Genomic DNA, 137,620 nt, shown 5'->3' on the forward strand with positions numbered 1-137,620 from the left:
AATTTTAGTGGAGATGAGTCCACCTTATTAGAGAAAAGAGTGAACTACATAAACTGTACCTGATCTTTCACTTTCGCACATAAATGGTACCTGATCTTTATTTTATATCGTTTTTGGTACCTATTAATCACAGTTTTGGTACCTGATGCAATTTTCACCCTAAAATACCCTCTAAACAAATTCATTTTTCCATTTATGTCATAAAGGATATTTTTGGCATTGACAAAACTAGTACCAAAAGTGATATTATAATACTTTTCTCTCATTCTTTATACTATTATTACTAATTAATATTATTATTATTATTATTATTATTATTTTGATGTTATAAATTAATAATTAATTTATTTTTTAATATCATTTAAATTTATTTAATCTTTATAGTTATAATTATATTTAATTATTATAATAATATTATTTTTATAATAGTAAAAACTAGTAGTAATTAATAAATAATAATTAAGTATTATTCCCTCCGTCCCACTTTAGCAGTCCCATTGACTTTTTTGCCCTTTTTTGTGAAAATGATCAAAAATAGTTAAAGTGGAGAAATGGTAAAGTAAGAGAGACAATTATGTAGGGGAGTGATCAATTGCTAACTCATCACTTAATTGCTAACTACAACTAATTTAAGGCCATAGGATTTTAGAAAATGTGTGGTCTACAATTTGCCATGTGTAATTTTTGTTTTTATTAATAAAAAAAAAGAAAAAAAAATGCCAAATTAGGGTTTTAAATGAAAATGTCAATATAGTATTTCGAAAATATCAACACAATGCTTTGAGAATGTCAACACAATGCTTTAAGAATGTTAACCCATTGCTTATATTGACATTCTACATGTATTATATTGACATATTTTATATAGTATGTTGACATTTCTGCTTTACGAAAAAATTGAAAAATTTTTGAATTTTTTTTCAAATTTTGACGTCGGAACATATGCATGTATGATATCGTTGGAATCCTTATAAAATTATCTTTAATTTGATATATGTTATATGAATTTAACGTTTTGGGATTTCTTTTAAAAGTTAGTTATTACTAAACATGTAGTTAATTGACATTAATACCCCTATTGATATTTTATGGAATTAATCTTATGGCTTTATTGACGTTTTTTATTGATCGTATTGACATTTCGTGGTTGATGATCTAGGCCCTTAATTTGAATATCTAATGGCTATTATTTAGTTGTAGTTAGCAATTAGGTATTGAGTTAGCAATATAACACTCCCCCAATTATGTATATAACACTCTTCTCTATATTATTCTCTCTCTTAATTTACTATTTCTCCTCTTTAACTATTTTTTTTTTATCATTTTTACAAAAAGATGGCAGAAAAGTAAATGAGACTGCTAAAGCGAGCCGGAGGGAGTATTTTATATTAAATTAATAACTACTATTCAATAGAGTCTTAATCAAAATCTAAAATTGTGAATTGTATTCATAATGATAAAGAGTTTAATATTTTTAGTTAGGTGTTTCAATCCTAAAATAAGTATAAATAATTTAATTAAAATATTCAATTGATTTAATTACTTTAAATAATTAATTTAATTAGGTGTTTTGTTATTGATTTATATTATGAATGCAATTAGATGTATGTGTAAAACACTAAAAAGAAAGGAGAAAAAGAAGAGAAAAGAAAAAAGAGGAAACATAAACTAAGGAAAAAAAGAAAGAAGAAAGGAAGATAAAATAAAAGAAAGAAGAAAATGAAGAAAAAAGAAAGAACAATAAACTAAAGAAGAAAATAAGAAATAAGAAAGGAAGGAAAAAAATCACAAATTTGGTTCTATTTAATTGAAATTTCCAAAAATATCCTCCATAACAAAAAAATCACATGTTTGGTACCTAGGGTTATTTTTGTCATGGGATATCAAAAACGATATAAAATAAAGATCAGGTACCATTTTTGTGCGAAAGTGAAAGATCAGGTACCATTTATGTAGTTCACTCTAGAGAAAAAGAAGTTTTCTAAAAATAAAATGAATTTTTATGCTACATCCCAAGTGGAATATGTTATTTTTATGGGACGAAGGGAGTACTATTTTTGGGTTTCTAAACCCATATCATTTTTCCGTACTTATTTTGTAATTATAAGAATAATTTTAAAGTTTGATTTTATCATAAATATTTCGAATAAAATCACTGATTGATGTGATATTTAACTAAAATTAATAGGTTTGAGTTTAATGAAAATAATTGGAAATACTTTTACACGACAGCAACAAATGACCTCAAATGGCCTCCACACAGACTGAATTAGCTCAAAATATCGTGTGCCATTTGATAAGGTCATCTCATCCCATGAAGAGTGTACATCCAATGCATCTTTCTTCCAGCTTGGTAAAGCCTTGTTCATTTCCTCTGCCCCTAAAGGATTGCAGTCAACTATTTCAATCTTTTTAAGTGATTCTTTACAAGCCCAGTGAATCCTATCAGGCACCGTTACATTTTCCCATTGAATATTTACCAATCTGTAGCAATGCTTTAGGCTTAAGCTTTTAAGTGATTTCAAACTCTCACTTCCAACTTTCCATTCCACCAGATCAGTGTCTTCAAGCACAAGAGTATGAAGAGACCAAAATCTTTCCTTCACTTCCCACTTAACCCCTTGAAACGCATAGTTTCGCAGCTTGAGCACTGTAAGACGCGATCTTGCTCATTTCCTCCCACGGATATCCCAACCCACTCAAACTCAGCTTCGTCAAATTTGATGGGAATTTTGGAAATGGAGGAGCAGGAGGAGGAACTATCTCAGAACTCACTACCACACATTTGAGCGATCTCAGTTTTTTGAGACAGGAAACTCGATCGAGGGAGCTCAATAGTTTAACATCATCATCATATGCTAATTCAATTCGAATTCCGAGTTTCTCCAAGTTGGGAACTGCTCTAAAAACCTCCTCACTGCAACTATGAGCACTCACATTTGAAAGTGTGAGTAAACTTTCCAGTGAAGCCCCGCAAGGATTTGGTATGTTACTATCCATGCAATATGTTTCATCTCCTTCATGTTCCATATCTCCACTGGCAAATATGACAGCCCTCTGTATGATTTGATGCTCAAATGGTGACCCACAATCATGAATTGAAGGTTTGTGAGTCGGGATATGGAAGCAGGGAGTTCTCCACTCAAAGTGAGGGCTAGGTACCTCAACTCAACAAATTCTAAAACCTCCAATGGGAACTCATAGAAACGGATTGTAAGAGCATCCAACTCTCTCAGCAACTTCAAACCAGAGCATATGGGAACTGGATATTGATGATAAGGACCATAACAAAGAAGCGAACGCGCAGTTGACGCACAACGAACCTCCACTGACTCACATACATCTTTGATGCTAAACAAAACATTGTTGTGGAAGGACAATCTACTCTGCCCCTCTGTATCTCCTCCTAAACCATCACCAAGAACGTTTAAGACGCGACAGAATTTTGTCTCCCTACCTTCTCCGTTACACAAGTGCCACAACGAAGAATGAAGGCCACAAGTTTTTATATGCTCATCACCAATTGAATCCGGAGATAGACTGCTTTGATATATCATAACCAAAGTATTTGCAACAAGCTCATTTAAACATTCTATTGCACTAAAAGATTGGGATTCATGTGCTTTTTCTTCAAGAAATCCATCTACACTCCACATATTGATCAGCTTAGCTCGAGGAATCTCGTAAATTTGAGGAAATACTCCCATATACAGAAAACATAGTTTTAGCAAGTCAGTCAAATTCTCATAGCTTGAATACAGTATCTTTGATATTCCATCATAAGCATCCATGAAAAGCTGGTGATTTTTCATTGCTGCAACTTCGTTCCAATAGTGCAACGTCCTCTCCTTCGAAGACAAGAGCTCTGCAACCTCAACAATCATAAGTCTCAAATTGATAAGTGCATAGCTCTTCACCAAACACGTTCTCACGCAGAAGCTCCCAACCTTCGAGACATAATCAGGAAATTTACCATCGTGTTCAACTGCTTGCTGCAGCCTGGTTGTGAGCAACACTCGACTTCCATTTCCTTCATATGGAAAAGGCTCCGATTCAAATATTTTGTATTTGCTCGACCATTTGAAGTGTATTTGTTCCATACATCATCTACAACAAAGAGATATCTCTTGCCCTTCAGATTCTCACGCAGGCACCGAGCAATTTCGTGATCTTCACCTTCCGAGAGGAATCGATCGGTCAGATCGGGATTCAGCTTAGCTAGAATGCGCCGCGGGATCTCTTTTAATTGACATTTTCCCCCAATTTTCACCCACGCGCGAAGATCGTAGTGTTCCACGATATCTGAATCTTCGAAAATTTGTGAAGCAAGTGTTGTCTTGCCGATGCCTGCCATTCCAACGAGGACCAAAACTATGGGTGAAATGTGAGATTCTGGACGAGTGAGATGGTATTTGAGTTGTTTGTAATGGTCGAAGAAACCAATCATCTTCGATTTGCGCTCAGAAAAAACGATATTCGATGAAACAAAAACATCTTCTTCTTGGGTGAATATCTTGGGTGAGATGTTTCACCTCCTCTGCGGAGAATTCGATGTAGCGCACGCTGCTTCCAGAAGGCGCGTGCTTGGTCTTCAATGATCGAATTGTGTGTAGTAATTTGGATACTGCGACTTTGATTTGGAGATCCAAACTGGTGGTGGTGCGCAAGAGCAATTTCCTGGCGATTTGTTGAGAGGAGTGGAGTTGGTGGTATGCGAATTCCAAAATTTGATGAGTTTGGGGAGCCAGCGAGACAGGATTGTTTATGAGGTCGTCGATGGTGAGCTTGAGTGATATGAATGCATCCAAAGCCATTTCACTCTCTCAATCTCAGATCTAACCTGAACTGAAACACCACACTTTCCTTGCTTTTCAAACATCAAAATTGATTTTTTATTCCCACTTCAAAATCATATCTTTAAAAATTCTTATGAGTTCCTCCCAAACACTCTCATGCCTTGATCCAAATATTATACTTAGCGATGTCAATGTAGCCCGCAAGCCGTGGGCTGGCCCGAATAACCCGCCAAATTTTCAGGGTTAGGGCTGAAAATTTCTAGCCCGATAAAATTACAGCCCGATTAGCCCGCACCCGATTAACCCGCAACCCGTTAGGGCCAGACCCGAAAACCCGATGGGCTGGCCCGAAAACCCGATAAAATTTCTATCGTTCTATTTGTTTGACTATAATTCGACACTTCATTGATTATTTTATAATATAGATTACTAAACAATAACTTTTATTTTTATATATTAAATATATAAATTATATGTTAAATTTTTATTAACATAATAATAGATATATAAATTAGAAACTTCAAATTCACTAAAAAATATATTTAAATTTCTAAAACATGCTTTAAAATTTCTTGATGTTTATGTTTTATTGTACATAAATCTCAAATATTAGTATTTGATCATGTTTATGTTTGAGTTTAAGCATATATATCAAATTTATCATAATTAAATATTTTACATTCTATAAATATAACTAATTTTCACTATTATTTATAGGATTGAACGCATGTTAATTTTATCGGTAGCAACCCGATTAGCCCGTTGGGCTAGCCCGAAACCCGAGCTTTTAGGGTTAGGGTTGAACTTTTGTAACCCGAATAAATTACAGCCCGATTAGCCCGCACCCGATTGACCCGCAACCCGAATAGGGTTGGCCCGAAACCCGGTGGGCTGGCCCGATTGACATCCCTAATTATACTCATCTCCCCTTTTAGGAATGCTCAAAATTATTTACACATGCATTAATTATATATAAAAGTCTATATTTGCATTATTAAAATCTGAAGTGATTGACCTATGCTGTATCATTGAATAGCGAGCAAGTCTGGACTCCATAAGCTGTGCATTTTGAAGAATTCAAAGAAGTATAGGAAGAGATGGCTTATGCTGCTGTGATTTCTCTTAGGCACACCATGGAACGCCTTGCATATTCTTCTCCAGAAATCATTACTCCTTTATACAAGAAAGTGCATTCGCTGCAGCAAAATCTCAAAAGACCGAGAACCAGCAGCAGCACGTTGATGGATGCCATCGATGCAAAAATCCGAGATGTAGTATCGAGATTCGAAGACGTATTTGAATCATACGTCTCAGATGAAGTAGCTTCGCAGCTGCAAATCTTTGGAGACGAAGTTAAACTCTCCCTAGATCTGCAGAATCTGAAACCAGAGATTGATTTCTTCATCGCCGCGTTGAAGAAGATGGAGGAAGAATACATCAAAGAGCTGGAAAAACCATTATTGCCTGATGATGAAGAAGAAGATAACGATGATTCATCCACAGCTGATTTTGGTGGAGAGAAGTCGGCGATCTTCGGATTATCGGACGTGTACAATGAACTCAGAGATCAACTCACTGTAATCGAACAGTTGCTCAGATTCAAAGCTGTGGCGCTCGTTGGAATGGCTGGCTTCGGTAAGACTACTCTTGCTCGGAAATTTTTTGAAGATCCTTTGATTTTAGATTACTTTGAATGCCACGCATGGGTGAAAGTAGGGAGAAAATGTCGATTGGAAAAAATCATAAGGCACATTCTAGCACAATTGGATTCTGATAGAGGTGAAATGTGTGATATGGACGAAGAGATGGTAGCTCACTCCTTGAGAGAGAGTTTGAAGGGAAAGAGGTTTCTCATTGTGTTGGATGATGTATGGGAAACTAATCTCTTAGTAGAGATTGCAAAGTTGTGTCATTACGACAAAGATGGAAGTCGAATCTTGCTCACGAGTAGGCTACAGCATGTTGGGGGACGAGGCGTAGCAGACTTGCATATGCGTTTGCTGAATAAAGAAGAAAGTTGGGATCTTCTTCGAGAGAAGGTGTTTGGGGAAGAATCGTGCTCGTATCAACTTGAGAAAGTTGGAAGGAAAGTAGCGGAGAACTGTGAAGGTCTTCCTCTTATGATCGTCAAGGTTGCTGGCTTCCTATCAAAGTATGGAGAAAAAACAGTGGAATGTTGGAGTGAGGTAATGTCAAGGAAGAATCACAAAGTTTACACTGATGCATACAAGGAAATATGTGAGGTAGTTTTTCCAAGCTATGACAACTTGCAATGGCATTTAAAGGCGTGCTTTCTTTATATGGGAGTTTTTCGTCAAAATTATGAGATTTCCCAATCCAAGCTTATCAAGATGTGGATTGCAGAGGGATTTCTCGAACCTTATAACATCCAAGATTTGGAGCATCACAGCAAGGCGTGTCTGAATGAGCTTGTATCAAATAATCTTGTTATGTTCACCCAACAAAGCTCCATTTCTGTTTTGGAGCAAACTAAAGGAGTCAAGAATTGTAAGCTTCATTCTTGTGTGTGGTATCTGTGCAACAGAGAAGCTATGGAGAACAAGTTTTTCCATGTCTTAAGATACCTTGCTGATGCCCAGGCTGATGGGCTTGAGAGGCAGCGTAGATTGTGCGTTCACAATAGCGTGCTACTTGGTATTAAAGATGTGCACGAGTCAATGGTGGAAAATTGTGGTTCCACTGTGCGCTCTCTGTTGTGTTTTGGTGTGTATCATCAATATCAAGTGACAATATGCTCGTATTTGAGGTTGTTGAGGGTGCTTGATGCCCTTTCAATCCGGATGTACGAGTTCCCAAATGATGTATTGGAACTGGTTCACTTGAGGTACCTTGCCCTCACTTGTGATGGCGAGCTCCCTGGTTCAATATCCAAACTGTGGAACCTTCACATCTTAATTATTCATCGACACTTGGGCATCAAATGGTGTGAAGATCCTTCATATTTGCCTATGGAGATATGGGATATGAAAGGCTTGAAGCATCTTGAGATCATGGGGTGTGACCTACCACATCCTAATGGTGCATTCTTGTGCCACCTTGAAGCACTTTTAAGAGTTAGTTTTGATAGTCTTGCGGATGGCATTCTTGAAGCAATTCCTAATATGAAGAAATTAGGAGTCCAAATATTGGCACCAAATACAGCAAGCTGCTTTAGCCATGTTTCCCATCTGCATAAACTGCAGACACTTAAATGTGTTGTAGTGAATCCTGATTTGGAGTTTGGTTGTGTCCAATCACCTCTTCCTGATTTCTCAAAGCTCCCATTGAGCCTTGTCAAGCTGAGTCTGAGTGGATTCGGATATGAATGGGAATGCATGGGACCAATCGCTTCATTGCCAAATCTTCAGGTGCTCAAGTTGCGAAGCTATGCTTTTCAAGGCCCGAGATGGGAAGTACAAGAGAATGGATTCTTGAAGCTTCAATATCTTAAAATTGAAGACACTGATTTGGAAGAATGGATGATGGGAAAGGGAAGCTTCCCATGGCTTTGCTGCCTAAGCTTGAAACATTGCTACAATTTGCAAGAAATTCACTGGGAATTTGAATCAGGAGTGTTCACAAAGATTGAATTAGTAGACTGCAATCCATTAGGCGTGACATGTCTACAACAATTACGAGAGGCAAGATTGAGAAGCAAGCATTATGTTCCGGATATTTTTGTCCATTCTTCATGGATGCTGGAAAATCAGCGGGTTGGACGGATATTTTTGTCCATTCTTCATGGATGCTGGAAAATCAGCGGGCTTCCAACCGTTAACATCTAGTTCACATTAATAATTTCCTGGACAGTGTACAAGTTACGAAATAACTATATACTCCCTCTGTCCCATTAAAAATGAAACGTTTTCCTTTTTTGATTATCCTATTAAAAATGAAACGTTTCCTTAAATGAAAATAATTCCATCTCTACTTTTTCATTGCTCTTACTTTTTTCTCTCTTCATTAACTCACAAAACAACACTATATAAAATCATGTGCCGAATTCCAAATGTTTCATTTTAAGTGGGACGGAGGGAGTATTTTAGATGGGAAGCTTCCTGCTGGTAAGCCTCGGTTTCTCGGTATTTTTATTTTCAGTGCAGTTTACAAGGTTATGTTGATTTTTGTGTGGAGACGGGAAAATGTTGGAATCAACGAAGAGCTTCGAGATTATATGCGATAACAAAACTAAAGCTCAAAAACTCATGTAAAACAACCTGATAGTTATGGATCATGATCTGTGTCGAGCAACACCAAACATGCGAGTCGAAAGTCACAGGCAAAACAAATACGTTATATACAATGCAGAGCAGCACAATGCCGAGTTGAAGTAGATATATATCAAGACCGAGTGCCACTTAGGTTACATCAGTTTAGATGAGAATTTCACGATTGCTAGCCAATAGGAAGCTATGTTTTCTGAATTTAGTAACACTTATCTATGTAGAGATAGAGGCTCATGATTTATTTTACAAACATAAAAGAGGCATGCCTCTATACACTACATTTGATTTCCACTGATAGCTACCACATACAAAATCAAACAATATCAAAATTCAGTAATAAATACTGATCTCGTGTGACTTAGGTAGTCTCTCAAATATTATCGACACCATCTCCAAATATTGAAAGAGAAAAGGGGGCAATTACCACGTTGAATGTTCGAGCATTTAGTTTATCGATATGCTTCATCTCATAATCACCCTCCTATAATCATCACAGACATAATATAGGCCCATTGGATTTAGCAAGTTTAATGTCATACATTTATTTTCAAACCATAAATAGTAAGACAGTGAGAGAGTCTCACCATTCTTCCACTGGGTGTACTCAATGGACAAGCAGATGAATACTCGAAACTAGTGTTGGGAAGTATAACGGGTTGTTCACCTATCACTCCGACACCACTGCAGTGCAATAGCAGAGCGCTCAGTTACACGTAGTAAATAAATAATCATCAACAAAGTGAGGGTTCAAGACATGAAAGTTATCAAAACTTACTGGACACTCTCAGTTTTTCCGTTGGCATCAGTTATAATCCAATGCCTTCTAAGAAGTTGTACAGCGTGATCTGAATTATTTGTTATTCTAATCCTATAAGCGAAAAAATAAAGATCTTTGGAAGGCTGGCTTCGACCTTCAATATAAACACTCCTCACTTGAACTCTGATGCCCTGGAAAAGAATGTGATTAAGTAGCTGTATACATGCTATGAATACCCATGCCTGGGATAGCACAACACTGGGTGAACCAGAACCAGAACCAGAAAGCAGAACACAATACGATCACCAAAATACATCTAGCTCCACAAAATTCATCCATTCAACTAAAGAAAAAGTAAAATTCTATGACCAAAATCCCCCATAAGATGATCAGGTTTATCAGATGTATCAAGTTATACGTTATACTCCCTAAGTTTCTAATACCTCGTGATTTTTTTTAAATGCACATGGCACATTCAAACGGGGCCTTATCAATTGAATATTAGTGGGCCAAATAGATCGAGCTATACACTAGCCTAAACACAGTGATTATATGTACTGAATTATTTAATGATGCAAAAAAGTGCAGCTTCAAGAGAAGCAAAGCAATGAGTTTCAGAAAATTTTGCCTCGTGCATGGAATTCTGCAAGCTCATATGACAGAGTATATTAGATCTGATCAGTAGTTAGAAAATCACTAGTGACTACAGTGATAGATCCCCAATTGAGAAAAGAATTCAGCTTAGGTTGCAGATCAAAGAACTTACATGCCAGCATGAACTAAATGACTATAGTGATAGATCCCCAATTGAGAAGCCTATTTTATTAATATATCCCTCCAGATACAAACTGACAAAATAAAATAAATGAATGATACTGCCATACCAAGGTTGTTGCATCACTTGAGCACTTCAAGAGAAAATGAGGTGCAATTTCCTTAAGCTCATCACGATAATTAGCTGCATCCTGGAGATAAATAAAAAGAAGCTAATGTGTGTCTAATTGTAACACAAAGAACGAAAATGTTGTAGCTGCAAGAGTGGGTGTGTACCTCGAATCTTTCCTCTGCAATGGCCTCTTTTAACAATCTTCGGAGACGCAAAACTGGCTCTTCATCCTCAAATAATTTCAAGGAATCACGAATTCTAGCAGCTTCTTTGTAATCCTAAATCAATATTAAAAAGAAGAGATAAAACACTAACAGTAAAAGACCAGCCCCTATCAGAAATTACACCAGAGCATTCATTTCTTGGGCAACTATCCTATTCAAACTTAATAAAACTATTAAGGGGGGTTTACTTTGGGTAATAACTTGGATTAACAATACTTAGGAATGGGTATTTAAAGGACTACACAATCCAACAAGACTCCAAGACACTATTAAGGGGGGTTTACTTTGGGTTATAAATTGGATTTACAAAACATAGGATGATAGGAATGGGCTACACAATCCAACAAGCCTCAAAGACACTGTCAACACATGCACAGATTGGTGAAATAATTGTGCTCATCTTTAGTCACTAACTTAAGGAATTGTCATACTCCACCATTATTCTAGCCACGACTAAAGTATTCCATTGATCCAACAGTGTCAACAGGGCAAAAGCTTTCGAATAGATCAACAAGCAGGCAGTATTGCCTATTTTGTGTACATATTGGTCACTTCATACTTCATATTGTCCACATTAATCGCTTATATCCCCTTCTGCAAACCATATTAATAATATATGCCTTATTCTAGAGAAAATAGTTTACCTAAATCTATTAGCATCCATCCATGACTCAAACATATTCACAATGAATAGACATAGCCAATATTCACAATTAATAGACATAGGCAATGGGAGATGCAGAAATTTTTCTGGCCAGCACAACAAAACATGATAATAAATCAAGTTTACAAATTAAACATAGAGTGAAGGCACTCACGCGTTCACTGCAGTTATACATTTAAACTTCAATTTAGTGTCCAAACATTATATGCTATCTAGTTTTCAGTATCAAAAACATATAGATACACATAAAAAAAAGCATATATATAGTACACACAAATACGTATAACTGATGTTACACTTTGTGAGGGGCAGCAACCTCACACACCAAATCCGCCATTGGACAAAGCTAACGAAGAAATGATTTCATCAATTCAAAACACTACAATATCAATAAATTTACCACGAGTGTGCTACTTAAGCATTGGATTGAAAATAACAGAAACAATCAGAGAAATGCGCGAATAAGAAATATTGAATCTACCTCAGATTTGGCAGCTACTTCCAATTGCTGCTTCAGCAAGGCGTACGTTTCGGTTCGAGAGAAAATCGAGCTCTGATTGGAGTCCTGAGCCGAGCCTGAACCTGAACTCTGACCGGATGTACAGCAAGCCACGGTACGAATCAACCGCAAATTGCAATTTTTGGCAATGCTATAAGTACTGAGCCTACTGGGAAACGACAGTGAGTTGAGATCCATAAGCGCCTTAAAGTTGAGACTGTGCATCATTGTTTGTGAAATTCCCTCTTTTTCACAAATTTGTTTTGCTGGAATCAATTCGAGCTACTATTATCCACGCAAAGGGAGAACAGCTGGCTCGTTTAATGAAGTCACGATGGGCAATTGGGATATTTCGAAAGTGATGGTGCAGTGAAATTTAGGCATTTGTGGAGGAGATGAAGCTCAAGTGCATTGATGGAACGCGTGTTGGATTGTGATGGATTTTGTATGATGGACTCTGGATTTTGGGCTTTGCTTGTTTTTTGACGTATTTTGGGCTTTGCCAATAGAAAAATGAGTGTTCACATTGATTTCATAATATCAACTTTATTAAGGTCGGCCCTAAAATTAATTATACGTGATATTCTTCCGAAATTAAATTATTAAATACTAGTAGTATTTATTCAATATGTCAACTCCAACTAAACTGTAGTATTTTGTAAGTACGTTCTATAGAATCAAACATAGAATTGCCACTTCTTCTTAAATACTGAAAATTTATTACTTTTATTCAAAAATAGAGAATTGCCAACATATTATTAATCACTCAACCAACTTTTTCACTTTTCTTGAATTTTGTTTGATGGGTGTGCCTCCATTAACATCTTGATATGATGTAGCAATATTTCATGCCTGAAATCTAGTAGTTTCCAACCAAACAGAACCTAAAAGTAAAATGGACTATGTTTACCTTATTTTGCATCTTTCCCTATTTCCTATAGTTATACTTATAATACAACGTGTTTGTTTGAATCCTAGCTATTTAGATCTTGAAATTCAATGAATATGTGTATGTGTATTAATTAAGAGGTTGGTTGCACTTGCATACCAGTACATCTATGTATATTACTATGAGAATGGATGCATAGGTTGTAGTGGATTGAATCGGAATGATAAAATTAAAATGATAATTCTAGCACACCATGAATTATTATACATGAAAACACACCTAACCTACTCAATCTCAATGTGATATGTTGGCAAAATATTAATGAGGTTCATCATATAACATGTCAAACTATCGTCTTTAATAATCTTTTCGAGTTCGGATTGCTTCACACATTTCATTACTTCTCATCAGTAATCTTTGGTTTCAGAAAAATAGGATATTAATGAATTTTAGAATACCTCAAAATAAATAAACGTGTAAATCATGTTCTATCATGGAGTAGAATATAAATCTATGTATTTCTATACTATGGATCAACTATCCTTGAAAGTGGTGGTCGATTTAAAAAAGAATATTAAGATTAATCAAAGTTTGGCTTATTAATCAATCCACCGTTGTCTCCTCTAGAAAAAAAAAGATTAATCAAAAGTCTGGCATTGGCATGACTGGCTAATTAATCAATTTTCTTAAAGTTGGCGTACAATTACCTAAAAAAGTTCTACATAAATACACTGAATAATTGAACATATACTTTGAATTACATTTAATTCTCTTTCCATTTTCTTAGTTTTGGTAGGGGACCCCCAAAGTTGATATTTTATGAACTGTGATCTATGACTCATAACTTGTTCACCAAATCAATTATATACAACATAGGTACAACGTAATTATGTAATACTATAAAATAAAAAAAATTATTAACTCCTTACATGGGAAACAAATCAAACAATATGCGGTGATGCCACTCTTAATTTATTTTTTCATAACATAAAAGTTCAGGCAAAGAAATCGACTCTTGCAACGCCAAATAACGTTAATCATGATTAACGTCATGACAATCTATTAAATCAAGTAGTATCAAATTGATTTGTACTAGCCCTATATTTTATGTTCATATTTAAAATATTTGAGACGTGTCACGTGAATTGCACTTATTATAGGTCAGTTGGAATTGAGTGCCTTGAAGCCGACCACCACCACCGAAGACATCACAACGCAATAAAGGAGAAAAACCCCATAAATCCTCATGTCATCATGCTTATTTTCTTTGCATCCATTTCGATAATATTATTCTACTATTAATTATGAGTATTAAATAGCAATCGACGAACCTAAGCAATCAATGGTTTGGTATCTCCCCTAGAGATGTTTAGTAGTAGTAATTTCATAATTTGTTAATTGACTTATGTGAGTAGATTACTTACAAATAGGTAAATCTCAAACCTAATATCATTTAATTTGACCCTTTCATTATGGTCTAAATAAATAAACCCCACACCTAATAAAATGATAAAATCCACACACAATCTTTTCTTTTGTGCACCCACGATGCTTCCTATGTTAAACCAAACAAAATTGAGTTGTGCATTTAGTCAAATAAATAAAGAATGAGAACAAAATGAAAATATATCAAAACAAGACATAAATATTTTAACCTTCTTCCTATCAAGATTGTAGTTTATGATAGTTTTTAAATCATTATCCCAATTGTGGTAGTATCAATTAAGTGTGACATTTAATTTGTGAAACGGTTGCGAGATGAGTTTTTTTGAGACTTCTAGTTCTAGAATACTCAATCTATTAATTAAAATAAATGATTATTAGTAGTATATGAGAGCTAAGAAAAAAAAGAGTAGGTATATATTTTTAAGGTGGAGAAAAAGATAATTAATGGGTTGTAGATTTAGTGATAAAAAAAGGAAAAGTGAGAAGCAAATATTACTGGTTTGGGGAAAACGAAAAGAAAGGTGCCAGACAGACAGAAAAACCAACCAACAGGGATGAGAGAGAATACCGAAAGATGGAGAATAAGATTTCTTCAACAATGACGAGAAGTCATCATCTTCTCACTCTCCCACCATTTCTTCTCACACCAACACCACCGAATGGAATCGTTTTTTTCCTTAACCCGAACGACAATAACAACTACATATCTTCCACCACCACACACTTTCATTATTATTGCCATCCATTTTTCTTGAACCAAATCAACAAGATTCTTTCTGGCTTTCCTCTGCATATTGGCCATCTAAATCTCAGCTGAGTTTTTGGTCAGGACCCCTCTTTTTCTTGATCACATGATTCGTGTGAATTTTGCCCTCTTTTTCCCTTGATTTATGAGCTGATTTTTGTGTTTTGGTGTTGATGGGATCTTCATTTTCTGTTTATTATTGGTTGTGTTGATCTTGAGCATCATCAATTTGTTGATATTCATTCAATCAGGTCTTGGAATTAGGATTTTTTTTTACTTCATTTGTTCTTGATGCCATTGTAGGTCTAGGTTTCTGATTGATTTTGATCAAGATTGATTATCATATTTGATGCATTACAGTGTGATTTGCAGGAAGATGTTAGGAGGAAATTTTCATGGTGTTGCGGAGGGGAACCACCCCCGGTACAATAAAACGACATCGCCTCAGCTTCAGTTGATTGGACATGGTGAGGATGTGTTCTGGCTTCGTTAGAAAATCGAAGAACCCGCTTCTAGTTTTAACTTAATGTATTGCCATTGATGATTGATCTTTAACTTGTCCATTCATATCTAGTCTGGTGGCCTTGCATCCTAAAGAGAGACAGTGATCATTTGGGATTTTAGAATGTGGTTTTGCACTATAATGTTTCTATCTTTGAATTAACTGAAAACCGAAAGAATTGGTGTTCATGTCTGTTCAATCCTGATCATTGAGCGTGTAACGAATGTGTCTGATAACACTGCATTGTTAGATGTCCAACTGCCTTCCATAGTTTTTGGTAAGTCACGTACATTCCTCTGATTTAGTGACTCGTGAAAGATGTATGAAAGTTATTGCCTTTCTCCTAAAGCATCGGGTCTAGTTGATAGATTACATGCTTACACAAGTTTGAGTTTAAGCTTGGGGTTCAATTACATTTAGTTTGTCGTATGAAGGTGGTAAATTGGCGATGGCAGCGTGGTACTGCTTTGGTTCATGTTTCTACACTTTTAGAAAGGGCTTATTAATTTGCAAAGGAAGGGCTTCATTCTTTTTTTTCCCCTTTCCCTGAATTACTCAAGTGCTCCATCGACACGTAGCTTCCTTTTGTTCATACATCTTCTTCACGTGCTATACGTGGTCAGGCAATAATAACCTCCCTGGTTTCTGAACAGTTCAATGCCCTTGTTGAAGATGGAAACTCTTTACGTTGCACTTTCAATTTCATCTTCTTTCTACTTCTAACACATGAATTCGTTTTCCTCTGACATCATCTTTGGTTGCACATAATATGTCTCACCTAAAGTATCATGTATGTATCCTTGTGCAGTTCCAACTCAGTACCCTGGTGGCCTTGGCGTGATGAACTGCGTAAGAAATGAGTGTGCTCCCTCTGACAGTCGCCCTTGCAAACGAGTTAGGGAAGAAGAAAGTGTGTATTTGCAGCAGAAGCTTGACATGTCTGCAAATACCAACCTTCACCTCAACAAACCTAGCCATACTGGACTCCTTTTAAATCCCACACCAGTATCGCCGGGTCTCAGACTTTCAAATGAGAAAGAAGAGCGTAGCTCCTATGTTACTTCAACCAGTGAGAATCTGACAAACGCCTTCCCTTTTGGTCTTTCTCTGGGTAATACTGTTAAACATGAGATGGACCGACAAATGGAAGAACTCGGGCAGTATATCAAGCTTCAGGTATATCCAAATTTTTCAACATTCCAACTCTTTATATAGTCATCTCTAATCTCTCCCTTTATGTGAGCAGGAAGAGAATATCCTGAAGGGTGGAAGAGAGATAAACAAAAGGCACACAATTTCCTTGCTGAATGCATTGGAGAAAGGAGTGAGCAAGAAACTACACGAGAAGGATATGGAAATAGAGAGCATTAACCACAAGAACAAGGAGTTGGAGGACAGAATAAAGCAGGTGGCCATGGAAGCTCAGTCATGGCACTACAAGGCAAAGTACAACGAGTCGGTGGCCAATGCACTGAAGAGCAATATCCAGCAGCTCATGGCGCAGGGCACGGCCCATGGCAATGAAGGGTTCGGGGACAGTGAGGTAGACGATGCTCTGTCTTCCTTGAAGCAACCCCCCGGCATGATCTGTAGCTCGGAGAATCCGGATCACCTTAGCCATCATCGGCTAAAATGCAGATGCTGCAAGAAGAAGCAGGTTTCGATCTTACTGTTTCCGTGCAGACACCTGTGCCTGTGTGCAGAATGTGAAGGATTTGTTGAGGTTTGCCCTGTCTGTCAGGTGATGAAGACTGCTAGCTTCCCTGTAAAGTTGTAAATGGTGAAGTTGTAGAGCACTAGCAATCCTCATCACCTCTCTCTCTCTAATACTAATATAGTATCAAGAATTGTTTCTATATTGATGTAATGAAAATCCACTCTTTTGTTCAGTGGAGTGATTGATGGTTATATTTGCAATGAAAGATTCATTTCTGCTCTAATTTAAAGGAATTTATTCGATTCAGTATGCAATGTTTCATACTTCCTCCACAGCAGGAGTGCATTGCTCTCACAGCAATAAAATAAAATAAAATAATAAAATATTAATTTGATTTAAATATTATGCTGTGAGAGCATGGCACCACATCAGCCCCAAAAATGTAGAGTAATTGATGCCGTCAGTTAGATTAAAATGTTTCTTTGCTCATTTATTACTTCTCTTATTTCCTAATTTTAGTCTATCTACCATTACTTGTCTAATTTGACGTTTATTTAATATGGTAGTTTAAATTTTTCCACCTTATATTATCTCACATTTCTTACTCCTAAGCAGCCGAAAAACAAGACCATATTAGTGGATGTGAGACTACAAGATTAAGGGAATAGGACTACTATTTGTCTATCATTATTTATTTTATCTTGTCCGTTCATCATTATTTCTCTTAGTTTATTTTTATTATATATATGTAAAATTTTTAATTTATATTTTATTAAAATTTTCTAACTATATTTCTTTCTACTCCCTCCAATCCATAACAATAATTTTCTTTTTCATTTGGATCCATCCCACAAAATAAACCTTTTCTATTTAAATTTATAAGATTAGCCTCGTTTTCTCCGTGAATAAAATGAATATTGGTTGTGGGACAGGGGGAGAGTAGGAAAATTGATATAGTAATGGTATGTTGGAAGAAATATGGATCCCCTATTTTGTGAGTGTCGGAAATGCCGAGAATATCCCTGACGTATACGTACAAAAATTGTTGAGTCTATAATACCCTTCACACTGTCACCAACTCTTCTCCCTTCTCGACGGAGCCTCCGACGTTCCTCTCTTATATTCACACACTCACTCCCACACAATTCCTCCATTGATCCGAGTGAAAATGCAGAGCACGGCCATCACATTCGCGCCTTCTCTTTCTCTCTCCTCCCGTCCCCGCAGCCTCCCCGCTCGCGGCCTCAACTCCATCGCCGCCCTCCCCCATGGAAACTTCCATTTCCCCGGTGCCTTTTCTGCATCGGCCCGAAAATTGAGCCCGATTAGCTGCTCGCTGAAGCAGAATGGGTGGGTGGCCGGCCCGAATCCGGGACCCCCCGAGCCCGAATCTGATGGGCTTGTGTCTCGCGCCACGGCGGAGAGCGCTGGGCCGGCGGAGATCCCGAAGCCGAAGAGCTCCGCCATGGATACGGTGGTGCTCGGATCTCTGTTCGGGCTATGGTACCTGTTTAACATCTACTTCAATATCTATAACAAGCAGGTAGTTGTTGCTCTCTATTTTGTGCTCTGATTTATGTATTTCTTCTCCTTTAATTTCTGCATGTTTGGGCAGATTCCGATTTGTAATTGTGCCTGATTGCTCAATGTTTATTAAATCTGAGCAAAACAAATTTGATTTTGGTTGTTACACTGCTTTGTGCCTTAATTCTTTTCCGATTCCTTTATGTTGAAGTGATTTTTACAGCAATTATTTAAGTCTATTGTTTTTTGTTTATTTATGTTGTTTCCCTTTTAGGATGTATTTTAGGAGTAGAAAGAATTTAGGGAGTATCTATAGTGCATTGTACCTTTACTCATTTTTTATCCTTTATGTTGAAGTGGTTTCCGGGAAAGATCTTAGCTTTCTGTCTCATGCTGCTTTATGTTGCTTTTTTTTTTCCTGGCTGTATGCTGCGAGCTAGAGCTAGGAAGAATGTGGCTTTAATGGCAATATCACACTAGATGAATTTTTTTGTTATTTTGAGTTGCCTCAGAGTTTGTTTGCTGTTGAGTGCGATTTCAGTAAAATGGTTTTGCATACATGGATCATTTGCTGTTTATTATGTATTTAGTGTTCTTAAAAACATTTGTTTCAGATTAAACACATCTCATGTCAGTGGATATTCATTTTCCCTTTTGAGGGAATTGATGTAATGATTTGGGATTTTACTAAAGGAGTATGTAATTTTAAGATGATGATTATTTTGTCGAAGCTCTGAGCTTGTGGAAGTCAGATATCATCTAAATCCATTTATTTAGTGTGGTGTTACTAATGTATGTGATGATGATGATGACGATCATGCTTTTATGTTAGGTTCTCAAAGCTTTTCACTACCCAATGACGGTAACCCTTGTGCAATTTGCTGTCGGAACTGTGCTTGTTGTTACAATGTGGACTTTGAATCTGTACAAACGGCCTAAAATCAGTGGATCCCAGGTACTTCTTGAACACTCCATGGATATATTCAAATCAGTTTATTGACATAAGCATTAACTATGATTCTGGGTCCAAATTTTGCAGCTTGCTGGAATTCTTCCATTGGCCATGGTTCATACGCTAGGCAATCTCTTCACCAATATGAGTCTTGGAAAAGTTGCTGTTTCATTCACTCATACAATCAAAGCTATGGAGCCTTTCTTCTCTGTGGTCCTCTCTGCCATGTTCTTGGGAGAGGTGAGATGTCCCCGTTCTCTTAAATATATTCAAATATGCTCTATTGGTAGCATACAATATCTTTGTGAAGGTCAATTTGTTTTCACTTAATGGCATTTGGTTACATAGAACGTGGCTGCCTGTTTCCTTTGTTGTGTTCTTTGATGTTTGGATTATGCGGTTTATGATATCTTACTTTGCCTTGACCTCTCTTTTGCAGTTCCCAACACTATGGGTAGTTTCATCCCTTATGCCAATTGTTGGTGGAGTAGCTTTGGCATCGATGACTGAGGCCTCTTTCAATTGGTAAAGAATCATGACATATTGCTACTAAATCACTCATCAATTTTGTCATTGCCTTTATCCAAAATTATCAGCTTAGTTATATCCTCACAATCTTTGTTTTTTTTTGAAGGGCTGGATTTTGGAGTGCCATGGCCTCAAATTTGACAAATCAATCGCGCAACGTCCTTAGCAAAAAGTTTATGGTAAAGAAAGAGGTATGTTTTCTACTTAAATAACAGTGTGTTTTTATAGAGTCCTGAAGAGTGATAAGTGCCTGAGGTGATCTTTTACAATTTGTTCAACTTTTCTACTGGCTTAATTTCCCTAAAAGTATGTTGTTTCAATATCTGCTTCTTGTGCTCGGTAAAATGGATTAGGGATTTTACATACTTTCTGTCTGCTTTTCCAGAATAGTGCTTCATTTCAATTCCTCTTCACGCAGGATTCCTTGGACAATATCACTCTGTTCTCAATCATTACCATTATGTCCTTCTTCTTGATGGCACCTATCGCCTTTTTCATGGAAGGCTTCAAGCTTACACCTGCATACCTTCAGGCTACTGTAAGTATATACAGAAAGCAGGACATTCCTTATCAGTATATGAAACATGCATTTGTTAATTGCAAATTTTTCACTGTTAATTTCTTCTAGACATGACCAGTGACGTTTGCTAACGAGTGTACGTTATGTTTTGTCTTTTCTTTTGGCAGGGGGTGAATGTCAATCAGCTCTACACTAGATCTCTCATTGCAGCTCTCTGCTTCCATGCATATCAACAGGTACTCATTGTCGGTGTTTGTTCTTATAGTTAATCTAGCTTTTTGGAAAATGTTAACTTATAATGTTGCTTAAGTGCTAAAGAGAGCTGTTGGTGCAGGTCTCGTACATGATATTGCAGCGTGTATCTCCTGTCACCCATTCCGTAGGAAACTGTGTTAAGCGAGTGGTGGTGATTGTAACTTCGGTTCTCTTCTTCCGCACACCCGTCTCACCTATCAACTCCCTAGGTACGAACGAACGACTACTTTGGGATAAGATAAGATGAAATAGTTGAATTGAACAATTTTGAACTTTTTGGATGGTGGGATGCAGGTACTGGAGTAGCCCTTGCTGGAGTGTTCTTATATTCGAGGGTGAAGCGCATCAAGCCAAAGCCCAAGACGGCTTAAGGTGTTGGTGTTAGGATCAAATTTTTGTTGGTAGACTAGAAAATCAACCATTGTTGTACGTTTGCTTGCTTGTCATGAGGAGTTGTTTGACGGTTTTTGCTACTCTGTTTTCTGTCTTTCCCTACTAATATCGGAAAATTCTTTCATGAATATCTTGACTACTAGAAATGTAATGATTTGGTTTTGCTCTTTTGGGGTACTTGTCTTAGTTTTTATACTCCAGTCACCATTAATTGTGACATGTTTGCAAAATTCCGACTTCAATGAACCCTAAACGCAATGAACAATCTATTTATAATTTAAAAGGAATTATTACATAATCAATTCTAAAATTAAAAATAAGCTAAGGAGAGTAAATTTTAGAAACAACTGTAAGAAAAATGGAGCATTCGTTACCATGCTTCAAAATGTTTGGCATAGCATAAACTACGAAGCATCTAAACATGTTAAAGCGCTTACGATGGAGCGTTCGTTACCATGCCTCAAAATGTTTAAGACAATATCACTAGAAATATATGTACGAAAAAATATTAAACTAGAATTTGTTGGGTTGTCCTGTAAAAAGACAACCCTCCAAAAATAAGCATATGCCGCTTAATTAGCGACGAACACACGGTATTCTTTAGTAAAAGGCGAAAGAATAGTTCGCTATGTGCTCGACGCACAGCTGCGTGATTGCTAGCTGGACTTCGGCTGTCATTTTATAGTACTTCCCACGCTATATATCAGCCTACTCTCGTCGATGTGGGATTGGTTTCCCTTTTTATTTAAAGGACAGTTTTTATTCACTTTTATTTAGTAAAACGAGGTTTTGATAACAATTTTTTATCACTTTCCGCTTTAATATTGATGCATTTTTCAATTCTATCCTTAGGTTTAAAACATCAGTTTTAATGTGTACTTCATCATTTTGCTAAAATTAATCGTAAAAGTAATGGTATTGCACATCTGTGCTAATTATATATACTCAACTCAGTTCGAATTCAGCAAAAAAAAACTTTTTAAATAAATATTTCATTTATTATTTTTAAAAGAGTAATAAAACAGTACAGGATATAACATTGTTCCAACTTTGAGCGACTCCATTGAGGCAAATCATACACGTTTATGCCATAGTATAGAAAAAACAAGTATCCCTATAGTAAAACTAAATAAATAGACAATATAATAAAGATTTATTATCACCCTCCTCATTCAAATTTCTTATTTCAGGCATTCCCATGGAAATCAAGCTCTTTCTTCACTCCACACTGCATCAATGGAGGGATATCAAGTGGAAGCCCAGCACCAAAGCATTGTCCGTCGTCAATTTCATACGGAATGCCATCATCCATCAACATGTTGATGCTGCTCCCAGTGAAAAGGCTATCATCATCAAATGTGAGATCTTGGATCTCATCAAACTCGTATTCCTGCACCATGTGATCATCCAGGCTGAACTCGATGCTCGTCTCCTGAGCTGTGGTAATTGAACTGTTCGTGGCCGGCGGTTGGTTCTTTTTCGATCTCTTGCTGCTGCTCTCTTTCTCAAAGTTGAGGCTCTTGATGTAGTTCTGGAGGAGGGAACTAGGCCTCGGCCATTTGGTCCTGCATTTTCGTCTGGTGAATTGCCTCCTCTTAGTCGCGTTCCAATGGTTCTTGATGGTGTTCTCAGTCCTTCCAGGGAGACTCTTCGCGATTTCAGCCCATTTGTTCCCCACTTGAGAATGAACCTCAATTAGTATTCTGTCTTCCTCCAAAGTCCATACATCCTTCTGAATTTGACAAAATTATGGAAGCAAAGATTATTCAATGGATTCTACCAAATCAATGTAAAATAAATTATCATAAAAAACTAAAACATGAGAGTCATGTTTCTAGGAAGATCCAGTGGAAAAGATAAGAGATGATCAAAGCACTTGTCATATGTACAATAAAGAAAATTTAAATACAGTCAACATATACTTATTGATATACGAATGCATAAACTAGATCACTTATTAATTGTTAATGAACAAGAAACAGAACAGGTATGGATAATTCAAACCGACTTTAATATCAGGCCTCAGATGGTTATGCCATCTCTCTCTGCACTGCTTGCCTATCCTGCCTTTCAGCATTTGGGCAATATTAGACCATTTTCTCACACCATATTTCTCCACCAGATGGATCAAGAGCCTGCAGATTACAGAGTAAAGCACTCAAGCCTCAAACAAATAAAGTACGAATGAAGATACAAAAATAAAACACTTATTTATTTTTTTCTTTTTTTGGTAACTCACCTGTCCTCTTCAGCAGTCCACTGCCCCTTGGCTGATTTAGACTTCTTTGGGGCCCTAACAGACTTTTTGGTTGACAGAGATTCACTGACGTTGCCATTAGTGGCGTGAACTGTATCATTGTTTCTTTTACTGCCATCTTTGTCATGGCCAGAATTAATACCAGTCACACAAGAGCTCTCATCAGGAACCGCAAAGCATAAAGGCTTTGAATTGTATGCAGAAGCTGTTTTAGTTACAATTGACAAATCTTTCCTGTCTGCAAAGTTCAAGAATCCACCAGCCTGGAAGTCCTGAATGGCTGAATGCATGCCCCCGTTTTCCTCAGAAGGCTTAAACTTGTATAAACCAAAATCTGTAACAGAGCAATGGGGAAGGGAAGCAAATGGATCGAAGCCATTGGCGTGTATCCCAGTATCCCAATTACAGAATGAAGCTGTCACCAGAAGCTGTCCGAGGTCTTGGAAATCTTGAAGATAACCTTTTGATGGTGAGATATTATTATCCATGACAAAGTCATCATCTAGGATTTCATGCTTCAGGTTAATATTAGAGAAGCCAGTAGGAAGAGAAATCGCGCTGCAGTTGCTCTTATTGGTCTCCATTGGAGCATTCGGGAGGGGCATGAGAGGGAATAAGGCAGCAAGATGGGGGCGTATGCTATGGTGAAAATCTGTTTCTTGAGTCTCTTATAGTGCAGTTATGTAAGTATTTATTACCGAAGTAAAAACGTATGTAAAGCTTTGGAACTACTGTGGACCATCGATCTGTGGGTTGATCCAACGGTTGAATAAGCAAGCAACTATGGTTGTTTAAGATGAAAACAAGAAAAAGAAAAATAGGGACCAAACACTAATGCAGATCACAACCATGGCTCTCTAAAATCTAGATATCGACACCTGACTATAGGTCCTGATTGTTCATCCAATTATCAAACTTAACCTAAGAAAAATTCAAAAATGAAATATACTTTCAGTATTCAATTCTTATGTCAATAAGCTTGTTTTTGAACAATGCATACAGACTATAGTGGATCTCATGAAAATCACTACCAGAACTGGCAATGGAAAAAACAAGCAGGGCGCAACATATATTGTAGTTTAGGGCATTTGTAATTTGAAATTAGCCTCCACATTTTATTGTCGACATTAGAGGTTTGAGGAAATTAATTTATCAAATGAAATGTATTTCTTCAATAGTAATTATGCAGTGTTTCCAGCAGGAAAATGAAAATTTGGGGTGATTTTCCAAACTTGCAGATAAAAATTTCAATTAAAAAATGCAATTCAAACTTGTGAATACTGGATTATCTAAATAAATTGTAACCCAACTCTGCATATATGACTTAGTTTCCATCATTTTACATGACAAGTACAATATTTCAATGCAACTGAAATCTATTGTGCATCATTATTTGTCCACATAAAACTAGTAGTTACTAAATCATATGGTAAGGTTGTCAATTTGTGTGAGAGAATCTGAGCTTCAGAGTTATGTTAAAATAATTGAATTACTGAAAGATACTAGTAGTTTAATTTCATATTCCTTGGCATACATCTTTGTAACAAGTAAAATAAATAAATTTCTGTAACCGTAACATTAATTATGTCTTTCAGTCATCTCTCCCACATTATGATGCATTAATTTCAGAATTATTTACTGCTCCTTAAAGTGAAATTTAATGCTGAAATTGATTATGGGTTTAGAATTAAGTCAAATAGAATTTGTAAACAATACTATCATTTATTAGCTACTCAGAGTTCAGCATTAAATGGTTAAAATAATTTACTTCTGGCAACTCATGTGAAAACATTCCTTCAATTTCCTTATAATAAACATGAATTAAGTCTTATCAGAAATTCAAGTATTCAACTACAAAAAGTTTTACAAGAAGATACAAATTTGACTAAGCAGGTAGTCTAGTACAAACTCAAAGAACTCGTCCTAATCCTGGTTCACCTAAAAAGATAAGATCATACCATACTCAAATCCACTGAAAGTTGATTTTTTACAGGCAAACAGAAAATGTAAATGTAAAGGACAAAATCTTCATGTATGGCATAGTATGTAGGATCTTCCAAAGTCAAAACAAAAGATGACAGACCAGAGTACAGATACCAATGAGACTAAAAGAGAAATGGAGAGACGAAAAACCTTCAGAAGTGATTTTCTTCATGACATCAAGCTTTAAACTCCACAGCTACAAAGGGCAGATCAAGGAACCCTTGGTTTGCTATCCCAGGTTTCTCTTGCTTCAAGAAGATGCGGGCAGTATTTGAGCCAATAATTCAACTTGTTCAGCAAATGATTTATTTCCATGGGAACCTATATGTAGAACCATCTGGTTCCAACGCTTCCGACATACATCTCCAGCTCTGGTATCAATAAGATCATCCCAGTCGACATCTTCCACACAATTTGCATCCAATTGATAAAGGGCACTAAGCAGACGATAGTCATCTGAATCGGCCCATAAACCCTGAGCTACCATAGGTGATGTTAACTGATTGTACCACTTTAGACAGCAGGTCGATTGAGGTCGAGTGGATAACTCATCACTAATTGCACTCCAACAGATATTGTCGCGCAACATTCCATGCTTGGACTTCTTCTCTTCAGAAAGTTTCAATTGTAGATCAGTATTCACCAGATCAAATAATCTCTGATACTCTTCTTGTGACCAATTTCCTTTCTTCCTACGTACTTTTATCCTGCGCCAAGTATCCTTGACATGCCATGCATGTTTACCAAGTTCATCTGCCAACGCCCTCCACTTGTTACCATGCTCTTCCTGGTATTTCAATATCATGCCATACTCTTCTTGAGTCCATTTCCGGCTCTTAGACCTCATAAATAAAATCCGAGCACGATAATATATCGCACTACGTGGCCTGTATGGTATGGAAGATGCTATTTCTTTCCAGCAACCTTTCACTTCAGGGTGCTTGCCAGAGTTCAAGATCATTTGCAAACCTTCATCTCCTAACTCATGTTCCTCTATGTACTTCATAACAGCACCTTTCACAACCTCATCTTCCTCTCGTGTGAATCGCTTGCCCATTACCAGATTGTCCTTCTCTACATTACCATCCTCAGTATTTGATCTAGGAGGGAGAGTAAATACCTCAACCCGATCAGAAAATCTGACTTTCTTATTACTTTTATTAGGTGAAGTATCATCTGAACCTTTCACCACCAAAAAAGTCTTTCTCCTTTTCCCTTTCTTTGCATACTCAGCTCCGTTGTCACGTTCATCACTAGAACCATTTTCCAAAACATTACTCTTCCTTTTGATTGTGAATTCTGCTGCTTCATTATTTTGTGTCTCCTTAGTATTCAGAACGCTATTGGTATTGGAGTCACTATCTACATACTTTTGCTGGGAAGAAGGCAGATCATCTTTGTGGTTCTCCTTCTTTTTGTGCTTCTTCTTTTTCTTCATTTCATGATTATTCTTGGTGCCACCATCTTCTTTTGCTGACTGAGTATGATCTTCAACATCATAAAGCACATTTTCCTGCCGTTTTGAAGATAAACCAACTTCAGCCGATTTATTTTCAATATGCGTGTCTTTTGACCTGGAAAAATTGACATCCTTCCTCCTTTTCTTGTCCTCTTCATATCCTCCCTAATCTCTGCGGCACTGGCTATGCAACTCTCACTATGCTCTAGGATCACTTCTCCATCTTTCTCTCCCACCTCACTGTCAATTCTTTTCACTTTCTGCTTAATCTTCTCTTTCAGAACTTCTTTGCCATTCACTTTTCCGAATACATGTCCTCCCTCTTGCCAATCAGTACTCTCGTTCCTCTTTACCTCATCAGTATCATGTGACTCCACTATCTCATTCTTATCCTTCCTTTTCTCTCTTCGATTTCTCTCCCCATTTCTTTCAGCATTAGCAATCTTTAGTGGACCACCACCAGATACTACACTCAATTCACCTTTTCTAGAACCACTCTTCATGTCAGCCTCAACATCTTCGGCTCCCTTACTTTTCTTATTCTTCTTCTTTTCTTTGCCCCTTTTATGATCCCTCCACTTCAGAAATACCTTCATTCTCAGATGTTCGAGCGGACTCAGTATGGAACTCTACTACACTTCTGGCACTACTTTTCTTATCATTTTTCTTCTGCTTGATTTTCTCCTCACTATTCTGGTTCATATTATCGACTGCACCTTCATCACCCATTACTAGCTGGAGATGAGAAAGACCAGAAACTAAGAATCAAAATAATAAACGAAAAGTATATACCTAAAGCCTGAGAAGATTCCATGTTTTCTCGATAACTAAGCAATTCTAAAGCATCCAGTAATTAAACTAGATGAATTCAACAAACATTACACTAAATTGTAACTTCGATTAAGCTATACACTACAACATAGTAGTAGTATATAATGAACATCAAAATTTAAAGTAGCTTTACTAAGCAAAATTTTACAGTAACTGCTCCAATTCAGATCTAACCAAAAAAACATTTTTCCCAACGAAAAAAAGATGAGAATTCGAAATTGATGTAACGAAGTTGATATTTACATTGTTAGATGCAGCTTCCGGCTTTCGGCGGAGAAGAGCTCTTCGGTGCCGGCGGTTGGAAGAATCTCGAAATAGCTTTACAAGCGTTTTTAAGAGAATTTACTTTTTTTAATGAATTCGTTTAATTCTAATCAAACACTAATTATTTACTTTTTTAATAATAAAAAAAACTGTTTATTTAAAATAAGAGGGCAATATGTGGCCACCAATCACCGCCTCACCATTTACACTGACTAATTGGGGGAAAAAAGAGAGCAACATCTCAATCGGCAAATAACAAAGAAATTCCAATTGGAAAAATTCTCGAAACTCAATCCAAATATGTTGAGGCATATAGCAACCACGAGTCTCGCCGGACGTCTCCGGTGCTCCGGGGCTGCCGGCGGTAGCGCCCTGCGGCGGATGTACCACGAGAGAGTGGTGGACCACTACGACAACCCGAGGAACGTCGGGTCATTCGACAAGAACGATCCCAATGTGGGAACGGGTCTCGTTGGAGCACCGGCGTGTGGTGACGTCATGAAATTGCAGATTAGGGTTGATGAGGAGAGCGGTAAAATCGTGGATGCTTGCTTTAAGACTTTCGGATGTGGTTCCGCTATCGCCTCCTCCTCTGTGGGTATGTCGATTGAATTGAATCGAAAAGTTCTATGCTTTCCGTAATATCACCTAAAAAATTGAATTTATGATTTGACATATTTTGTGGATTGGTTAATTGATGAATTCGGAGCTGGTATTGAGGAACTAAAGATACCGAGCGAGAGAGAGTGGAGTTTGGTATGTTTTAGGTATGATTGGAGGAGGTTTTGTGCTTACAGAATTGACCAGAGAATTGTAGTATTATCACCCAATTTGAGGAATTTAGTCGTGCCTCTTATGTTTGTTATCCCCAATTTGAGGAATTTAGTCGTGCCTCTTATGTTTGTTATCACCCAATTTGAGGAATTTAGTCGTGCCTCTTATGTCTGTTATCACCCAATTTGAGGACTTTAGTTGTGCCTCTTAATCTTATGTTTCCAGGGATATAAACCTGGTGTAATTACAGGTGCTTTGGTGGTGTTACTCATTTTGAGTTAACTGTAATTATGATGAAAGGCGAGCACGATGCCTTGTTTGTGTTGGTATCTTTGGAATTTCTTATAAGCATGTGTGGAGATTGAGAATTGTTTATGTCCGTTGATTTTCTTGCTATCTTTTCATTTATTTGATGCTGCCACAATAGTTTATACGTATATTTCCCTGCTATTTCGTTACTAGCATATTCTACTTTTTATCATATGCAGATGCAAAAGTAAATATTTAAACTGCCAGAGATTCCATGATTTAGTCTTATATTCTTCTGCATCTGTAAACAAAGTTTAGTTCAATGGAATATACTGCTATAACACAATATTTTTCATTTTCAGCAACTGAATGGGTGAAAGGTAAGCCAATGGAGGAAGTTCTGACGATAAAAAATACGTAAGTTCCAAGCACATGCTTGATTCTATTGATGAACCTTTTATTCGTGAAGTTCTTTATGCATGGTTAATTCATCTTATGGTCTTGCCCTCTGTTCCGTTGGTTTTAGTTTGTACGACATGACTAAGGTTGGTCTGTGATTTTATGTGTTTATCTTTTGGCTCTAATTAATCAAGTATTCAGCAAACATGAGCATAATTAATTCTGAGCTTCTATCAGTGGGGATAACATTTTCAATTTCTTTCCGAATTCTTAAATTATAAAGAATGAAAAGAAATAGAGATTTTAAGGAAACATTCAGTGTTCTCTCAAACCTTCCGCCAGGCCTCCTTAACAGAAATTATTCACAGTATGTGTTTGCTTCCAAAGCATGTCTGCTTTTGAATTAGAGCCTCATCAACAGAGTTGGAAAGTCGATCGTTCGATGCCAGAAGCGCTTCACTTACTACAGTCCAAAGCTAAAAACTTCTTATCTGGATAATTTAACTCACAAATGATCTATGGGTTGCTCATATGGTTCCCTCTCGTTATTTGTCTTCCTCATTCATATCTGGACTGCAGGGAAATTGCAAAGCATCTCTCCCTTCCGCCTGTCAAACTACACTGCAGCATGCTTGCTGAGGATGCAATCAAGGCAGCTGTCAAAGACTACGAGGCAAAAAGATCAAAGCCAAGTGCTACGCCTCTGGAGGCCAAAGCTGCTGATGCTTGAGAATGCACACTCAGGCATTCCAAGAGACTGTTCTTGGTCATGTTACAATAATGTTTAATCTCAGGAATTCGATTTCGCTAGCTTCTTCTTTTTAAATGGTTGCTTTTCTTGCGATCCTATTAGCGTGAAACAGAAGATACTGTACATGAGTTTTTGGGTGTTCCATGCTTGTTGAATTGTGTTTTTGTCGTTTTGGAAATCTAATTTATTTCTTCTATATATGTGGAAAATGCTAATGTTTTTACGTACTTGTATTAAAAAGGTTCTATTTTTCTCATTATCAAGTTTCTTTTGCTTGTGAGTATTACACTGAACTTTTGGAGCGACTTTGATGGTAGTAATATCCCCATCTTCAATTCAAAGACGTACATGAGCACAAGAGGAGTAATATTTTCTACTCCCTCCATCCCATTTAAGATAGACACGTTTTTTTTTTAGTTTGTACCAACTGAGATGATTTTTTTTTTTAACTTTCTTTCTTCAATTAATACAACCAACCACTTTTTCACATTTTTATTAAAATATTCATCTTTCTTTCTCTCTTTATTTTAATACTTACACCCACCGTTCTCTCTCCAATTAAACACTTTTAACCAATAACTCCTAAAATCTCGTGCCGACCAAAAAATGTGTCATCTTAGTCTAGACGGAGGGAGTATCTTGTTTATGAAAATTAGTCTTGTTTTTTTCATTTTGTTCGTCTATTAAAATCTATCTATTTATGATAAGTTTCTATCTCTATTTAGTTAGGCAGGTGTGTTTTATTTTTCATTAATAATGCTTCAATCACTTTTTCTTTCTATTATTTTTACTTTACTAATTATACGTTAAAATACTATGTCTATCATCCAGACTATTTTTAATTGAAGAAGAAGGTATTACCTAGAAAAGTTGAATTTTAGTGCTATAGAAGATTTTGAGTTGTGTGACCCATTTTAGGTTCTTTATAAAAGGATTCTATTCAAGTTGGATTCTATTTTCCTAAGCAGGATGTAGTACTTAGATTTCCTTAAGGACCGGCCATTTTGATTAATTATTTCAATTTGGAGCACCAAACTCACATCTTCCAAACTTCAATCATGGATTGACAGTAGCATCAAAATAAAGAAAGCACTGTATGATGGCTAATAAAAGAATGCCAATTAATGAATAAATGGGATCAACCAAATTTACAAAATAACTTGAGCAAATATCCCAAAAAAAGAATTATAATCAGACTATTCCCCTCCTCCCCTCCAGCTGAAATCAGTAAATCAATGTAGCACTAAAGAATTAGGATCAGACTTGAGTCAAGATTCATTCGCATCAATCCCACCCCGGCTGCACCGAGAGCTTCGAAACCATGTCATCTCTATGTTAATTTTTCTCAATTCCACATCCAAATTGTTAATGGAATCTCCACAGTTGAATAAGCATCACACTAATGTCATCAGCAGAGCCTCTAGAAACAGAGAGATCAACTAGCTTTCTACACGCTGATAGCGGCTGTGGCTCTTCAACGTCTATGCAAAATGGACGAGCAATGTCTATTGCTTCCTGATTGCTAACCTGCAAAACATCAAGAATAGTACATATATGAGACCAACATTGCATCAATGAGATAGGCTCAAAGCAGTGAGACGAAGTATGAGATGCAATGCAACAAAAAGGCTTAGATGATTGGTTGATGGTTACCTTATCCCATAATCCATCAGAAGCAAGGAGCAGAAACTCATATTCTGGATCAAGCTTAACGACTTTGGTCTCTGGTTCGGCTGTGACCCATTGTTTAAGGTATTGGTCTCCAATAGCCCTCGAAACAGCTAGAGATCCTAACACTCGCCAAACACCCTTCCGGCACTCAACAAAACCGCCCTGAAACAGCATACTACATAAGCCCAAGACAGAACAAACCATCAACATGACCAAACACCAGGACTAATGCACAAACATGGCTGCTTACCGACATCTCAATCCTTTCCCTCTCGTCTTCCCTAGACGGGCGGTGATCAGAGGTGAGAGCCTCAGCCACCCCATTTTTGCTAGACACGGCACGACAGTCACCAGCATTGGATACCACTAAGTTTCCCCCGGTGATGAGGGCTGTCACGCAGCACGCCCCTCCTCGGACATCTGTCTTGAGAAACTCAGAATCTGTGGTCAAGTAACCACCCTTCACAGCTAGCTCAATGCTGCTGTGATCTCCCCTCCTGTTTAGTTCATCTATAATGTTCTTGTCCAAATTCTGAGATGCAAACTCAGCAGCCTTTGCACCCCCATGCCCATCAAAAACGCCAAAGAATGCCTACATTGCCACATCACACAATTAAAACAGTGCAACAAAACCCATTCAAGAGAATACATTTTTTCCATAACAATGAACAAAACAATCAAGACACATTCAAACTAAAACCTAGATTCAAAACCACATTTAACTAGGATTTCAAGAAGGAAAAAAGATCGAATCTTTACACAACTATGCGTGTGTTTCTTCCTAAATAACACAAAAAGAACAAAGCTTTACCTGCTTAGAGTCACCTTGGATGCCCACAGCAGCAGAGTAACGATCCTCCATCGCATCCCTCCTTCCTCTCTTACAACACACGGAATACCCATCTCCCTCCACCTCCACCGCCTCCTCCGTCGACTTCTCCGGCGCCTTCTTCTCGTCCACGCAGAAGACCGGAATGTTGAGCCTTGGCGGCCTCTTCCTCTTCAAAATCGGGGACGAATCTCCGGCGCCGGAGAGGGCCTTGATGAGCCCGCTCGATTTCTGCAGCCGAAATAGCCGAGGAGATGAAGCTTTCGGAGAGCACACGGAGGAAGACGACGACGACGGAGAGAAAACCGGCGAGCTCGAGATTGCAACCGTGCAAGAAGACATTTTTTTTCTTTACTTTTTCAATTCAATTTTGGTTTCTGTTTCTGTTTCTTCCAACGTTCGAATTTTAAGGATTTTGTAGAAGGGGGGTAGGGTAGGGGGGTGGGTGGGGTGGTAATCACTTCATTGTAAACTCCGTTTTATATGATTGTTATTGTCTCTTTCCTATTGAATTATTTTATGAGATGATGAAAATTTACTTTTAATTTTACGATCTTGACTAAGTCGGAATTAATATTCTAATTTTGGGGGCAGAAAAGGAGTGGGTCTTATAATTAGAGAATTATGATTGATGGAGTCAATTCATTTCCCAAACTGGAGTAAAGAAAGGGGAAGATTCAATATCAATTTTGAAATTTTCATGGTCTTGATTTGGTAACAAACATAACATGATGATGCATGTATTATGGTAAGAAACTAAATTTCATGATTCATTGGTTGTCAATTTAGGCTGGATTGATTTGATTGACCGTTACATATGAATCGGTCGTGATAGGGTTTCGATTATCTTATGGAATTAAATGATGGGCAAATATTTTACCTAAACAATCAATATCATAACCGTTTATAAGAAAGTGACTCATACTATTCTAATTTTAACATATGCCATTGAAGAATACAGATCAAGGATTCAACATACATAGATTATAGTACTTGCATAATTTCTTTAAATTTTCAATTAAACGGAAATTTTTTGGGTTTAGTACTATAATTAAATTTCCCGCCTCTTTGATCTTATTAGTTTAGAAAGGGGAAGAGTTATCAATTTTGTTAAAAAAACATGCATGTATCATGGTTCATTTTCTAACTCGTATCCGATTGTGCTAATTATACAAAAATAAAATGGATTAGAATAAGTTGATACAAGAATGCATAATAACAATTAGCTAGGTTAAGTATACTTATTTGAGAAACCATTGCAAATTAACTTTTTGTTGGTCGAGATGAAGTGTTGCGAATAAAAAGTTTGCTAGTACTGTGAAATATCAGAGCTGAATGAAATCAAAGTGTAAAGAGTGCCAGTACTAAATAAAAAAGACAAGATTTTTCAAGACACGAAGTGACTGCGTTAAAAATAAATAGTGAGAAATGAAGGAGCCAAAATATAAACTTTTTTTCAAAATAACAAGCTGAAAGGTATTTAAGCTTTTTTTTGTATTTTACTATGTACTTCTCCTATATACCAAAAGACTGATATCTAAGAAGGAGTAGACTAAATTTGCTCCGTGTGCAGTTAAATAAAAAAGACTTATCAGTGTTATGATCAATTATCCAATTTAATTGCAGCTTGTACTTATAGGCCCAAACATGCAAATTGCTACGTTGCTAGTACTCCACATTAAAAGAGCTAAAAGTCTTGGGCCTTATGATTCTACTATTAGGGATCTTAGGCTTCCTAAATAAAATCTAAGTATTACTACTACTACTAGTACATTAAACAATTTAGCAATCATTCCACTGTAGAATTTATCGTCATCACTCACATGAAAGCAAGTTTGAGGTTTTAAATTTACGTAACTTTGAAGTGTGATATTCTTAATCATACTATATCCCAAAACAGTTGTAAAAATGTATAATTACATCTATAAGCCCATTGATGCCCCGAGTCTTTCATCTACAAAAATCAACGGCTTGGGTAAGTCATAAAATTTGAATAAAAATTATTCTCATATTAGCATCCATTCATAAATTAAATTCCAGTTACCTAGTTTATATTAATAAAGCTTACTTACTAAACAAAATAAATTTAATACTATGTCAACAGGATAGAATGCCGACAGAATCATCCCACTTGATTGAATTGGTTGACAAAATTAACTCGAGGGCTTCTCATCTACATCGAGATCCAAAATTATAATAAAAAACAATATTTATAAATTGACATATATATATATATATAATTATAGCTTCTTTTATTTCGATTATATATATTTATAGCTCTCCCTCATAAAATTCCAGCAATTTTGAAGCAATTACTCACCATTTTTGGAGGCGACCAACATCTGAGAACAGGTTTGATTTTTCACTAACATTGCTAGTTAATTCACATTATGTATATATTTTCTTTTCTATGTTTGATTAATGAAATGGTAACATTTGTTATTTTTTTTCAACTTTTTTGTGTGTGAAGAATGGAAAGTGGCATCATCACCATGGCTGGTTGGTTAAGTATATTTATTTGGTCAGTTCTTGTGATGAGTGCTCAAGTTCATGGAGATCAATTAATAGACATTACTTTTCTAAAGAGTGCTATTCCAAAAGGAGCAGGTTGGTTTACATTCTTATTTTAGGTACTACTTCAAATATATTCACATCAACAAATAATCACTATTTCCATGCAACAGTTTGCTTAGATGGCAGTCCACCTGCTTACTCCTATTTTGAGGGATATGGAAATGGCTCAAATAGTTGGATTGTTTATTTGCAGGTAAAAACATAATGCATAAAAAATGCTTAATTGATGATGATCTCTATATCATTTGATGATCTATTGACAATTTATCAATATATTAGAATAAAAAACAGAGAAAGAGATGCTACTTATAGAGTAGTTTTATATTAAAAATACGAAGAGAAATAAAATTAATGTTATAGTAATGAAATTATCTTTTCTTGATTGTTTGTGGATATTAGTCTGGTGGATGGTGTAGTTCGAAAATAGATTGTTACAATAGATCAACTACACCGCGAGGGAGTACTTACCCATTTATTGGTAATCAAACCAACTTCTCAGGGTTACTTGATACAAATTCTACTTTTAATCCAGGTATATTTTTCAATAAATAAATTAATATTTGCCATTTTTTTAATGAAATTTGATCAATTTTGATTTCATGTTCATTCAGATTTCTACAATTGGCATAAAGTTTATATTTACTATTGTGACGGCTCATCATTTATGTCGGATATCAAGCATGTCGATCCAGTAAGTCTTCAATTGTTGTGTGTATATATTTTTTCTTAGCTCCTCTCTTGAGCATTTATATATTATTATTATTATTATTATTATTATTATTATTATTGTTGTTGTTGTTGTTGTTTCAGAGGACCAACGTCACTTACCGGGGTGCAAGGATTTTTAAAGTCGTGATGGAAGAATTGCTCTCTAAAGGAATGGGAAATGCCCAAAACGTATGAATTACGTATTTTCTTAATATTTTCACATATTTCACAATCATTTATGTTTACTTAGTTAAATCTTGCTCTACCAACAGGCCATGTTAGTAGGTACCTCAGCCGGTGCGATGACGACCACCTTGCATTGTGATAAGTTTCGAAAACTTTTTCAAAAAAATAGTCGAGTGAAGTGTGTTTCAGATTCTGGTTTTATCATTCACGGGTATATATAACTGACAATTTATTACTTCCAATCTTGTGAAACACATTATTGAATATGTTAGTATATGCATATACTATAATTATTAACACATTAATTTGTTTAATTTACTTGCAGAAAGGGTCTCCTTGGAGACCACTATAGAGAGAAATATTACGCGGATGTGATTAGAACACATGTATGCATACTTTACTACACTACATTTCCTTGGAATTGCTTTAGTTTGTTGTTTTTATTTTTTCTGGAATGTGACTTGCAGGGATTACGTAAATCATTGCCCAAATCATGCACCTCAAAAATGAACCCAAATTTGGTGAGAGAAGTTCAAATTAAAAAAATACAGTATATGCATATTTATTTATCTTGTTTTTTATACGCACCAAAATTCTAACAAAATGTCACTTTAATATTTTCTCTTTTGCAGTGTCTTTTTCCGGAATATTATGTTGGAGATATTCAGACCCCCCTCTTTTTACTCGAATCAGCCTTTGATGCATTTCAGGTAATAGCTAGGCTTAGTAGTATAATTTAGTGGACAGCAGATTGATTGTTTATTAATGAATAAATTTATGTTTCTAATTATAAATTTGTTTTGCTCCAGATTGAATACAACACACTGCCTGCAGTTGGCGGTAGGCTGGGATGGAGCAATTGCCTTGGAAATTTAAGACACTGCAATTCTACACAATTAGGAATAATGAGAGGTATTCAAACTATAATTTGGAGAGTAAAATAAACTTAATTTCATGTAACAATATATTTTTAAAAAATTACTACTGTGATGCATGCATATGTATATGTATATAATTTCAGATTTTCGAAACACTTTCATTGGAGCTCTGTTGAAGCTGAAGCACTCTTTGAGTAGAGGGATGTTTGTTCATTCTTGCTACCTCCATGGCCACATCTTGATAATACAAGAATGGACATGCTCATCTCTTCAAGGAAATAACATACTTGCAAATAAGGTAAACACTATATATATGACCATCTATTTCTTTAATTTGTGTCATATGTCTGCATTAGTAATTATTTTGTGGAATGTGCAGACGATTGCTCAAGCCATTAGTGATTGGTAATTTGATCGGACTTCTTTTCGGCAAATAGATGTTGAGAATGACTTACCGCGGAACTGCAGCAGCTCACTCACTCCGGAGCTCTTCGTCCATAAATGTCTTGCCACTCTGTCTACACATCCAACTTGTAGTTATTCATGAATCAAATTATTTTCTGCACTTAATTGCATGATCTAGTTTGTAACACCCTTTATTCAATTAACTTCATATTCGAATATTACATTTTTTTAACAAGTTGTCAATATGCTTACATGGGTTGTCTCATTAGTGAAGGTCATCTCTCAACTGTTGACGTTGACTTTTATTTGATGTAGTTAATAACTTAGACTCATAAGGAAAACAATTATTTACTTCATGTTACATCACAACGTAATTGTGGATATACTTGGGGAATCGGGTTTATATGAATTGTGAGCTCCTATATATGATTAGAAAAGGACACACTAGTCATACATTTCAATCATATCTGGGGAATATTTGAGAATTCAGGGATTCAATCGAAATTTCAGAAAATGTATCACAAAAGCTCCATATTCAAAATTCTAACACCAATATCAGAATTAAACAAGATTGAATCTTTTGCTACTCCATAAATCATCAACTAATTACACTTTTCTGATAAGCTTGAGTTAGTAAAGTCTCCTCCCTAGAGAGTTGAGAGAGATGGCAGTTTATGCTGCTCTGTTTCCACTAAAGTCCAAGATTCGGGGATATCTAAAGCACTATGATGCTTGCTTTGATCCTCCATCTCTGCAACTCACACAGCACCTGTACAGAGAGGTTGTCTCCTTTCAAGAATTTTTGGGGAGATTGGACAGCAGCAGCAGGGAAAGATTGAAAGCTTCGCTTGCACAAATCGCCGAGGCAATACCCAAATTCCACCATCTATTTTCATTGCATCTCTCCCTGCAATACGACAAAGTTCCTGAACAGAGAAACCGAAGGTTACTTCGCTTAGGCCTAAATCCAGATGAAGAAGAACAAGTTAGCGATCCAGTCTCACGTTTGATAGGCTTGACACATCTAAAACCTAATGTCCATTCCTTGATTCAAACTTTCAAGAAGCTGAAAGAGGAGCACGAAGAAGATTTATGTGCAAACAAGGCCAAGATGGTTGGATTATCCGATCTGCAGACTGAGCTCAAGGAAGAGCTAGTAAGAGTGTGGGACCGGGATGTGAAGTTTCTCTCGGTTGCTGGGATGGCGGGCATCGGTAAGACCACTCTTGCGCGTACGATATACCAAGATTTTGATATTGTAGAATGGTTTGAATGTCGTGCCTGGGTGGAAGTAGGCAGAGAGTGGCAGTTGCACAAGATTATAAGGAACATTCTAGATCAAGTGAATTCCCATGAAATGGAAGATGCTGATGATGATGATGAGAGAGTGAGTGAGTGCTTGAGAGAGAGTTTGAAGGGTAAGAGATTCTTGATTGTATTGGATGATGTGTGGGATGCACAAGTTTCTCATGACATAAAGAAGCTTGCAGCTACTATTCAGTATCTAGTTGGGAGCAGAGTTTTGCTTATCACTAGGATGGAAGGAGTGGTCGAACGCGCTGGCTTAGAATCCGGGATTGATTCCATGGATATGCGGCTTATGGACAAGGACGAAAGTTGGGATCTTCTTCGTGAGAATGTGTTTGCTACGGAGCCATGCTCGTTCCAGCTGGAGAAGGCTGGAAGGAAGATTGCAGAGAAATGTGACGGCCTTCCTCTTACAATCATCAAAGTGGCTCATCTCCTGTCCAGAGAAGAGAAGACGGTGGAGTACTGGAACGAGGTAGCAACGCGAGATAAGCATCAGGTCTTTAAAGCTGCATATGATGAAGTATCAAAGGTACTATATCCTAGCTATGAAAACTTACCTGATCATTTGAAGATGTGCCTTTTGTATATGGGAGTTTTCCCTCAAAATGCTGAGATTCCCGCATCCAAGGTCGTAAACATGTGGCTTGCTGAGGGGTTACTTGAACAGAACAAGGCTAAATCATTAAAGAAGCATGCTCTAAAATGTTTGGATGAGCTTGCTTCAAGTAGTGTTATGGTTTACAAAAGGAGCACTAGAAGCTCCTCTATAATGTCCATTGCTGAGAAAGGGATCAAACTTTGTGGCCTCCATTCTTCGTGGTGGCACCTCTGTCAACATGAAGCTAGGAAGAACAACTTTTTCTGCGTACTCGACAGTCGGGAAGAAAGTTCAGAGGAAAGTATAAAAGGTCAGAGCAGGTTGTGTATTCACAAGAACATCTTACTTTGTATCAAAGAGGTATACGATTCATTAGAGGATAACTGTGCATTCTCTGCACGTTTTCTCCTACTTTACGGTCCCTTTAGTCGATATCCAGTGCCAATATGTTCTGCGCTGAGAAAGCTTGAGGTGCTTGATGCTCTCAAGATTCGTTTCTATGATTTCCCATTACAAGCAGTGGAACTACTCGAGTTAAAGTACCTTGCTCTCACGTACGACGGAGAGATCCCTCCTTCCATATCCAAACTTCAAAGGCTTCAATTCTTGATTGTTTGTCCACATCAGCACATCAGATCAGGTGAAGCTTCCTTGTATCTGCCTCGAGAGGTATGGGACATCGAAGAACTGAGGCATCTTCATGTCATGGGAAGCGATCTACCTGATTTATGGGGCACCCCATTGCCAAACCTCACGACACTTTTGGATGTGACTGCTCGTAGCTGTAGAAGAGGTGTTTTCGAAAGAATCCAAAATTTAACAAAGTTAGGGATTCGAATCGAATTACCACCTGATCATTGTGATGAGCCTCTGAGTTACTTTGATCATGTTTCCATTCTCAAAAATTTGATCTCACTTAAATGTGTGGTAGTGAATCCTGAACTTAGGTTTGAGTTAGTTCCTCCTCCTATACTACCAAATCTCCCAATACACCTAAAAAAGTTGGCATTGAGTGGGATGGGGTATCCATGGTCAGACATGAGCAAGATTGCTTCATTAAAAAAGCTGAAAGTGCTCAAGCTGCGATGCAATGCATTTCAAGGACCAAAGTGGGAAGTCGAGGAGAAGACGTTTCCAGCGCTCGAATATCTTCTGATGGAAGACTGTGATCTTGCGCACTGGAAAGTTGAAAGTGGAAGCTTCGAAAGGCTTGAGCATCTAAGCATAAAGCACTGCTACAATTTACGAGAGCTCGACTGGAAATGCGAAGATAATATTTCGATGATTGAAGTAGACGACTGTGACCTTATGGTTGAAAAGCAGATAAAAGAGGCAAAGTGGGGGAAAGGAATGTTAGCTTTGGATTTCACTATGCATTATTCTTGGAATGATGGGAAGCAACAGCCATGAGAGAAATCTTGATCTAGAATAGAAGCTCACTTGTTCATTTCTGTTAGATTTCATTGCTTGCATTTTTCCTTCTCTCTTCTTCTGTATATATATAGAATTGTATGAAAGTATTTGCTTTAATGTTGTAGTATCAATCATCTACACAAATTCAAAAGGGCTACAGACACTCATACTTGGAGAAGATATGATCAATCTTACTTGCAAATCTAGTACACCAGAGATCCCATTCGAACTTCCAAGAATCATAATCAACACATAAATAGTGATAAGCTAAAAGGAATCTACACAATTTAAGTCTTGAATCTTGATTACCTTAATTCAATCATTGATCCATCATGAAAAAATCCAAGCAAAATTCCAAGATACAGAAAAACGATAAGTGCTGACAATGCTAATGCTACAACAGAATCTACACAATTAAGTCTTGATTATCCTAAAAGATAACGGCAAACCAGTAACTATTGCTCTCGGAACTATTCTGTGAATCTGTCTCCTCGGAAGATTGAGCAATCAAGCCGGCACTGGACGAAACAAATAAAACAAAGTAAGAAATGAGTACAGATTAATGGTATTTTTGTGCAGGACTACAAGAATTAAAAATCGTGTGAGAGCGCTTCAAGACCTTTACTGTTTACAGTAGAAAAAGATGGCAAGTGATCATTAATAACATGTAATACCAGCTGCAATCAATGGCAAAATCTATAGTTTTACTTATTAGCTATGAAGGCCATAGACACTCAGAGTCTTCAATAGATTAGATGCTAAAATCAGTGAGTACCATAGGAGAGAGAATGCGTGACGAAACCTCAAAATTCATCAAGGTTTGGGAAGCAGATTACTTTTAGTGAATAGAGTGCTTTTTATCTCTTATCTCTACATTTACAAGCTGACTTCAATTTGTTAACATGATGCAGTATGAAGAAAATCACCCTTGCAAGACTAATATCAAACCTAAATTCAAGGCAGCAAACTTATGAAGTATTTATTCAAGATGTTGGAATCACATCAACCCATGGTAGACTTGAGTTACTTCTCCAATTAATGAATACGCATTGGATCGTGATATAATTAAATACAAGTACTAAATAGAAGTCCTAGAGATATACACATAAAAACAGAACACAAGGCATGATAGCTACAAGAATATCAAATGAAGTTGAAATACTTATAAAGGGCGAAAAAACAAGATGAAGACATACTGTATGTAGCAGTATCAATTTGTTCAGGGAGCTCCTTTATATCAACTTCAAACCTCTCTTGAACCTGTTCCGGAAAAAGGGCACCTTTTAAACCCAGAAGCTCTAAGAACCCATAGAAAGTGAGAAATGGCATGATGATATTTTACCTGATTGAGAACATCAGAATCTGATGCAGATGATACAAACGTAATAGCAAGCCCTTTGGTGCCAAATCGACCAGCTCGGCCCACCTGTAGTAACAGAAAATTCAATAAGGTGACCTGGTCCACAATCAAGTTATTATATTAAGCACATCAACTCTTAGAAAGGACATACCCTGTGTAGGTAGGTATCTGCAGAATCTGGCATATCATAATTTATAACAATGTTCACACGCTCAATGTCAATTCCTCTTCCAACTAGATCAGTTGCAACTAAGATTCTCTTCAAACCCTCTTTAAAACCTTTGTAGCGTGTTAACCTGAAAAGGGCAGCACAGAAGTCTATGATCAAATACTATGAAAAAATAGGACCAAATATATTCCATTGCAAATCTGCATTGGCATTAAAAGATAAACTTGCCTTTCTTCCTGAGACATTCCAGAGTGTATGCATATCGATGGAAAGTTGCACTCTACAAGCAACTTGTTTAGTTCGGCTGCCCGGCTGACACTTTTAACAAAAATGACAACCTGGTTGAAATCCAAGGCATCAAGAAGGTCATTTAACTTCCGGTTCTTCTCCAAATCTGTCAGCTTGATGTAATGCTGGAAAATAAACAAAAGAAACATAATTAAAAACTTTGCACTAACAGGCAAACAATAAACTATGCAGGTCACTGTACCTGTACAAGCCCATGAAGAGTCAATTTTGCTTCATCATCCACATAAATTTCCATTGGCTGCAAAAGGAGAAGGATAGCACACAAAGTTGAATCATAAGTTGCGGACAATCAATCAGAGGTGTGTAGCTTAAAATACATGAATATCCAAAGCCAATACAAATGCTTTTTCTAATGGCAGCCTCATTTTCTTATCCTATTGGATTATAGGATGAATGATGACCATATAGCATATAACTATATACTCCCTCCGTTCCATGTTAATAGAGTCATTTTTCTCTTTTGGGAAGTTCCTACATAATGGAGTCATTTCTATTTTTGGCAAAAAGTAATCTTCCATCTTACTTTTTTCTCTCTTCATCTCTCTTACTCTATTCTCTCTTATTCACCATCCACTTAACAGACTATTCTTAAACTCCGTGCCGAAAAGAAATACCTCAATTAACAAGGAACGGAGGGAGTAAGTAATAACAACCATAATGGCAAATACTTGACCTACTTGCATAATTATAGGCTCAACTGTTTGGTTTATGAGGATTCAAGGATATCCAATTACATTTGTTAACAAGTACTCAAATTCTGTTACATCCTCAAGCCTCAACCACCACCAATTCCCAGAGGTAATTGGGATCACAGAACATTAAGAGTGCTGCATGAATAGAAGTAAGTTGTATAACTAAGAGAAATAAGGTTAAAGAAAATTACATCTTGCATGAACTTCTTGCAAACTGGACGAATCTCCTTGCTCAGGGTAGCTGAGAACATCATCACTTGCTTGTCATGCGGGGTCATCTTGAAAATCTCTTGAACATCTCTTCTCATATCTAATAAAGAGTCACTGTTTAAGCATGATATCATAGTTGACTTATTCTAGAACTGTTTATAACTCGATCGAAAACAAACATACCAAGTGACTCGAGCATCTTATCACATTCATCAAGAATGAAGTGCCTCACGTTTTTTAAACTAAGATCCTTGTCTCTAGCAAGAGCTAGTATCCTTCCAGGTGTTCCGACAACGATATGGGGGCATTCATTCTTCAGCAAGTCCTTGTGGGTTTTAATGTTAACACCACCATAGAACACTGCAACTTTCAGATCAGGCAGATAGGTACTAAATCGTTCAAACTCATTGCAAATCTGCCAAAAAGCAAGATTAAGTAATTAGGGAGTTTGGCTTCCACATCAAGATGGAAATTTGCATTTGTTCACATGTATAATCTACTAAAATTGATGTCAAAACCATGAATGTGCATTATCCAGGGTACCTGATATGCTAGTTCTCTTGTATGACAGAGGACAAGGGCAGCTACTTGGCCAGAAACAGGTTCAATCTGTTGTAGGGTAGAGAGAACGAAGACAGCAGTTTTTCCCATCCCAGACTTCGCTTGGCAAATAACATCCATCCCCAGGATAGCTTGAGGTATACATTCATGTTGCACTGAGAAGTAGTACAAGGAAAAGCCGACGAACGAATCCTCAATCAGTAAAAAAGTTCTTCAAGAGTCGTTTTATTGAAAGTGGTTAACTAGACCAGTTTTTTAATGGAAATCAAGATAGTCGGATTAATTTTTACCTGAAAAAGAGGAAATAAACAGATGGTTAGTCAGTTTCATGTAAAGACAAGCTTAGACAGTACATATAAGGCAAAAAATTCATATGTGCATAATATGCTGGCAAGATTTTATCATTAAGGGACAACACAATGGCGTACATAAAAGGAAAGCCACAAACCAGAACAGGAAACAACTTATATCGGAAAACAAAGCCATAGATTGTCATGGAAGATTAAAAGTGATTAACCCTGCAAAGTCCTAGGTCAAGGTATTATCTTCAAATGCAAGGATGAAAAAGTATTCTGGGTGTTATCTCGATGCTTAGAAATATGGATTTTTTTGGTCAAGCAAACAGGTCAAGAAGGTAAGATAATTTTGGTGAACTGTTTGGAGAAAAAGAAACCAGTGACCCAAAAGCTAATCAATGTCATGCTATTTCATCTTTATTCGGAAAGTATTTATTTTGGTGAACTATTCAGAGTAAAATTCTACAGCGCTCCTGAAACTAACCACGGTCATGCTATGTCATCTCTATTTGAAATATGAATTTCAAGCAATGGACATGGTGCCCTACCTTCTGATGGATGCTCAAACCCAGAATCCACAATCGCTCGGAGAAGCTCTGGCTTCAGTAAAAAATCTCTGAAACCCGAGCTATGAATCCCTACATAACCCCTGCATTGACCAAAAGTATACATAAAAATACATTGAAAAGACAGGCCAGCAGCAAGAAAGTCACTTAGGGAGTAGACCAAGGTGCGTGGTATTGCAGTGAAATCAAGGGAAAACTATCAAAGAAAACAAAATCACCCTCAAAGCTACAAAATTAACAATGCCATTCTTTCGAACTTGATTATGAAATCTCGACCGACCATCTATCACTGGATTCCCAAATTAACATATCAGCTGGAGAGGGCAATTAAGGAGTTCTCAAAGCTCTGGTTCCAAAATTTTCAGATCTCCCACAAACTATGTGCCTAACGACTATAAGTCTCCACTAGACTCGATTCAACAAGCGACCCACACCCCTCCTTACCCAATCTAGTAAAAGTTTCGAGATTCATGCTTTTACAGATAAGTCAATAACCATTATTCAACATATACAGCTCATACTCAATCAAACAGAAACCAAACTTTCAAATTAGCGCAAAAAGCAATTACTTTTTGACGGTTTCCCCGGAAGGCTTTCCGTTGGCTGAGTCGGGGGCTTTCTCTTCTTCTTCCTCGTAGTCGAGCAGCTCTTCCTCGTAGACTTCGTTGTCTTTTACTTCGCCCATATTTCCCCTGTAAACGCAGAAATGAACAGCCTTCCGAATCTCAGCTCGAATTAACGAATTGAAATCCAATTTCAAGCCCAAAACGGAGGATGTGTGGTACTCGATGCGTACCTTGAATTGAAACCGCGTGAGATTTGATATAAAGAGATAGGGCGCGCTGGGAAAAGAGGGAGATAAACCCTAATGATTTTGGGGTTTTAAACTGCTAAGCGAGCTCCAACTCCAAGGGTGAAATTTCAACATTTTTATAATAATGGTATCGAATAATTAGATTTCCAATTGTGTACCATTTCTAATTTTTCAAATTTAAAAAACAATTTCAATTTTTCGTTGTTCAATTAATTAGATTTCCAATTGTGTACCATTTCTAACTACTATTTCAAATATTTAAAAATCCAATTTCAATTTTTTTTTCTTGTTCGGTTTAATTATATGCTTTTACTAAGTACTATAATGTAACTGTAATAGGGTAAATAATGATTTCAATAGATAATTAATTGCTATAAATTATTAAAAGGGGTTTTAACTATTAAAGTAATTATTTTTTATAATATTTTCGTAGTATCTCTCGAGTCCTATGAACTTAAAAAGTTAATAGAAAAAATAAATTCTTATAAAATCATTTTTCATATGGCATGGTGGTTGAGCCAGCACCGCCATCATGTCCGGCAACACCATCTCAACAACAATGTAGAGTGTTGATTCCCTAGCTAAGGGGTCGAGTTCATGTTGTGTTTTGACTACTTATCTTGTGCAATTCTACATCGCATAGTGTAGAAAAATACTCATTTTGATAATGAAGCGAGTGAGGCCGAGCTAGGAAGTTCAAATCGACAATAATTCAGATAGGCGATATCATCAATAGATTTCAAGAGATAAGCAATAGTGGCATGGGTGGTAGAACTTGGTTTTTTTTTATTCTTAGTCAATCAGTTAGAGGTTCAAGTCATTACTAAGGTATATAATTATTGATCATTGTTTTAAAAGCTCTGGGGAGAGAATTGAGCTAGAAAATGTTTAGAGACCTCGTGAAGAAATAGTTATGGCCAATGCCGAATGCGGTTGTTCTGCGTATAATATAATTTAGACTAAAAAAATATCATTGACACTATCGTTCCATTCTGTTGGCTTACTGGATTCATTTGAATCAAGGGGGGGACATAGAATGTTGAGTTGGATTTGGTTATTATAAACAATGTTGTTTTGATAGATTGAGTTGTTACTTTGACTTTCAATTTGTCACGTGAGTCTTGATTTAATCCAAAATAACACAAAGTTGTGATTTTAGTGACTAATTAAGTAACTTTCTTTATAAAAATAAATACTAACTACTAGTGAATAATTAAGTAACTTCTTTATAAAAATAAATAGCCACTAGTACCGTAGTACGTTGTTTCAAACTTCAATTTTTGGTTATACTAATATGTTTATTACTAGTATAATTCATTAACATTTTCGACAGTGTTTAGAAGCGAAGTATGGATTGCTCTTTCAAGGGTCGAGTTGGCTTGTTTTTCAGTTTATAGTTAGTGGTTATTGCGATTCAAGATTTTTAGTTGAATAGTTTATTTTTCAAAAAATATATACTATAATATTATACTCCTATATAGGCAAAATAAGGAATAAATATTGAGAATGAGACACTATGCTCGCTGTTATAGAAACCCTTATTTGATTGATTAGAAGAAAAAAAACATGCAATTGATGAGGTAATTAAGTAAGTAAATAAAATAACTAGTAATTCATAAGTTCTTCAATCATTTGCAATGCAATCTTCTCCTCTTCATCCCTCTCGTCCACAGCACCACCACTCCGTTCGTCATTCACGTTCTCCTTCTTGCCGAGCTCAATGGTCATGACCCACTTGGCTTCGGATTCTGACCCGGCCCGTTTCTGCCAGACTCCGATGTGGGAGCTCTCGTTGTCGAGCCTGAGGCACGTCACGGAAGGCGAGGGCGATTTGCAGCATTTGCGAAGCTTCTCGCTGATAATGGACGAAGAAGTCGGCAACTCAGTGCTGCCTCTTTCTTCAACGCTTGCCGGAACCGGGAAGTTTGTTTTGGCATTTCTGCCGCTCATCAGCACCGCCGCCTCGTCGTACGCCCTCGCCGCCTCCACCGCCGTCTCAAAAGTCCCCAGCCACACCCTCCTCTTCCTGCACATGCATATATATTCTAATAATATTATTTGATATACTATATACATTTTTCATTATTTGAGCAATATTCCTTGACGAAATAGGCACCAAGATTATGAAATTAATTCATTTTTACTATAAACAAAAAAGACGAGAAATCAAATACTCCCTAGTTGAGATATCAGTATATAAGAATCTCGAAAAACGTACAGTAATGGGTGGCGGATCTCGGCCACCCAAGAGCCCCAATGCCGCTGTCGGACTCCTCGGAACTTTGTCTTCTGAACCATGGCGACTAAATTTGATCAATTTTGTGTGTGAGAAAAATGAGAAAAGTCAAGCAATTTAAAGTGAGGTGAATGCAATTAATTGGAGTAAGATTTATAACAATCCAGACAAGAATGAATTTACTAGGCCAGCTTAGAGGAAAACTCACTTTTCCTGTGGGGGGGGGAATATCTTTTAAAGATGTAAGTGAAATTTATCACTCCATTTCATTGTTTCATCGATATCGTTACGGATTGATGATGTAAAATTATTTATTACTCCGTATCTTATTTTTTTACTTTTGACAGGGGATATGTGACATTGGTATAAATTATAATGAAGTATAGACTCATTTGTTGTACATTTAAGCCCTACATATGAGTTTATAAATTATTACTGGCGTGACAAATTATTTATTCTAACAACTGTCGAGCACATATATTGACACCTATGGTGAAAGTTTTCTTCCAAAGATATAAAGTAGAAAGGAACTTTCACTATTAAGTACGCAATTATCTTAATTTGAAAATGTGAATTTATCTTAAACTTTCATACAATTAAAGACACTCTTCATAATTGCTTTTCTTATAAAGATGACTCTTTGAAAGTGGGTAGACTTTACATTTCTCAAAATGTTTACACACATTTAGTGATTGAGTCTTTCATTATATTGAGTTATTTTATACTCCTATTTTATGATTTTTTTCATACAAAAATAGAGATGATAAAAAGACATGTTAGGAATATTATAGCACTTGTATATAATATGCCACGTGTATTGAGTTTGAACATCACTAAACCATTTTGGGTAAAATTAATGTTGTAGGAGTATTTTATTTTCAAAATGTGACTTATCACTTTATCAGTACATAGGAGTATCAATAGCAATTGCGAGTTATCCACATCCTAATTATAGAAAATAAAAACTCCAACTTATTTGACATGTGACATGTGCCAAGCAATTTAATATCAAAATTATGGTATTACTATTAATTTGGTCCCAAGAGTACTGGACATAAATAGAAACGTACCAATGTGTTTTATTGTTCAAATGACGCCAATTTTCAACATTATTTGGCGAATTAATGGAAATGGTTTCTCCTTTTTAAAGCCAAAGTAAAGTAAAATGTTTATCCTAATTATTCGAACTAAAATTTTATTAACCTTGAATTATTTTACCAGCAAGATCCAAACTCAAGCAAAAAAAAAAGTTCAAATCCTATTAAATGAAAAAAAGGAAAAATATGTCTTCATATATAGGAGCTGAATTAGGAAAAAAAAGGGTTTCAACTGTTAAGTTTTAATCATGATCAAATAATTTAATTAAATTATTAGCTTTTAAATCCTACATAAAGAAGAGGCCGGGCCCAAAACAGTACCACATCGGACCCCCTAAACGGATAGAGTTCAACAATTAAGATAAATAATTAGCTAATAAATTGCAGTCTGCAGTGGGGTTTGTACAGTTGGCTGCACTTTGTTTACATAATTGCGCGTAATTAAAAAAACGTTGTATTGTATTGAATCTATTGATGCTTTGCTGTGCAGTTGTACTGCTTTGATGGACAGCTGGGTGTTAATTCACTCCATAATTGGAACAAATTAGGATATTTAATACTCACAAGAGTGATATGTCATGTCCATTTACAGAGACTTAATTTACTCCCAATTACTGTTTTTTATTTTTTATTATTTTTTAATTTTTTTTTGGAGTGGTGGCTTACCAAGCTAAAAATTTGATATTCGTATAGTTATATCATCAAATTTTGTACTACTATATTTTATGGACATTCTCGTGCATAAATCTATACCCGATGAAACATAACAAAATAAACTTGAAATTTAGTATATACTATTGTTACCATCCGTGCTATGCACGGGATAAAATTTTTTCAAGTAATGAAGATATATTAACAACTAAATGTATTAAAAAAGAGATATAAAGTAAATAATATAAAAATATATATACATATAAGAATATAAAATAATGCTAAAGAGTATCTATAACATTATAAACAACACCAAAAAAGAAATTTGTACTTCTATCAAGATACTGTATTGAACCATTTCATATTCAGTAGTATATGATTTTATACAATTTTAATATCTAATATGAGTGTAGTAATAAATAAAAGAAATAACAAAATAAGATATGCGTGGATTGAAAAAGAATAAGATATACGAATAAAGGAAAATATACACTACATCCAAAAGAAAAATAACAAATAATTTGAAAAAATAAATAGTTTTAAATTTCAAATTTGAAATGCTATCAAAACTCAAATATACTTGACCCTGAAACTAATCCAATGAAATCAAGAACTTGTTTACCTCATCAATAACGTCCAATGTGGGAGCAAGTACAACACGATCTTGCAAACAATTGCTCAAGTCTTCGAGATCCATATAAGAAGAATAAATCTATGAAACAATGATTTTAAGAGAATCTTTCAGCATTAAACAAAACAATATCGGAATTTCAATATTCACTTCACTGAATTAAAACATGTATAGTTAATCCTAAAAAAATCAAGAATATTAAATAGTTTCTTTACCATATAGTAGTTTGAACGGTTCGAAGGTAATTCTTTTCTTCCCAAGAATAAAAGAAATTATTACATCAAAATTTCCGTAATACTAATTATTTTGAATATAACTATTAGAGCATCCGCAATGGTCGGCTAGCGACTGGCTAGCCGATTCGTCGCGCTGGCCGATCGGCTAGCCGAACCATTGCAATCGGCCAGCGCAAAATCGACGAGCGGATCGGCGTGGGCTCGCCGATCGCTCGTCGCTGGCCGAAACGCTAACCGATCGGCTAGCCGCCATTGTGGAGGCCCGATCGGCCAGCGATCGGCCAGCGCCGATTTTCGATTTTTTTTTTTTTTAAATCATATATAAACGCGATTTTCGTTTCATTTTCATTTGCACCACTTGTTTTAACGAGTTTTCTCTCTCTCTAACTTTCTGTTCAAGAGCATCATCGAGCGATGGATCACGCGGGTGGTAGCGGTAGCGGTAGTGGTGGGGATCCTGAGGAGTACGAACGGAGGATGAACGAGGCTATGGAGGCCTACATGAACCGCGGGATGGAGCGGTACATGCGTATGGTGGAACAGCAGGCGATACCTCGCCCTCCTCCACCAGTTGTCCACCACCGAGCAGTGATTGATCGGGATCACGTAGCTGCACATCAGCGGCTGTACGAGGACTACTTTGCAGAGTACCCGCGGTTTCCCGCCAACATGTTCCGGCGGCGTTTCAGAATGCGCAGGGAGTTGTTTATGCGCATCGTTAGGGCATTGGAGCGTCAATATATGTGTTTCCGCTTCAGGCACGATGCGGCTGACAGACCCGGCCACACCCCTATCCAAAAGTGCACGGCGGCAATCAGGCAGTTGGCCTACGGAAGCGCGGCAGACATGTGGGATGAGTACCTCCACATCGGTGAGTCGTCAGCCCTGAAATGTCTGAAGGAGTTCTGTGGGGGCGTGATCAGCATTTTCGGTGAGCAGTACCTTCGAAGCCCTACTCCCGAAGATTGTCAGAATTTGATGCAGATGCACGGGGAGAAGCATGGGTTCCCCGGGATGTTAGGCAGCATAGACTGTATGCATTGGGAGTGGAAGAACTGTCCGACTGCCTGGAAGGGGGCCTACACGACCGGCTACAAGTCAAAGAACCCCACGATAATCCTCGAGGCCGTAGCTGATTACCGGCTGTGGATCTGGCATGCGTATTTTGGGGTAGCCGGGTCGAACAACGACCTCAACGTCCTGAACTCGTCTCCCCTCTTCAACGAGAAGTGCCAGGGTGTCGGTCCAGCCGTCTCATTCGTGGCCAACGGCAACCAGCATGATATGGGCTACTACTTGGCGGATGGGATATACCCTCGGTGGCCGGTCTTTGTGAAGACGATCCGACAAACAAGTGATGAAAAGAAGGCCTACTTTGCGCAACGACAGGAGTCGGCGCGCAAGGACGTGGAGCGCGCATTTGGTGTGCTCCAGTCTCGATGGGCGGCAATCAAGGGCCCAACGCGTTTGTGGGATGTCGGATGCGTTTCCGAGATAATGTACGCCTGCATTATCCTGCACAACATGATCGTCGAAGACGAAGGCGTACAACTGACTAGTTGGGTCAGTGACGATGAAGCCGGTCCAAGCCACGGAACGGCCACCCCTAGTGTACGACAGGGGGTACCCCTCGATGAAGCCGGCCGACTCAAGGAATTTGCCAGCATGCGCCAAGTGGATGCTCATATTCAACTCCAAAAGGATATAATTGAAGAGTTGTGGGCACGGAGGACTGCACGACGATAGTTTTTTTTCTTTATTATGCATGTACTTTTTTTTTTATCTATGTAACTTTTTAAAATGCAATTAATGAATTTTCCCGTACACGTGTCTAAATTTAATTCCGTATTTTAATCGTACTTTTAATTCCGTAAATGTAGTATATTTTGAATTGTTTTTATTGCGGCTGGCCTATGGCTGGCCTAAATCTGACGTGGCAGGTGGTTTTTTTAGTGTTGCTGACGTGGCAGAGGAGAGAATGGCTGGCCTATGGCTGGCCTATGCACCATTGCGGATGCTCTTATCATTGAAATTTTGAGACAAGAATTAGTAGTAATTACTCACTTTTCACTACTTAATGGGCTAGGCCCAACTAAAAAAAGCAGAAGTAAAGAAATTGAATCATGCTATAGTATTTTGTACCCCAAAGTTCAATAACAATTGAACTTAGACTGTCTCCAATGGCGGACGTCCCGGTAGGACGTCGCCGTCGTCCGACCGGACGTCCGCCGTAGTAGGTGGAAAGGGCGCCCACGCCCGTCCCGAATGCCCGTCGGATGGCCTCGCCCCTCGCATCGACGTCCGACCGGACGTCCGCCACTGTGGCGAAAGTCGGACGTCCGCAATTTTTAATTTTAATTTTTAAAAAAAAAAAATTCTATAAATAGGGCTCTCCCAACTTCATTTCATTCACACCACTTGTGTTGACAAGTTTCTCTCTCTAACCTCTTTTTTCAATTATCTATAATAATAGCGAGTAGTCGTGCGGGTGGTAATGGCGGAGGCGCTAGTGATAGTGATGGTGATAGTGATGATGAATTGGATCTCGTTGTGCAAGAGGCGATTGATCGATTGCTCCGGCAAAGGCGGGACCAGGCGGCGGCGGCGGTACCTCGGCCGATCCATCGCCGACGGCATGTACCCCGGGACCACATTGCTGCACATATTCGGTTGTATGAGGACTACTTTGCTCCGCAACCGCGTTTTGGGGATGCCTTATTCCGCCGACGTTTTAGGATGCATCGTCCTCTGTTTATGCATATCGTTGGTGCTTTAGAGAGAAGGTACGAGTTTTTCAGGGTCAGGGAGGATGCGGCTGGCAAACCCGGACACACACCAATACAGAAGTGTACGGCCACAATCAGGTAACTGGCGTACGGAGGCCCGGCCGACATGTTCGATGAGTACCTCCACATTGGGGAGTCTTCAGCCGTCGAGTGTCTGTTGGAGTTTTGCACGGGCGTTAGATCGATATTCGGGGATCAGTATCTTCGGCGTTCGAGCCCCGAAGACTGCCAGCGGCTGATTAATATGCACGGGTCAGTGCACGGGTACCCTGGAATGTTGGACATCATCGATTGTATGCATTGGGAGTGGAGGAACTGCCCCGCCGCCTGGAAGGGATACACACTTCCGGCTTCAAAGCCAAGCATCCCACGACGATCCTTGAAGCTGTAGCTGACTACCGGCTGTGGATATGGCATGCTTATTTTGGAGTGGCCGGGTCGAACAACGACATCAACGTCCTCCAGTCGTCGCCCCTGTTTAACGATCAGTGCAATGGCGTTGGTCCCGCCATCAGTTTCGTCGCCAACGGCAACCAGCACAACATGGGATACTATTTGGCAGATGGAATATACCCAAACTGGCCCGTCTTTGTGAAAACGATCAAACATGCGATCGGGCCAAAGAAGTCCTACTTTGCGACCCGGCAGGAGGCAGCGCGCAAGGATGTTGAGCGCACATTTGGTGCGCTCCAGAGTCGATGGGCGATGGTGAGGGGTCCGGCACGGCAGTGGTATATTCCCAACATCGGCGACATCATGTACGCGTGTATCATTTTGCACAACATGATTGTCGAAAGTGAAGGGGACGAACTGACTCAGTGGACCAGCGAAGATGACACGGGTACCGGTCCAAGCCACGGCGTGGCCATCGCGAATGTGAACATGGGGGTACCTCATGGAGAGGTTGAGCGGTTGCGCGCATTTGCCGACATGCGGCAAAGAAATGCCCATATTCGACTTCAGGAGGATATCATCGAAGAGGTTTGGACGCGAAGGGGTGGACGTTGATGTTGTTGTTTTCTTTTCTATCTACTATGTATTTTTTTTTTTGAATGATGTATGTTTTTTTTTAATGAAATATTCGTATTTCCCGTTCGTATTCGTGTCGAATTTTAATTCCGTGAATTTTAATTTTAATTGTGAATTAATTTAATTGTGGGAAGGGCTAGTGGAAGTTTTAGTGGGAAGTCCTAGTGCAGTGGGAAGGGCCAGTGATATGATAGTGGAATGGAAAGGGCTAGTGCTGACATGGCAGACAGTTTCTGTGAGAAGGGCTAGTGGAAGTCCTAGTGGGAGGGGTGCCACCGAAGACACCTTTGGTTACCTCAAAAAATATTGTTTCGGCTGCAGAATGCATATTTAAAATTGTTTTGGTATGTAATGAGTCGGCAAAAATAACTTGCATAGTGGTGCACTTCAAAAAGTGTAAATTATATATGCACTGATACATGCTTTTCATATGTCTTACAATGATTATTATGCTCATTATAGATAATATTGACAATCTTAGCATAAACTGCACGTATACTTGATTGCACAAAATAAAATTAAAAAACTAGACATGAATTTGACGATTCACAAAAAAAGTTTGTTGGTCTATATAGATTTCATGTTGTGTCATTGCTTGGAATCAATTCTACACATATTCCCAACAAAGAAAGAAGCTCGTAATCGAAAATTTTGCTCCATAGGATACTCGTATCCAATTAAATATAGTATTTTATTTGTATCTTTTCCAGGTAATCCTTAAACTATAATGCTTATCTTCTCTGGGTGGGCTTTTATCTCTTTTATATTACTTCAATCATACTACTTCATAAACTATTATATTTACAACTCATCTAATCGTTTTATTTTGTGAATATTTCAGAATTTTGTTTGGAAGAATATTTAAAAAAAATAAAATTCAGAAGCGTGTGGGGCAACATGGAATTCTAAATGAATGAATCAGGTGTTTTATATCCATTCATTTCAAATCCACCAATGTGATCTCTGAATTAAATACTCCACTACTAGTAGTATAAACAAAAATGAAGATAATATACTCTATAAATTATAAAACTCATTTCAATGAAAGAAAAATGAAAAATCCAGAGTTGGACTTTTTAATGAAGTAATTACGATTTAATTACTCAATCACTTGCTTACTTAATTACTAACAATTATTAATTCAGCAGTTCGGCAGCCCATTTGCTTTTCGACTGCAATTACAAATTCAATACAAAAAGAAACGTAAAATGCTCTTATTTTAATCCCATCTTCACTGAAACCTCTCTTTATGGGTAAATCTCATCCAAGTTGGGGGTGAACTTCTTTCCCATTTGCAATTTATGCACTGTATAAGTTCATGAATTCAGTGAAATTTCAGGGGTTTGTGGAAAATTTGTGCCATCGATGTTAATGTTGGGGTCCCTTTTACGAATCGGATCAATTGCAGCTTGGGTTTTGCATATTATTGCTTGCATGGGGTAAGTATCCATATTCTCTGATTTTTTCTTGCAAAGTTTGTGTTTATTGTTGAATATCTCTGATTTACCTTTTGTGGATTATGTGGATAAGGTGTTATTGTTATGGTTTGTTTTTATTTGGCATATGTGAACTAGCTGTTTCAATTTTTTTTGTTGATTTTCAGTTTAGAAATAGCAATAACTCTTAAATGTTTGATGCCATATGATTTGTTTTGAATGATTTTAGGTGGTAGTATTAGATAAAATGGTGTGAGAGATTGAAGCTTGATGATAGATGTGTCTACCTTGATTTGGTGCATCCAGATGCACTGTACATTTCCCTAATTAAACTCTAATTGATGATTGCTAAACCCTAATTAGGGATTGATGAACCCTAATTGGAAAGTGTGCACCTAAAATCCGGATGGATAGGAGTTTTTGTCTTTATGTAAAAGGGTCACAGTTTTGTGCTAATGTTGTGGGTGTTGAAGCAACTATTTCAAGTTTGTGTTAGATTTGATATTCACATATTATTGAAGCTGTAGGATGGTTGAGTCTCAAAGTCTTTGCAATGGATTTGGATATTTCATGAATCAGCTGTTAATATGTGTTGGTTTTATATTATGGCATTTTGAACTGTATGATAGTAGTGATTGATTTATTACAATTGAAACAGAGCAGTGGTTGTCTGGGGAGTCATGTCAGGCCCAAACTGAATTCCTCACTTGATGAATTCAAAGGGAAGAATAACCACGATTGGAAAAGTACAAAAACTACTCTATCGGAAGATTTTTGGACCACTAGCAATTGTAATATGGAAAATACTGCTTTGCAGTCTTGTGGAAGCATCTCGTCTACCAGCACACTTACTCAGGTATATGATGCCCATGGTGCCGGATGCTCGAGCACGCCTTCTGAATTTGTAAATCATGGTAAGCATGCCGTCTGATTCCATGTTAAAATCACGGTCTTGTTGGTATGTGTATTTGTGTGCTCGCCTGTGAGTGTGAACTCCTTTTGTTTTCTTTATGTTTTTAGCTACTTGCCCATTGTTTTGTTGTTCTAACCCATTTTCTGCACTGGATGAGGGTTGTCTCTATTTCTTAAAAAGGCAGAATATTCTCCTTCCAATTCATAGATTTTGTCTATTTTCTACATTTTGTGGATTTTGGATAAGTTAATCTTATGTGGAGAAGCTCCGGCTACAGGTCTAATTCTCTGGAACCAGAATAGACAGAAATGGGCCTTGGATAAGAAGCCCGAGAGTCGGGCACAACAGCTTCGAGAGCCCAAGTTAAGGTGTGGTGATTTCCTATAGCTGCATTCTTACTGTTTGTTTTAGAGGAGGTAATGAGACCAAGCAAGCATGGAGAAATCAAATAACCTATAAATTGAATAAATTACTACTAGCACCTTATACATGATCTTCATATTCATGGCTAATGGAATGAAGATGCATTTACTTTGCGTGATAAGATTAGATTGATAAAACGTATGTTTGAGCATCTGAGGATTATTTAATCAAACAAAGTCCAAAGTCATCACATAAATCCATCAAAGTGAATAGCAGATTAGCACATATATAGCTATCATATCACTTAGACACCCCCTAGAGTTCCTTATTAGGATCATTTCTATTACTTCCTATGACTCGCCCTGTGTTGTTGTTAGTGCTTAGTAGGCTGGGCCACAGTTTGGTCGACCCCGTAAAATATGGGCTGGGCCTTGGAAAAAAAGGCCCAGAAAACCTTGGGAGAGACCAAATTCGACCCTGCCTGGCTCATACCCGGCTGGGCCTTATTGCACCATCTTTCTATAATTTTCATTGTTGAACTTTTTCCTGAAAAAAACCACGATCTTGCAGTTGGAACGCAACATACGACAGTTTGCTCAGCAATAACAAGCCATTCGACAAACCTGTCCCGCTTGGTGTAAGTTTCTTTCCCTGCATCCCAAGTAATTACAGCATGCCGAACCTATAATCTCACTGTTATGACTGTTAAACTGGCAGGAAATGGTCGATTTTCTAGTAGCGGTTTGGGAGCAGGAAGGAATGTACGATTAAGAAACTGATTCCCAGGTGATTGTTATGATTGTGGATTTCAGATTATGTCTTCCCTCTTGCTGTAAACCAGAATTTTAGCAGTTTCTTGGTCTTTTGTTGAACAAGAACCATTGTACTGCATCTGATCATAACATTGTTGAATATCATTGGCTTATATAAAGATGAAGAATCGTTTCTCTTGCTTTTATTATGAAGCTCAAATTCTATTATATTGTAGTTAGATTATTTTCTACTACTTTGCAACAACATTAATGGTGTTGTGGAGGTTACAAGTACAATTTGTTGCTGATAGTCTGCATTACATGAATTCTTGCTTGTTTTTAAATTAATGACATTTTTGCAAAATGAGCTATAATTCATGGCAACATGATGACATATTTGCAGAAAGAAACAGAATTCAGTTCATGGCTAGATAGATAGAGATAGACAGTATGTATACATCCTTATTTGACACACATGTTTCATCCCAAAGCAAACACTTAACGAACTTCAACTTCCTTAACATCCTTGTGTGCCTTTTGAGCCTTAGGTATGACTATATTGAGCACCCCATCCTTCATCTCCGCTTTGATTTCATCAAGCTTTGCATCCTCCGGCAGCATCAGGCTCGTGTTGTAGTAACCATAGCTGCTCGACGACCAAGACTCGTCGTCAGAGTCGTGTTCCTCCTGATCATTGTGCTCTCCTCGTATGCTTAGAACCCCATCCTCCACTGTTATCTTCACCTCATCCTTCCCCACCCCCGGCATCTGGTACCGGAGCCTGTAGCTGTCGTCGTGCTCCTTCGCCCGCCCCAGCATTTGTGGCGGAGCTATGTTCTCCAACAGCCTGTTTATGTTCTCTGTCGCTTGGACCAACGCGTTCCCCACTCCCGAAGGAAACATATCTGCACATTCAATATTACCAATAAACTCAATATCTTAATCTAAATTCATACAGAATTGCATGTTTTTTAACTTCATTGACGTTTGATCATGTCGAAATCCAAGTTCTTTCTTACCCCAAAGAGCAGGGACGAAGCCACGGGTGTCTCTCCTCCACAGGTTGCCGCCTCTCCGGCCCCTCCGCCTCGAAGAGAGCTTGGGCTTCTTGCCACCCTCTTGCACAGCCACCTCATGGGCCCCGGGTGCCTTCTCCTCCGCAGCGGTGGAGAGCCCCCGGAGAAACTGAGAAGCCAATCTCTGCTTCTCCGGGGGAGTGGTGGCTGTGACATTTTTGGCCAACAAGGAAGCAGAGTATGAGGCCCTTTGTTGCAAATTCTTGAGAGCTAAACGTGCCAATGCCATTGTTGAACGCAAACTTAGAGAAAGATTGATGAATTCTTGATTTTTCAAACTGCGATTGTTGTTGAAGTTGAAGGGGGTAATTAATTAAGAAAGATTTATAAAGGAAGGGGCGGTTTCTAGGAGGTGGTGGAAAAAGATGAGAAGATTCATGTTTATTCTTTTCTTCATCATTTATGCCGCAGAGTTTTCCAGATTGTTCAAGCTAATTTCCATGCCACGTAGTCATAAATAAAAGATCCTCAAATTATTTTACGATTTGGAATTTTGTCATAAAAGTGTCAATTTTACAAAATGTGTGAAACTCAAATAATGATCAAAACTCATCTTGTGGTTAAGTTCAAAAAATACACCTTGCAAAAGCGTAAATCACATAATGATCAAAATTAGTAACTTAGTGTAATTTTATAGTAATTTTCTAATTAATAAAAAAGATGTATCAATCGATTTCGTTGATCATATTCATATCTATGCGTGTGATAATTTCAGTAAGGTTGTAGTATGAATACTATATAAGAATCATGATTAATGTACAACTATATGGTCGCTTTCCACCAAAATTTGGTTAATGAGTACAAGTTGTGTACCAATATCTTCCTCAATCAGTTGTGACAAAATTTGTATTCCTCGATCTATTCACACGAGTTATACTTTTCAGTTTCAGAAACTTCAATATTTCTGGGCAGACTTATTGCTTTATAATTCCCCAGCCTAGTAACTTTATAAAATGACAAAATAAATCAGAACCCAAAGTTAGAGCATACGAAAAGCTATGTGTTATGTATCGTTGCAGCCTAATTACTGTGCATATACTTTTCTAATCAAAGTAACTATTAGATTTATTACATACACGACCAGATCTAAACAGATTTGTGAAGGGACAAAGGAAAGCATACGTGATACTTATAAATTATAGTACTACTATAATTTATCAACAGAAATAAACTTGAAAAAAAAAGAATTTGGTTAAGGACCAATATCCATATTTAACATCTATTTATATGAGAGAAGAAAAATACTAACTTCACTTGATTCAAAAATACATCAACTTTTACCATTTTTTCGTTCCCTCAAACACTTTTGGCAGAATAGAAGATAAAATAGCAATCAAAACATTGGGGTTTTTATTATATTACAATAACTTGACATGATACAATCTATATCTATATACTAATATAAAAGCCGAGTTTTGGGCATAGTTTTGAATATTTATTAATTTTGGGTATTATTGCAATTAATCTAAATTTAATTTTAGATGCAAATTTTAAAGCGACAGTTTCGCATGTATTATAAATGTAATCCACGATAACAAAAAATTAATTTTTCCCAATATGCGTTTAGGAATTTGACCAACTTAATTGTCCTTGAACGTTACAAATTTTTCAAACTTAAATTGAATCAACCGTGCATGTCTTTTTTGCAAATATTTGCATGGAGTAATTATTAAATCAATGTGATGCCGTTGCACAATTGAAATTAATATTAGTTAATGCTTATAATGCCTAATTATTGCCCCGCTTTGCTTCATATGTATATTTAAATATCGAGTCCTCATTTTCAACCTCCAATTTTATGGTCATTTTCTTTCTAAGTTTTCTCTTTTGTTCTTTTCTTATTTGTTTATGCTTTCTAATTAGGTTTATTCGTGTTTATGTCTTCTTTTAGAGTTCAGGGATTCTGCTTTGAATACAATTGATATGTCACTGGAAGAAAAAAGCGAGCAACAAAAGGATGGAGTTTTGCATGGCAGCAGTCTTTGTATTTTTTAAAGGTATTATTTTTTCTATTATCTAAATTTTATTTTGTTATCCTTTGAATGTGCAAGGCTTAATGCAAATAAGCAAGCACTCCATGTCGACAATAATGAAAAATGAGCGTTTAACGGCAAGGTCTTGCAAGGTCAGTAGTTGGGATAACAACACAAATAGGATTTGTTCAATGTTCATCCATGATGTTGATATAATGCTCATATCTTATTGTGTTTTCGTTTCTTATCAATACTTTATATGTTTGAAAATCTTTTATAACCATCATTACTTGTGAATTCAGGCATAATCTTATTTAAGCGTGAAGTAGAAGATGGAGGCGCTACAAGCGTGAAGAAGAGGAAGCTATCATTTTTCTTTTAACCTGATTGACTCTTTTAAATAGAAATAGGTCAATTTGGTAGTTAACTTAATTCAGTTAGTGGGTTTCAATATAAATTAGCGCAATTTATTTAATTCAATCTATATTTGTATTACTGTATTCGGCTAAATTATTTAATGCTAAGAAATTATGTAGAAGGTTTTAGTTCTTAGAATTTTGGGTTTCCATAATTTTCTATATAGATTTTGGTTTTGAGTTTTAGCATATGGAATTGGATTTCCATTTATAATATTTTGAAAAAATAGGGAATTAGATGCAATAAAAGGTAATATTACTTTTAAATATTACTATATATTAAAATCACATAATTTACATAAATAAATAGAGTTAAATTATTTACTAAATATCTTTCAAGTTTCAATGTATTTCTGTGTGACGAATAAAGAGTACATGTTATATGGATATCTTATTTAAACGTACGAAATATATCAAAAAAAATGTTGGAGCAATATAGAAAAATTAAGAAAATAGGTATGCAAAATAAATATAGAATGACCTCTACTGATAAATTGAGTATATGAATTTATGAAATTTAAATTCTTAATTTTATGTAATTAATATACAAATTTTAATTTAATTTAATTAATTTTAGGTTTATTACTCATACACAATATTTGTGTGTTATATACTGAAGAATTTCTTAAATTTATTACTATTTTTTTGTATAAGAATAAATTATTATTGCATACATATTTATTTATATTAATTTCTTTATAGCATGTAGGTATTGCTTAAATTTTTTAAGATTTAGACAAATATATAAATTTATAATCCGTGCATAGCACGGGTGTTACACTAGTAACCATAATTTCCAACTCCTATAAAAAATTGTGCATTTTAACTTCAATTCGAAAGATTGTTTACTGAATCGGAAAACGATGAAAATGAACAATTAGATGTTCTATTTTTGGGTTTTATTGATTAGTGAATGCATACAACAACAATTTAGTATTTTGTAAAATACAAAATACAGCGTTACATGTAAGATTTTCTTCTATTTTTATTATGGAAAAATTGGATATAATTTTAAATAAGAATTAAGAAAATGAACAGGTGCAGCTTTTTTCACGTTAGGAAGTTCAGTTCTCTCTGCATTTCTAACTGCAAAGCAAAATAAGAGGACTTAGAACTTAGGAAGCGTCTCCGACATTAATTAAAACTTGCAGACAGAAAAAAATGTGCATTCAAGTAAAAAAGAAGTAGACATACAGTGGTAAAATATTGAGTGAATTTTTTTACTTTATTAGTTTCTGATTTTAGAGTACTAGCAGAAGAGACTTCATTATTGTTAGTACTTAGTACAAGCTATCTACATCACGGTATGAACTGAAAACTCCCATTAATTTTCTAATTATTTATTTTAATTATATCTCAAATTGAGAACCTCTTATTAAAGAGCAAGTTAATTAATTATCAAGATGCCTTCTCTTTCAGTGTGCATGCTCGAAAAGCCGGCTTCCAATAGTATTTATTTTACCACATAGTACAACAGCTTCAACTGATTTATGATTCCAATTTATTAATTACTAGTTCTTGTTAAACAACTAACATATATATATGTACGGATAGAGGATAGAGTGAAGATTCTATACTGGAAATACTCCATCAGGTACAAAAAATGCTATGTGAGGCTATTTAAGTAAATTTATATAGACTTCCATGCACTCTATATATATTTATATTGTCATAAAACCTAGCTCAATTTATTTATCTGTTTCAGGCTCAGCTGTCAGCACACACTTATGGCAATATCAACAACTTACACCTTTGCTGCACTGCTATTATCTATCTTCTTCCTTTCTCTGCCACTCCAATCAGGTAACTCCTTTAACTCAAAATCTCTTCTATGATATAGTGAGATTATGCATCTCATGAGTGAATAGTGCAATGGTGATTACATATGTGAGGATTTTTTAGTGTGAATTTGTATATATATATATGATATTCAGGTGGGATAGGGATGGGGGCATCAATGGATGATGAGGTGAAGAAGGAGATAAAGATGGGGTTGGGATCAAAACCCCCTGCTTGCCTGAATAGATGCATGAGTTGCAGGCCATGTGTGGCAACCCTAGCAATACCATCCCAATCCCAAAAGAGGAGCCCCTTCATCTATGTCAAGTTCTCTCATGCTCAAGATGACACCTATTATCTTCTCTCTTGGAGATGCACCTGTGGGAACAAACTCTTTCAACCCTGATACTCAAATTCTATATTTATGTAATGTAATTCTTCATCAACTATATTTGTCTATATATGGTTTCTTCATACATGAACATCACCCATAAGGTTTCTTGATTTTATCTTGTTTATTTATATTCTTCTGCTTTCTTTCCCAATGATATGATCATTCATCCTTCACAGTTCACATTATAAGAGAAATCTAAGTGCATTATTACATTGTTTTTGGTTCATTAAATTCAGATAAGATGAATATGTGGTAGCTGTTAGGTAACACGGAATTCATTATTAGTTTGTTCATTTTAGAAAATTTTGTTTATGGTTCATTCATTTCGCGGGTGTCAAACATATTGTACAGAAAATAGTAATGAACTAAAAACAAATTAGTAGGAGTAATAAATTATGTGTTATCCAACAATAAACTTGTATGTTTTGATTCTGCATTTAAAATTAGTTGTGAATATATGTACAAATATAAATTACATACTCCATATCTCATCAACTTCTTCCGTAAATCTTTTAACAGAAAGATCTTTCTTTGAGGCCCAATTTGAGGCCCATTATCTTGGTAATACAAAATCTTAACCACCAAACACCACATTGAAAGAGACTGAGAAATCTGCTACAACCATGACGTCTTCCCCCTTTCCGATTACCGTTACCCTTAAGCACCACCGTCACCGTCGCCCTTCGCCGCCGAAACACTATGTCTCAGCTATCACACCAAACCATTTCATGAGTTTCCGCTCACCTTCCTCATTTTCAAATAATCTCCACCCTTCATTTCCCTTCTTCAAGCGCAATTATCGCTTCCACCGTTGCTGCGCCACTAATTCGCCATCCGAACCGCCGCCGGAGAATCAGATACCTCCAGGTAGTATCATCACAATTTAATATGATTTCGAAATTCGGTCTCTCTCACATACGCATGGCTGTATATAGAAAACACACAAATTGTCATTTTTTGAGAGGGTAGTCATTAATTGTATACTTATTTGGGGCTATTGTTAAAATTGAATGACAGTGTTGGTTTAATTTAGTAATCAGTAGTTAATTGGTTGATTTTTGTTAATGTTCTGTAAGATATTCTGATTTATGAAAGCAAATTTGAGCCTACTTTCTAGCATTTGGATTGACGAAATGAGGGCTGCGATAAGTTCTTTGGTTAACTGTTGAGAACTTGAGATGGAGGAAAAAACGCCCGAAAATCGTAGACTCCATTGTTTAGGTGGTAGAAATGATTGATAAATTCACCATGCTCTTCCAATACATATTCCCTGGATTAACTTCCACAAGTAATCCCACAAAATGGATATTTCTGTCGGTGCCTAACCTGTTATAGCCCAACATACGATGCCATCAGCGCCTTGAAACTTTTGTGGTCAGGATCATGTGATTTGTGGTTGAGTGTAGGATTTTGATGGTCGACTGTCGTAGGCCTGCTTAAGAAACATAAAACCGTCTCTCTTTAAAAGCATTCGTCGCCTTGTGTGTAATATGGTTACAGTAAGTCTTGATTTCCATATAGTGTTCGATTTTTCTGCCTAAGATGGGATCTTAGACATTCTATAAACTCTTGAGAGTAACTTTCTGTAGGCCAATTTTACACTGAAAAAATCATATTGCTTCTTTTGGAGCTAGTGTCGTGAAGGTATTTGCATGTTCCTCTTGTACAAAAGCAATTTCTCAGAATTTTCTTCAACATTCTACCTGATACTAATGATTTGAATCATGCTTGTAAACTGGAGATCATATCATTCTCCGTCCTTTCAAACATTGAATGTATACAGTTTCACTTGACAATGTCTTGATTACCATGTTCCGTATTATCACGTGCTACAAACAAAATGTTCGGTTATCAAATTGTAGGCTCTTTTATGTTGATGGTGCCATTTCCTTAAAAAAAAATCTAATTCCTCAAGGGTATAACTTTTGATATGTTTATCAGGTGCATCACCGAAGGATACTCTGCAGATTTTCTTTGCTGTGCTATTCTGGATGTCCCTTTTCTTCTGGTCTTGCGCATGGGATCGAGGGAATAGTGGCAGATCAGACAAGGGCCCTCGATTTAGGAAATAACTCCATTAGGTTGTGTTGTGGATATACTTATACAAGTTAGCATAGAATGGGGATATTGAGTGGTAGGACTATGAGCAGTCAGATTTGAGGTTACAGTATAATGATATTATAGTATATTACGAAGCTGAGGTTAAAGATCCACCAAATTTATTGTTTTTACCTTTGCTTGAACGTGATCTTAAATACTCCATTTGTCTCTGGCATTGCCATTGTATGCATATTTCAGAAAATAACAGCAGCATAAATTGCCGTTATTCTGTCACCTTACCTTTATCCAAAAGGAACGAAATGGACATGATTTTTTCTCTTCTTTACTTTTTGATTTTCAACAAGGTAATGCTCTGGTTTGGAGATTCTTTATCCAAAGTAATGCCATGGATCAAGGAACATATTTTGGAATTTTGGATGGTGATCTTGATCTCAGGCACTAGCTCTGGCTTTAGACTTATTGGTGACAAATCTGGGGGTGATCAAGTTACCAAGAAACGAACAAGAGGGGGCCTCGTATTCAGCACTTTATCAGGTAAAATGCCTTATTTTTAGATGTACTTATTATACTGCAAGACTATAGTTATTTATGATTTACTTGTATCCTGTGAAGTTCTCACTTGGTAACAATCTTGACTGATTTTATTTGTCATGACCTCATTTTCATTGCCTATATAGTGTTCAGCTAATATCTCCTCTTTGATGTTGGACGGTTTTGTTGGTTTGGAATGATAGTGATGTCATTATTGGTGCACAACTTCATATCTCATGAATAATTTGCATCACTAGTAGCTGCATTTTGGAAGCCAGCAAAAATCTTCATCAATTTGTAATGATATGTTTATCTCAGTTCAATTCTCCACCAGAAATAGGAAAGAAACAGAATTCGGGAGGCCCGTCATCTCAGGTATAGCTGAAATATCATTGGTTTAGTCTTGTTTTCATTATTTTTGAATCTATTGAATAGTAGAAGTGAATATTTGATGCTCTGATTCGGTCCACAACTGGGATTCTATCTGGATAATAATACATGTCGAATATTTGATACATGGTATTTATGTGGATTCTATCTCATCAAATCATTGTTGAACATTTGAGACATCTGCTGGATATTTTGTATCAACCATAAACTATTTTTAAATATCAGTCTTATAATAAAACAGTTATTTTATGTCTGGGTCAGTTGTTTTCTAAGGTCCCGACCAGACCCCGTCCACGATCGATTTGATAAAAAATTCGAACCAACTTGAACATACTTTGGTAAAATCATTTTCTTCTTAAATCACTAGTTTTTAGAAATGCTGGCAGAGTTAAAAAAGAATTTAGGATTTTGGCATTTATGGCATGAGGTTCATTGAGTAAAACTTTTTTAATCACTTAGCAAGTGCACGAAAATGGTTAATTGATTTTCTATCCCCAGCATATATGAAATTGTTCATTTGCACGAATTTTATAGCAGTAATTAATGTGACAAGTATTACCAGAGTAAAAGACGAAAAATAGATGGTTTCTTGTAAAATTGAAATGTAGTAGTACTACTTATTTGATTAAATCAGGAAAAGAATTCCAGTTAATTTTTTGCTGTTTCTTTAGCCAGTTATCTAAATTGCAATAATTTAAATAAAATATAATTAGATCAGTTATGACATTATGAGTAAATTAATTTTGTTTTCTTGGGTGCTTCGTGAAAGGGAAGAATCTGGCCATAGTTTTGTACATCCTTGTAGTATATCTATCCTTACTATCAACTTATTAACAAATAAAGCATAGTAGTAGTATTTTAATTTATTTTTCTTGGCATTCGTGCATGATCGCATCTCTATATATTTTCAAGACTAATAAGGATCCATTTATAGCTATATATTGAGTTTTGTTAACTTCTTTTATCGTTATATAAATTTTATTTGGCGTAATGAGGATCTGGAATCTTTTTGAGCAAATAGGCAGAGGAGAAATTCACGAAACTGCAAAACTATGAAATGCTCTATTACCTTTTTATAAACATGATATTGATAATCATCAATAAGCATAAGGTTTGATGAGTCTAAAAAAACGGTGAATTTGTCCCATTCATTTTATCCCGTGCATTAAACAATATTATCTCGAATTAAATAACTACTGCAACCTGATTTGGATTGATTGAAGAATTTGGCATGCAACTTGATCTGTGACCAATTATTGTGATGTTTGAGTTATTTACAAACACAAGCATGTCCCCTTCCATTAAGAATAACATCCTATATGCGTGTGGATAATTTGTGGTTTCTTTTAATTACCATTGTTATTGTAGTCTTCTATTGCATTTGCAAATACCATTGATGTTGATGCGAAGGTCGTAAACCACCATTGATTATATAAGGTTATCATTATTACCCAACTTTTAATATTTTATTTGTTAACCACCAGCTTTACTGAGTACTTATAATGTATATTCGTTAGATATAAGACATTATCATATCATGAATTTAAAATTAATATATTACGATAAAGAATTTGTTCAACCAAACAACTAAACAAGGGCTACTACCTAGTTTATTCAACAGAAGTACGACCCACAAATCATTAACGAAAATCATTGGTGTTGCAGATGCTGCTTTTTAGCTTTCTTTGTTCTTAAATTATTTTATGCATGCCAAAACTTTGAACTAATACCGATAACTTTGCTGATCCACCAATTAAACCATGGATACATAACTTCATTTAATTTCCTATTCCATCCAATTTCAAGAGCATTGTTTTAAAGCGTACTCATTAATAACATAATTTATAGTTGAAGTGAGAAAACTGGAGTGTACAAGGGAGTAGTAAAGTTTTCCGCTGTCATTAAATCTGCGGTGAACTTAAACCGGCGGCGGCCACCGCCATTATCACCTTATTAACGAGAGTTTTAGAAGTCCACGTTGAAGATTCAACAACTATGATAAGTACTCAACCACAAAAGATACAATAATTTGCTAAGGATAAAAATGAATCGTTGAATTTAATTTTAACATATGAAAATAAACATGATTATGAATCAGACACAAATTGCTTTATCCAGTGAGACGATACATATGCAAAAATATTTCCCTTGATCCTTTTATCACATTCGAAATGTCCTACTATTACTATTTAGTACTTAGGTAATGACACAAAATTTTAGAATATCTTAGTATTTATTTAGTGAAAAGATATATTTTTATATATTAATGTGTAAGAATTTTTATAAAAAGAGTGTTACATTTTTTATGAAATAAATTTTTAAAAAGACGTGTGACATCTTAAGATAAAATTTATGGATTTATATTTCTTTTTAAAGATCTGTTTTTCGGATGGTCGATTAAATATCATTTTATCAATATTTAGAAGTAAATGTAAAATAAATCAAGATAGATATTTTTAATAATTCCGCCACAAAATTCCAATGTCTCTTTATATATAAATGATAAATCCCTCAGCTCCGTGTCTCCACCTCAACGCGGCCTCCAGAACCACCAAATAAACCACTACAGCTCTCAACTCACACTAACAAAATCAAATTCGCGCTACAAGGAATAGAAATGCTACTCCGAAGCTCATCGTCACCAATTCTGCAATCATGGCCACCAAATTCCGCATCAGACCCCGACGCCCTGCCTCAGCTGCTACGGACCAGATCCGTCTCCTTCACGGCCTCCTCCGCCTGCAGCTCGCCGACGCGGATCGCGTTCGACTCATGCATTAGAGAACCGCTGAAGCCGAAGAAGAGCTTCCGCCCGCCTGCGCCCGATCCGGTGAACATCCAGGATAGGAGCGATGTTGTGTCGTTTTTCCTGTCGAGCTCCGGCTTGGGCGAGGCGACAGCGGTAACGGAGGAGCATGCTATTCCATCTGAGAGGACTCTGCAGGAGGCAGGGGACGGCGGCGGCGGGAGAGGGCGGGACGACGGGCCGGGACCTGGCCGTGGGATTAGTGAGGCGTATTATGAGACGATGATCGATGCTAACCCTGGAAATCCTCTGTTTTTAGCTAATTATGCTAAATACTTGAAGGAGGTAACATTAAACTTCTTTGATTTTTCTATTTTTAATGAAATCAGGTTTCATTGATGCTGTGTGCTAGTTAGAAAGAAACTGATCTGAAATTTGTAATTTCTAGTGAATTTGGTTGTATTATTTCTGTATAATTGTGAATAGTTTTGATCAGTAATTAACACAAACTATATGATTAAGTTAATTAACACACATTTATAGTATTCCATTGTTCATGAAGATTCATTTTGATGCAGTGTTGATTTTGAGTTTGATGAAGGCTTCTTCTTCGGTATTGTGTCTAAATGATGTAGTTACCATTGTTGTTTTCGTTGATGAATAATGGAATTGATTTTGTAAGCAATAATTTGATTTGTAGGTTAAAGCAGATTTCACAAAAGCAGAAGAGTTCTACGAAAGAGCTATTTTGGCTAACCCTGCTGATGGAGATGTGTTATCACACTATGCTGATCTGTTATGGCAGACTCACGGAGATTCTGCTCGAGCCGAGGCTTATTTTGATCAAGCTGTCAAAACCGACCCCAACGACTGGTGAGAACCTGATTCTTTGTTTCATGATTACATGCTTTTCTTTGTCACCACTTCAGAATCTTTGGTTGTTTGAGTAACAAGGGAAGCTCTCCTTTGTTTTTTCTATGATGCACGGCAAACTCTGATCCCATGCTTCTTCAAATAACACGGAGTTAGTTAAAAGCTCCTCCAGTTCGCCTCCCGTGTAGTGTTACACAATTTAAAGTAAATCTAGTGAAAATGTGGATATAATTTGATGTATGCATGAATGAGGAGTCATTTTTCTTGAGTTTTGTTTATGTCAACATGATCAAAGACATGTGTTTATGTGCTTAAACTCAGCAAATGTCAATCTTGTGGCAGTTTTGTGCTGGCTTCGTATGCTCGTTTTTTGTGGGATGCTGACGACGATGAGGAAGAAGAAAATGACGTAGAGGCGGCCAAGGCCTCAAACAACCAATATGCAGCGGGAAGTCATAAGTCACCTTCTGAATTCATCACAACTGAATCTCATTGGCCTCCTCTTGCTGCAGCTTCTTGATCTAATGCAATCTCTCTCAATAAGAGTGTGTATACGTGAAGAGATTGCTATATAGATGAGCTTTGTGTAACAGTATCTTCTGTCGTATATAGTGAAAAATTATGCGAGAAATAATTGATTTAGCCAGCAATTACTTGAGAGTTTTGTGAGTCTTTGCTCTCTTGTGGCAGCGTGTTTATGATCGACACAAATAATTGTACTACCTATGTTTGTATTTTTCTTTTAGCGAAAGTGAAATGCCAAAATGGAGTTGTTAAAAACCAATAAATTGTAGAAAGTACAATCAAATTTAATTAGCGTTGTGTCATACTTTTACCACAATTAATAATTCTAATGAAGTCAATAGAGACATAAGTATGAATGAGGTGCATCCGAATCATGTAACCCAACTGAAGCCCGGCCCAAATATCGACCCCCACGTCACCAACCCACCAAAATAGCATTATCCGATTCCGTTGCATCTCACCGCTATATTCCCACCATTGAACAATCTCATCCGGACCTCAAACCCCATTATCCATTCCAATTTACTCACCATTTCAGGAACGTTATCGGGACTCACGACCTTTCTCTTCCCCACTCTCACCCACCGCGCGTGATCTAACTCACCCCTAATCCTACACTCCATAGTCCCCCGTCCCATACACTCCCCGTCATGTAGCGTGGCGCAGCAGCTGACAAACGAAAATTTAAGATAGGGAGTGATATACCAAAGTAAACCGGGATATCACCGTTAGATCGTCACAGCCCTTGTAGTGGGGCGGCACGTGTCCCAGCACACCCGCTCGAGAACTTTCTTACCAAACGAGGCAATCAGAAACTGTCTGCAACGGTCAGATCCACGACTCTCGCGGGTGCCACGTGTCCCACGTAAAATATCTCTTTGCTCCTTTTGAGGTGGTTTTAGCATTATCTCGAAATAAGGCGTCGTGGCGGTTAAGTTTTGGAGCACATTTTTGTTTAGTTTGAGAGAGAGAGAGAGAGAGAGAGTAGAGAGAAGCAGAGAAGAGGTAGCTGAAGCTTCTCACTGCGACCGGTTTTTTTAATCCACTTTGCTTGGTTTCACCTTTCCGCTCGTAACTTCACATGGTTTTGGCTTTGTAGGTGCACGAGAATTATGGCGGAGATTCAGCGCAGTGACGAAGTTGTGTCGGTGGAGCTCCCAGCTCCTGCTTCCTGGAAGAAATTGGTACTCTTAGTAGCTATTTTGCTTAATGTTGACTTTCGTAGAGCTCAATTTCTAAGATTTTTTGGCTGAATTTTGCTATACCTTTCCTTATTTAGTGTTTGCTTGCTTGTATTTTCTCCTGCGGTTGCTTTTACCCTGTGTTTCTGGTGCTAGGGTTTAATTTATACCAGTTCTTGTTAATTTGGGATATTTTTTCAACCATGTTGTAGCCAATAGTTGATATTCGTTTTACATGGTATTTTTTGGTAGTAGGATGGGCTTGCCTATGTAGTTTCCCATTTTGCATAAACAATTGTGATTTTTTGGTTTCTCTCTTTTAATTTTTGTTGATTTTTTTTTATATCTTAGGACTGTTTTGTTGATAGTTTTAGTTTGTAGTGATAATTTTCTGCAGTTATGGGCTAAAACAGTTGTCTTGGAACCGATGTTTAAACAGCGTTTTACACAACTAGAATTGCTTTCTTGCTGAAGGTCGAGGCATAGTTTGACTGCTTGCTATCTTGGCAAGTCTTTGTTTTTTCTTCAAATATTGCGATTCCAGTTTTGTTATTCATCCTGTTAGCTGTTTGTGAACATCAGACTGTGATTTGTCTGGTTTAGGGTATGTTGTAGATTTGTTGAGTTCTACATGAGTGACTTGAATTGAGCTTGTCAGGTTAGCCTAATTTTTTGAATCCTGGATAGTTGCCTTATGCTTGTTAAGTTCAACCTGACTCGCATTAGGCTCCTTATCAGCCAAGATGGTATGTTTTCATTTGAACAAAATCAGCTTGTTGAAAACCTGAATGGATGAGAATTTGGTGATTATTATGTATGGACATGACATTGGATTATGGAAGGGCATGAGATGAGTAGGAGATTGCTGCCCAGTTTTCTAGTTATATCACGTCCTGATATAGTGATATGTTTTTGCAGTACCTACCGAAAAGGGGTGGAACTCCCAGGAAAAATGAGATTGTATTTGTTGCACCTACTGGGGAGGAGATCAGCAGCCGCAAGCAATTGGAGCAGTACCTAAAATCCCATGAGGGGAATCCTGCAATATCAGAATTCGACTGGGGTACCGGTGAGACGCCAAGAAGATCTGCTAGGATCAGTGAGAAGGTGAAGTCAAGTCCTACATCTTTGGAGATTGAGCCACAAATGAAACGTCGCAAAAGATCATCGATAACTAAGAAAGAGAAAGAGGCAGAAGCTGGGAAAGAGGAAGCTGAGGGGACTGAAGTTGATGGAAAGCCAGATGCAGCAAAAGAAGCTGAGGGGATGGAAGTTGATGGAAAGCAAGATGCTGTCACTGAAGACAAGGCCGATGAAGATAAAGAAACCAAAGTCGGTAGCGAAGACAAACTGCAGGAGGAAACTGTTAAGGTGAGCGAACAGGATGCCATAGTTGATACTGATGTGCAGAGTGATGCCAAGGATGTTAAACCCGATATGAATGGGAAGGATGATGTGAAAGATAATGGCACTGGAGATGCTTCACATGAAGGTGAAAAAGCTGAACATGAGAAGTTGTCTGAGAATGTGCAGGAGCCTGTATCTGAGGCTGCTCCCCATGCATCTTCTGAGCTTGCCACCCCAGATAAGCCCATTGAAAATGAACAAGGTGCAACTAATGGAGCTGCAACGCAGGTGGCCAACAGGGGGCCACACGTATCTACTCAGGAAGTGAATGGGATCCAGGAAGACAGTATCAAAACGAGCGTGCAGGAACAGGAGCAGGAACAAGGTAATAATCTGAAGGCGGAGTCCATGGATAACAGCAAGGTGAACCAATCGCCACATCATCCGTCTCCAACTCCCATTAGTTGTTAAATGTTGTTAATGTAGAGCATCTAAGTGTCGGGTACCTTTTTTCTGATTTTGAAAATACACCAAACTTGGATGACTGTAATCTTAATGTAACTAGATGCTGTTAGAGATAGGAGTTGGTTATGCTTGACATTCGACATTTGTAGCTTTTGTGTATTCTGGTGTTGTGGATATCATGTTATATTATGCCATGCTGCCCCAGCCTGACTTTGCTGCGGCGGCTATTATGTTAGCTTTTGATTGTTGATCCTTTGCTTATAGGTGGCGGTTGCAACTGTAGTTAGGCCTGAGTGTTTCAACTGGAAAATCAAAAATTGATCTTTTACTTCTGTTTTTAATATTTTGTATGTTGTGTTTTTGTTTATGAAACTCATCAGTTGGATTTTATCTAATCCGTGTCTAAAACTATTAATTTTGCATGGGGTTAGTCTTTTACTTTAAAGCTAAAAGCTGATTTGTAGATCAAAACCGTAGCAAGATTTCGAAATACAATATTTGTTTTCTTGTTAAATTTATGTTTGTGTTATTTAAGATGGTTGCTGAAGTTTTTTCTTAATTATGAATGTATGTATAAAATTGCGATGTAAGAAAGCTAATTAAGAAAAACATGTCAACATAATGTTAGGTTCGTGCATGTAAGTTGGATGGTGCCTTTTGTTATAAATGCTTTTTGGAGAAATATATTGGAAGTATCAATACTTCAATTGTAGTAATATTTACTTACCATATTTAGAAAACTGGGAGTATCAAGAAAAATAGACGATGTTAGGTTCGTGCGTGTAAGTTAGATGATGTTTATGGTAAAATTGAAGAATTAAGGTATAAAGAAACGAGATACCTTCGTAAAGTTTATGGAGAAAGTCAATAGGAAAGTTGAAAAGTGTGAATCAAGATTGATGAATGAAAAGGCAATGAAAAGTTAGGAATCTTATTCCAAGGCAACCAAGTTCAATATTTGATCAGAAAACCACATCTTAGAATCAAGGTTTGGAATCTTTTATTTTGTAGTTTGGTATCATCCTGCAGACAAAGCATTCTAGGTTTACAACATTGAAATCTACCTTTGAAAATCAACAACATTCTAATAGTGGTCCTACTACAAATTGGATGCCCATCTCTCTTTCCTTTTCAATCCAAGATGGTTGCATATTTCCCACTTCTCTTCTTCATTTTGCTATCTAGTTTCCCATCACATGGTACTCTCTCTCTCTCTCATGATTAGTCAGTTCTAAACATGTTCTTTTCATAATAAAGTTATGACTTTGCTAAAAGAATTTATTGAATTCAAATATAAACTGTATCAGTAGATAACTCATCTATCTTGAAGTTATCTGACCTAAAATGATCTAACTGTCATCTATTATTTGTCTCTGTGTAGATGCATTCACGGGCACGTTCGGGGTGAACTACGGCCGGCTCGCGGACAACATCCCCAAACCGGAAAGCGTTGTGACGCTCCTCAAGGCGAACAAGATAAAAAACACCCGGATCTACGACGCGGACCCTAGCGTCCTAAAGGCCTTCTCAGGGTCGGGGATCGAGATCATCGTGGGCCTCGGGAACCAATTCCTCCGCGACATAAGCATCAACCAAGACCGAGCCGTCGACTGGGTCAAGACCAACGTGGAGCCCTTCCTCCCGGGCACCTCCATCACGGGGATCGCGGTGGGGAACGAGGTCCTCGGGGGCGGGGACCCCGAGCTCTGGGAGGTCCTGGTCCCCGCGGTCCGCAACGTGTACAACGCCCTGACCCAGCTCCGCCTCGCCGACAAGATCGAGGTGTCGAGCCCCCACTCCGCCGCCGTGTTCGCCACCACATTCCCCCCCTCAGCAGGGGCGTTCAAGGAGTCCCTCCTCCCCTACATGAGGCCTCTCCTCCGCTTCTTCTCCCACATCGGCAGCCCCTTCTACATCAACGCCTACCCTTTCCTGGCCTACATAAGCGACCCTTCCCACATCGACCTCAACTACGCCCTCTTCGAGAAGAACAAAGGCATCTACGACGCCAAGACGAAGCTGCATTACGACAACATGTTTGATGCGATGGTGGATGCGGCGTACGCGGCGCTGGAGAAGGTCGATTTTCACCGGATGGAGGTGATCGTGTCGGAGACGGGGTGGGCGTCCAAGGGGGACGACAACGAGGCCGGGGCGACGGTGAACAACGCCAAGACTTACAATGGGAATCTGAAGAAGAGGCTGATGAAGAAGAAGGGGACGCCTTATAGGCCCAAGAGGGCCGTGAAGGCGTACGTTTTCGCGCTTTTTAACGAGAATTCCAAGCCCGGGCCGACTTCGGAGAGGAACTTTGGCTTGTTTAAGGCGGATGGAAGCACTGCTTATGATATTGGGTTCACTGGCCTTGTTCCTAGCTCTGCTTCTTCTTCCTTTCTTGCCTCTATTAAGGTATGGAAAAATTTGTGTCTTTTTTAAGGATTTTTTTTTACTTTGCATTATGATTTCTGAGGGTTTGATTTTTGCAGACATGGATTTGGGTGCTTTGTGTTGTGGCTGGGGTTGTGATGAGCTGATTGATCGAGGCTTAAATTGGGTTGATTCATTGCTCATGTTCATAATGAGTTTTCAGTGGAACATGTATTTTCTTTCTATTTCATTTGGTATATGATACGGACATTATTCGAAAATCAATTAGTACTACTAGTTTGTGAATGATAACTACTACTCCTTCCGTCTTAAAATTCGCAAAATTGATAGAATAAGAGAAAGATAGAGAGAAAGGTAATTAAAGTTGTCAGTGCAGAATAGATCACACCCAAATACAAAATAGGAAAATGTTTTAGAGACATAATGTCTCCAAGCCATAATGCTTAAAATGGTAAGTATATATTATATCATATTTTTAATTAAATTTATATTTTGTATATGTACTTTATTACCCCTACATTAATTTGTTTACTAAATACACCTATTTAAGGATATAAATTTTGATTATGCATAGATGATGCATGCATTTAATAACATGTTGCAATCATCTAATTGTTTAAAACATGATTTGATAACTTTTTTTATATATGCCCATTTTAATGCATTTACTTAAAGATATTTCTTTAAAATTTTAAATATTAATTTTATTAGCTTTATATATTTAGTGTACATTTTGTCTACAAATAAAATAAGATTTATCAGCAAACAAATAATTTCAGACTTCTTAATGAATTAGTCTTTATAAATGTGAATTTAAATAATTTTTAACAAATAATTAGCGCTATAAAATATAAATAATTAGTTATCTAATATTTTTTAACTGTAAATACTTAGAGTTACTATAACATGTGACAAAAAATAATTACTTTGTAATTATAATACTATAATCTTCAATATTGATAAACTTATTCTTTTAATCACTTTTTATTCACAATAATCTTTAAAAAATAATAAATTTTTTAGCTCACTTTAATATAACACCCAACACATTAAAATTTGATAATACTATATTATATATTAATACTACTAATTAAGTGAGTATATGGTTTTGATTTTAAGAATTCTCTAGTTCTAATTTTTTATTTTTTTATTTTAATTTTTTTAAATTCTTAAATCTTGGACCATTATAGTTGAACCTCGATAAAATCATATGTTCTTATATCATTTATTTCATATTTTAAATATATTAAAATATTTTAACTATAACATGCAATAAATTAAATTTGATACATGGTGTACGAATGCTAATTGAGTCTAGTGTTTATGATTTTAAGTTTAATTCTTTATTTTACAAAATTATAATTTCTTTAATTTATAATTTTTGAAAGATTATGTTTAACAGTGATCAATAAATAATCGCATGTTCTTAACTTATATATTTAACATTTTAAAGCTACATATTTAATATTCCCTCACTCTTTTTTTTTGCAAATATTAGAATTCCTAACTCTAAACAAATAATACTCCGCACTATCTTATAATATTAGCAGAGTTTATGATTTTTATTACTTTTAATTATTAATCAATTAGTAGTAGTTGACATGTGGTATATTAAAATAATCTAAAATGAGAAAAGTAGATTCATCCAATTACTTTTGTATTAAATTAATAATTTCTTTGATTTTTAACGTTTAAAACGATAGATTTGAATCTGAATAAAAATTAATTGTATTTTCTTAACTCATCTATTTAATATTTTAAAACTAAATAGTTATATTAAAATATTAGATGCCCTAGCTTAATTAAATAAAAAATATTAAATTTAGTTAAAGCAAAGAAAAATAACAAAAAAATTGAAAAGATAATGAAAAAATAGTATATTATTTTATTATATAAACCAATTTGAATAAGATAAATGTTTAATTTTTTACATATTTTTTCATATACTATTAAATGAATGATTTCATTGTTACTATATTGACAAGATGTTTTAGAAAATTTAAGGAAAAAAATAAGTTATGAAAGAATAGCACAACGTAAAATCTATTTGAAAAAGCATATGATGCTATTTAAGTAATCAAATTATTTTACAATTAAATAAAATAATTTAGTTATGTAGTGTGTTAATTAATACTGGTAATCTAAATTACTGATTTTTTAATTAATTGTTTTAAAAATTTACACGACAAGAATGGTTTTGATTGAAAAAATTTTAAATTCATTACTCTAGTTGCATGATTAAGTTTATCTCCAATTAACATATATGCATTTAGATAAGAATAATTAATTTGGTTAAATTTTCCTTAATTAGGTATATATCTATTTAATACTTTAATGTTAGGGTAAATTAGTCACAATGTTATTATGGCTTGGAGACATTATGTCTCTAAATCACTACTCTACAAAATATTACTACTAGTGAAAAGAAGTATGCAGAAATAGACGGCAGAAAATGAAACGGAGTTAAAATTACATTAAATGCATAGTAAAAGTATATAGTAATTCCATATATAGTAACATCCTTGTAATCAGAAAGCAAATCCCTCGTTCCAGGGCCCTGCATTCTGGCCCGTCAAAGTAATGACGGTTCGAACACAGTTTGATCACATTTTGTTCCTCAAGGAAGCGTTCCGTACACAGTGCGCAACAACACACTGTTGTTGTCTGGATTTGTACCTAAGACTTTATGCTCAACAACTTCCTTAGAGCATCTCCAAAGGGAGAAGGTATATAGAAAAGGTATATCATCTATATACCTTCTCAAAAAGTGAAATATACCTTTTCGAAAAGAAACATATTCCAAAGAAAAAGGGTATATAGAAAGGTAAATGATTTTTAAACATAAAATAATACTCGTACAAAATGCATTAAAAGAACCTAAAGTGTGATACCTTCTCAAATACATTTCCCTTGGAGAAGGGTTTTTCATGAAAAGAAGGCAAATATGGTAGTTATAAGATTTTACCTCTCCATGGATGAGAAGGTAAAGATACCTCTCCAAAATGGGAAAATGTATAATACCTTCTCAAAAACCTCTCCCATTGGAGAATGATTTTTCATAAAAAAAAAAAGATAAATATGATAGTTATATTAGTTTACATCTCTATTTACCTCGCCCCTTGGAGATGCTCTTAAAAACCATTGGAGCTCCTCGTGCGGACTAATAGTGTTTATAATTAGAAAAGGGTGCCAAATTAAAGCGCAAACGTATACCTTCTCGGAGACAAGTTCTAGGTTATAATTCACTCTCTAACTAACAAAAAGGTCGAAGAATTTCAAATGCAAAATATGGTTTTAAGGAAACATCTATTTGAAAAACAATATAGTATATACTACTATAAGACGTCAATGAAGCAATTGGTATGTTTCAGGTTCATGTATAAAGTTTAAATTCGTGCATCAACTCTATTGGATCAATATTTTAATTTATTAAATATAATTAAAATTAACGAATTCAATATTTTAATTTATTAAATATAATTAAAATTAACGAATTCAAATCTCAAGAGTAGATTAAAAATTAATTTATTATCGATCAATCTTATAAATTATAATTCCTACATATTTTAGCACGTCATTGACAAATCTTGTATAGTAAAGGAGCACCCATAACTTGAGTTGATTAAATTACATTTTAAACACGCTTCATATAAGTTTATAAAACAATGTAAAATAATCTCAAACGAAATTAATTTTTGTTTAGAAATTTCTGATAATATCTATTTCTTTGAGATACTGCAAAAGTTTAAGTAAAATTGTGTACAGACTCTCTTTTTGAGGCCAACGTGAGGAATAGATTTGCGATGAAAAAAGGATCATATATATGAATAATAAGGTTGACTAATGCATATGCCCTGCTGCATTTAGAATTAATACACATATTTTTCGCATTAATTAGTCTTTTAAACCACTACGGTCAATACTATATTAAAATTTCTTACTTATTTTTATGAATAATATACTCCATATAGTAATTTATTTTATTATGTTGATTTCTATTGTGTATGATAAATTAATAATGCCAAACTAATTTTATTTTTCCAACCATTTCAACTATTCCAGACTTCCAGTATATGGGTGATATATGCTTGGTACACCTTATTTTGTGAGCATAAGAGTTACCTCTGAAAATTAAAATTATTTTCGTTTATCTAAGCACAACTTATTTTAGTATGAATGTATGGTCATGCATTCATGCCCTAACTTGTTCGATATCAATTCTCATCTCAACTTTCTGAGATGCATATTTTGTAAAATCACCTATATAATTCCTAAAACTCATTAAATATCTGTTTTTACAGAAATAAATGATAATAGAATTAATATTACAAAAATCAGGCATTTGTCCAAAGATAGTGAAATAAAACACAAATTAAATGATGACCATTTCTTATCAATACTATATAGGAGAGTTTTTTTTTTTTTTTATATCAAATTTAGGAAAAAATTTAGCAACACTTCTATAGCTTATTTTTTTTACTTATTTATTGCTATGTCATTAACATCAATTAGTTTTTGCATTACATAGTATTTATATAACAATCAGTAATATATAATGCTCAGATTATATATAAAGGGAAATAATATACTACTATTATGTTAGCAACACCTGTAAGTGCCACTTTCGTTTAGTACACTTTATTTTATTTATTTAGTTTAATTCTTGATAACAATTATCTTTTTTTTTTGGGAGCTGTTTGGATGATCCACCTCCACAAGTGAATACAAATGTGTTTTTATATATATTAAGCTATTGGGCTACACTAAAACTTTGGCCTTTTACCTCAAATCTATATTGTCATTATGTGTATCAAGTAGAGCCATGGACTACTGCATGCAATATCTAATTCATATATATCTCAAATTCATTGAAGTTTGATTGCTGTCTTTAGTAGAGATTGTAAATATTCTAATTAATAGTACTATATATGTTTATGTTGTTTTAATTGTGAACTTATTTAATTTTATATTTTAAATTATTTAATAAAGTATTACTTTCTCTGTTAAATTATTTAATAAAGTATTACTTTCTCTGTTAGTAGAATTGTTTCTTTTCAGCATGAGATTTGTTCTAGTGAGTTAAGTAAAGAGAGAATAAAGTAGAAATGAAAAAAGATAGAGAAATAAAGATGGAAAAAGTAAGAGAGAAAAAATGCATTGTTTTTTGCTGAAAGAAGAAATGACCCAGCTACAATGGAATAATTCAAAAAGGAATACAACTTAGCTACAGAAGAATGGAGGGAGTATTATTCATGTTTTTAAAATTAAAAATTTATTTAATTATATTGTTTCTCATTTTAATTGATTAATTAATAATATAAAATTAGTAAAAGGAAAAATATTTTGACTCTTGCATCGCACGACTGATGACACTAGTTAATCAAATACCCCCCCTGTTTCACTATAGTTGAGTCATTTTTCCATTTCGGGAATTGTCTTCATAGTTGAGTCATTTCCACGTATGGTAACTTTTTTCTCTTTCTCACTTTACTTTCTCTTACCTTATTCTCTATACTTTATTCACTTTATACTTTATTCTCTCTACATATTCCACTCTCTTACTTTTTTATCTATTTATTTATCACACTCAACCTCCCTTTGATCTTAGACCCGTGCCCAAAAATTCCGCCTCAACTATAGTGAAACGCTGGGAGTACAGTACTTGGGATAATTTATCTCATCGATCTTTGGATGTGCAACTATTGATTTATTTTTTCTTCAATTTTAATTTTAATTTTTAGTTGATTTATGAATATTTTAGGATCCTATTCTATTAATTAGATCTTTAGTTACTTCTACGTTTAACATTTAAAATTGAATTAATTACTGATTATGAGACACTACAAATATACTCCATAAAGACGCAAAACTAGTGACGCAGTCATTTGCGTTGCAAAATTTTAAAAATAAACAAAATTAAGGACGCTAAATATAAGCGTAGTTAAGTTAGAGACGATTAAACTATTGCGTCTTTAAATTAGGGATACTTTCGTAAATGCGTCGTTAAATGCATTCACATTTTTATCCCTACTTTCATCTTTAGCATCACTGTATTGTTCTCCGGCGAAAGTTCGCCGCCTCAACCGCGGTTTTTCCTCCTTCCCTAACATCTAATTCTCACCCTTAACTTCTAATTCTCACCCTTAACTTCTAATTCAATAGCTTAGTCATTAACTCAACCCTCCCCCAATTCTACTCTCATTTTTCCTTCATTCATCTTCCTCCAAACCGATCAATTCCTCCTGAAATTCGGCGAATCCACAACTGGAATCCACAATCTCTCGCTTGAAATCTCTCTCCGATTCTACAGCGGAGTGTCTTCCCCACTTTCATCACATTCGGCCGAACGCCAGCGAAATTGCAGTGTCTTCCTCCACCGCCTGCATCTTAGGTTTATTCCTTTTTTCTTCCTAATCGGACGAGGTATAAACTTTTCCTTGATGATTTTGATTTCCTTTATTAATTTATTTGGTGGTATATATAAGTGATTGATTTTCCTTTTTTCCTTCTCATTTTTTCGTTGCCTAGAGAAATTGGAGAGTAGATCGATGATGAGTTCGTTCTCCAAATCAAAAGGTTCAGGAATTTAAATATAAGCTTCAGAAGGTGAGTCCAAATTTTTATGATTATTTTCTCAAAAATTGAAGAAACTTTGAGCTTAATTCTCATATAATTCTTCTTATGAGTCAGCTTTTTTTCCTTGTGAGTGAGTATGATAAAAGAAAAATTGAGTAGAACAATTTTAAGTTTATGAGTATGAGTATGAGTTTGATCATTGGTCAAGCTGGAATGTATTAAATCGTATAGAATTTAGGTATTTTGTGTATCTATACTCTGTTCATACATGTCCTCATCTTCGGCTTGTGAATGTAGCAATTCTTAAAACTGTTTTGTGAAATAAAAAATGACTTTACAAATATGTCATCCTTCTTTGCTGGGTATATTGGTTTTGTAATTTGATTATTTATCACATTTGCATATAGTTTCTGCAATGTGATAGTTTTATAATTGATTAATTGATTTTATAATATTGAGCATAATGAATAATTGAATTTATAATATTGAGCATAATTAAATTGCAGTTTTAAGGCTGCTTTCACCAATAGTTACTAAACGTACGAAGAATGTTATGATGAGACCATTATTTAAAACATTTATCTTGTTTTAGGTGGATTTTTGATATGGTATTGTTTAAACAAAACACTTATGAGATAAAACAGATTGAATGGACTTATGTCTTGTTATATCCATCACCAGAGCTTTTGTGACACAAGAGCATACTGTTATGCAAGAGCATTACTCTCGCTTTCACTAACGCCTATCTGTTATGCCGGTTGACCTCTTGCCAGAAAACAAATGTTTTGGTTCGAGAGTAAGTATGACTTTTTCGCTTCTCCTCTATGAGCTTCTTTGTTCTTGTTTTATTTGCACTTTAGCAATCTTAATAGCCTTCTTTTTATTAGGAGAATCTTTGAAGCCCTCTCCAGTGATAACTTCTTTGGTGGTCTTGACATCGACCTTGATGGATCAAGTCCAAGAGATGATAGTTGTCTCCCTTTCTATCAGATGTAAACTTTTTATCATTATCGAATTTTCTTTGTATAGTTGGTCAGCTCTCAGCCGTGCTCTTCTTAATTCTATGTTGTTGGTCGGCTCCAGCCGGTGGATATTTAGTCTTCTACATTTTCTTTACTGACAATGTTTTTTTTCTTTCTCACCATTACCAAGGAGCAGCACAAGGAATTTTGGGATCAGATCGCTGATCAGAGTTTCGACCGTCCACTTAAAACTTACTTTGACATGTAATTACTCTTATAACTATGGATTTATCTTTAATTCTCATTTCCAATCACATATACACATATTAAATGAATTCTTGAATGCAAGGTTGATATGTAGATGGAAGAATTACAGAAGATGAAGTCAGTGAGGTACTCTTTTTTGGTTAATGTTATAGTGTTGATAAAGATGCAAATAGAACAATCACATATATTGTTATAGTGTTTTAACAGGTTCGGTCATGTTTTTTATTCTTGGTTAATTCATTGACCTCATTGGTTGTTGTATTGGATATGAGCCCTGCATTACTTCTAGGAAATGATTGAGAAACAATAGAGTGATTTCTACTCCAGGAGAAGAAAAGTCAAGATTCAGCTCCAATGAGGTATATTGCTGCTGGTTAACTGAATTCAGTGCACTGTAAGTGAACTCTATTAAGCAGTCAGTATATCAACTGTGATCTAGACTAAATAAACTTAAAATCACTTGAAAACTATTCTCGTATCAACCTTTTATCTGCTCATTCAAGCTAGTAGGTCTTAAGATTTAACAACTTGTAGACCCTCACTTTGGATAAGATAAATGCTGCAACTGGTGACATGGTAGACTATGCCGAAGTAAATGGACAAACTATAAAAAAAATTATTGTCTTTAGCTGTTTTTTTGATGATATAATACTCCTAGTAATTACTTTGCTTACTGTTATGTATTATTTGAACATCGATATTTCAATAGTATTGTCTAAGTGTTGGTATTTATAAACCTCAAGATCCTGCCTTTTCTTTGTAGTTCTTATGTTTTACTCATCATAGTCTTATGTTTCAGGTGAATTCTTATCATCATACATGGGTTAAATGAACACAGGTACAACAGTACTTGGCCTCATCCTTTTTTTTTTTTTGCATGTGCCTTAGGCAAAAGAGAACTATTGATGCTAGCTATGATTATTAGATACCAACCATAATAGAAGTAATATTCTCCTTGTAGTGGATGCTACAAACAACTAGTCTCCTGCTTTGGTGTATATGCAGTGGACTCGATAGCTAAGTGCTAGAGTATTTTCTACCACCTCCTAGATCTAGAATTATATATGCATGTGGTGTTGGTGAATAACAAATGTATGTCTGAACTTAGATTTTTTTGTTTTCTCTTGAATTCCTTGCTGGTAATAATTTGTCTACTTGAATATGATATCTGACTCTGTTTATTTGTCAACTATTGCTTCAACGAAGGTTTTAGCCAACTAATAGAAGTTACACAAGTCGTGCTATATGAGCTAGGTAGTTTCTCCTATTTGAGTAATAGTAACAGTACTAAATTGAAAATTGTGGAGTATTGTGGCTTCATAAAGATAGAGCTTCAACAAATCAATCATATAGTATGTCTTACATTCAAGTTAAGTGATAAATAAATCTATAAATAATGATTGTTGTCATGTAACTTAGTAGGAGTTGTTTTGATGTTTGTATATTTAATTTTCAGATCATTAAGCTTTAGCAAATCAATCATATTTGTCTTACATTCAATCTATGTGATAAATTGATGTTTAGATAAAGGTTGTTGTAGTTAACAAAGTAGGAGTTGTTTTGATATTTGGATATCTGATTTTTCAGATCAGATCTATGCACAAGCTTTGCTTAATGATAATTGGAAGCATTGAAGAGAGAATGTAGAGAGTTATCAATCAAAGAAGCAGCTTAGTGTCCTTCAAATCTCAAATCTCGATTACTGTTTATGAAGCTGTAATTTACTTATTGTGGAGGTGGAGTGTTTCACTTAATCAAATATTGTCTCAATAAATGTTTTCTTAATCTTTGATCAATAAATTTACAAATTTGAAAATAAAATTTGAGGTTTCTTTTTTTTTTAAAACTGGATTGATATTAGTGACGGATTTTTTCCGTCAGGAACAATGAGTTAAGTAACAAGCTTTTTACAACGACGCTAATCCGTCAGGAATAATTTACTGACGGATATATGGAAATAATTCCTGACGGATATATGGAATTTACTGACGGATATTTCCGTCACTAATGGCCGCTTTTTTTTTTTGTGTGCACTATTTAAAAGCGTCACAAATCCATTGGAGATGCTTTTAAAAGCGTCCCAAAAATTAATTCACCGATGCTAGTTAAAAGCGTCCTTAATTAGATTTGGCACGCTTACAATAAGGACACTTTTTAAAGCGTCGGTGATTTATTTAGAAACACAAAAAAATGTCCTTAATTAACCAAAAAAGCGTCCTTAGACTTCTTTTTTGTTGTAGTGAGAGTAGATGATATAACTTCTTTATAATTAAATTTTAATATATAGTAGTAGTAAATATTAATTAGGATACAATGTATTATGATCCTAATATTTAATATTAAAAAAATAATAATGGCCCATATCGAATACATAAAATCAGGAGACCGTAGTTCACTCTAAATAACATTATCTATATTTTCATAAGATCCTTATATAATACTTGTAATTCAATAATTTTATAGCTACGCTTATTGCTCCATCATTAGATAAAATTGTGGCTGTTTAGATATAGTCGGAGATAATTTAGAGAGCGAGTGCAAGACAACAAGACGTCTTTGATTACTATAAACTGTACATCTAACTCGATAACAATATTGTAGCATCGCGTACAAATTATATTTGAAGTAAAATATTATTCAACATAAAAATTAATGTAGTAACCAAGTTGAATTGTTTTAAATGCAATTACCACGATTTCCCCGCCAAAAATATTGTTACTTTATTTTCTACATCACAATTTGGTAGCAAGATAAATTCAGAATTTAGATGTTACCCAATTCTTAAAATAAGTATACGTGATAAATTTATTTGACCGATTTGAGTAATCGAATGCAAGAACACTGACAATGTTTTGAAATTCAAATCAAGTCAACACAACACCTCTATGCATTTTAGTAATTGAAATTCAAATTAAAAAAATCATTCAAAGAATACAGCATAGATTTTATTGGATCATGAAAATACTATACAGCATTTTGTATAATTCACAAAAGAAAAGGAGTAACAACAATTAATCATGTTTTTCAAAAATAAAAATCACCACCTTTTCCTCACTATATATCCCATGCTATAATCATTCCATATTTTCAAGAATCACTACCTTTTCTTCTACTAACCCAAGCATTGTAGGGCAACAATATCCTTTTTTTTTTTTTTTTTTAAATTTTTAAGAGTGAAAAAATGTCGGAAAAGAAGACAAGAGGTCGTCAAAAGATCCCGATCAGACTGATCGAGAACAAAGACGACCTCTTGGTTTCCTTCTCGAAACGGCGCGTGGGCGTGTACAAGAAGGCGAGCGAGCTGAGCACGCTGTGCGGCGTGGACGTGGGCGCCATCATCTTCTCTCCGTCGGGCATCCCTCACTCGTTCTTCACCCCGGACTTGGACTCCGTCGTCCACGGGCGCCGCGAGGGAAACGGCCCGCAGACGAGGATCCACGAGATCAACAGGCGGCTGGATGGGGTGGTGGAGCAGCTGGAGCGGGAGGAGAGGAGGGAGAAGCATCTCGGCGGCGGCGGCGAGATGGGGTGGTGGGAGTTTCCGATGGAGAGCTTGGATGCGGAGCAGGTGAAGGAGCAGATCGAGTGGTTCCGGACGTTCAGGGCGCAGGTTAAAGGGCGGATTGAAGAGCTCAAGAATGGCGGCGCAAGCTCTGCGGCGGCGGGAGATGGTGGTGGTGGTGTTATAGGTGGAGAGAGTTTCTTTGCTGCGCCGGTGTCTGATGATGCGTATGGTTTTGCTCCGGCGTTTGATGGGGGGAGGTACGGTTTGGATTTGTTTGGTGGTGGGATGGGGAATGAGTATTTTCCGGGGTCGTCGGATGTCGGCGGTGATGGTCATGGTCATGGATATGGTTATCTTCCTGGAGGATATGGAGAGGCTGGACCTTCCAAATAGTTGTTTCTAACTATATTACTACTACCTATGTTACTTTTTCTTGTTGCTTTTTATTTTATTCATCTTCAACATATGTAACCTTGCATACCATGTACCAATGAGATTTAGGATGATACTATATCATGTAACTCTTCATGACTATTATTTACATAAAAATTAAAATTTTAATGTATTACTAGCATATACCACTATTTCGGAATATCAATCAAAAAAGATTTAAATTATTGGTGGGAGTGGAACACTAATCCAATCCATTTTCTCATGTCCAAGTGAAAAAGAATGAGGTTAATTTGCATTTCATGTAAATTACTCAACCCACTTCCATTTTTTACAAGGGAAAAAATCTTCACATATATGAGTTGGAAAGATTAGCAAAATATTGAGATTTGTAATTTGTAATTTGTAATTTATCCTTCTGTGTAATGTAATTATATTACTTAGATAAATTAAACATGTCGCTGATAAGGAAATTGTACAAATATTATTCCCGCCCACGAACCTCAGCCCACAGCCCAAAAGACCATATGTCTACAACAAAAGAGTGTTGGCCCATTTACACCTGAACCAACCTGATTTAGCTCATTAATTTTTTGACACATACTTGTTACTGTGTATACTAGTAATTTCGTGCTTTAATTTCTTTTTTCGTGCTTTTTTTTTACTATGTATACTAGTAATAGGAAAAACTCAATGCATTATGGATATATATGAAGCATAAAGTACAGAACCGAAGATGAAATATGATACATTCAATAAATCAACTGACTAAATTAAATATCTTAACTACCATTTTGTAGTAGATTTAGGTCATTGCAATGATGTAGTATTATCAATTATCATGGTGATTTTTGATTCATTAATTAAACTAACAAAAGTTAAAATTTAAGGGTTAAAATAAGGCTGTGTTAATTTATTTTTAAAAAATAATTTTAAGTGTCGCCTAGTTCATAGTGTGAGAGAGAGTGTCATTACAAAAATCTAAATCAAATAACTCTGGTATATATAAATTAGATAATACCCAAAATCATTATGACTAATATACGAATGTATGACCTAACTATGGTATAAAATTATGTGGGATACATCATATATACTCCCTCGCTTCCTAAAAAGTATAAACAATCTCATTTTATCATTTAACTAGTATCTCTCCCGTGCTATGCACGGCATAATGTAATTTTTTGAAATATACATATTATACGTATATAATAATAATGCATAGTAAAAGATTATTTATTCAAATTTATACATAGTGTTGATTGAAATTTGTTGAATATCTAATAAAAAAACTGCAAATCTAGAAAATGTAATGAAGTAATAACCGTGCAAACAGTAAAAGGAACCAAAAATATCAAGTTTGGTGAGCAAGGTTTGTAATGATTATAAGTGAGTATCAATCTTTCTCCCTCTGTTAAGAACAAAATATCAAATTTTAGTTTTGTTGCTATTCAAAAATACAAAAAAATGTACTCATATTACAACAAAATTTACGATGAGTCAGACGAATACCAACTCACGAAGCCTGTCAATTTGTTGTTTGAAAGTAACGAAAAATAAATAAAAATAAAGGTGTATCAATAATAAGTTACTAAATGTCATATTTATAGTCTAGAAAATAACTAAACTCTTCAAAAACCTTCAACGTTCTCAATAAAAAAAATACTTAATTAGCCAATTAGTTCAGTACCCAATTAACTAAAAGAATAAATCTAATCAGTTAAAGACTTCGACTAATCATAATAATAATTCGAATATCGAAAAAGCCTAAACCATCTTTCTTCCTTCTTCCATCATCCTTGTAAACTCCATAAAAAGATACAAATTCAAATCTTAAATTTGTAAACCCTCTACTACCATGCAAAAAATATGGATACTCGTCAACCAACTAACCGAGCAACTAAAGACAGCTCGAATATTACTGCCCTAATGGTGAAATCACATAAAATAACACAAAAAAACCCTTAGATCTGGGGCTCCATCGCTGCCACATATATGAAATAGTCGATTGCCACCTACATCGATGTGTCCTCCGCACCAATAAGGTCCGTGAGGCTCATGTTGATATTCTTCCTGTAATTTCCTCGGACACCAACAATGTCCAAAAAATGCAAATATGAATAACAATGAAAGAACATGTATTTATAGAAAACTAAAAGTTAACATTTCATGTTCCACAATTCATAAACAAAAGACCTTTTAGTTTCCACCATCTTCAGCATAATTATAATATTTACATATGAAACGTTTACTAAAATTTAATATTTGCAGGTGAAATGCTTAGAGAAGAAATGCTAATTAAAGGCCACGTGCGGTGGTTTTTGGAATGTGGAAAGCAAAACGCTTAGAATATACGCCACCAATTAAAATAATGGACTATTAATAAAAAGCTAATTTAATTAATAAATAACTTTTTTATTAACCTGACATTGAAAATAAAGTTTAATGTCATTTGTTACAAATTATATCAATAATAAATGTCTATTCTTTTTACATCTCAAATCATAAACTATTTATAAAAATTAATTTTAAATAATAAATATATATATTATTCGAATGGCATTCATGTGAATATCACCGAGCTTCATTTCATTACAATATAGTGATCCTATACACTAAAAACTCAAACCTTGAAACCTAAATCCTAAACCCTTGACTTTAAAATATACTCATCATGACCAACAAATGAGCGAAATATCAATAAAATTCTTCGTCCGCCCTGGTTCAATTTTACTTTGTTGATCACTTATTTTATTTTGAGAGGTTTTAGATCTGTATTCGATATCTTACACTGCGTTGGCCTACTTGATAACCCTTACTGATAGTAGAGATTTTTTTACCTTAATCTTGGCTGTAAATTTGTTTATATACTCATATCAAGAAAGAGTGGCTTTAATTAAAAAAACATGATGACATTCTTTTTCTTTCCTAAACTCCAATTTTATATAACTCATAAAAATCTGTTTAATGTCATTTGTTACAAATTATATCAATAATAAATGTCTATTCGTTTTACATTTCAAATCATAAACTATTTATAAAAATTAATTTTAAATAATAAACAAATATATTATTCGAATGGCATTCATGTAAATATTATACCGAACTTCATTTCATTACAATACAGTGATCCTATACACTAAAAACCCAAACCTTGAAACCTAAATCCTAAACCCTTGACTTTAAAATATACTCATCATGACCAACAAATGAGCCAAATATTAATAAAATTCTCCATCCGTCCTGGTTTAATTTTACTTTGTTGATCACTTATTTTATTTTGGGAGGTTTTAGATCTGTATTTGATATCTTACACTGCGTTGGCCTACTTGATAACCCTTACTGATAGTAGAGATTTTTTTTTACCTTAATCTTGGCCGTAAATTTGTTTATATAACTCATAAAAATCTATATGAATATCATTGTAAATATTGAAATTTATAAAATAATTTAGGTTCATGTATTTGATTGGATTAAAAAAAATAATTATTGTTATTATTATTATTATGCATTAAATTAACGTTACCACATATTCAAACATTGGAATTCAGTACATAATATAATAAAACATAAAACGCACTAACTGCGCTACAACCCATTTGTAGCATCTGTTTTTTCTTTAAAATATGCAAAATCTATAAATGTTTTTTCTTTAAAATATGCAAAATCTATAAATGACTATTATCAATAACATGATAATTATTTAAATTAATTTTTAACTGAAAATTTAATATCACTATTTGATTTAAAAGTAATGAATTCTAATGTCATTGATAATTAATTAACGAAACGGTGAGGAAACACAATTCATCTCTGATAAGAGAAAGAGACGGTGTCGTCCTTCAGCTCAGCAGTCTCAACGGCGCTACACCTCTCTTCGCCACCGAGCTCGTTCCCCCGTTTTTCTAGTGCTGTGGCGAGAAAGCGCCATGGATTATCCTCCAAGCCTACAGCCGTTGCTTCCATTAGGATCTGCAACGATCATGCCGCAGTCAAAGAGCTTCTTCGCGGAGAGGGACGCTTTATCCCTATTATCTTGACCAACTTCAAACGTGAAATTGAGATCATCATCTCCTGCATTCACCACGGCTTTCCGTGTGCTCGACTTTTCCACGCATTGAAATGACACCACCGCATGGGTCGTCGATGAATATTGGAATTTTGACGAATGAAGCTGTTTTGGGAAGATATTTATAGAGATTTTGCTTGAACGTTTGGATTTTTGTCATTAATATACAAATCATGCATTGTTTGTAAACGTTTGGGATGAGGAATATTAAGAGTTGTATATAAAGTGGTTTGGGATGAGTATTGTTCACAACAATGATGAGAATTTATGTTTTTCAATTAATATGAAATCATGGATAGAATGTATCGTCACAACAAATTGTAATTTTTCAGCTAAAATGGCATTTGCGTAAATATCCCCAAAACATGTATAGATTTGTTGGCTAAAATTAATCCATTTTTGTTTAAATTTTTACACGCTTTAGACTACTAATTATTTGGATTTTATTTTTCCATTAACACTATTTCAATTATTTTTTTATTATTCTCAGGTTTAGCAGTTTCGCATGAAAACATATTGTTAGGGAACAAAGAATGTATTTCATAAACTAATTTTCTTTTTAATTAAAACCGAGTCGAATTAATTGAAAAATTAAATCAAACTGAATACAGAAATTATAAAAATATTCAAAAATATGAAACAGAAAACTTATTTAATTATTATATTTATTGTTACAGCTTTTTTATAATGTCCCAATTAGAAATCTAAAAATCATCCACTCCAAATCTTCAATATGTTTGAAATTTTGAATAAATAATTAAATATGGTTCAGTGGGTGGGTTTTTATCTTCTCTTCTAGCTATATAGCAAGTTGTTTTCAAAAAGAAAAGTAACAGTAAATACTATGAGGAAATGATTAGGACTAGAGCTTCAACAACAGAACCCTCAAAGGATGAATTGCGTGATTGAATTTAATGCCCCAAACTATCATTAATTCCATCTCCTCTCCTTCCCCGTGATTTCATTACTAGCTTACTTCAATATATTTGCCCCACACTCACCAACCCTAAGCATATATCATTAAACTCCCTTACCTATATATACTATACCCTTCAAACATCCCTTTTATCTAACACAATAATTAAAATGAAATTCTCAACACCTCAAGCAACAATACTATTCCATGTATTGTTACTAGTGAACGTTCACTTAGGCATGCCCTTCACCGTTATCATGCCGGATTCGGGTGCCCTCGTAGACGGGCCACAAACCGGGCTACCCGGGTCCAACACCGGCGCTCAAACGGATCCCGAAGAGCAAGAAGCGGTCTACGACATAATGAGAGCAACCGGCAACGACTGGGCCACGGAGATCCCGAACGTGTGCCGCGGTCGGTGGCACGGGATCGAGTGCGTGCCCGACAAAGACAACGTGTTCCACGTCGTGTCTCTTTCTTTCGGGTCACTATCGGACGATACCGCATTCCCGACGTGCGACCCGACCCGCTCCACCATCTCACCATCCATCACTAAACTCCCTCACCTAAGAACCCTTTTCTTCTACCGATGTTTCACCAACAACCCTCAACCCATACCATCTTTTCTAGGCCAATTGGGCTCCTCTTTGCAAACTTTAGTACTAAGGGAAAACAACCACATTGGCCCAATTCCACCTGAATTAGGCAACTTGACCTATTTGACCGTTTTAGATCTTCACAAAAACAATTTAAATGGTTCAATCCCACATTCATTAGGTCATATCCATGATTTAAGGTCATTAGACTTGAGTTGCAATAAATTATCTGGCTCATTTCCTAACATCACATTCCCATCATTAAGCATCCTAGACCTCAACCAAAATCATTTCAAAGGCTCCCTCCCAAACTCCCTCCTAAGTAGTAATTCCCTCCTAAAAATAGATTTAAGTCGAAATCGAATCTCCGGTCCCATCCCAAACCTAGAAAACCTCGAAAACCTAGTTCTCCTCGACTTGAGTTACAATACCCTAACCGGACCTCTCCCTAACACACTTCAAAACCAAAGATCTCTTCAAGCTCTCATCCTCAATGGCAACCCCTCCATATCCACCACAATTCCAAAGGACATGTTTTCAGGTTTGAACAACTTGATCATCTTAGGATTATCAAACACAGACTTGAAAGGTCCAATCCCGGAATCACTAGGAGAGTTAGCTATGCTAAGAGTGCTCCATCTTGATGGGAACCAACTCAATGGAACCATACCATCAACATTTGCCAAATTGAATAGTCTTAGTGAGCTAAGGCTAGACAATAACAAATTGGTAGGGCCAATTCCTTTCAAGAGAGAGAGGGTTTGGAGAATGGGGAGAAAATTGAGGATTCACAATAATTTGGGGCTTTGCTATGATGAGAAAAGTGGGCTTGGAGATGATTTGGACAGTTTGGCTAGTGCAGGAATTGGACTTTGTGACGTGCCTAAAAATGTACCAGCGTCATCAGTTCAACATATCTCTACACTTGATTATGGGAACATGTTCAATTCCACCACGAATTCAAGTGCTTCACCACACAAAAATAATGCTTTTGTTGGAGTGATGATCATATTTTTCATTTTTGTTTCTTGTTTATTGTGAGGAAATATATAGATAGATGTCTCTTTTGTATTGTTGTTAGTTCACTATTGTGTAAAGTGAGTTGTGTATATTGTAAGAATAGTATCATAAGTTAGTTGCCAATATAAAAAATCTTTTTGCATGAGTGTATTTTTTTTTTTGGTATTGATCCTTGACTCGTCTCCTTAAGAAAACGCTTGATTACAAATTTTCAACTGTGTTTGTTAAATATCCAAATCACCATTGGCGTTTCTTTCCGTTTTAACATATTCAACTCCGTAGCTTTGACTCAATCAGAATCAACCAAATATTTTTAAAGAAAAATTGAAGAATGGGAAATGTACAACTAATGAGGACCTCTTTCATAAACAACTCTTGGCAATTTTGGAATTGGTAGCTTTAACTGCAGTGGAACTTTTTTGCTCAAAGTTTGAATTTTGAGAGGTGGGGTGTGTTGAAATTACTGATTTTGGCTCAATGTTGTGTTGTGTCAAGGCATCAAATCGGTATGTGATTTCTTTTTGTTCTGTTTCTTGATTGCTCATTTATGTTGAGTTTTGTACTCTGTTTTCACTATTACTTCCTTTATAGGGCTGTTCTAAGATGTGGATTTGTTATTTCTCTGTTGAGGTTTTCAGCTACTGTTTGATTTTATCAGCTATTCAACTATTATGTGTTTTGAAGTTAAGTTGAAACTGGAATTTGAACAGAAAAAGGTAAGGGAAAAAGGACCCCAAAAAATGGAGGATTTTTTCTCTGAAGGAATTGCAATTGGCTACGAATAATTTTAACCATGATAACAAGCTTGGAGAAGAAGAATTTGGAAGTGTGTATTGGGGTCAGCTCTGGGATGGCTCTCAAGTAAGATCATTGTGTGTTTTCTCATTCAATTTCATTCATGCTGCTGTGCTTTACTTACCTCTGCTTCTAGATTATTCCACTGCTGCGGTAACTGAGACGTCGAGCAACCATCGATGTGAGTCGTGTTTGTTTGCCATAAGGAAGCATTGGTTGTAGTCATGTTGGTGAAGCAAAATCCAACATATAGCCCATGTTAGTGTAGTAAAGTTGAGTTTAAATGCGGAAATACAAATACTGAAACAGAGGAAAGAGAATAACTTAGAGACTACATTTTGTTGACTAGATTAATTCATTTCATAGTTACATCCATTCCTTTCTTATAGAGTGATAAATTAGGTTGATTAATCATTAATTCATATTATCTTTCCTTTGATTTTGCTAAACATTAGTAGTTCATAATGAATTGTGGCTGTAGTTCTTGAAGATAGTACTAATCTGATGCAAGCTCTCACATTTTTCTTGCATTTGCAGATAGCGGTAAAAAGGTTCAAGTCATGGAACAGCAAACAGGATATGGAATTCTCAGTCGAAGTCGAGATAGTGGCTCGTGTGTGCCACAAGAATCTGCTCAGTATGCACGGGTACTGTGTGGAAGGGCAGGAGCATCTGATCGTCTATGATTACATGCCCATTCTGAGACTGTTTTCTCATCTCCACGGACACCAATCTGCAGAATGCCAGCTCAACTGGGCCAGGCGAATGAACATCGCTCTTGGCACCGCTGAGGGCCTCGCGTAAGACTCTCTCACACAATTCTACTTTTCTGCCTTCTTCTTCCTCTCCCAGAGTCGAACTAATACTTGCTCTATCACAGTTATCTGCACCACACTGCAATCCAGCACATTATCCACAGAGATATCAAAGCTAGCAACGTGCTGCTAGACCGTGACTTCAGAGCTGTGGTTGCAGATTTCAGGTTTGCAAAGTTCATCCCCGATGGGGGACATATGTGAACACCAAAGTGAAAGGCACAGTGGGTCTGGGGAAGGCATCGGAGAAGTGCGACATCTATAGCTTCGGCATTCTACTGCTCGAGCTCGCTAGTGGGAAGAAGCCAGTAGAGAAGTTCAACTCAACGATGAAATGTGACATTACAGAATGGGCATTGCTACTGGCTCAAGAGAGGAAGCTGAGTCAACTGGCGGACCCAAAGCTGAACGAGTTGTCTTGGTTGGACTTATGTGTGCAGATATTCGACCAGAGAAGAGGCCGACGATGCTTGAAGTGATCAAGCTACTGGAAGGAGACAAGGAGAAACTCGCCTAGCCGGAGAAGGGAGAGAGGTTTAAATATTAGAGTTCCGATCGAAAAAAAAAAACACACAAAGACGGCACCTGCTTATTGCGAATATTAACAGAAACTGAAACCAACTGCCAAACTTCAAAAACTATGTTATAGCTCTCAATTACGATTTGGTTTGTAAACAGAAATAACAAAAGGACTCGTTACAAGAAAATTGGAATTCAGTTTCCATGTAACATCTTGTCAACAAAGTCGTACGTTAGTTTCTAAACAGACATTTTCTCAGTAGATTATCTGAAGATGCACAGCTCGTAGAATTCATATTACAATATTAGGTAAGAAGATGCAATTTCTGATAGAACTTCCACAGCTACCAGAACAATCAAGTGAAGGTGTCCTCCCTGTCACCTTCGGCAATGTCACCTTCCTCCAAGTTGGAGAACTCGAGGAAATGTGTTGGCCGATGATCCTCGTGATAGAACTCCCTGGGTGTGCCGAGTTTAACTCCATATTTCATGCTCACTGTGTGCTTCACCCCCATAAAATTGTAGTTCCATGGTCCATTATCGGGGATCTGTAGAAAGGTCAAATTCGGATACATAAGGATAGGGACTACGAGGGAGGATACTAAATCACCTGTAATAATTTAAGAATCAAAATGAATAGTAATATTACCATATAGAATCCCAGGAAACGATCACTCAAGAGCATCTGAACCTTCTCGTAGTACGTAGGGAGGTAACCATGGGGGTTGCTTGCAGCATCTGTGTTGCTCTTACCCCATTCATATCCAGTTGGGGTCAACTTGTATGCTGTTAGAGAGCATGAACCAGGGGTGAAACTACATGTCAATATTATACATTTCTCTCCATCCCATTGTTTGTTGTTTGACAAGATCCGAGCATGAGCAGCAAGATCCTACATTGAGAGGTTGTAAATATTAGAACAAAGACGATGGAAGTATAACAGTACTATCAGAAACCAATGCAAAGATGAAGCAAGTAAAACCTGTGGTGACAGTTGAGGCTGCTCGTTTGGCTGAGTGTGCATCCATCCTAGAGGCTCCAAGTCATTCAAGAAATCATGTTCAGGTAGAGCTGATGGTAGATGAACTTGCTGGTGGGTACCCCACTGTGGCGCCATGGCAATGCACCGGATTTCCTTGACTTGGGGATTGTCTGGAGGACTAACACCATAAAGGTAACCTGCAACCTGGGTGCGCAGATCTGCAATGCAAATGAACTTCTTCAAGATATTCTTGGGCATAATGTATGTATATCCAGTTTCCTGCATAAAGTTAACCAAAAATGTTGTTAGAGTAATAGCTTTATATGAGCAGACGGATTTCATTCAGCAGAAGGTACCAGTACCTTAATGTCCTCTGAGTTTACATATATATGATTGACACGAAGATGGAGATTGGTAGCAGAAATAGCTCTGACACGCCAGTCAGTTTTAGACCCAAATGCTGCTTGTTCATAAGGACTGGTAGTAGTCACGATTAATTCATCACCATGCACATTTGTGGTTCTTGTGGTGACTGCTGTGAGCTGACTAGAATCCTTTGCCTGAAGGACCACAAAAGTCGCACAATAAGTCGCACAATAAGCAACCAGGTAAACATATAAAGAATGAGATGCCACAATCAGTTGCAACAAAGAGTAGAACAATCACCTGTTTCTCGATCTCAGCAATTTGTTGACGTTGTTGTGAAGGTGGAGTGATCTCAGCTCCAAGAATAATATCACGAATCTCGGAATTGGTCAATGCAGAAGTGTTCACATTATTCTTTGTCGCATAGTCAGAAAGTATCAGATCTCTGAGAGCTATTTCAACCTACACATTTCAACAAAAGAAAATAGATTAGACAGTAATACCAATCAAATGCATGTTCAGAAAAGATTTCAAGTGCAGCATTCCCTCAACCAACAAAAACTAGAAAATTCAATTCTGAAAAACAAATTTCAACAATCTCACCTTCACCCACTGTTCATTTGTTAAACTCGGCCATATATGATGAGGCTCCGTGACAATTGTCTTATCAGGCTTGAGCAACATTTTTGCCTTCTCATTGTTTACATGAAGAGCTCGTAGAATCAATATCAGCCTCGAGAAAGCTGTGTAGGAGGAGACCGTCTTCAACCAATCATCATATATGTTGAACAATACCATCTGAGGTTCGGTGGCCTTCAGTATCAGATCACCAAATTTCTCGATCTTCAAGCATGCCTGGAATGGCAATTGTAGCTCACTTCCTTTAATCACAATATTTGGGAAATCGAGTAAATGCACTTCAAGGGGATCCAACATTCCTTTGCGGGTCACAATAACTTGTTTCGGCTGCTCTTCAACAGGTAATGATCGGACCAGGGCAGCAACTTCTTCGGCAGTTTTCCACTTGGCAAGCTGACCGAGACGCTTTTGTCCAGCCCACACACTTGTGTGAATAACCTGTGGCCCAGAAAAGCAGGAATAAATACATGCATAACCCTCGGAAATACAGAAAACAGCATAACAAGGGGATATGAAAAAACCTTCAAAAACAGCTGGCCAGTCCTTGGGTTGAAAATGAAAATCGCACCATTAATGGGTTTTGTTGTGAGATTTCCCTCAAATGTCTTGTGAATAGTGACACGATACACATTTGTGTCATCTACAAACCAGATTATCTGATTGCTGAAGATCTCCCCATAGTTCTGGGATGACAGATAGGGCTCTGTAGGTTCTGAAGAGTACAGCTGCAGTCCTTTTCTAATGCGTTCTCTAAGAACATATAAGGCAGGGTTCGACTGCAAGCAAAAGTTGATTGATTAATATTTGTTAGACAAAAAAAATCAAATTCAACTCCAGTTTATACAACAGCAATTAAAAAAAATACCTTCATGATCTTGTTCATAGCCTGTGCAATCAGTGGCTTCGAACCAGGGAACCAATTTCCAAAAGCAGAGTGCAGATTATAAGCTAGATCGAGTCCAATCATAACACCTGCAGACAGTTTCATCCATGTCATTCAATATGAAAGAAAAGATTAACTTTAACAGTTAAACATGTAAAACCAACTAAAAATTAACACACCAGTTGGTGATGGATAGATTGACATGTTGTCTGTTGTGTAATCCATAAACTTTGCTCTAGTGTACCGCTCAATATCGTGGGAATCATAATCACCCCAGCGAAGCTGCACATCAATCCAGTATTTATTGCTGGCCTTTTGATCAAAAACATCCTTAGACTCTTGCACAAGACTTGGTTTTGACATGGGCCATCTATGGGCAGCAAACAACAGGATATCAGCGCATGAGCTGTTCATTTTGTAACTCTTTCGAGGGTGAATTGTCTCTTTCTGAACAGTCTCAATTTCCAGTGCATCCAACTCCTGATCCAAAACTTGACAAAGATCCATCACTACACTCTCATGTATCTTCTGCCACAGATGCGCACGGAATATCTGGATCAGGGATATCTTAAGAGTTGGTATCTTCCCGTGCATAAAGATCCCAGTGAGATCCAGCTGGACTTGGAAACCAACATATACATTTGCTCTGTTAATAGTCGGCGACCACCACAGAGTAAATCTTCTGTTAGGAATTTGGTTTAGACCGGATCTTTGTGCATTAGTCAACTTCTTATACTTCATAGACTCCTCAAATCCGGAAGCCTTCTCCCAAAAAAGACCCTCCCATGTTGGGAAACTGAATAATCACACAATAAAAATGAGACAGATTAGCATCATATGAACTTAAAAAGAAAACTAATGCAGGCATCAACTATGTACCTAATAATATTAAACGTAGATAGGTCAAGATGGAAACTTTGGCTAGTTGCCAGTTAGGCTCATGAGGTATGACAATGGTAGCTCATGTTATTATTATAAAAAAATGAAGGTTAAGATTATTGTGGACAGATAGAGGGACTTACTAGGTTCCCTTAAACAATGTATGTTCAAGAATTCCTTCTACTCCTCCCAGAGCTTGGATAACATCTGTACGGTAGTTATTCAAATTCCATAATTTCCCGTCATGCCTTTGGTGCGTCCACCAAAATGGATTTTGCTTCAGGACCTGGTACTGCTTGAAATCTGTCCGAACTCGCCACCCTTTGTCATATGCAAGTGTGTGCCTGTCCTTCTGGAAAAGAGTATTGATACGGGGTATCCCACGATCCCATGAATCCTAAAAATTGAAAATAATATACAAGTTAGACAATCACTTGAAAAAAAGTTCAGGTATTAACTTAAAACCAAAGAGTTAACAGTTCATCATACTCAATACAAACAGGATTCAAGGTTATAAACCACCCTCCTCAGCATACCCCTAAAACCAACTGGGAACCAATGCAGACTGAAATTGGAAGAAAAGATGCACAACTCAAAGTAAACTAAATAAACTTACTTCCAGATCTTCCAGGGTTAATCGCCTATTCTGTGCCTGAGCTTCCTGCCTTTTCAATGCATACTCAGCCCAAACACGTTGGGAATCAATGAACTCGCTTTCCCAAGGCTGTCACAGAGGCAAAAAGAGAAATTAGAAAACTGTGATGTGGTAAGGAAAACAAAAACACATGAACTCAACATACCTGTATGTACCGATACAGATTGGGAATCAACTGGTCCTCATCATGACTCATTCCACTCCTAAAATGACTGACACCAGTATCTGTTTGTTTGCTATACCGGAGATCACTCTGAGGGATCAAGATGTGACCCATTGACAGCATTCCAAGTCCTCCAATTTCCTTTGGAGTGTAAAAGATGACAGGAGGGAACCTGACAGCATACAACGTTTCATAATTTCAGTAAGGAAAAAAACAGAACTAAAAGAGACTGCATATACAGGATTCAAAATGTAAATAACCTGCTAGGCATTTTGGAATTCAGCCCAATCTTAATACGCGTCTGTATCTTGTTTTCGCACTTAACAAGAAGATCCAACAACTCTTGCGTGTGTACAGTAGCTTCACGAAAATATGTCATGAGACCTGCACAAATAAGATAGAAGGTTTCAGCAACAAGAAGTAGCAGCTGGTAGTCTGCCACAATGGCATAGAAAGATATATCTAAATAATACCTATTAAGGCAGTATTCCACTTGTTGACAATCTTTGTGAATGTTGTTGAACCTGAAGACATGAGAATCTGCCTAACTCGGTTCTCGAACACCTTCATATGTTCATCATCAACCCTTAAGAAAGCAACTGCAGTTCTTTCTTTTGTTTGCTCATTTTGCAGATTCCAAACACCATCTCTTGTATTACTGAAAGCCTCTTGAGTCATTCTTATCTTGGGCAGTATACGAACTTCAAAACCACTCCTGCAATACCAAAAAGTAAATGGTCATTTTAAACATTCCTCAACTATTGAACGAGGGATGAATAGAGAGCACACATACATGCTGAACAGCAGGTTTGGATTGTCCTTGCTGTAGACAGAGACAAAGCTGTTCTCCCATTCAAGTGTGGTGATACTTCTTGGAAGTCGATTCTTCATGTCCCAGAAAACACTCCTACCAAGATTAACTGAAAGAATGTTGTAGAGACATATTAGCAGTCATATATAGGTCGAGAACGTCAACATTTTAATGATATTAGATATATGAATCATGGTAAAATAAAGAAGACCCATACCATCATGCTTCATGAGTCTCATTCTAGCATCTCTTGGCCAGCACTTCTTATTATTATACCCAACCATATTTTCATTGTTGGGATCAGGATGCTCAGTAAGATAACGCTGGATAAGATCCCGAGCCTCCTCGTGAGTGAACCGGAACAGTATATGTACCTTGTCAATGTACCTAGAGTACAGTCTGATCGGATGCCGAATTTCCACTCTAGCGTCGTGGAAAGTAATGAACTCATTAGGCATCTGGGGTGGACCAGCTATCTCACTGGCTCGTGTCAGACCAAGAAGCAGTAGATCCAGAACAAGTCCATAGTACTGCACAACAAACGAAGCAAACTGAAGACCACGGATGAGACCATAAGAATTCGTATGGCTCATGTCCTTGTATGATAAAACAACATTGTTCTTCGCAGTGACATAATCAGCAATATTATGGTCCAGAACCAAACGCAGAAGCCTGCGGATGTAAGATAAAAGTAAGCTTCTCAGACATACCAATTATATAGTTGTCAAAAGCAAAGATAAATCAAATTTACTACAATACCTGTTGAGCATGGTTAAATCGATCTTTTCAAAAAACTTCTCAAATTTAGTTTGAAGCATCACAACACACTGCCCGTCACTAGTGTCCCATACGCCTTGTAGGTTGTTTATGCCTTGACACCACTTGTAAACCAACAGAGGTGGTGGTTCTGAATCTGCAGGCTTAATCCAATTAGGGAAAAGATGACGTTTGTCACCCTCATACCACAGATACTGGTCCAGATATGCATCAGTGATCTTTTCAAGAGGTTCAATCTCATAAACAGGAATTAGATAGCTGTATAGATCCATGAACTCAATGCCAACCTGCAAGACATTTCATTTTCTAGCTTAGAATTTTCAAAGAAAAGAAACGCAAATTGAAGTTAAATATAAAATAGTTTCAACCATTTAAATAGAACTTTGACAGGCATGTGAGGCTAAAAGAACTGAACATTTAAGAACATTCTATGAACTCAATCAAATAGGAAGCTTAATCGAGAACTTACTTCTTTGAAGGCACGTTGAGTAAGCAAATGACGTTTGATACGCGACAAAGCCTCGTGAGGGTTGTCATATGCCTGCTCAATCAAGCCCAGTTCTTCTCTTTGTAGCTGGTTCAACCTTACAGCAACACTATACGACTCCTTCAATCGCTCCAGAGCAAGGATGAGGAGTTTAGTATCATGCTTGTAAGACAGAGGAGGGAAAGGAATCGGAGAGAATTTTCTAGATTCCAGCCAATGCACAGTTGTAGTGTATATTGCAACTGCTTCTTCAGGAGTGACATATGGACCATCTTTCAAGTAGTTGTGTTGTCGTTCCTGCAAAGTGTGTGGAAAGAGAATATTAAAAAAAGCTATGGAGATAAATCAGAACTTGAATATCCAACTCCAGGAGACTTCATGATGGTGTGGGTGATACAAAGTTACAAACCTGTTCAGCTTTTAACCAAAGACGAGTTAATCTACCAAGATTCTTTCGGCAAACAGTCTTGTCAACTGTGGCTCCCCTTCTAATACGTTCTCGATTATAATGAGCAACATTGGTCCACCAATCAGCTTTCGATTTGACATAACGCAATATCATGTTCTCGATTGGAACTGGCAAACCAGGTACCTTCCACGGAATATTTGCTTTCCAGCAACGCCAAGCCTCACTCAGATGCTGCAAAATAGTCCTAGCTTTATTTTGCTTAATACCCTCTGCAAGAAAAACAATGAGCATTTTTATTTCAAAAATAAATATCACATAATAGTTAAGGGAAGAGAGGTGAACATAAACATATATCAGAAGCTTTTACCTGGCATTGCATCGAGGACATCGTGCATGACAGCAGCACGAAGCTCTAGATCAAAGTGGCTCTCAACACGCTGTTTAGTCACAGTTTTCGCCACTCCCTTGGAATGCCTTCCTTCAAATTGCCTAGCAAGTAAATTTCCAAGCCACCTTTCCAGGAGAGGAACTATACCACGGAGGAAAAACAACCACACTCTCCACATAGGTGCCCAAAAGCCACAACCAGGACCTTTCCCAACCGGCCCAGTATTAAATCGGTAATAGATCAGATGCTTTAAGTCTTTACACATCCGAATCTGGCGCATGAGCCGATATTTGTAACGGTACATACCAGTCAATTGTCCAACATGTGAAAAAATGTATTGTAGGCCATCAGCCAACTGAAACGCATCAACATTTCCCAGCCGGAACTGGATATTTGCGTCAACTACAAGCTTAGTCAATCTTAGGATTTCACGGCAAAGATGGAAGGCATTACCAAAACGTGACTTTTTGCGTTCCTTAGTGGTTAGAGTCTTTACAGGCTTCAAGTTGAAGTTGTAGTCCAGATGAAGGTAGTTCAAGTTTTTCCTATGAATCAGTAGGTTCAGCATGTTGTACCCTTGCTTGCACACTTGCAGACCAGCTTCAGCCCAATCAAGTTCAGTAGTCTGGAAAAACTTTGTAGCTTGGAGGGACCTGAACAGGTGCTTCTTCTTCTGAGCCTTAGGTGGGCGGTGATGCAGCTCATTCAACACAAAACATTTCAACAATTTCTGATAGCTAACGCGAACTTTGACAGGGTAAGACGGGGGGCTGCAAATAGAAAAGGGAAAGAAAACGTCAGATACATAAGCACATTCTCCAGAGCTAACTCTGTGTGTGAAACTAAGAGAAGTTAAGAGCATATCTCACCAGTGTTCCTTGAACCACTCAGATACAAGAGGTATATCTTCGGCACGCCTCATCCGTCCAGATCGCATGTTAAAAGGGCGTGGGGCAAACAGAAGAGAAATACCAGCAGCAGTTGTGTCCGTATATATAGGAGTGCCACCTAATAACGGTTCTACACCCTCAGGCAAAGCAAAATCATCGTCTTCTTCTTCATCATATACCTTCTTATCTCTCCTATCTTTACTTGTACTTGTTATGGGATGGATTAGAGGATCATAGTAGAAAGCAGGTAAATCAGGATCCTCTGTTTTTATGAACATAATCATTGGAGTGTGATATATACTAAGCTTTACTTTCCTCGGCCTATTGTTGTAAAGATGGGGAAAAGCAATCCTGTATTCTGTCCTGAGAGGTGAGCGAATGATAAGCTTATTGATATCATTAAACTCATTCCAGTCCTCGTCGCCTTTCTCCATGTCCCGATACAAAGGCTCAAACTTAGGACCACCTGCAAAATTAATACCGGAATAATCAGAGAAAGGTGGTACAGATTACTTCTATAGTCACTTATCAATCTTAATCACAATAATCAAACCGAAAAGTAGAAACTACTATCTCAAAGAAGGAACATAACAAGTGCCATCATCTGCAAGAACTGGTCACCTGAATCACTTCTACAAACAAGCACAACAACATTTGTAAAGATATAATTAGAACAAGAGTCACTAGAGAAGAGAATTAGATATAGCATACAGACATACCAGGTATACACATGTTGAGAGCCTTGGCAGTGAAGAATGACTCCATGTCAAAAAGGTAGAAGTAATTTCGATCAATCAAATCAGATAGCAACTGGCCAGCAAGCCGGTGAAGTGTCGCCATGATTGGAAGCGAAAGATGCCATTTTCGGTAGCTAGGCCCATTTATAAGCTTTGTCTTCACAAGAGGCTTATGGTCATAGAACCAGGTATGCACAGCGGAATCTTCTTCCTCATCCAATTCCAACTGAATTGGTTCTAAGGGATCCACATCAAGGAGATTGTCAGCATAGTCTAATGGAGGCTCTTCATCATCAAAAGGTGGGAAACGCATCCTCTTGAAATGTCGACGATCTCTCTTCTCTCTTCGCATCATGATCCACATGGTACCCCACTGCAAGGAGTTTTAATATTCAGCAACGGTAGTGGCAAGAAAAGGCTATTTAGATGAGATAAAATGCACATATAACTACAAAACACACGAAATGTTCAAAACAAAGAAACATACCTGTGCCAAATAAATTGGTTCAACAACCCAAGGAATTTCATTTACAAAGGTAATAGCCCCAGTAATGTGGTACAGAACCTTCACTTCACGGACCTGAAGTCGCAAAAGGCAAATATGGTTAATACAAGCATAAAACACCAAAAGGAACCTCACCAAAAATCCAGTTGTCACGAGTTATCTAGCACAATTACCTGTTCCCAAGGCATAGGCATATTTTCGAGAAGTTTGTACACAGCATGTGGCACAAACTTGAGAGCACCCAAATAGACACGCTTATCATGGCGATATTTCTTTGACGACATGTCACCATGGTCCCTGCCACAAAATATCAAAACATGAGTCGATACATAAAAATGGTAATGCCTTCAAAAAAGACCTACCGTGAACAAAGAGACTTCACAGTCAAAATGAATTTTGCAATGCTACCTACATGTCAATGAAGCATATGCTATGTACTCATTCAGATGCTCTAAAAGACTTAAGAGTAACACAGATAAACAATTACACCATCATCACATAAACATACCCATAACCCATTGAATAGAACACTTCCACTGCAACATACTGTAGTAATTTATGAGCTCTAATATAGTTAAAATCAAAAGGAATTTCAGAGCTAGTGTCATACCATGTTATACCCACGTACTGACTTACGTGATTTGGATAATATTTTAGCAACTCCATAGGCGGACCTAAGTTCTATCAATAGAACCAAACTAATATGTTGAAGCTGATCATTACAGTATAAATTATCAACAGCCACCGGGGACACTATAAATCTGAAATAGCAAAACTTTATTTGTGGGAAACAAAATACCCGTAATAACCTAGCAATGGAGAAAAACAACACGATAAAATTTTACATAATTCTCTACATGAAAACAAGTTTTGAATCACAAAGCACAGCCCAAATAAGCACAAAATACTAAAATCAAAAAGAGTAACATACCTAATGATTTTCCTGACATGTTCAGGAGGCATATCCTCCTTCTGCGTCTCAACAAATCCGAATTTCCGTTTGTCGCTATACCGCTTCGTGTTCAGCTGCATCCACTTCCTCGCTCTCTCGTCCAACTGAGACTCGGTCGGCACGACAGTGTATGAAGGCAGCAACGACGGCATCGGGGGCGCAACTGGCTGAGCTCCGCTAGTCCCAGGCGGCGCAATAGGCTGAGCTCCGCTAGTGCCAGGGGGCGCCATCATTGGCGGCATAGCTCCCGCTCCGCTCGTCCCCGGCGGCGCCGGGTTGTTCATGTTGTTGTTCCACATATCCTGCCCGCTGTTGTACGTCTCTCTATCCTCTACTAAAAAACCCTAAAACCCTAGCAAAACACTCCGACCACACAGCAGTAGATTTGCTGGACGAAGTTGCGATGATTCATAGAGGCCTAGAAATTAGGGGTTGGAATTCGGATTCACAGTAAATCAACTCTCTCTCTCTCTCTCGAAGTGGATCGAAGAGAGCCAAAATTGGCTGCTGAGAGAAATACTATGGTTTATAACTATCTATGCAAGAGGAGGCGGTCTATTCGAACCGACTTTAACATTTGGGCTCTCTGTTATGGGCCTGGGATTTCGGGCGGTGAATGGGATGGGCTTCAGATTATTACCATCTTCATATTGTGATTTACTACTACCATTGCTTGGAGGTTAAGTAATTTTATTTTAATATTTGTTTATTTTTTAATTAGTAAAATTCGTAGATAGAAAAACAGTAGTACTTACTTATTTTTCCTTTTATTGAATTTGTATTTTCTTTAGATTTAATTTCCTTTTTAGTTATTTCTTTTCAATTTTTTTTATAAGATAGAATTTTCTTTTATCTAATTTAAAGCCCTCGTGGTTGTATTATAAAGACATGTCTTTTGAATATTAATTTTATGATGAGTTTTTTTCTACTCTTCAATATGGGTGAGCACTCGTATTTCGGTTCGTTTTATTGTCAAAATCTAACCAAACTCGAAAATTTGAATTTAGTTCAAAACTCAAACCGAACCGAACCCGAAAAACCGAAAATCGAACTTTAAAAACCGAACAAAACCAAAAATTTCAAAAAAACCGAAAACCGAAAAAATAGTTTATTTTATTTTATATATACTTATAGAATATAAATATATACAATATAAAATTAATAGAATATATGTAATACATATTATATAAAATATATTAAGAGAATATATTATATATATGATATAATATATTAAATTAATAGAATAAATACATGTAATATTATATTTAAAATATAACTCGGTTTTTCAGGTTTTCCGGGTTTTTTTTCGCCCGAACCGAACCGTACCGAACCGAAAAACCGGAAAAAACGAACCGAATTTCAAAATTTCGGTTTGGTTTAGTTCGAATATTCGGTTTTCGATTTTTTTCTCACCCCTACTCTTGAGTTTTCAATTCTTTGAGATTTTTTTATCCAACTTAACAAACTATTTTTCACAACCATTCATGATTTCAATCATTACACTTCACAATTTATCAACCGTTTATTCATACTCGTTGTGGCATCATTCCTCCACAATTAGAAGTCTTTACGCCCTGTTTCTTCGCAAAATCCTTGTCAAGCGTCAAATAATAAACGAGGATCATATTATTTCTTATACGAATATATTAATATAAAAAATAGTTGTTATTTTTAAAAGACAAGTGTGGTAATAAAACATACTACTCCATATTAATACTCCATCGTGTCCATGAAAAAAGTTACCACAATTGGTTTTCCAATATATCCACTCAAATTTTGTTAGTGTACTTTGCATATATAAAAGTAGGGTGTCCTTAACTCACGATCCTCATCCTCACACATTATTAAAATTTGTTTCGTCCATATTATGACAAAATTGTTTACTTTGATGTGGTTTTGAAGATACAAACGTTTTCAATTTTTTAAATGAAGTGTCCAAATTTTGTTAGTCGCACGAAGCAGGCGACCGACCCCTCTCGCCCCATAGATTCGCCGCTGCTCCAGACATCTATCTCTATGTCTCTCTCCATCCACCTATTGTAGTTGTTGTTGTTGAAAAATTACACTCATTACTATTGGAAATATTTTTACCAAACATGTGCCTAATGCCTGGCGTTGTGATGGAATGTTCATGTGACTTGGACTAACTAGTTCAAACCCTAAAAGGCGAATTAGATGAGAATGCTAACAATTCTTTATTTTTTCATTGAGATAGGTCATTATTAAATTAGATACCAAATTTCATTTAGTTGAAATTGAATACATGAAATAGTGAAATTTGAATTATAACTTTTTTATTGATCTAAAGTCTAAATGGCGATGTCTATGAAGCACAACTAATGTTACATGAAAATATATAAGTAAGGTGGATCGGTACGGTGTATCTACCTAAACCACCATATTGCAAATGGTCACCAAGGTACAAAATACAATTGGTCTAATCAAATGCAAGCAAGCAACGCTACAAGTTTCATACATATAAGATCTAGAAAATATATATGTATAAAAAGTGAAATCAGAATAAAAGTGAAACATGCATACTAAACATGACTTAGTATATTAATAATTTAGTTGAAAATTAATTAAGTCGAAAATAGAACATTGATGAACATACCAAGGGAGTCCCCAACGGTAAAAGTTTTGCCCCTTGCCAAGTTGACGCTGTTGTCCCAACCGGTGGAGTCGCCGACGATGTGCGTAGTCTGCCCGTACACCGCCGGAGATATCACAAGCACAAAGAGGAGCGCAATGGCTCTACCTATTTTCATTTTACTATATTTTTTTTGTTCGTTCGGTCATTAGTGAGACATATCAGTGGGGTGGTAATTACAAGCTAATGGGAAAAGTGGAAAGTGGTTATTTAAGCAGTGGAGGAGTATTTAGGTAGTGGCGAATCTAAAATCAATTCAATTTATTTTAATTTTATTGGTTAGTTCCACTTAATTATACGCTTAGCTAAAAAATAACGCAAAATGAATTTAATAAATCAAATGACACAAAACTAAAAGTCGGGCGTCTTACTGTGATATTACTCTTTAAACTTCCTTTGTAATTTAAAAATGACTATAATTATCATATAAACAAAAATAATTTCCAATGACATTTATGTAAATATATTGAAAACTTCTTTTTTATATATCGTATAGATTCGGTGAAAACTTATTAAACAAATAAGAAAACACAGAATTGGAACAATGTTTTGCAGTTAACCCATGACAATTCAATTATTCAAGTGTCTAAATATTGTATAAACAAATGAAAAGAAAAAAAAATCCAGTTTACAAAACGTGCTATATAAATGTCGCAGAGGCGTGTCACCCCACAATTATTTCCACGCGACGCATCTCTACACCCACACATAAAAAGGCTTCAAATAGTAAAAATAAAAATAAAATGATTTATCAAAATTGGAAAATCTCAACAGCTAACATCGGAGAGCTGAAGTTGAAAAATACAAAAATGCGATGAAAAGAAATCCAAAAATTCCCCACACTCTATCTGAACTTTCATCAAGCACATTCTGTTAGTGCTAAATTTTCACACAAATTTCGCCCAGGAATCCGTAATCATTCTCCACTACTATGGCCTCCGCCACCTCGCCGTCGCTGTTTTTCCCTTCATCTTTGAGCTCAACGCCCCAAAGGCAGAACAGCTTATTACCTTCCTCTTCGTCTTGTTTCTTCACCGGTGGGGCCCCAATGTGGGGCAACAGGACACTTCTGCAAGTTTCTGCCTCATCTGCCGCTCAATCGAACAAGAGAATGGCTGCTCGAAGGTTTGGGAGAGCGGTTGTGGTTGCTGCCGCTGATTATTATTCCACTCTGGGAGTTCCGAAGTCTGCTAATAGCAAGGAAATTAAGGCTGCTTATAGGAAGCTAGCTAGACAGGTACCTCGATACAGTTTTTTCTCAAAATAGGTGAATATAGCATAATGTTCCCAAAATGGTGTCGGGTTAAATTATTGGTGTGTGGCAGATTTTGTGATGTTATGTGATTGTTTGAAGGCCTTTGTTGTTCTGTGTAGGTTGATCGTGATAATACCTATTGAATTACATTCTAGATAACTTGTTCGTTTAGGAATTGTAAAATTGTTATTGTTTAGAAGTTAATCATTAGTATTTAGGAATTGATAATGATCATTTTCTGTTTGGTCTTTTAGTTTCATCCCGATGTCAACAAAGAACCCGGAGCAACTGATAAATTCAAGGAGATCAGTGCGGCATATGAGGTAAGCATATGAGGAGACAAGAATGTATGCTGAATATTCAGCATGATTGACTGATTGGTAGTCGTTTTGCTGTGAAGTCACTTATACCGAGTTGTTGGGAGTTTTGATTGTTACAGTTAGAGTGGCATACAGTTGTCGGAACCCTATTATTCTGATTTTTGAGATTCGTGATCACAACCAACATTTCATGTGATTGAGTCAGAATTGTTGAAACGACCTTTCAGCATTACATGGCCCTCCATTTTATGTGGTTAATAACTTTTGTTTCTGTTCAATCATTGATCAAGCAAGCAATCAAAGTTTAATCTGGTCAATGTCAACCATTTAATCATGTTTGTATGGCGATCAGATCACAGCTGGGTGTCTCTGTGTTCATATAGGGAGTGACCTCCAATGAAATGAGGTCACTTTTCCGGTTGAAGTATTCTCTGATTATGTATCTGTGTGCCTCAAAATGTATTTCTAAATTTACTTGCATTTTCCTGTAGAAGCTCTGTTACTGGTATGCACTTATTACATCTTTCGTTGCAACACTATCTGCATCTTTGTCTCTATATTGCCTTTTTAGCTTCTTTGGTTGCTTTACTGAATTATTATTTAATGTCTCCTTTAGTCACTGTGCAGCTTTGTATCTCAAATTGTTATCAAGTTATTAGGGTATCCCTGTCTTCTGCTTCTTTTTTTGGCTGCCCTGCTTGAGACTTACATTACTCAGCACTGCAGTCTTTCTGATATTTATTTAATGAAGTCCTAAATATTTGCTGATGTTGAAAAATCAAGATTCCCATGGTTGTTGAAGAGTATGTTGGATAGTTCTCACATGCTGTATGTGTACATTTATTATTTTGAGAATCCTGAAGTACAATATTGTCAGGTACTATCAGATGACAAAAAAAGAGCTTTATACGATCAATATGGTGAAGCTGGAGTGAAGAGTGCTGTAGGGGGAGGTGGTGGTTACACGGTATTTCCAATTTTATGTAGTCTTTGCCTCCTCCTCTGTTTTCTTCCGTTTTTGCTCTTTGTGTTTGCGTGTGCATGCTATTTCGTGGTTAGTTTATTATAAGATTTAGAAGAAAGAGTTATGGACAACGGATAAAACACACCTTATGGGTGCACTAAAGATGCCATAGGAAAATGTGCTTCAAATTAACAGCTAACTTGTTTGGGAAATTTTTGGGTTTTCCCCCGCCCCCTCAAATCAACCCATTTTCCTGATGACTAATATTAGTCATTTTCTTAACTTCTTTCATTCCCTTGAAAAAATTCAAATACTGATGTAGGGCTGTTATAAGGTTGTAATACAAAGCTTGATGTTATGTATGCTAAAGATAACTTTATACATGTAAAATCTTCAAGACAACTGTTTATTAGCTAAATTATATAGATTTTTTAAGCATGTGATAGTTATCATTAGTGACTTGTGCTAGTGACTTGTAATGTCGGGATATAATGGCTTATGTTGTGCTGTTGTACATGTCTTTCCCATAGGCTACAAACCCATTTGATCTATTTGAAGCATTTTTTGGGCCTAGTATGGGTGGATTCCCTGGAATGGATGGAGGTGGATTTGGAACATCACGTCGTAGTACTGTTTCCAAAGGTGAAGATCTCCGGTGAGTCAAATTTGAGCATATTGTTCTTTGACATGCCTGTCAATTGTCATCTTCAATTTTTCATTAATGACCAAATTAATCTCTCCTTCTTGTCTATAAATATAAGAAGGTTTGCATAGTTACTCAGGTGAGGTTGGATCTTACTTAACTTCTAATTTGGGGATATTTCGGCCAAGATATCTTCTGCTGCAATCATTTTGTGTTAAGTGAATTTAGCCTCATCAAGCTAACTTATTACTGAAAATGGATTTTAGTTATGACATGGTATTGGAATTTACTGCGGCTATCTTTGGAGCTGAGAAAGAGTTTGAGCTGTCCCATCTTGAAACATGTGACGTTTGTGCTGGCACCGGAGCAAAAGTAGGCTCCAAAATGAGAATTTGCTCGACATGTGGTGGCAGAGGTCAAGTCATGAGAACTGAGCAAACACCTTTTGGCATGTTTTCCCAGGTGCTTGTTTATATAGTCTGTTAAAAGGTCATTTCCATGGTTGTGAGTTCAATTCTTGCCTAAAGGTTATATGCTTCAATTTATTTGTAGTGATTACGTTTCATTTTTATTAGCCACTTCATCCTCATTAAATTAACAAAAATGCATTTTCATGATGAAATATGGATTAACTTAGGTTTCTATATGCCCAAATTGTGGTGGGGATGGTGAAATGATATCTGAATCCTGTCGTAAATGTTCTGGTGCTGGCCGTATACGAATTAGAAAAGATATTAAAGTCAAAATCCCTCCTGGAGTGAGCAAGGGCAGTATTCTTAGAGTTGCAGGAGAGGGTGATGCAGGACCAAAAGGGTATGCGATACACTGTTCTTGTCATTGTTCTCAATAATATGATTTCTCTAGTTAACCCAACTGATGAAGTGTTTTACTCGAAATATCTGTCATGTTAAACTGGTTAACTGTAGGAAACCAGGTGACCCTGAAGGCATTTGCATAAGAAATACTCTTGTGAGAATTAATCACAGGATATTCTATCATAACCAGTCCATGAGATAGAGTCATGTATTTGGTATGTTGGCAGCATAGACGTTCATTTCTCTAGTTGCTGCTTCCGAAGATGCAGGCTAAAAGTTGAAGCCTGTTAATAACAAATCTATTCTCAAGCGGCCTTAATAAATGTCTAAATTGTCCAATTTTTAAGTGCACATATCAGTTACGACTAGAAGTATTCAGAAGCTCTGCAATGTGATAATGTCTTTGGAGCTCTTGTTTCAAAAGTAAATTTGTGGCTACTCATCATCTAAACTTGACATATTTTAACCATAAAGGGGATTGAGAGAATTATTGAACTTGTTCACTTAATAGTTGTGGGGCAGAATGCAGAGTGCTTTTTCAGGGGAAAAAGGGGGAGAGGTAGTTGTATGGGTATGCAAATATGGTGCTTATAAATTTGAGATTTTTATGTTGCATAGTTGTTATAAACTTGTTTGATACATGTTCTTCTTTGTTGTATATAGCTGATGTAAAGTATAATCCATGAAACACTAGGAGTTATCACTTCCTGATGCTTCACTTCTTTACAGGGGGGCACCTGGAGATCTCTTTGTGTATCTTGACATCGAAGAGATACCTGAGATTCAAAGAGATGGCATAAATCTCCTTTCTACCGTTCAAATCAGCTATCTGGAGGCCATATTAGGAACTGTTACAAAGGTACACCTACTCTTGGATCTTGATCATATTTCCATGTATTTTCACAGGCTCATTAATTTCAATTTTCAACTTACTTGCATTTATACGTTCTAATAAGAATGTCTCAGCCTAGATAGAATAATGCTAAATTCATTTATAATGTTTAATTTTTTTAAGGAAACTTAGCATATCCTAAAGCCTAAAATCACCAACTGTAGCAATCAGTTTGTATTACTTGAAGAACTCAAAGTATGTGTTTAGGTATCTCTTACAAGTCATGAAATATGAAGTATTTATGTACTGCGTGCTGTCAAAATTTTACTTCCTAAAGTTTCTAATGTAGGCTTTAGAGTTTAGACATCTGTTGGTGGCTTTTTGAATCCTTCTAACTTCCTTAATAGTAGTATCTTAAACTGCTTTTGGAAATATTTTACTATTCTTAAAGTCTTATGACGTTTCTTAAAACCTTTCACCTCTCTGATGTCTGGTTATTTCCAATTCTTTAGTACATGTATGAGCTCATCTTTTGTCAGTTGTTAATGAAAAACTATAATTCTACAAGTTTACCTTTGCACACTGCATTTATATATCTGCTCCATCAGTGTCTATAACCTATATCTGCAGTAGCCATTCCTCTCAATGTCAACAAGTTTAAATAGTAAGCAATCTTCATAATCTTACTAAAATAACCATAGGGAATTCTTATATGTGGAATGTTGGCATAGAAGGCCAGATAAACTGGATTTTATTGAGTTTTCGTATGTGCAGTTTAACCACAAGAACGAAAGGAAGGACAAAGTAAACTATACAAACTTGATTTCCTTATCAAGAAAAAATATGTAACTTTTGTTACATGGCATTGTGAAAAACTACGGAAACACCTGTATTCTAAATTATTTGTTGAGTTGCCTGCAGATTGTATGGAGCTCTTCTTTGTGACTAGGTTATGTTTTGCTGTGAAATATTCATGATATGTACTCTGTGTCAACATGACAATGATGCCTGGTATCTGAAACAGGTAAAGACGGTTGAAGGAATGACAGATCTGCAGATTCCTCCAGGAACTCAACCTGGAGATGTACTGGTCTTGGCAAGAAAAGGTGCTCCTAAATTGAACAGGCCATCTATACGTGGCGACCATCTTTTTACCGTTAAAGTTAACATACCAAAACGCATCAGGTAAGCCAAAGGCCTTTCACTTTTATATTCCAAATATATCTGTTGTAGCTTAAAAATTTGCTACTTGTTAAATAGTTGCAGAAAGTCTCATTTTGTTTGACGTACCTAATTAATCTTTTTTGTGTACCATTGCTATATGATTATACAATTTAGTCTATCCCTTAAATTGGAATTTGAATAAATCATCGTTTTATGTCCAATAGTTCCTACTATATGGATGTTCTTTTTAATATTAATCTGTTGCCACCTGTTTCTGGTGTTGCACTGCTGGAGTTATAATGTGTCAGTTTCTGATGTTGCACTGCTAGAGTTAGAAGTAACCTTTTCCTTCCTGCATCCAACCAACTCTTTCAATTTGATTTGATATCATGGTAGTGCTGTTAGCACCGAGCAATATTATTATAAGTATGATGTTACAAAGAAGAGGATTAAATAAATAATCTAGTTGTCCCCATTTTCATGCATATTGAAACAAGGAAATTCATCAAGAAGTATTTGTTCGTTGAGTGGTAGACAGGATTCATATCTCATCAGCATGTCAAATTAATTCTAATCTTATCTTTTTGTAATGATTGATTATTTCTTCATGAACTTCATTAGAATTAATATACTTTGTATCCGTCTTCAGTGCAAAAGAACGTGAACTACTTGAGGAGCTTGCTGCTCTTGGCAGCGCCCCTGCAAGCCGTACAAGAACTCGCCCAAAAGTTCAACAACCTGGTGAGCACCAACATTCAGCTGGCTATGGCTATTGAAGTCTTGTAAATTTGTGGCTAAACCTAGTTAGTTTTTTCAATTTTATCACCTAGACTATTGTGTGCAAGTTTCCCTACATTATTGTCATGCTGGGAGGTTGTGGGTCTTATTTGGGGACTTGTTATTTTCGTATTGCATTGCAAATTAGAACAGGGTTACAGACACGAGAGTATGCGGAAGTGGAACTGAAATTGCAGTTTTACATCTAATACTGAAGCCTGATCTTGTATCTGCATTGCAGATGAAAGTACAGAAGTTGAAACGAGTCCAACCACGGAAAAGGAAAATGAATCAGAAAATGAAAGTGACGTATGGAAGCAGTTGAAAGATCTTGCTGGGTACATTCTATTTTCCTGTTGTTTTCCTACAAATTTTTGCTGGAAATATTGAGCTATCATCGAACTTAATTACATCACTCATGTCCATAAAGCATATAACTCATGCAAATAGGAAGCTCCCAACTCAAAGTTTGAGATTTATCTTTTTCTTGGTGATCCCATTACATGGATAGAAATTACAGTTGTTGATTTTATATTACGTATGTGCAATGGAGACTGAGTTTACATATTTCTCAAAAGGCACGCCAACTTCTCCATGCCGATGCAGTTTGAAATTGACATGATAATTCTTATAGTATTTCTTTAGAGATGAAGTTTGAGATTATTCTTGAGCATTATATTGATAACATTATCGTGCTCTTTCTTACTTTGAATGTTCCTATCACTGCCATCGCACTTTATTTGTCTGCACAGCTTCGCTTAGAGGATAATACTTTGATTGCAGGTCTATTGCTAATGGAGCAATAAAGTGGTTTAAGGACAACTTATAACTCTACATACGGGTCTCAGTCATCCACGACGAACACTGCAGCTTAGGCACGCTGGCTGTTTCTCGGACTACAATCGTTACGCAGATTTCATGGCACATTTTGCGCTTCCAGCAATTGAATGCTCTTCAGATTAGCTGAGAAATTTGAATTATAATCCATTGTGATTTTTTTTCACAATTTTTCCCTATGCTGTAAATTGTAGCATGAGTTAATATTCTTACTGCAGAGTGACCTCACTTTAATTCTTTTGTATGGCTGTGAATCATGTTAATCAGTGATGGAAAACATTAGTTAGAAATGTTGCCAAAATAACATGAATTTTCTTCCATCTTTCTACTACCTCATTAGTCATTAAGATAGTTGTGGTTTTTGTCTTTCAAATTGCATTTGGTTCAATGCTATTACTATTCATTGTAGTATGAGAATTCCGATTTGTGGGCAGATATGAATGGAGTAAATACAATAATATAAATCTTCTCATAATATTTAAATACGGCTGAATCTGATATCTTATCTAGATATTGAGATACGGATGTTTGTTATACTTGTCATATAGAGTTTTGGATATTAAATCATTCTAGATAAAAATCTAAGATTGAAAAACTAGACACAAAAGTTTGGGGATTAATCATAAAAGAGTAAAGGCCAAATGTGGTCCCTAACATATGATCATTTTATCAATTTGGTCCTTAACATTATCATTTTGATTATTTGGTCTTTCACAAATAAACCCGAACCCGAATCAGTCCTCACTTAACAGAACCGTAAATTAATAGACGGTGATTGCAATTTGACTATATTAAATTACTAATGGTAATTAATTATACCTAATTATAATTCTTAATTCCTATTAAATTACAAATTATTCATTTCATTTTGCAATTGATACTATCTTTTTTCCAATTTTGCTCATAGGAAAAGAATTATAATTAGGTATAATTAATCACCATTAGTAATTTAATATAGTAAAATTGCGGTCATCGTCTATTTTTTGACGGTTATGTTAAGTGAGGACCGAATCGGGTCCGAGTTTATTTGTGAGGGACCAAATAATAAAAAAGATAATGTTAAGGACCACATTTGACCTTTACTCATTATAAAATCTCACAGTTTGGGGATTCGATGACAAAACCTATTTGTGTATTTATAGAACATATTCTAAAATTTGAGATTTAATTAATACTATATATTTAATAGAATTTCTGAAATAAAAAAGTTGGATTCATCGAGTTGACATGCGTTGTTACCTTTTCACTATATATTTAATAGAATTTCTGAAATAAAAAAGTTGGATTCATCGAGTTGACATGCGTTGTTACCTTTTACTACTATGAATTGATGATGATGCAAGGAATATTACCTTACAAAATCAACGGCTACGATCAGATTAATATAAACCAAAATTAGATCAGACGGCTAAAATTTGTACACAAAAGTATTTCCTTAATTAGTGGACTAAGAATTAGGTTTATATATATGTCGCCCAAACTCCAAAGAGGCCGCCTTGCAAAGTCCATTAGGGTTTATCAGCCCATCCTCTTTCCCCCCTCCCCCTCTCCCACTACAGAGCTCGTAAAACCCTTAACCCCGGAGCTTCACAGCGGCGGAGACTCTCGCTGCGTCGCTGAAGTAAGTGTTTCTCAACATCACTTATCGCGTTTTTGAATTCTCCTCTCTCAATTTCGACCGATAGTGAAGTTTTTTTCTGCCTTTTTATCTTGTTTGTATTCTTACCCTATCTCTATTCGTGTGATGATTGGGGATGAATTAGGGTATCTGGAATTTGTGTTGATTTTGTGTGTTCAAGTTTGATTTTTTATGGTAATGTTGTTTGGTTTGATGATCATGTGTACTGAATCGAATTATTGCCTCCACTGCGTTAAATTGGATGTGTTTTATCCGTATAACGTGTAGTCTTTTGTATGTTTATGTGGTTTCGCTTGTATTATGTTAAAAATCTGAGAGCTTGATATTTAAATGTTATGGTAGTGTTTTCTTTGTATTTGATGAACACGGCTACTATCATAATGTTCTTGTAGATGTGACAATGTAATTACTTTACATTGTTTCCTGTTTATGCATCATTCTGAAGTAATTTGTTTAGGCGTATGCCATAATATTTTACCTAAATGCCTAAGCGTATCTTTTATCTGTTCAGTATATTAGTGGTTAGTTTTATGAATGATTTCCGGGTGGTATTTACTTTAGTAGAATCATAGTATTAGCATTTTAATGGTTTATTAATTTTGAGTAAATAGCTCATTCTTCCACAACTTATTGGAGAGTTGCTTGCTGAGTTTTGGATAGAAAATATACAGAACTTTTTAGCAATGTAATGCAACCTTTTATAATCTGAGATCATCATTAGTTTCTACATGTGATATTCTTGTTAACATTCTGATGATTGACAATATTAAGCCTTAACTACAATTGGAACAGTTATTGTGTTAGTGGCATTCTATTACTTAGGACTCTTGAGCAGTACTGGCTTACTTTATCTGGTTTGTGCGATCAAGATATGCATCAATCATTTATGCTTTATATTTACTATTGTAGGCATTTCCTTGATTCAAAAACACGTATGGTTGACTAATGACCCTCCTTGATTTTATATGATTGCAGGATGTATGAAATGGATATATCTATTGATCAAAGTGCTTTCCCCAATGCAGATGCCCAGCCGAATAAACGAAGGAGGAAAAAGTCCATGGTTTGGGATCACTTCACAATTGAAACTATAAATCCTGATTGTGTCAGGGCGTTCTGCAACCAGTGCAGAAAATCATTTGCTTATATATCAGGCGCAAAGCTAGCTGGAACCAGTCATCTAAAGCGTCATATTTCTTTGGGAATCTGCCCTGTTGGGCGTAGTAAGAAGGAGAAAGATCAAATGATTTCACATGTTCCACCCCCTGTGAATTTCACTAACATACCAAGAAAACGTTGCCGTGCTTCAAATGGAGTCCCGAGTACTTACTTCGACGGTGATAGCTGCAGCTACGACCTTGCAAAAATGATAATTCAGCATGATTATCCACTTGATATGGTTCAACAATCTGGTTTTGTGGATTTTACAAGGAGTCTTCAACCTCAGTTTAATATTCCTAGCGTGAACCTATTGCAAGAGCAGATTATGGGCATATACTTGAGAGAGAAGCAAAAGCTTATGGACCTTCTTTGTGGAATTCCAGGACGTCTAAACCTCACAGTAAACTTATGTACGTCAGATCAGAGTGTAGCTTATGTACTGGTAACAGGTCACTTTACCGATCATGATTGGAAGTTGCAAAGAAGGATCTTCAATGCTATTGCTGTACAGTCTCCTGATTCTGCAACAGCCTTTATGCATGCTGTTGCTGCTTGCTTGGGTGATTGGGGCATTCAGGACAAGTTATTTACTATCACTCTCAACCTCAGTCATGCTACTCCAAGTGCTAGAGAAACTATTAGAAATATGCTACCTGTCAAGAACACCATTATTCTCAAAGGTCAGCTGTTGATTAACCATTGCTATGCACGTACGATGATGAGTCTGGCTCAAGATTCTCTATATTCCATGAGGGAAACTGTTCAGAAAGTACGGCAGAGTGTGAAGTATGTGAAAACGTCAGATGATAACGAAAAAAGATTTAACAAACTGAGACAAGATCTTCAAGTTCCCAGTACAAAGAGCTTGATGATTGATGATTTGACCCAATGGAATACCACCTACCAAATGTTGGTGGCTGCTTCTGAACTGAAGGAGGTATTTTCTAATCTGGATGCTTATGATCCAGATTACAAGTTGTCTGTGTCCTGGGATGAATGGCGACAGGTGGAAACACTCTGCTCGTACTTGAAGATGTTTTATGAGGCAGCGAACATACTAAACTCCCCTGTTTACCCAACAACTAACTCATTCTTTGATGTTGTGTGGAAAATGTATCTTAAACTTAAGCATGATGCTGAGAGCCAGGATTTCTTTGAAAGCATGCTGACAAGACCACTGCTGGATATGTTTACCAAATTCTGGGATGATTGCAACCTTGTTCTTGCAATTGCAGTTGTTATGGATCCAAGGTTCAAGATGAAGGTTGTGGACTTCAGCTTCTCCAGGATATTTGGTGATGATGCCGACTCTCAAATCAAGGTTGTCGATCAGGGTCTGCATGATCTGTATCTTGATTATGTTATGCTGTCCCTTCATTGCCCTATCATAGAAGGTGACAATGAGCATCTGGTGAAAGAAGAGGTGGTATCTGAAGATATTCTTTGTGATGATGATGATGATGGCCTGTCTGATTTCTATGTCGACATCTCAGAAATCATGGGCGAAGCACATGTCAAGTCTGAGATAGACCAGTACCTTGAGGAATCAGTTCTTCCCCGTGTGCAAGATTTTGATGTATTAGGATGGTGGAGAGTGAATAGGGAACGGTATCCTACTCTGTCGAAGCTTGCTTCCGACGTGCTATCTATTCCGGTCTCGACTGTCCCTCCAGAATCAGTGTTCGATTCAGGGGAGAGGAAGATGGATAGCCACTTGAGTTCCTTGAGACCTAAAACCGTTCAGGCCCTCGTGTGTGCAAAAGATTGGCTTCAGCATCCGCAAACACTACCTAATGAAGTATTTCCCTCTCACACTTTTGTTAAAACAGAAGTATAACGCTTTTTATTGCACACTCATTTTTTGTAGAGTTTTTTTTGCTAGGCTTTAGCTAATATTCTTTGTTCTTGATGATATAAAGAAGAATATTTTCCCCCCTTACCGTTTAGCCATGTTTCAATTTTGCACATCTGTCTATACACTTTTCTTCTATCTATGAAGTAGTAATTGTTTTTATTAAAGTGATACTATTGTTTAAGAGTTGTAACATAAATATAGTGATATAATATTTACCTAAAGAGTACTATGTGATAAGTTATGAACGTGTAAAGTCCTTTGGTCATACTCTCTAATCCACAACTACTATTATTCATGAATATCTGGAGCTATAAAATGTTATGTAACTAAACTCTTGATCATTTTACGCACATAGTACTTGCCACACAACTAATTCATTAAACTCAATGGGATAACCAACATTATTGAAGATAAATTTCGATAACGGTATTAAAATTTTCAACAATCCTATTCCTAACAATCGGCTAGAATAGAAACCATATACTTTTATGATTGAGTTTTTGGGTAATTTTATTGCTTGAAATCTTTAATTGCAGCTTATGATTCATGCTATTTCAACTATGAATCGTACATAAAAATGTACATATTTACATGTCTTTTCTCGTGAGCACTTGCTCGGAACGATGACAAAAGCTATGTGTTTCTTGCCATAAAAAAGAAACAACGTATATTGCATAATTATTGACTCTATGAGAAATCAAAATTTTAAAACAAACATTTTAATTAGATTTTGTTTCTCCCTCACCAAATGCGTTTTGGTAGGATGAGGTGCACTTTATGGCCTGAATTTTGGAGTGATTTATAAAAATATAAAAATAGCCTTTAAGAAATACAGAAAAATACTTTGAACTTTAATAAAAGTTATAAAAACAATTTGAATTTTTTTTTAAAAAAAAAAAAAAAAACAATTCTTAGCAACGTGGATCATATGCTTTGGAGCAAAGCTTGCTTGGTCGCTATCCATGACCATTCAACAAAGGTTAGAGTTTTCATGTGGAGAGTCCTCTTAAATTTGCCCTGAGCTGATAAATTTATGATTATACATATATATCTACTAGTATGTTTTATGTAGGGATTGTAGGTTCAATGGAGCATAATCAGACATTTTTGGTAGACCTCATGGTTTTTCGACATTGTTCATGATCCTTTTATTTTTTCTACCCAATATTTATGTTTTACGAAGAGCTCCAGAGTTTGCGCCATAAACTACCATTGTTGATATGGATCTGAACAAATAAAAACAAATTTTAAAATTAAAATTAAACTTAACTGTTAGTCATTCGACCGAGAAGATTTATAATGATTTATGACTTTGACGATGAATTTATATTTAGTGGTGTTAGACTCTTACGTTAGGGCGAGAATTGTCTTTTTGAATTAATCAATTTTCACGTTCAATTTATCATATTTCTCATAGAATTACAAATATATTATACATATATGAGCAGCAACAAATAATTATTTCAGATATTATAACACTAAATGACACGAAAATGTCCACAACAATTATTTATGGTAACTTCAAAGGTAAATTTGTGTGCTTATGATTTTTGTATTTAAATAGTCGAAAACCTTGAATTTACGGCATTACAGACACAGTGGTCCTTTCCATATAATAAATGTTATCTTATCCCTATTCATACATTCCTTGCTTGCTGCACTTATTTTGGAGACAATTTCAAATGTTTTTGAAAGTTTAAACACTGCATCCAATTAAAACCAACTATCCCAATTATTAAATACTACTACTACTACTTGAAAATTGGCGCCTTTCTTCATTTTTTGCAATTACTATCCTAAACCCTTCAATCAATATTATCTTGCATTTCATGACAAATTATTTTTGTAAGGGCAGACTGGCAGTACCATGGTGACATCTAATCATTTTTAGAATTAATTAATTAAAATTTTTTACCACATCCAAATGATATATCACTATACAATCATACAAAGTGGAAAATATATTAGTAAATCGCATACATACATACAGTTAATAACCACTATATAAAGTGAAAGCTACCTTGGTGGAATTGAATCCAAAATCTCTTGTTGTTGCCTCAGTTTTATCACGGCCTTTATAACTTATTAAATTTGTAATTAAGTACATATTATGCCTTGTATTTGTGAAATATGGTTGTTAGTCCGACACAATCAATGATCATGTCCAAAGTTTATCTTTCATTATATTTGTATCTTGCCTTGTATATACCCCATCAATATACAATACACATAGTAGCAAATTATCATCATACGCAACTATACTCGCTCTCATTGAACTTTTTGTTGCTCTAAAGCGAAGGTCTTGTCCTCTCTTTTTTTGGCCTAAAGTAAAGGTCTTCCACGCACATAGTGTCACAATGTCAATAGGTAATGCACTTTGCAATACACAGCATAATCCATATATGTGTGCATACAAGTTAGTAATAATTTGTCGTTTTGAACAATATATCAAACTAACAAATCCGTGTGACGATTTATTTATTTATAATTATTATTAAATCTAGTAATATCAGAATTTATTAAGTACTCCATACCACAACAAAGAACATTGAATGATACAATTAAATTAGTCATATTAATTCTTGGCTGTCTAAGCCCAGATAGAAATTAAATAAAGCACATTAATGAATAACCAAAATTGGAAATGCCACACAAAAATTTAAACCGACATGATCTTCTTTATACTACTAAAACCCAAACAAAATGGAACATAAAAACCTTATTTAAGCTCTTCTAAAACTACAAATCACACAACACTACTAATAGTCTAATACTCATCAACTAAAAAAACAGGATCAATTAATAGGCGAATGGAGTGGAAACAGAGGCAGCAGCTCAGGCGGGTCGGATCCTGGCGGAGTGCCAAACGGGTTCGGGTGCAAATAAAAGCCCTTCTCCGCAATGGCCCTCTCTTCCTCGTCGCTCGGAGTCGCCGGGCTCCCCGCGTACTCCAGCGTGGAAACCGGCGACTCCATCACCGCGCCGAGCTTGATCTTCAGCTTTCTCACGGTTGTCCTTCTCTCGAAGGCGGCCGAGTCACGGCTGGCGCCGGTTAGCCTTTGGACGACTTCCCGGAATGTTTCCGGGTCGGTTTGGACGAATGTGGTGTCCGGGTCGTGGAATATGGATCGGTGGGAGGAATGGTTGGGAGAAGAGGCAGCCATTGTAGAGAAAAGAGAGAGAGTGTTTTGGAGAGATGAAAATGGTGGCATTTCATTCTTCATTTATATCCTTCATGTTATAATATACATTGAAATAGTTATATTATTAATAGTAAATACCATATACTATAGCAACAAACTACGAAACGTAACACTAAATTTCTTTACCATTTAGTAGTACTAATTTTTAAGTCTCTATTGTTATTTTATTATATTTCGTTGGTAGCTATGATTTGCAACATGTATTCACATTGGGTTAATGTATTTTGATTTACTAAGAAAAAATCTACAGGAGTTATTGATACTGGGATTCACATATTTTTTCACATGTGTAAAAGTAATATGCAAATATGGTAGCATATCATATATTACTTGATTTACAATTAGTTTGCGTGGGTAACTAAAGTTTGACATTATGAGTCATGACAAATAAAAAACTCTCTTTGCTAAAGAACTCTCTTTTAAATAACTATCTTCTAAAAAAAAGTGTTTTAAGATTTGTTATATGACTATTTAATTAATCAATAAGCGTGTCTTTGAGTTGGTCACAACTATTTAATTGAAAATGATGTCTATTTTGATAAAATGCAATTTATACGGATGGTTAACCGCAAATTGTTAATATGAACTAATTAAAATAATGCCATGTTTTCTCCAAAAAGTCCCCACCAAATTAACTTTTCTCTTAAAAGTCTGACTTTGGGCCGTTGTAGTTGTATTGAAGTTAAGTTGGTCAAATGCTTTGGAAAGAAAGATGTAGTCTAATACAAAGACTTATTAATTAGTACTTAAAACTAGAGTAACACATGTCTATTTATCAACATTAAGTTATTAACTTATTATAGTTTCACCTACTCAACAATTTGGCATTTGTATTAGACTACACCATTCATTTCCAAATCGTTTAGACCAACTTAAATGCAAATACAATTAAAAAGGCCCAATTTTAGACTTCCAATGCAAATAAAAGTAGCTTTCAACGTTTACATATTCAATCCAAAACTGTACTTAAAAAAAACAGTAGTATATATAAGTAGAATCACCACAGCTGAATAATTCACAATTTAACACAATCCAAATTTCTGCAGGCTTTAGTAATGCATGTGTTTTTGTTGTGTTCAAAAACAGGAAAATGAAGGAATCCAAGTCAACAATCTTATTACATATTGCTTCGAAAAACCTAAAGAATCCAGCATCAGAAAGATTCTATTACATTTCAACTTACAGGGAAAGATCAGCCAAATCGAAGGTTCTGGAAACAGCTTTGCACCACGACTCGACCTTCTTCTTTCTCACTTGCTCCTCTATAACTGGACGGAATGTGGTGTCTTTCTTCATCTTCTCCCCCGGAGAGAATATCTGCTCCTCCGTCCACACTCCCACGGCTAGTCCAGCAGCGTAGGCCGCTCCAAGAGCTGTTGTCTCTATATCAGCCGGCCTGACTACAGGATTGCCTAACAAGTCAGCCTGCAAATGACCAACATGTCAATTTGGTGCAATGCAGCGTTCAAGCAATGTATTGCTCGTTAAGTTGATGAACGAGAGGACAAGAAACGGCTCTAATGAAACATGGCTATGATGAGTTAGTATACACTATATAGCATAGCATAGAGCATTCAAGATGTTGTTTGGTGTGATGTAGCTCGTATATTCACAAGCTCATTTAGATGATCAACGAAGCAAAGCTAGTGTAGCAGTAGCACAGAGTATTCAATATGTGATTTGAGGTAATGCAGCCTTCTGTCGCTGTAGCTTGTGTTTCTCTAAGCTTGTTTAGTTGACGAACGAGAGCACAAGCAACGCTCCAATAATATACGGCTGTGAAGAGTTAGTATATTGTACTCCAATAGCATAGCATGGAGCATTCAAGTCTCAAAATGTCATTTTGTGTGATGTAGCTAGTGGATGTCTAAGCTCGTTTGGATGATCAACGAAGCAACGGTCCAATGAAACGCAATCATAATGAGCTAGAATACAACATGGCATAGAGAATATAGATGGAGAAAGAAAATCAGACCTGAATTTGCATTAGTAGGTTGTTTACAGTGGCGCCACCATCGACTCTGAGCAAAAACTCCCCCTTCTCTTTCTTGACCTCTCCCTTCTCGTCTGCATCCTTGTGCATCGAGTCCAACACATCCTTCACCTGAAAACACATGCTCTCGAGCACAGCACGAGCAATGTGGGATTTGTTAGTAAACCTTGTGATGCCAATGCAAACTCCTCTGGCATCATCGCGCCACCAAGGGGCGAACAGTCCATTAAAAGCTGGCACGAAATAAACCCCTCCAGACGATTCAACCTGCATCGCCAACTCCTCAATCTCACCAGCACTCTTGATGATGCCGAGGCTGTCTCTCAGCCACTGAACGGCAGCACCAGCAATGGCTATCGAGCCCTCCAAAGCATAATTGGCCGGGGCTTTAGGCCCAAGCTTGTAAGAAAGAGTGCTCAACAGGCCATGATTCGATTGTATGATCTCTTCACCAGTGTTCAACAGTATGAACGCCCCCGTCCCATACGTGCTTTTAGCTTCACCTTTACGACAAGCTTGTCCCACCATCGCTGCGTGCTGATCACCGAGGCATCCAGCAATTGGGATCCCTGCAATAGGCCATCCTTTGCCTATATTACCTATTACCTCAGCATTACTGACAATTTTAGATAAGATTTCTGAAGGAATCCCAAGAGTATTCAGAATCTTCTCGTCCCATTCGAGTGTTTTCAAGTTCATCAACATAGTTCTCGAGGCATTAGAGACATCAGTGATGTGGAGACCACCTTCTTTCCCTCCAGTCAAGTTCCAAATCAACCAAGTGTCGATTGTTCCAAACAACAAGTCTCCTTTTTTCATGGCCCCCTTCACAGAATCGACATTTTCCAACAGCCATAACAGCTTCAGTGCACTGAAATATGTGCTTATTGGCAAACCACATTGTTCAACAAAATGAGTTCTACCACCAGATAACTCCTTTTCCAATTTTCTGAACAAAAATATCAACAAGAATCATACATTTTGATGAGAACTCAATACTTGCATAAACAAATCAAGCATAACACCCTTACAAAATCCATAACCAAACGAAATTTTATTGAATAGAAAGCTAAACAAACCCCAGGAGATGCAAAACCGAACTCCAACGGGAAAAACACCGTGAAAGGAAATAGAGTAATCGTCTAAGTTACAATACGAGTAAAGAATCTTACCAAACATCAACTAACACTATTAACTCATACCAGCTTTAGATCAATATACACTTAACAGGTAAATTCAAGGTACAAACACAACCAAATTTAGTTACAGAAAATTCAAGAATGAGGCATGAATAGTTCATAGAAGCCAAAAAGAATCAAGAGGGAGAGGAGAGACCTGCAGATGGAAGTGGTTCGGGCATCCATCCAAACAATAGCATTGTAAAGAGGCAATCCAGTGGATTTGCTCCAAACCACAGATGTCTCTCTCTGATTGGTCAATCCAATTGCTTTCAATCCGCTATCAACATTGTGCCCAGCAGCAGTGGCTTTGTCAACAGCTTTTGCAACACATACTCTCACACTCTCAAGAATCTCCATTGGATCATGCTCCACCCATCTACCAATACAACAAAGTCACACATCCAATCATAAACCCACTGCCTATTACTATTGATCATATATACACATACACATACACACACGCACAGTTTTACACTCCAATGATTTCATGAGATGACTAATCACGCAGTTGAAATACACAAACACCCACGAAAAAAGATTGAATCTTTCTTTCACATAAATAACGAATTTCAAGAACATGCTGAATATTTCATGTAGGGAGGAGAAAAAAGCAGAGTCATATTGTGTATTGATTCATACCCTGATTGTGGATAGAACTGAGTGAATTCAACTTGGTGAGATCCAACGGATTTAGCAGAGCGATCATAGATTATGAATCTTGTGCTGGTTGTGCCTTGATCTATTGAACCAATAAACACTTCTTCCCCTGACATTTTTCCTGAAACTTTTTCTCCTTAGAATTTTGGTGTTGAAATGATGAAAACGGAGCAAATGAGATGATGTGGAAAAAGTCAACCTATTGGAATGCCTTGTGATTTGTTTCGGTTACTATCATACTCATATCTATTTTTTCAATTATCTTAGAAAAGGCAACCAACTTTTTTATTTAAATTAAATTACAATAGTTCAAAAAAGTTAGATAAATCATAAATCTATAGGTTAGTAGCAACAAAAATAAAGAATTATATTATTATAGTACTGATTGATACCAGAATCTAGACTCCATTAGTCCATTCGATATACAGTACTTTGTGCATAAAAAATCTCATGTTTCTAACATATTTATCAAAACAAATCCTATTCTGTTTAATTGAATAACTTTTCTTTTCTTAATTTTTTTTTCTCTTTCTCTTTCTCTTTTATTTTATTAATTTGTATTAATTAAAATTCATGTTATGCACAAATGAAATTACTATTTTTGTTGACAGATGAAATATTATTCCACCAAAATGTGAACTATTAATAAATTTTCCATTATAGCAGTACTTCTCTTCGGTCCATAAACTATTCACCTAATTATTTTAGTACGTACGTTAATAAATTGCTTTAATATATTGAGTGAAATGAAGATGTCATTTTTACGCAAGCAATTTTGGACTGTTTAATTTTATTGAATATTTGTTATTAACTTTCGATTCAGAAAGCAGATCATTTAAATAAAATAAATTAAAGGTATAATAATTAAGGCAAATTAATTTTAAAAGGGCACTCAAAGTGACTAAATAGTACTAGGAGGAAAAGCTATAAGTTTAAAATGAAACTTCATTTTCCAACCAAAAAACTCTACATGCATTTATTATGATCTAGCTCTAGCTAACAAAAACCACAATAAATGTACAAAATTAATGAAGCAATGAGTGATCACAAGGCAAGTGGCAAATTATTTTATTTTTTAAAAAAATATAAACATTTAATTTAACATGAGTTTTAATATATAATTAGTAAAATAAAAAAAATAATTAAAAAAAAAAAAATATTATTAGTGGAACATGATCTCACCTCATTAGGGATAAAGGAATTTCTAAATTAGAAAGTTCATTATTTTTCGTACTTTTCAAAGTAAGAGCATGCACAATAGTGGACTAACTTCTGCCCTGGCCACCGGCTAGCGGCTCGGACGTGGCGTTAGTCCACTATTGCGTCAGGCTAACGCGACGGACGAGCGATCGGCTCGTCCACTATTTTTTTTCTATAATATCCTATTTTCATTTCATTTTTTTTCTATGTTTTTTTTCTCTAATTCATTTCGTTGTTTATGTCTTTTGGTGTGTTCTTTTTTTTTTTGCGAGAGCTAGGGCATTGGCAAGGCTATTGCTATTCTTTTGCTAGGCTTTTGTTTAGTTAGTCTAGTGCTAAACCGTGGAAATGACATAATGATAGACATAAATAGTTTTTGATCAGGCTATTACTGCTATATTTTTTTTCCTTCATGGACAGAGAAAGTATTTTGCTTTTATGCATTGAATTAGATATTGCACCCATTTGCAAAACAATATGACATGCTTTGTAATATTCATTTATTTTCTATACATTAGTATAAAAGTTTCAAGTGTGACTCTTTGTTATTAATTATAATGAATATAGATAAGATATTTTGCCAGTGGGTACTATTATCGGTAAATCCTAGAGAAAGTGAAATAAAGAAAACTCCATTCTCGATGAGTCGATTGTATATTGAAATTAATTTATTGTTATTTGCGAAGATAAAGCCAAAACTGGGCCCACTAAAGCCTCGTGGATAGCGGTTGACAATGTCACCTTGACTTTATGGAAGATATTAAATTCAGCTCACGAGATTTTGTTGTTATCCTTCTTTTTTGAGTGAAAGATAAATATAAAATGATACTCCCTCCGTTCCGTGGTAGTTGAGTCATTTCATTTTCTGCACTCGTTTTGAAAAAATGATAATAAATAGTTATAATGAAAATAGAGTAAAGTAAGTGACAGAATAAGGTAGATAATAGTCTTATCTACATTGTTCTCTCTTTTACTTTATTTTATCTCCACTTTAACTATTTATATCATTTTTCTGAAATGAGTGCAGAAAATGAAATGACCCAACTACTGCGGAACGGAGGGAGTATTTGATTTATTTATATTTTCATAATTATCCTAACGACTATCAATATTACGGAAGACAAGGGCTTTTGTTTCCGATTTTTTTTTTAAAAAAAATTCAGTTCGGGACGTAGCTTTAACCTTGTTCACTTTAAGGATTTCCTTAGCGTCGAGGAACATGTACTATGCAAACTTGTTTACAATGTTTTAAAAATCGGATTCGGCCGGCCAGTTCGACCGGTTGGACTGCGAATCGGTGCATAGTCCGGTCCGGTTTGCACTATAAAACCAGTAGCACATCAAACCGCCATGAATCATCGGAACCGGCCGGCCGGACCGGTCTGGCCGGGAATCGAAAACCGATTTTCTAAATTTTTAAAATTTTTGTAAAATTTGAGTTTGGTGGGAGTTGAACTCATGACCTATGACTATGAGTCAAGAGACCAACATATCTACCACTCCACCAAATGTACTTGAATGAAATATTATGAGCATTAATTATTGTTATACATTAAACCTATAATTTTTTGTCCACACAAATTAATAATTTGTGTTTAATTTTATACTTTTAAATAATTACTATCAGTTGTGATATGCTTAATATTAACTATCCCTCACTAAATTTTACTTTTATTTGTAGAATGTATATAAATAATAGATTTTATCTAAGATTTAATATTGTAGTATATATATTATTAACATAGTTTATTACTCCATATTTACTAAATAATACTCCAAACTTATTAATAAATCATGTTTAATTTATGTATTAACTAATAATACTAATATAGTATATATTTATCCAAATTAACTAAAAATTCATGTTTATTTTTATATATTGTCTATAATATTATTTCACCATATAAACATTTTTTAATTAATATAAATTTTATTTATTTATATATGAAAAATATTGTACTTTTTTAGTTATTCTAATTAATAATTTATGTATTTAGTTATTATTTAAATTTTATCATTCACTTATTTTAAATGATCTTCATATTTAATTTATATACAAAGTTTAATAGTATATGTTTTTGTTATATATTACTAATTATAATTTATCACTCATTAAATTTAATATACTTTGTATGGATATATTTAATTATATATATTTGAAAGGTAAAATGGTTCGACCAGTGATTGAACCGGTCGGACCAGTTGAACCGTGAACTAGTAGCCTCACCGGTTCACCGGCCGATCCGATTTTTAAAACATTGCTTGTTTAGATCATGAACCAACACATAAAAGCCAAGAAAACGCTTTTAGTATGAATAATCAGTACTAGTGAATAGGATAGAATGGAAGAACGGACTCCATTCATATCTTAAAAAAGTAAATCTATCCTTCTATTCCGTAAAAAGTTTATGGTTTCTATTGGTGCAAATCCAATCTTTGCTCAAAAATAACATCGACTAACGAACAAAATACAAACGGTAATATGAAAATCCCCTAAAGTGTAATTATGCTATTCGAATATAATTAATACCGATTTTTAAGAGAATATTTTATGTCTAAGTTTGCCTATTAGTATTCCACATAGAAATCGATAAGAAAAAGAATGGAGCTTGATCCAATTGCTATAGCTAGGTCCATATAAGTGTATTGGGTTCAACGCTAACAATTCAACTTAAATATATAGTCAAGTCATATTTAAACACAACCCCCCCCCCCCTCCAATTATGCAGGTATGATGTATTATGTCATTTTCGACATTTTCTAACAAATCATAACAAATAAGACCTCAATATTATTTTGAACACATTTTGCATGATATACTATTTACTTTGTAAATTGTAAGATATATATATACATAGGGGCATGTTAGGGTGCCACCACCTCTAAAAATAACATCATATCACCATTTCTAGTCAATCATTTGTACACGTGGACGAATAATAAGCTGCCACGTGGCAAAAAAAAAAAAAATCTGGAAAAAGACGGGCAGCAATGTGCTGGTCTTTATACAACATTTTTCTTGAACAGCAATATCCGACACACTATACAACAATCTATAGATTGTTGTGTAGTGTTTGTAATATTGTTGTGTAGCGTTTATAATATTAATGTATAAGCAGTGTCACAGTGTCATTTTAAGAGGGGTTGTCCCATTATCCACTCTTAAAAATCGAACCACCGAACCCTACCAAATTAGGGCTTTTAGATCTAGTTTTTTATGGATAAGATACAGAAATTTATAAATTATTTTCGCCTTCATCACGAGCCTATTTTAATTCATCCGAAGGTAAATAAGTCATACTAACATATTACGAAGATTTAACTTCGTTCCAGAATATATTACTTCATTCTAGTAGGTTTTTACTTCATTCTAGTAGGTTTTTACTTTATTCCAGTAGGTTTTTACTTCATTCCAGTACGTAAATGTGGTTTCACCATCGCGTTCCGTTCTTTCTCTCTACAATATCTATCACCACCGCCATGACGCTAATATTGGTTTAATAAACACATGGAATAATGTAATAAATTATTGGAATGAAGTATGTGTAGAAGCATTTGAAGTCCTACTGGAATGAAGTAAAAATCTTATCCAATGAAGTAATAACGTTCCTGAATGAAGTAATAAACTCACTTGAATAAATTGCATTTTTAAATGTTAATCAAGTAAAAACCCACGTCAATGAATTTGAATGAAACATATGTTGAATCATTTCAAAACCTACTGGAAGCAAGTAAAAACATGTTGTAGTTTCAAGGTATTAGGTACAGAATGAAGTAATAAACCTATACAATGAAGTAAAATGAGCTAGTAATGAAGCAGAAAAAATTTTCACAGCAGCACATCTCATCAAAAAAACTAGATCTAATGGCCCAGATATGGTCTCTAGTTCGGTCTTTAAAATTGGTTCGACATTGATTACAACTCTATATATATATATATATATATATATATATATGTTGCCCCCTTAGTGTCTATTTCCTTCTTAATATCAACCATTAGATTAGAGATGTGGATGGTCAAGATCAAGATTAAGTAACTGATCCCGTGTTGCATTAATAGTCCTAATCTGTGCATTATGAGGGTATAAGAGTAAAAAGGCATTGGATGACAATAATTACGGGATTTTTTGGGATAACCAATTGACATACCATTCTCACTCCATCATTCTACTCTCTCTCATCAACCACGTTCCCTCAATTCTATCTCTCCACAAAAAACCCTAGCCGCCCCAAATTGATGTCGCGAAGAAACTTTTGCCATCGTCTGTCGCTGTAAAAACGTGGTAGAATCATCGGTCATCTCCAAATCGAGGGCTCCATTGCCGAGGTCGCCGTCAATTTCCAGTCGACAACAAGGTAGGTGTTAAAAGTTCCATTTTTTGGTTAATGGACACTTTGAATATCCGATTTTCACAAACCTTGGGTTGATTTTTCACGATTTTCACAAATCGTCTGTTTATTTTTCCGTAAACCATGAAATCGCTATTGTTTTTGTCAGGGTTTTGTCCATTGTTGAAGTTTGTAGTTAATTACTGATTTATAATTGTGTAATGGTGGATTTTGCAGACTACATCTTGTTATTTTTAATTGATTGTTGGTTTGTCTGGCAGAACAACCATGACGAAAAGAGACAGACAATCTAATACCCAAAACACCCAAAATGCAGGTGAGCAATCTCATGTCTTTTTTATTTTTAGTCTTCAAGAAGTTATACCTTATTCAAGCCAGTTGTTTATATGAATTTTGTGTGTTAAGCTACTTGGAATTGTGTCCCTTGAAGTTGTGCATTATTTGTTGGTTTTTGTACATCATATAGCAATCTGTTGCACTTGCCTTTTGTTAGCGTCGACAAGTTGTTCATTATAGTAGAATATGGTGTATATGATGAGTTTGTGTTCAGTTACAACGATTGGTTCCCTTGAATTGTGCATTATTTGTTGGTTTTTGTACATTATATAGCACATGGTTGTTCATTATTGTGGATTTTGCAGACTACATCTTGTTATTTTTAATTGATTGTTGGTTTGTCTGACAGAACAACCATGACGAAAAGAGACAGACAATCTAATACCCAAAACACCCAAAATGTAGGTGAGCAATCTCATGTCTTTTTCATTTTTAGTCTTCAAGAAGTTATACCTTATTCAAGCCAGTTGTTTATATGAATTTTGTGTGTTAAGCTACTTGGAATTGTGTCCTTTGAAGTTGTGCATTATTTGTTGGTTTTTGTACATCATATAGCAATCTGTTGCACTTGCCTTTTGTTAGCGTCGACAAGTTATTCATTATAGTAGAATATGGTGTATATGATGAATTTGTGTTCAGTTACAACGATTGGTTCCCTTGAATTGTGCATTATTTGTTGGTTTTTGTACATCATATAGCACTCTGTTGTTCATTATTGTGGATTTTGCAGACTACATCTTGTTATTTTTAATTGATTGTTGGTTTGTCTGACAGAACAACCATGACGAAAAGAGACAGACAATCTAATACCCAAAACACCCAAAATGTAGGTGAGCAATCTCATGTCTTTTTCATTTTTAGTCTTCAAGAAGTTATACCTTATTCAAGCCAGTTGTTTATATGAATTTTGTGTGTTAAGCTACTTGGAATTGTGTCCCTTGAAGTTGTGCATTATTTGTTGGTTTTTGTACATCATATAGCAATCTGTTGCACTTGCCTTTTGTTAGCATCGACAAGTTATTCATTATAGTAGAATATGGTGTATATGATGAGTTTGTGTTCAGTTACAACGATTGGTTCCCTTGAATTGTGCATTATTTGTTGGTTTTTGTACATTATATAGCACTCTGTTGTTCATTATTGTACGCTGTGATAAATACCTAAAAATGAGTGAAATTTGTATTCATATGTGCATTATTTGCTGTTATTGGTACATTACTGTAGATAGTGGTATACATTATGCTTTGTGTTTTTTTTTTAAAAAAATCGATCGAATGTTGATTGAATGTTATATTCAATCGTGCATTATTTGCTTCCATGTGTACATTATACAACAATTAGTGTGCATTATATAATATTAATGCAATACATTATTGATTTTTGAAGTTTCGGGAGATTGGTTGAGCAAAGAGCGAGACGAGTACCTCTGATGAAGACGCGGAGAAAAGGAAGCCGAGGGGGAAGAAAGTCGACCATCTTTACTGTCGACGGACCCCAACCGAGTTCCTGAACTGTTTAAAAAGCCTAACTCCACGGCAGAAGGAAGCCATCCATGAACTGGGTTTTGGAGCTTTTGTCTATTGTTTAGGAGGTGTCCAACTGATTTGAAATAGATTTGTAGGGTATTTTGTCTAGATTTATGACGATGTAAAGCAATTGGGATGGTTTGAATTCAATTTCCTTTCAACATTATTCTCTTCAATCTGTACATTATTCACGGATCCAAATGTACATTATTAGATACTATTGGTACATTATTTATTGTACCAAATCTTAAACGCATTAAAAATGAAATTTAATTCATGTGGTGGTGCTATAACCTAACCATATGGGTTGCTAAACCCAAGGGGAACGATTCAAATTCTCTGCGCTTGGTGATGATTTCGTTTGTGAGTGGGTACTACAACCTAGCCCTATGGATTGCTAAACCCAAAGGGTGTGGAGACAACTCTCGCCAAACATTAAATACTTACACAGGTACTTCATTTAGTATTACACATGTACATTAAAGGCCACTTGGCGTACATTATTTAGTTCTACTTAGCCTAAACATTATTCCCTGAAGTACGTACATAATTCAAAAATTAATTTTTGATGTATGGGTTAGTAATATGCCCTAGCCCCATGGATTGCTAAACCCTTTGGGAATGGATTTGACTTTTGTCACACATTAAATTCATTGTAATGTACATTATTCAAATACGTCATATACATTATATAGCTATAATCGTACATTATTACAATGTACATTATACATTGAATATAGTACATTACTTGTCGAAAATTTACAAGCTGTAATTTACGAAAAGAAATCACGAAAATCTGTAAACAATTGATGATTTCATGAAAATAAAACGACAACTGATGCAAAATAAAACTAAATACAAGAACGAACTAATCACAAACTAATACAGAAAACCATAGATGTCAATTACACGACTAATACAATAACTTTCTACCAAAATTTATCAATAAAAAAAACAGTTGTCTTCCATTGAAAAAAGACGACAACAATTTCTTGATAAGGTCTTCAATGGAGAAAAAACGATGAAGGAGAGAAGAAAAATTGTTCAATTCCCC

The 137,620-nt window shown here is 36.1% G+C and overlaps 22 protein-coding genes, 2 long non-coding RNA genes, 1 other non-coding gene and 4 pseudogenes across 43 annotated transcripts; 17 read left to right on the forward strand and 12 right to left on the reverse strand.

The window, feature by feature from the left end:
* Positions 1–2,171: 2,171 nt before the first annotated feature.
* LOC125189344 (putative late blight resistance protein homolog R1A-10) lies at positions 2,172–4,919 on the reverse strand (annotated as a pseudogene).
* A 922-nt stretch (positions 4,920–5,841) lies between these two features.
* Positions 5,842–8,945, forward strand: LOC125189342 (putative late blight resistance protein homolog R1A-3). The gene has a single exon (XM_048086627.2). It carries the CDS (start codon positions 5,894–5,896, stop codon positions 8,579–8,581), a length of 2,688 nt encoding a protein of 895 aa, XP_047942584.1. The 5' UTR covers positions 5,842–5,893; the 3' UTR covers positions 8,582–8,945.
* A 124-nt stretch (positions 8,946–9,069) lies between these two features.
* LOC125191285 (uncharacterized) lies at positions 9,070–12,442 on the reverse strand. Its single transcript, XM_048088799.2, has 6 exons — positions 12,035–12,442; positions 10,830–10,943; positions 10,664–10,744; positions 9,798–9,970; positions 9,607–9,703; positions 9,070–9,503 (listed from the first exon to the last, which is right to left on the reverse strand). Exons 1-6 carry the CDS (start codon positions 12,278–12,280, stop codon positions 9,393–9,395), a joined length of 822 nt encoding a protein of 273 aa, XP_047944756.1. The 5' UTR covers positions 12,281–12,442; the 3' UTR covers positions 9,070–9,392.
* Positions 12,443–14,882: 2,440 nt separating this feature from the next.
* On the forward strand, positions 14,883–17,574 carry LOC125186740 (E3 ubiquitin-protein ligase BOI-like). 3 transcript variants are annotated; one of them, XM_048083185.2, is made up of 4 exons: positions 14,883–15,211; positions 15,493–15,599; positions 16,443–16,810; positions 16,881–17,574. In XM_048083185.2, exons 2-4 carry the CDS (start codon positions 15,509–15,511, stop codon positions 17,409–17,411), a joined length of 990 nt encoding a protein of 329 aa, XP_047939142.1. In that variant the 5' UTR covers positions 14,883–15,211; positions 15,493–15,508; the 3' UTR covers positions 17,412–17,574. The 3 variants fall into 3 exon arrangements, with proteins under 3 accessions (XP_047939142.1, XP_047939141.1, XP_047939143.1); XM_048083184.2 differs by having other exon boundaries at positions 15,505–15,599; XM_048083186.2 differs by lacking the exon at positions 14,883–15,211 and adding an exon at positions 15,220–15,383 and having other exon boundaries at positions 15,505–15,599.
* Positions 17,575–18,317: 743 nt separating this feature from the next.
* On the forward strand, positions 18,318–21,630 carry LOC125186015 (triose phosphate/phosphate translocator, non-green plastid, chloroplastic-like). The gene is made up of 9 exons (XM_048082315.2): positions 18,318–18,834; positions 19,648–19,770; positions 19,855–20,007; positions 20,207–20,292; positions 20,402–20,486; positions 20,714–20,833; positions 20,983–21,051; positions 21,150–21,279; positions 21,365–21,630. The coding sequence occupies exons 1-9, from the start codon at positions 18,460–18,462 to the stop codon at positions 21,439–21,441; spliced, it is 1,218 nt and encodes a 405-aa protein (XP_047938272.1). The 5' UTR covers positions 18,318–18,459; the 3' UTR covers positions 21,442–21,630.
* Positions 21,631–21,993: 363 nt separating this feature from the next.
* LOC125191482 (U5 spliceosomal RNA) lies at positions 21,994–22,110 on the reverse strand. Its single transcript, XR_007171160.2, has one exon. It is a non-coding gene; the product is annotated as a U5 spliceosomal RNA (small nuclear RNA).
* A 329-nt stretch (positions 22,111–22,439) lies between these two features.
* Positions 22,440–25,972, reverse strand: LOC125190190 (uncharacterized). 2 transcript variants are annotated; one of them, XM_048087413.2, is made up of 4 exons: positions 25,854–25,972; positions 23,703–24,180; positions 23,472–23,598; positions 22,440–23,195 (listed from the first exon to the last, which is right to left on the reverse strand). In XM_048087413.2, exons 1-4 carry the CDS (start codon positions 25,873–25,875, stop codon positions 22,650–22,652), a joined length of 1,173 nt encoding a protein of 390 aa, XP_047943370.1. In that variant the 5' UTR covers positions 25,876–25,972; the 3' UTR covers positions 22,440–22,649. The 2 variants fall into 2 exon arrangements, with proteins under 2 accessions (XP_047943370.1, XP_047943369.1); XM_048087412.2 differs by lacking the exon at positions 25,854–25,972 and having other exon boundaries at positions 23,703–24,641.
* Positions 25,549–28,370, reverse strand: LOC125190191 (uncharacterized; annotated as a pseudogene). Its single transcript, XR_016130578.1, has 2 exons — positions 28,237–28,370; positions 25,549–27,897 (listed from the first exon to the last, which is right to left on the reverse strand). The product of XR_016130578.1 is annotated as an uncharacterized LOC125190191 (transcript).
* Positions 28,371–28,451: 81 nt separating this feature from the next.
* On the forward strand, positions 28,452–30,626 carry LOC125190192 (uncharacterized). The gene is made up of 3 exons (XM_048087416.2): positions 28,452–28,855; positions 29,643–29,697; positions 30,259–30,626. The coding sequence occupies exons 1-3, from the start codon at positions 28,558–28,560 to the stop codon at positions 30,407–30,409; spliced, it is 504 nt and encodes a 167-aa protein (XP_047943373.1). The 5' UTR covers positions 28,452–28,557; the 3' UTR covers positions 30,410–30,626.
* Positions 30,627–31,527: 901 nt separating this feature from the next.
* LOC125190516 (putative protein phosphatase 2C 25) lies at positions 31,528–33,321 on the reverse strand. The gene is made up of 4 exons (XM_048087839.2): positions 32,913–33,321; positions 32,352–32,693; positions 32,084–32,263; positions 31,528–31,957 (listed from the first exon to the last, which is right to left on the reverse strand). The coding sequence occupies exons 1-4, from the start codon at positions 33,270–33,272 to the stop codon at positions 31,796–31,798; spliced, it is 1,044 nt and encodes a 347-aa protein (XP_047943796.1). The 5' UTR covers positions 33,273–33,321; the 3' UTR covers positions 31,528–31,795.
* Positions 33,322–35,192: 1,871 nt separating this feature from the next.
* Positions 35,193–37,946, forward strand: LOC125191239 (pectin acetylesterase 11-like). The gene is made up of 13 exons (XM_048088754.2): positions 35,193–35,282; positions 35,401–35,537; positions 35,615–35,697; positions 35,904–36,036; positions 36,116–36,195; positions 36,315–36,401; positions 36,485–36,609; positions 36,724–36,784; positions 36,866–36,919; positions 37,031–37,108; positions 37,208–37,310; positions 37,420–37,574; positions 37,656–37,946. The coding sequence occupies exons 2-13, from the start codon at positions 35,402–35,404 to the stop codon at positions 37,683–37,685; spliced, it is 1,125 nt and encodes a 374-aa protein (XP_047944711.2). The 5' UTR covers positions 35,193–35,282; position 35,401; the 3' UTR covers positions 37,686–37,946.
* A 399-nt stretch (positions 37,947–38,345) lies between these two features.
* On the forward strand, positions 38,346–41,000 carry LOC125189341 (putative late blight resistance protein homolog R1A-10). The gene has a single exon (XM_048086626.1). It carries the CDS (start codon positions 38,346–38,348, stop codon positions 40,998–41,000), a length of 2,655 nt encoding a protein of 884 aa, XP_047942583.1.
* A 289-nt stretch (positions 41,001–41,289) lies between these two features.
* Positions 41,290–46,100, reverse strand: LOC125188375 (DEAD-box ATP-dependent RNA helicase 15-like). Its single transcript, XM_048085175.2, has 12 exons — positions 45,963–46,100; positions 45,736–45,858; positions 45,149–45,249; positions 44,287–44,459; positions 43,927–44,158; positions 43,725–43,843; positions 43,023–43,079; positions 42,761–42,945; positions 42,515–42,659; positions 42,346–42,429; positions 42,200–42,263; positions 41,290–41,521 (listed from the first exon to the last, which is right to left on the reverse strand). Exons 2-12 carry the CDS (start codon positions 45,849–45,851, stop codon positions 41,511–41,513), a joined length of 1,287 nt encoding a protein of 428 aa, XP_047941132.1. The 5' UTR covers positions 45,852–45,858; positions 45,963–46,100; the 3' UTR covers positions 41,290–41,510.
* A 1,406-nt stretch (positions 46,101–47,506) lies between these two features.
* LOC125191376 (ethylene-responsive transcription factor WIN1-like) lies at positions 47,507–48,394 on the reverse strand. The gene is made up of 2 exons (XM_048088922.2): positions 48,199–48,394; positions 47,507–48,006 (listed from the first exon to the last, which is right to left on the reverse strand). The coding sequence occupies exons 1-2, from the start codon at positions 48,276–48,278 to the stop codon at positions 47,586–47,588; spliced, it is 501 nt and encodes a 166-aa protein (XP_047944879.1). The 5' UTR covers positions 48,279–48,394; the 3' UTR covers positions 47,507–47,585.
* A 7,342-nt stretch (positions 48,395–55,736) lies between these two features.
* LOC125190102 (uncharacterized) lies at positions 55,737–58,316 on the forward strand. 2 transcript variants are annotated; one of them, XM_048087298.2, is made up of 6 exons: positions 55,737–55,899; positions 55,986–56,085; positions 56,746–56,996; positions 57,273–57,363; positions 57,929–57,995; positions 58,076–58,316. In XM_048087298.2, the coding sequence occupies exons 1-6, from the start codon at positions 55,896–55,898 to the stop codon at positions 58,127–58,129; spliced, it is 567 nt and encodes a 188-aa protein (XP_047943255.1). In that variant the 5' UTR covers positions 55,737–55,895; the 3' UTR covers positions 58,130–58,316. The 2 variants fall into 2 exon arrangements, with proteins under 2 accessions (XP_047943255.1, XP_047943254.2); XM_048087297.2 differs by lacking the exon at positions 55,737–55,899 and having other exon boundaries at positions 56,741–56,996.
* A 196-nt stretch (positions 58,317–58,512) lies between these two features.
* LOC125190101 (HSP20-like chaperones superfamily protein) lies at positions 58,513–59,536 on the reverse strand. The gene is made up of 2 exons (XM_048087296.2): positions 59,130–59,536; positions 58,513–59,015 (listed from the first exon to the last, which is right to left on the reverse strand). The coding sequence occupies exons 1-2, from the start codon at positions 59,413–59,415 to the stop codon at positions 58,609–58,611; spliced, it is 693 nt and encodes a 230-aa protein (XP_047943253.1). The 5' UTR covers positions 59,416–59,536; the 3' UTR covers positions 58,513–58,608.
* A 1,545-nt stretch (positions 59,537–61,081) lies between these two features.
* Positions 61,082–61,634, forward strand: LOC125186268 (uncharacterized). The gene is made up of 2 exons (XR_007170398.2): positions 61,082–61,183; positions 61,462–61,634. It is a non-coding gene; the product is annotated as an uncharacterized LOC125186268 (long non-coding RNA).
* A 2,693-nt stretch (positions 61,635–64,327) lies between these two features.
* LOC125187393 (uncharacterized) lies at positions 64,328–66,134 on the forward strand. Its single transcript, XM_048083978.2, has 2 exons — positions 64,328–64,615; positions 65,690–66,134. The coding sequence occupies exons 1-2, from the start codon at positions 64,372–64,374 to the stop codon at positions 65,818–65,820; spliced, it is 375 nt and encodes a 124-aa protein (XP_047939935.1). The 5' UTR covers positions 64,328–64,371; the 3' UTR covers positions 65,821–66,134.
* A 3,112-nt stretch (positions 66,135–69,246) lies between these two features.
* Positions 69,247–71,071, forward strand: LOC125198387 (uncharacterized). Its single transcript, XM_048096741.2, has 3 exons — positions 69,247–69,821; positions 70,177–70,349; positions 70,692–71,071. Exons 1-3 carry the CDS (start codon positions 69,348–69,350, stop codon positions 70,867–70,869), a joined length of 825 nt encoding a protein of 274 aa, XP_047952698.1. The 5' UTR covers positions 69,247–69,347; the 3' UTR covers positions 70,870–71,071.
* Positions 71,072–71,714: 643 nt separating this feature from the next.
* On the forward strand, positions 71,715–74,102 carry LOC125198386 (uncharacterized). Its single transcript, XM_048096740.2, has 3 exons — positions 71,715–71,879; positions 71,974–72,058; positions 72,974–74,102. The coding sequence occupies exons 2-3, from the start codon at positions 71,987–71,989 to the stop codon at positions 73,871–73,873; spliced, it is 972 nt and encodes a 323-aa protein (XP_047952697.1). The 5' UTR covers positions 71,715–71,879; positions 71,974–71,986; the 3' UTR covers positions 73,874–74,102.
* Positions 74,103–74,864: 762 nt separating this feature from the next.
* On the forward strand, positions 74,865–76,540 carry LOC125198385 (Glycosyl hydrolase superfamily protein). Its single transcript, XM_048096739.2, has 3 exons — positions 74,865–75,066; positions 75,249–76,276; positions 76,354–76,540. The coding sequence occupies exons 1-3, from the start codon at positions 75,009–75,011 to the stop codon at positions 76,399–76,401; spliced, it is 1,134 nt and encodes a 377-aa protein (XP_047952696.1). The 5' UTR covers positions 74,865–75,008; the 3' UTR covers positions 76,402–76,540.
* A 5,711-nt stretch (positions 76,541–82,251) lies between these two features.
* Positions 82,252–85,881, forward strand: LOC125186209 (uncharacterized). Of its 11 annotated transcripts, none has more exons than XR_016130318.1 (8): positions 82,252–82,678; positions 82,784–82,861; positions 83,424–83,627; positions 83,719–83,823; positions 83,990–84,057; positions 84,143–84,419; positions 84,860–84,898; positions 85,648–85,881. It is a non-coding gene; the product is annotated as an uncharacterized LOC125186209 (long non-coding RNA). The 11 variants fall into 11 exon arrangements; XR_016130324.1 differs by having other exon boundaries at positions 82,253–82,678; positions 83,513–83,627; positions 84,143–84,454; positions 84,847–84,898; XR_016130325.1 differs by having other exon boundaries at positions 82,253–82,678; positions 83,513–83,627; positions 84,143–84,454; positions 84,847–84,898; positions 85,653–85,881.
* Positions 85,882–93,075: 7,194 nt separating this feature from the next.
* TMM (Leucine-rich repeat (LRR) family protein) lies at positions 93,076–94,698 on the forward strand. The gene has a single exon (XM_048083990.2). It carries the CDS (start codon positions 93,111–93,113, stop codon positions 94,575–94,577), a length of 1,467 nt encoding a protein of 488 aa, XP_047939947.2. The 5' UTR covers positions 93,076–93,110; the 3' UTR covers positions 94,578–94,698.
* Positions 94,699–94,998: 300 nt separating this feature from the next.
* LOC125187404 (PTI1-like tyrosine-protein kinase At3g15890) lies at positions 94,999–96,932 on the forward strand (annotated as a pseudogene). Its single transcript, XR_016130521.1, has 4 exons — positions 94,999–95,062; positions 95,267–95,417; positions 95,889–96,151; positions 96,232–96,932. The product of XR_016130521.1 is annotated as a PTI1-like tyrosine-protein kinase At3g15890 (transcript).
* Positions 96,797–107,712, reverse strand: SUS2 (Pre-mRNA-processing-splicing factor). The gene is made up of 25 exons (XM_048083989.2): positions 107,188–107,712; positions 106,430–106,553; positions 106,239–106,331; positions 105,734–106,124; positions 104,994–105,480; positions 104,104–104,894; positions 103,737–104,005; positions 103,310–103,624; positions 102,823–103,127; positions 102,281–102,735; positions 102,046–102,172; positions 101,726–101,967; positions 101,513–101,636; positions 101,235–101,424; positions 101,051–101,158; positions 100,578–100,831; positions 99,735–100,351; positions 99,538–99,644; positions 99,194–99,448; positions 98,637–99,110; positions 98,334–98,495; positions 98,030–98,227; positions 97,668–97,946; positions 97,335–97,577; positions 96,797–97,233 (listed from the first exon to the last, which is right to left on the reverse strand). The coding sequence occupies exons 1-25, from the start codon at positions 107,505–107,507 to the stop codon at positions 97,042–97,044; spliced, it is 7,122 nt and encodes a 2,373-aa protein (XP_047939946.1). The 5' UTR covers positions 107,508–107,712; the 3' UTR covers positions 96,797–97,041.
* Positions 107,713–110,612: 2,900 nt separating this feature from the next.
* Positions 110,613–117,785, forward strand: LOC125190160 (Molecular chaperone Hsp40/DnaJ family protein). Its single transcript, XM_048087370.2, has 11 exons — positions 110,613–111,095; positions 111,368–111,436; positions 112,311–112,400; positions 112,928–113,052; positions 113,307–113,502; positions 113,678–113,853; positions 114,585–114,714; positions 115,712–115,872; positions 116,501–116,592; positions 116,870–116,966; positions 117,412–117,785. Exons 1-11 carry the CDS (start codon positions 110,790–110,792, stop codon positions 117,455–117,457), a joined length of 1,488 nt encoding a protein of 495 aa, XP_047943327.1. The 5' UTR covers positions 110,613–110,789; the 3' UTR covers positions 117,458–117,785.
* A 1,175-nt stretch (positions 117,786–118,960) lies between these two features.
* Positions 118,961–122,284, forward strand: LOC125190635 (zinc finger BED domain-containing protein DAYSLEEPER pseudogene; annotated as a pseudogene). Of its 2 annotated transcripts, none has more exons than XR_016130288.1 (2): positions 118,961–119,086; positions 120,080–122,284. The product of XR_016130288.1 is annotated as a zinc finger BED domain-containing protein DAYSLEEPER pseudogene, transcript variant X1 (transcript). The 2 variants fall into 2 exon arrangements; XR_016130289.1 differs by having other exon boundaries at positions 118,973–119,086; positions 120,130–122,284.
* Positions 122,285–124,778: 2,494 nt separating this feature from the next.
* Positions 124,779–125,370, reverse strand: LOC125191123 (VQ motif-containing protein 11). The gene has a single exon (XM_048088593.2). It carries the CDS (start codon positions 125,342–125,344, stop codon positions 124,916–124,918), a length of 429 nt encoding a protein of 142 aa, XP_047944550.2. The 5' UTR covers positions 125,345–125,370; the 3' UTR covers positions 124,779–124,915.
* Positions 125,371–126,289: 919 nt separating this feature from the next.
* On the reverse strand, positions 126,290–129,369 carry NHO1 (Actin-like ATPase superfamily protein). The gene is made up of 4 exons (XM_048085898.1): positions 129,137–129,369; positions 128,652–128,873; positions 127,299–128,265; positions 126,290–126,748 (listed from the first exon to the last, which is right to left on the reverse strand). Exons 1-4 carry the CDS (start codon positions 129,268–129,270, stop codon positions 126,503–126,505), a joined length of 1,569 nt encoding a protein of 522 aa, XP_047941855.1. The 5' UTR covers positions 129,271–129,369; the 3' UTR covers positions 126,290–126,502.
* Between the last annotated feature and the right edge of the window lie 8,251 nt (positions 129,370–137,620).

This window comes from Salvia hispanica, chromosome 5 (genome assembly GCF_029641045.1).
Source record: "Salvia hispanica isolate PSC_SH4W2 chromosome 5, Shi_PSC_v1, whole genome shotgun sequence".
Lineage (NCBI taxonomy): Eukaryota > Viridiplantae > Streptophyta > Magnoliopsida > Lamiales > Lamiaceae > Salvia > Salvia hispanica.

Coding starts and splice junctions, on each gene's coding strand:
- LOC125189342 (XM_048086627.2), top strand. CDS start 5,894: ATGGCTTATGCTGCTGTGATTTCTCTTAGGCACACCATGGAACGCCTT.
- LOC125191285 (XM_048088799.2), bottom strand. CDS start 12,280: ATGATGCACAGTCTCAACTTTAAGGCGCTTATGGATCTCAACTCACTG. Junction 9,704..9,797: donor GGAAAAACTGAGAGTGTCCA/GTAAGTTTTGAT, acceptor ATTGCACTGCAG/TGGTGTCGGAGTGATAGGTG. Junction 9,504..9,606: donor GTACACCCAGTGGAAGAATG/GTGAGACTCTCT, acceptor TGATGATTATAG/GAGGGTGATTATGAGATGAA.
- LOC125186740 (XM_048083185.2), top strand. CDS start 15,509: ATGTTAGGAGGAAATTTTCATGGTGTTGCGGAGGGGAACCACCCCCGG. Junction 15,600..16,442: donor GCTTCAGTTGATTGGACATG/GTGAGGATGTGT, acceptor ATCCTTGTGCAG/TTCCAACTCAGTACCCTGGT. Junction 16,811..16,880: donor GGCAGTATATCAAGCTTCAG/GTATATCCAAAT, acceptor TTATGTGAGCAG/GAAGAGAATATCCTGAAGGG.
- LOC125186015 (XM_048082315.2), top strand. CDS start 18,460: ATGCAGAGCACGGCCATCACATTCGCGCCTTCTCTTTCTCTCTCCTCC. Junction 19,771..19,854: donor CTAAAATCAGTGGATCCCAG/GTACTTCTTGAA, acceptor CAAATTTTGCAG/CTTGCTGGAATTCTTCCATT. Junction 21,280..21,364: donor CTCACCTATCAACTCCCTAG/GTACGAACGAAC, acceptor GGTGGGATGCAG/GTACTGGAGTAGCCCTTGCT.
- LOC125190190 (XM_048087412.2), bottom strand. CDS start 24,325: ATGCCCCTCCCGAATGCTCCAATGGAGACCAATAAGAGCAACTGCAGC. Junction 23,599..23,702: donor TGGACTGCTGAAGAGGACAG/GTGAGTTACCAA, acceptor TGTAATCTGCAG/GCTCTTGATCCATCTGGTGG. Junction 23,196..23,471: donor ATCTGAGGCCTGATATTAAA/GTCGGTTTGAAT, acceptor TGTCAAATTCAG/AAGGATGTATGGACTTTGGA.
- LOC125190192 (XM_048087416.2), top strand. CDS start 28,558: ATGTTGAGGCATATAGCAACCACGAGTCTCGCCGGACGTCTCCGGTGC. Junction 28,856..29,642: donor TATCGCCTCCTCCTCTGTGG/GTATGTCGATTG, acceptor TTTCATTTTCAG/CAACTGAATGGGTGAAAGGT. Junction 29,698..30,258: donor GTTCTGACGATAAAAAATAC/GTAAGTTCCAAG, acceptor TCTGGACTGCAG/GGAAATTGCAAAGCATCTCT.
- LOC125190516 (XM_048087839.2), bottom strand. CDS start 33,272: ATGTCTTCTTGCACGGTTGCAATCTCGAGCTCGCCGGTTTTCTCTCCG. Junction 32,694..32,912: donor TCCAAGGTGACTCTAAGCAG/GTAAAGCTTTGT, acceptor GTGGCAATGTAG/GCATTCTTTGGCGTTTTTGA. Junction 32,264..32,351: donor GGGAAAGGATTGAGATGTCG/GTAAGCAGCCAT, acceptor ATGCTGTTTCAG/GGCGGTTTTGTTGAGTGCCG.
- LOC125191239 (XM_048088754.2), top strand. CDS start 35,402: ATGGAAAGTGGCATCATCACCATGGCTGGTTGGTTAAGTATATTTATT. Junction 36,196..36,314: donor ATATCAAGCATGTCGATCCA/GTAAGTCTTCAA, acceptor TTGTTGTTTCAG/AGGACCAACGTCACTTACCG. Junction 37,109..37,207: donor CAGCCTTTGATGCATTTCAG/GTAATAGCTAGG, acceptor GTTTTGCTCCAG/ATTGAATACAACACACTGCC.
- LOC125189341 (XM_048086626.1), top strand. CDS start 38,346: ATGGCAGTTTATGCTGCTCTGTTTCCACTAAAGTCCAAGATTCGGGGA.
- LOC125188375 (XM_048085175.2), bottom strand. CDS start 45,851: ATGGGCGAAGTAAAAGACAACGAAGTCTACGAGGAAGAGCTGCTCGAC. Junction 45,250..45,735: donor TCCGGGGAAACCGTCAAAAA/GTAATTGCTTTT, acceptor TGGTCAATGCAG/GGGTTATGTAGGGATTCATA. Junction 42,430..42,514: donor CAGATACCTACCTACACAGG/GTATGTCCTTTC, acceptor CTGTTACTACAG/GTGGGCCGAGCTGGTCGATT.
- LOC125191376 (XM_048088922.2), bottom strand. CDS start 48,278: ATGGTTCAGAAGACAAAGTTCCGAGGAGTCCGACAGCGGCATTGGGGC. Junction 48,007..48,198: donor GAGATCCGCCACCCATTACT/GTACGTTTTTCG, acceptor ATGCATGTGCAG/GAAGAGGAGGGTGTGGCTGG.
- LOC125190102 (XM_048087298.2), top strand. Junction 56,086..56,745: donor CATATTATTGCTTGCATGGG/GTAAGTATCCAT, acceptor GAAACAGAGCAG/TGGTTGTCTGGGGAGTCATG. Junction 57,996..58,075: donor ACAAACCTGTCCCGCTTGGT/GTAAGTTTCTTT, acceptor TTAAACTGGCAG/GAAATGGTCGATTTTCTAGT.
- LOC125190101 (XM_048087296.2), bottom strand. CDS start 59,415: ATGGCATTGGCACGTTTAGCTCTCAAGAATTTGCAACAAAGGGCCTCA. Junction 59,016..59,129: donor CTTCGTCCCTGCTCTTTGGG/GTAAGAAAGAAC, acceptor TTGAATGTGCAG/ATATGTTTCCTTCGGGAGTG.
- LOC125187393 (XM_048083978.2), top strand. CDS start 64,372: ATGACGTCTTCCCCCTTTCCGATTACCGTTACCCTTAAGCACCACCGT. Junction 64,616..65,689: donor GGAGAATCAGATACCTCCAG/GTAGTATCATCA, acceptor TATGTTTATCAG/GTGCATCACCGAAGGATACT.
- LOC125198387 (XM_048096741.2), top strand. CDS start 69,348: ATGCTACTCCGAAGCTCATCGTCACCAATTCTGCAATCATGGCCACCA. Junction 69,822..70,176: donor ATGCTAAATACTTGAAGGAG/GTAACATTAAAC, acceptor TTTGATTTGTAG/GTTAAAGCAGATTTCACAAA. Junction 70,350..70,691: donor AAAACCGACCCCAACGACTG/GTGAGAACCTGA, acceptor ATCTTGTGGCAG/TTTTGTGCTGGCTTCGTATG.
- LOC125198386 (XM_048096740.2), top strand. CDS start 71,987: ATGGCGGAGATTCAGCGCAGTGACGAAGTTGTGTCGGTGGAGCTCCCA. Junction 72,059..72,973: donor CTGCTTCCTGGAAGAAATTG/GTACTCTTAGTA, acceptor ATGTTTTTGCAG/TACCTACCGAAAAGGGGTGG.
- LOC125198385 (XM_048096739.2), top strand. CDS start 75,009: ATGGTTGCATATTTCCCACTTCTCTTCTTCATTTTGCTATCTAGTTTC. Junction 75,067..75,248: donor ATCTAGTTTCCCATCACATG/GTACTCTCTCTC, acceptor GTCTCTGTGTAG/ATGCATTCACGGGCACGTTC. Junction 76,277..76,353: donor CCTTTCTTGCCTCTATTAAG/GTATGGAAAAAT, acceptor TGATTTTTGCAG/ACATGGATTTGGGTGCTTTG.
- TMM (XM_048083990.2), top strand. CDS start 93,111: ATGAAATTCTCAACACCTCAAGCAACAATACTATTCCATGTATTGTTA.
- SUS2 (XM_048083989.2), bottom strand. CDS start 107,507: ATGTGGAACAACAACATGAACAACCCGGCGCCGCCGGGGACGAGCGGA. Junction 104,895..104,993: donor GAGTGGTTCAAGGAACACTG/GTGAGATATGCT, acceptor TTCTATTTGCAG/CCCCCCGTCTTACCCTGTCA. Junction 101,159..101,234: donor ATCTGTATCGGTACATACAG/GTATGTTGAGTT, acceptor CCTCTGTGACAG/CCTTGGGAAAGCGAGTTCAT.
- LOC125190160 (XM_048087370.2), top strand. CDS start 110,790: ATGGCCTCCGCCACCTCGCCGTCGCTGTTTTTCCCTTCATCTTTGAGC. Junction 111,437..112,310: donor AGATCAGTGCGGCATATGAG/GTAAGCATATGA, acceptor CAATATTGTCAG/GTACTATCAGATGACAAAAA. Junction 113,053..113,306: donor TCCAAAGGTGAAGATCTCCG/GTGAGTCAAATT, acceptor AATGGATTTTAG/TTATGACATGGTATTGGAAT.
- LOC125191123 (XM_048088593.2), bottom strand. CDS start 125,344: ATGAAGAATGAAATGCCACCATTTTCATCTCTCCAAAACACTCTCTCT.
- NHO1 (XM_048085898.1), bottom strand. CDS start 129,270: ATGTCAGGGGAAGAAGTGTTTATTGGTTCAATAGATCAAGGCACAACC. Junction 128,874..129,136: donor CAGTTCTATCCACAATCAGG/GTATGAATCAAT, acceptor TTGTATTGGTAG/ATGGGTGGAGCATGATCCAA. Junction 128,266..128,651: donor CGAACCACTTCCATCTGCAG/GTCTCTCCTCTC, acceptor ATTTTTGTTCAG/AAAATTGGAAAAGGAGTTAT.